Source organism: Perognathus longimembris, chromosome 16 (genome assembly GCF_023159225.1).
Source record: "Perognathus longimembris pacificus isolate PPM17 chromosome 16, ASM2315922v1, whole genome shotgun sequence".
In the NCBI taxonomy this organism is placed as follows: Eukaryota; Metazoa; Chordata; class Mammalia; order Rodentia; family Heteromyidae; genus Perognathus; species Perognathus longimembris.
This window is the reverse complement of record NC_063176.1, coordinates 45781673-45925851: the sequence shown is the minus strand read 5'-3', so window position 1 is coordinate 45925851 and position 144179 is coordinate 45781673. Positions and strand designations below refer to the sequence as shown.

The 144179-nt window shown below is 45.3% G+C and overlaps 2 protein-coding genes across 5 annotated transcripts; one reads left to right on the top strand and one right to left on the bottom strand.

Annotated features, from left to right (window-relative positions):
- Positions 1-57429: 57429 nt before the first annotated feature.
- Sod3 (superoxide dismutase 3) lies at positions 57430-59932 on the top strand. Of its 2 annotated transcripts, none has more exons than XM_048363880.1 (2): positions 57430-57563; positions 58707-59932. In XM_048363880.1, the coding sequence occupies exon 2, from the start codon at positions 58722-58724 to the stop codon at positions 59454-59456; it is 735 nt and encodes a 244-aa protein (XP_048219837.1). In that variant the 5' UTR covers positions 57430-57563; positions 58707-58721; the 3' UTR covers positions 59457-59932. The 2 variants fall into 2 exon arrangements, with proteins under 2 accessions (XP_048219837.1, XP_048219838.1); XM_048363881.1 differs by having other exon boundaries at positions 57538-57573; positions 58713-59932.
- Positions 59933-65519: 5587 nt separating this feature from the next.
- On the bottom strand, positions 65520-137695 carry Ccdc149 (coiled-coil domain containing 149). 3 transcript variants are annotated; one of them, XM_048363879.1, is made up of 13 exons: positions 137478-137621; positions 115035-115196; positions 113644-113682; positions 103540-103647; positions 94009-94125; positions 92835-93007; positions 92080-92152; positions 90395-90479; positions 87499-87643; positions 81224-81300; positions 79444-79476; positions 75505-75621; positions 65520-67841 (listed from the first exon to the last, which is right to left on the bottom strand). In XM_048363879.1, the coding sequence occupies exons 1-13, from the start codon at positions 137544-137546 to the stop codon at positions 67411-67413; spliced, it is 1629 nt and encodes a 542-aa protein (XP_048219836.1). In that variant the 5' UTR covers positions 137547-137621; the 3' UTR covers positions 65520-67410. The 3 variants fall into 3 exon arrangements, with proteins under 3 accessions (XP_048219836.1, XP_048219835.1, XP_048219834.1); XM_048363878.1 differs by lacking the exon at positions 79444-79476 and adding an exon at positions 122916-123003 and having other exon boundaries at positions 137478-137590; XM_048363877.1 differs by lacking the exon at positions 79444-79476 and having other exon boundaries at positions 137478-137695.
- Between the last annotated feature and the right edge of the window lie 6484 nt (positions 137696-144179).

Below are 144179 nucleotides of genomic sequence, written 5' to 3'. Positions count from 1 at the left end.
GGAAAAAATAAACGAGTTTATCTGAAAAAAAAATAATAAGGTAATGAGTACCTTTTTTTAAAGTCAAACTTGTTACCTCCTCCCTCATTTTTCTCCCACCTCCCCCTTCCTCAATTCCCCTCCCCACCAAGTTGTACAGTTGGTTTGCAGCTTATCGTTTTCTAAGTATTACTGTTGCCTTTTACCCTTGGGCTCTCCATTTTGATGTTCCCCTTCCCTTCCTGTGTTCTGATAAATGTATGTACAATACCCAGGGTACCAAAATCAGTTACAATGACACCAGGGGTAAAACTGTGGAGAAGAAAGACAAAAGAAAATGGCATAATTTCACATGGTACATGGAAACTAACAACAACAATGATAAATCACTTATTTCCATAACTTGGAGTTCATTTCACACAGCATCATCTTATGTGTTTGTATGGGCATAGCTATTGAGCTATGTGATCTTCTGCTAGGACTATCCTAGACATGTACTAATTAGTATCTATGAGGGAAACCATAGAGTCTATGTTCCTTTGGGTCTGGCTCACTTCATTTATAGTGATTTTTTTTTTCGAAATCTTTCCATTTCCTTTCCAATGGGGCAATGCTGTTCTTTCTGATGGAAGCATAGAATTCCATTGTGTATATGTACCATATTTTCTTGATCCCTTCATCTACTGAGGGGCATCTGGATAGGTTCCATATGTTAGCAATTTTGGTAAATTGTGCTGTGATGAGCATAGTTGTGCTGCTAGCTTTAGTGTGATCTTGCTTGTAGTATTTTAGGTAGATGCCCAAAAGTGGGGCTGCTGGGTCATAAGGGAGCTCTATGTTCAGCCTTTTGAGGAACCTCCACACTGCTTTCCAGAGTCAGTGAATGAGTTTACACTGCCACTAAGAGTGTAGTAGTGTTCCCTTTTGGCTACATCCCCACCAGCATCTGTTGTTGTTAGTTTTCTTATTGATGGACATTCTTACTGGGGTGAGGTGGAATCTCAGTGTTGTTTTGATTTGCATTTCTTTTATGGCCAGTGATGTAGAGCACTTCTTCATATGCCTCTTGGCCATTCTCATTTCCTCTTCAGAGAAGTCCATCTTTAGTCCATAAAATGACGTTATAATTGAGATATAAACTTTGTATTATTTCTTTTAGGAAATAAGACATTATAAACGTTTTCCAAGACAGCCTTTAAACAATGTGCTTTGTAATCGTTACATAACTCTGTGTGATTTTGTGTGTATTTGAGTGTATACATTGCATAATAAGATAAATCAGATTACCGGCAGTTACTTACAGTGTATTGAGCACTACATACAGTTTGGCCCCTCAGATTTGGCTCTGAGGCACTGATATCAAGCACAGTTTACAAAGGAGAGAAAAGAAGCTCAAGGAAGGAGCTATGGAACAGGACCAGCACGGTGAGGCAGCCTATGGTGAAACTGCTCTCAGAGTCCCGTCTTTGTCTTACTTAACTTTTGTGATAAGTAGCCTTTGAGACAACTATATATACAATCCCTCTTACTGGACATCAAATTGCTTTGCATATTTTGCTGTCTTAAATAACACTGTGATACATACCATTGAACAACAGGGCTGTGGCCACATCTCTGAAGTTCTTGCCAGGCTAACTTCCCAGAAGCAGAAACAATCGGACCCAAATGAAAGCCAGTCTTTTAGTTTTTTAGCATTATATTGTCAGGGGGGGGGTGAAAGCCCCTTTCTGGGCTGCTTTGGCATGATGGGCAACCTTTCCAAAAGGGGAAGGAAGATGTCAGAGAGGCAAACCCTGGCAACGCGGCCCTTCCAGGTAAAGGGTTGAGCTGGAGACAATGACCTTGCCCTCTAAATGGTGGCACTCAGCACACAGCTGGCGCTCCAGGACGTTTGATTGGATTTCCCCGCAATGCCATCACACTCCATAAACAGGCAGCCGTGGCAACCGGGGCCCCTAGGACTCCAGGTAAGGGCACGTCTGGCTACATGACTCCTCTCAGCTTTTCTATTATTTCAAATGTCAAATGCACTTTGCCTCGAGCTTTCCTGGCCTTTAATTTTTAAATCCACATGCACTTAATTTATTTATTGGATTTCTATGGGACTTGAGGGGATATTTAATTCACGGACTTCTGCTTCATCTTTGCTTAACTCACTGGATGGCTCAAACACCCTCCCTGGCTCTCTTAAATAACAATGTGTGTGTGGTGTGTGTGTGTGTGTGTGTGTGTGTGTGTGTGTGTGTGTGTGTGTGTGTGTGTGTATGTGTGTGTTCTCACTCCAGAGGCAGGAAGTTGAAAAGACAGGATTCTTTCTGGAGAAAGATGGCCTTGGGAAGGGTGCCCTCCCAGGAATTCATTAAACCCCTCTTGCTAGTCAAGAGGTGGCAGGAAGGTTCAAATACTTGGCAAAGCAGTCTCTCCTTCCTGGCTTAATTAACCTAATTGGGGAGCTCGCCTCTACCACAGGGATGCACCAGGAAGCTCAGGACATCTCACATTTGGAAATTTCCTTATTAAAAAAATTAATTGTAACTCTTGGATTTTTGTCCTTAATAAGAGAAGGTAACAGTAAGTTGAGGTAATTCCATCCCGACACAGCCTAAATTTGATGTTTAAATCATCTCAACCTTAAATCCAGGACATGTACAGTTTCCCCTCGTTTTTCACCACCTCCTTCCTCCTTTTCCTTCTTCTCCTTCTCCCCCTTCCCCCTTTCCTCTTTTCTTATCATGGAAATTTAAAAACAAACAGGAAAAATTGAAAGAATTCTTCTGTGAACGCTCATACATCGAACACCTTCATCCTATAAGGACTGACATTTTGCCCTCCTTGCTTTATCAACCATCAATCCATTTCTCAATCCATTTGATTTTTTAAAAAATGTATTTCAAAGTAACCTGCAGACATCAGTCAGTCTCGTTCCTTATCAGAGAAAGAGGCCCAGAGAATGCCAGCTGTATCAGGCCCAGCCATGGAGGCTTGGTGAAACCTGTGGGAGAAGCCACGCCACATCTGTTGTGCCTTATCTAACTTCCTTACCTAGAGATTCTGCAGGTGCAACAAATGGTCACTATGTGTCCTAAGTTTTAGAGTAATTTGTTATGCCACTCATAGTTAGAACAAGTGCTAAGTGCTAGTTGGATAGACAGAGCCTAAGCCAGTGGACAAATAACCAAGATATTGTCAGTCATGGCTACAAAGACTGAAAATAGGGTGATATGGCAAGGAGCAATGAAAAGAGGTTGATAGGGGTGATGAAAGAAACAACCTCCACTTAAAGATCCCCTGTCCCCATATAAATCCTGGCAAAAGAGAACAAGGATTGAAGGTAGGACCAAAAGCAAGGAGGCTAATTAATAGATAATAATGTAGCCAGGTGCAGGGGTCATGCCTACGGTCCTAGCTACTTAGCAAGCTGAGATCTGATCATGGTGGTTCAAAGCCAGCCCAGGCAGAAAAACTCATGAGAATCTTATTTCCAATTAACCAGCAGAAAACTGGAACTGTTGCTGTGACTCAAAGTGGTAGAGAGCTAGCCTTGAGCAAAAAGGCTCAGGGACACCACTTAGGCTCCGACTTCAAGCCTCATGACTGAGAAAAATAAAAGATAACATGAGAACAAGAAGGCCAAGTTTGGACTAAGCTAGCTTGGGTGGCATTGTTTAAGGTGTTGACAGTTAAAACCATATAATGGAATGGAAGGATTTGGTCCTCACAACAGCTCCATAATGGAGGTTCCATAGTCATATCACGTGACAGAGAGCTCAGGTACTTGGCTCAGCAGGTAACGGGAGGGTTGCTTTTTCTGACCCTGAAGGACACCTCGGTGTCCCATCGCTCCTCACCTAACTGGTGGGGGCTCAGGAGGGAGATTGGTTAATGCTTGGATTTGGAGAAGGACAGAGATCAGAGGGATGCCCCCTTGAGTTCTGACATGGGCAACTAGGGAGGAGGTGGTGCCATCCATTGAGGTGGGGAGGGCACGAGGGAAAAGAAGGGGCTGGGAGCCATAGAGTCATAGATTCTGATATTAATACAGGCTACTCATAGCATTTGCCATGACCCCAAGAGGTAAGGCATGTTATTTGCTTACTTTACTGTGGATGGATATAAGCAAGAATCTAAGCAGAGGCCACAGAGCCACTAGACTTGGGGTTGAATTAGGCTGAGTGGTCCCAGGCTCGAACTGCATATTGCCCTTCTTATTAAGCCAGCCAGTGCCTGGCATAGGAAGTGACCTGCCAGTGGTATAAATGTGATTGTTGTTGCTATTCAAATGTGGCTCACCTTCTGTTGTCTATGTGATATGGACTTACTGAGTTGGAGAACTATGTTCTGTGACATTTCTCCAGCAGGCCCAGACTCACACTTTTGGAACTCAAAATGCATCCAGACAACACCAAGAAGACACAGGGGAGGCACCACCAAGGGCAGAAAGAGCAAGGAAGACCTAGCCACACAAATCGCCTCAAATATCCAGAGGAATGGTATAGCTGTGGGCCAGGATTATCAGCACATGGGCTGGCAACAGGGAGATTCTAGCTCTATAATTCATCTTGCCCTATCAGGACCCAAACCAAATGTCAGAGATTGGGAGGGTGACATTTACACCGTTTTAATTACGCAGCATCATTGATATTTGTGGACTTGTTAAGTAGTTCCCAAACAAAACAATGAAATGCAATAGTCTGCTGTGCAATCAAACTTACTAATTTCCCTCTTCCCTTTCCCCCTCCCTCACCATCCTTTCCTCTTCTCAACTTCCTCCCCCGCTCCCTCCTTCCATCCATCCTTCTCTCTTTTTCTCCTCCCATCTGTCATCAGTTTTTTGTTTTTTTTTGCCAGTCCTGGGGCTTGGACTCAGGGCCTGAGCACTGTCCCTGGCTTCTTTTTGCTCAAGGCTAACACTCTGACACTTGAGCCACAGCGCCACTTCTGGCTGTTTTCTGTATATGTGGTGCTGGGGAATCGAACCCAGGGCCTCATGTATATGAGGCAGGCACTCTTGCCACTAGGCCATATCCCCAGCCCTGTCATCAGTTTTTTAATTCCCTCTTCCCTTCTCTCTCCCCCTCTGTCCTTCCTCGCTTCCCTCATCCTCTTTCTCCCTTTACTCCCTCTTTGTTCTTCTCTTCCTCACTTCCCTCCTCTCCTTTGCCCTCCCTCCCTCCTTCCCTCTCTCCCTCCCTTCCTTTCCCCATCTCTAGCTCTCGCTCCCTCTCTCCTTCCCCTCCTTGGTAAGAGGCAATGGTAGGGGGCAAGTTTTTATTAGAATTATCAAAACAAATTTCAAAGCTCTTCAAAGATACAATGAAAATGAAAGCTATAAATTCTAACCACCTTTATTTTTCCTTTTTTATAACCCCCCCCCCCCCACTGTGTTTTCCCAAATGCCAACGATTCAACATAAATCAAGCCTGGTGATGAGGAACCACAGAGCAGTGCAGAGGCTCAGTGAGGTATGATTAGTAGTCGGGTTACAGAAGTCCCGCCCCCATCCCCCGGAAGTCATACACAGATAGGGGGAAGAGGATGTGGGGAAGGGTACTGATGCTGTATGGGAGCAGCCAGTGAGCAGCACTTCCTTGGGAACAGTCAGCCAATAAACTCATGCAGCAGGGCTCCTGTTGAGCTGTGTCTGGGCCAGACTACAGTTGTCTGTATTCAAACTAGTTTAAAGGACACAAGAGATGGTGGGGCGGGGGGGTAATGGGAGAAGTGGGGGAATCGTCTAGAACCTAAAGAGAAAGCAGCACCAGGCCTTGCTGGGAATGGACTAGGGGTTGAGTAGCTTCTGGAAGTGAAGTAGTTGATCCCTGTGTTTTGAGGAGGAAGCAGATGCTGAGGTGATAGAGAGAGTCTAGGTTCTGGGCCTTTGTTACAGAGTGGGGCTGAGGCCACAGTACTTGTTTCTTTGATTTTGTGGTATTGGACTATCAGTAGAGCAGTTATTACTTAAACATTTCTGACTTGTTTTTCTTGTTCTTGTAGACTGGCCAAAGGGATTTTGCTTTCTTAGCGCTTTTACAGTACACTTATTGATGTTTTTGCTTTTCAACTTCTCCAGTATCATCTCACATAGATGAGGCAGAAATTGAGCCTGGAGAATTCATTAGCATGTCATTCCTTGAATCCCCCCAAGTGCCTTGTTTGTCTACCTTCTTTCTCTCCCTTTCTAGAAGCATATCCTAGTTCCCATAATATCCAGAGATTTCTGTTGTTGAGGTTGAACTTTGGGGGATGAATAAGACCTATCTACCGAATCTTTTCGAAAGTTAGAAGTCAAGCATTTTCTTTTAAACCGCCTATATCTCTGCTTCACAACTAGAGTCAGCTTTGAGCTGTTTAAAACAGATTCTGGTACTTGTAATGACACACACATCTAATACTGGCACTTAAGAGACTGAGGCAGGAAAATCCTGAGTTTGGGGTCAGACTGGGCTACACAGGAACAAACAAGAATTGAGATTCTGTCTAATGGTTCTAGTGATGATAACAGAAAACCACTCAAGCCAGCCTTACTAGAGCATGACTATAAGAGAACAGTAAGAAATTCCCAGAATGTCTCTTTTTTTCTCCCTTTTATTTTTCCTTTTAGCTTCACTAAGGGAAAACTGAGAAGCAAACATTTCATATGTAGGGTTATACAAAAAATGATGTTTTCACAGAAATAAATATTTTTAGGTAATTACTGCAACCAAGTTGAGTAATATGTCGGTCACCTCACATAATTACCTGTGTAACAAAATTATACATCTAACAAGAAATGGCAAACATAAATGGTGGCGGTAAAGATTCCAACAAAGGAAGCCAACAGATCCACAGAGAGTTTTTGTAACAGCCGAGATCAAGCCTGAGAAGCAATCAGCTAACATTGCCCAAAGGAACAAAAGAGAAAAGTAAAAAAGTATAAAGAAACCTGTAGGACTTACAAGATCCCATCAAGTGATCCAAAATATACACCCTTGAGATGAGGGAGAATGGGGAAAGGAAAGCTTAATTAAAGAAATAATGGCCAGAAACTTCTCAGATCTGGGAGAATAAAAAAAAAAAAACACGCAGATCTATAAGTGCCAAAGATCTGTAAGCCCAAAATGATCAAGCACAAAGAGATCTTACCTGAGCCTAATTGTAATCAAGTTTGCAAAAATTGAAGGGAAATAGAGAATGTTGACAGCATCAGGCAAGAGAAGCTCATCATATACAAGGGAACTCCTCTAAGTACTCAACAGGTTTCTCAGCAGAAATCTTTCAGTTCAGGAGACAGTGGAGTATCAGTGCTGTAGAAAGCACCTTCCAACTCAAACTTCCAAAGCTGTCCTTTGATAATGAAGGAGGTATATGCTTTTCAGACAAGTAAAAGCTGAAGGAGGTGGTCACCATTCAGTGTACCTTAGAAAGCCTTCTGGGTTGAAATAAAAAGTTACTTAATGGCAGGAAGACATATGAAACTATAAATATAATTGTACATGTAAGAAAACCATCAAATTCAGAATGATCTAATCTTGTAATGATTGTATACAAATTACTTCTAACTCAAGTACAAAAATTAAAAGACAAATGTAAAAACCTCTATGTCATATTAACATATATACAATAGAAAAAGATGTAAATTTTAACATTATTAACCTAAAATGTGGGTAAAAGAGAGGTTAACATCTGTTATATGTAATATGTAATATAGCATATGCCATATATAAGGATATACATATACAAATATCTTATATAAACCTCTTTATAACCACAACCAAAAGCTCACTGTAGACACAGAGGTAAAAATACCCCCATCAAATCAGAAAGGAAGTCATAAGGGTAGAGCCTGATCTATTAGGATTGATATTCTCCCCCCCTCCCCCCACACACACTTTGGTGAATGTCCTGGGGCTTGAACTCAGGGCCCTGCACTTTCCCTGAGTATTTTTTGCTCAAGGCTAGTGTTCTACCACTTGAGCCACAGCTTCACTTCTTGCTTTTTTTTGAGTAGTTTATTGGAGATGTAAATGTCACAGACTTGGCCGCCCAGGCTGCATTTGAACCATGATCCTCAAATCTCAGCCTCCTGAAGAGCTAGAATTACAGGTGTGAGCCACTGGCACCAAGCCAGATTAATATTCCTAAAAGAAAAGAGCCCAGCTGGGCACCAGTGGCTCACGCATGCAAACCTAGATACTCAGGAGGCTGTGATCTGAGGATCACAGGCAGTTCAAAGCCAGCTTGGGCAGGAAAGGCTGTGAGACTCTTATCTCCAGTTAACTACCAGAAAACCAGAAGTGGCGTTGTGGCTCTAGAATGCTAGGTTTGAGCGGAAGAGCTCAGGGATAGCACCCAGGCCCAGAATGATGGACCAAAAAGGGAAGAAAGAAAGAGCCCAGAGTTTTTTTTTCTCTCCCCATCATAAGAGGACATAGAAAGAATGCATCCATTTGAATGCCAGGAAATGAGCCCTTATGAAAACATACCCAAGCTGGCAGCCTGATTTTCATGCTTGTAGCCTCAAGAGCGCTGAGATACAAATGCCTATTCTCTCAGCTTGAGTCAATGGCATTTTTGTGAGAGTAGCTTGAGCAGATGAAGGCTATCTCCTGTACACATCCGGTTAGTGGAAAGGTAGGCAGTTATCTCAGTTCTGAGCTCGGAGGATAACCCAGCCTGGAGGTTGTTTTCATAAGAAACATTGAACACTGTATTTGAATTTGAAAACAGTTTCTCAAAATATATAAAGATGACCTTATAACAGCTCCTGATATTTTTTAAAAAAAGGATGATGTCTGAAAGCTAAATAGTAGTTCTTTGAAAAGATTTAGAGGATGCCACTGAGGCTCTGAGCTCCTCAGGGATGGGACTAGTTAAAAGATGGGGAGCCAGGAGGGCTTCCTGTTAGTGCTGGGTGATTGGCATTCCTTTAGGCTCAAATTTTCTGTGTTCGCAGCTAGTTATAACATGAGAGCATGAGAAAGGCATGTAGGTGTGAATTTTAGCTGTACCAAAGGACAGAAAGAAGGAGAGGGGGAATTGAGGGATGTCTGCCTGACCAAGTTCACAAACTCAGAATACCTTCCAGGGTCAGCCAGGTGAAAATCAGCAAAGAGTGTGCATTGATAGTGCACGCCTGGTCGAAGTGGGGAGCAGACCTTTTCAAAAACCAAGTTGCCAGCAAAAATATTTTGTATCTCAAAAAAAAAATCGAAGGACAGAATCCTACCAATTTCCCAAACGACGTTATCATTCAGGTATCAATGCCCTCCTCCAACCCACAAGCAACAATTCAAGTAAAGATAGTTGGCAAGCATTTGAAGTGTGGGTCATGGCAAAACACTTAAGATCCTCCAATGCAATTCTTTCTTTCTTTTTTGTGCAGGACATAGGGTTTGAACTCAAGGCTTGGGCACTGTCCCTGAGCTTTTTTTCACTCAGGGCTAGTGCTCTACCACTTGAGCCACAGCTCCGTTTCTGGCTATTTGGTGGTTAATTGGAGGTAAGAGTCTCACAGACTTTCCTGACCAGGTTGGCTCTGAACTGCAATCCTCAGATCTCAGCCTCATGAGTAGCTAGGATTACATGCGTGAGCCATTGGTGCCGGGCTCCTCCAATGCAATTCTTCTTTAGAAAGTAATGAGCATGTCGGGACTTTCTGACAAGAGTTTGTACAATTAATATCCTTCCCAAAGCTGCAGAATACAGGTTTCTTTGGGCTTGCTTCCCAACAGAATTCCTTCAGTGGGCCTTCCAAATGGGCTAAGAACAACATTCTTCCTTGGAAGTGGTTGATCAGGATATTTGTTGCTTTTTTTTTTTTTCAACCCTGGAAAATGCATACAGGGATTGAAAAGCCCAGTTCATGCAACACTGCTCAAAGGATTTGAGGATTCCATTACTGCACAAATCCTTTAATTAAAGTCAGTTCCTCCAGGCCCCGATTGCCTAGGCCCAATCCACAATACCCCTGGTGACCTTGGAGAGTTGATTAATTGATGAGTTGGCAGTGCAACCTCTCCTTCAAAGATCCCCAGAATAGGTCTGCTAAAACAAAAATGGTCCCTGGACACCATACGGTCCCAGGGTTGCAGTGGCTCTTAAAATTGATCTGCAACTTCTCCCCGCGTGACTAATGCCTGCTGCCTTCTACGCACTGGCTGTGGTGACCCGTCACCCTTCTCTGAGGCAGAGAGCTCTTCAGCACTCAGATATTTTGGGAAACTCAAGAGACAACCTTGCAATTTGGCAGGAGGAAGCAGCATTCTCTATAGGCCCAAGTCACTGTTGAGATCAAAGTGCCCAGATTGATGAAAAATATCTTTGCCTTGGTTTCCCAGGGATTCAGCAAGAAGCAATTCTATCTGGGAAGCAATAACATCTAGGTTCTGCTTGCCAGGAGAGTGAACCAGCAAGAAGGAATGTGATACAGAAAGGCAGGCATGCCACAGGCACAAGTATTTTCCGTGGTTGATTCGGAGGTGTCTCTGAATGCCACTTTAAAAAAAATAATTGGGGATTTTTGCTCCTGATCTTTGTCACTACTCTTGAGACAACATGCCAGAGAAATCAGAGACTGAAGCAACAAGAAAATTCAATGGAAGGGGAAATTTCAGAGATGTCCAAGGGAGAGTTGGCTCTGGAAGAGTCATCTGTGTGAGTTCCAGAATGGGCCTGACATGTGTATTTAAGAGAAGCAGGTGGAGAAAAGATGTGCAACAAAAGGTGGAGGTCAAGGAGTATCCAAGACACCCTTGAAGGAAGCAGCAAGCTCTAGAGAGAGAGACAGGAGGCCAAGCTTAAGGAGGTAGAAAGCGATGAGGTTACCTTATGATTCCTCCCCATTTGTGGCACCTCCATTTTTGGTGAAGGACAGGTGCATTACAAAGCCAAATGCATCCTGGGAGTGCCATAGACTTGGATTTCAAATTGATGTCCCAAACGAAGTAATCACAGTCTACTGGCAATCCTTGATAGCACCCATCAACCTTTCATTGAGTAATGTCAAAAATAGACATGCCGTTCGTAAACTACATGGGCAAGGATGGCAGAAGTGACCGTAGGCCAAGCAGTCTCAATTTAGGTGCCAGCCCTTATCAGTAGTGGTGTGCTAGGCAAATCCTGTGGCCTCTTCCAGCCTTAGTTTTCTCATGTTTACACACACTTGTAACAATGGTACCAGCTTCACAGGGTGCCAATGAGACTTGGATGAGTTCACATTTGTAAACCTTCAAAACATCTCATAGGAAAGACTATTTGGCCTCTATTTCATGAATAATGACATCTTTAGATCTATCTTCTCTAACCACTTGAAAGGATGCTTCTTATTTCTTCCCCTCTCTTGATTATCATTTTGGTGCTTTTTTCTTTCACATGTCCCTCAAGGGAAAAAAAAAATCTGCATTTTCTAATGCAACCCCAACCTTTGATTCTCTAGCTCTCTATTGCCCATGAAGGAACAACATAAGGGCCCAAAGGTGTTGAGGGAGGGCTAAGACAGGGGGACCTCCAAAGAGACCCTTGACTCCCTTTCCACTGGACTGCAGGCCCAGTGCCCCAGCCCCACCCATTCTCTCAGCATTCCTTTCCAGGGTAGAGAAAGGCAGGACTTTGAGGTCATTGGAAAGGCAATAGTTACCATCTGGCCACTCCAGGGAAAGAGAGGATCATTTACAAACAAGATCTCTTCATCTGTAGTCTAAGAATAATAGCCTGGTTCAGAAAAATTTACATGTTCTTTCAAAATTAAAAAAAAAATCATTGTAAAAAATGACATGTTCTTGTGTAGCTGTGTGATTCACTGCAACCAAGGCAGGAGGGACAGACTGCAACTGTGCACGATGAATAAGGGAGATGCCTATGATTTCCCCATAGTGGTGGGATGGAGTGAGCACACATTCCTCTTCATGAATGTGAAGTCTTTTCCTTGTTCACTTAGGGACCAGTGCAAGAGGAAAAGTATCAGTAAAAAACCTTGATGGCCAACTATACAGATACCCTGTTCTTTGTTTCCACTGAACAAAGGACTCCCCACCCCCGGAAAACCCAGTACTGCTTCTATGGCAAATTGTATGTCCAGCGGATACTGGATTGTTCAAGCAGCAGGCAGCCAAGCAAAGCAGAGCATGGCATTTACAGAGGCCTTCCAGATGCCCATCTCGTGCAGAACCTCCAAGCCATTTTCTTTCTACCGCTCCCTGCTGAATGATACAGGTGGGAACTCCTGGCTTTTGTTTAAGGTTGAGGAAACTCAGACTGCTCCTCGCTTACAGGGCCCCCCTCAGTTCCCAACCTCCGAAGTTCCTCATGGCAGGCCACCAAATGCAGGCCGAGGTCACTCTGGGAGAGGCACTTCTGGATCTTATCAAAATAATAACCTTTCCTAATGATCTGGTAATTGTTTTTTATAGCTTCCCAATGAAGTGTGAAGTGTTCTAAAAGACAACACAAGACAATTTCCTTTGATGGTAAGGTTTTTCCAAAGAATGATTGCCTCTCTCTTCCTGGCTCTGACTGCCCAGGCAGGTCCTATACTATTGAGTTGGTATCTGACCCACAGGGCTGGAAATTGTGTAAAAGCTGGAGAACTTCAAAGCAAACTTGACTTCACCTTGGCCTTATTCCAAAGCATGAATCCTGTTTTACTTGTAACAAATTTCCTCATAAAAACATATGAACACATGATAAACAGCCAGCATCTATCAAACGCCTACTCTAGTTACCACCATCTTCATCCAAGGCCCAGAGCAGTGGACAGTCCATGACACAAGCTGCATAAATATATCTCTGTAATAAGCGAATTACCCACAGCAAACATTTGCTGGGCCTGCTGCTTTGAGCCTTGTTCAAATACAAGGAAATGCTTTCTAGTGAAAATATATCGAGAGAGGAGAAACAACAGTTAATGCTCAGACAACTTGATCATTCACATCGAAAAAGACATTCTGAATCCCAAGGTGAAGAAAATTTATTCTAACAGGAGACATCAATAATTATGCTAGCTATTGTATTAGAGAGAGGTCAAGCTTAGAGTATGGGAGAGTCGCTTTCTGTTAGCTTTCGTATGAATAGTGGGGATGAATCTGTCTGCATCGTTGTTTCTCTTGTGGGATAATGACTTCTATGAAGGCACTTGACAGCGGCCAGGAAGAAGATTTATTGGGAGTTGCAGCTGAGGAGGTTGAGACTCAGTTCCTGCTTAAAGCCACACACTAACCTAGGGCACCAAGGGACTTGAATCTAGGAATCAGGCTCCCAGCCTTGAGTGTTCCCATCATGCCACAATGTCTTCCTTTCTTATGACTCTTATAGGTTCTGAGGAGCTAAGCGTGTGTGTTATCTACACTGTTATGTGGGTTTTAAGTGTGGTTCATCTAAGGTTCATTTAATACATGTTAGTTGATCAGCTCAGGTTTTCTCTGGAGTTGGAGAAAAACATCCACCTATGGTGGCTAATTTTATTTTTTGTTTTTGTTTGGTTGGTTGGTTGTGAGACTTGTACTCGGGGCCTGAGTGTTGTTCCTGAGCTCTTTTGCTCAGGGCTAGTGCTCTTGAGCCATAGCTCTCCTTCCAGTTTTCTGGTGGTCTCATGGACTTTCCTGCCACTGCTGCCTTCCAACTGTGATCCTCAGATCCCATTCTCCTGAATAGCTAAGATTAGAGGCAGGGGCCACCAGCACCCAACTATGGTGGCTAATTTGGGGAATGTCAATTTGGTGAGGTCAAGGCACTCAGCCATTGGTCAAACACTAATCTAGATTTAGTTGTGAAAATGCTTCTATGCTATGATTAACATTTAAAACAGTTGACTTGGAGGAAAGCCTTCCATAATCTTAGGTGCATCCTGTGTGATTTGTTGAAAGCCTTAAGAAAAAAAAAGACAAAGACCCACCAAGGAATTTCTACTTTCAGATTGCCTTGGACTCAGATCTCTAACTCCAACTGCTGGTAGCATTGCCAGCCTGCTGGTTAGCCCTGCATATTTACCACTTGCTAGTTGCCATAATGGTCAATTCTTTACAACAACCCTTTTTATATGTCTATCTGTGACTACATCATTTCCAATGTTATGCATACATACATCCTGTCAGATCTGTTTCTGGAGATTTCTGACTAGGAGAAAAACATTATGCCTTTCTGCAGGATGGCAAAACACTTTAATGCCTACTCTGTCACTCTCTGTCCCTGAGGCATGTGGTGTAAAGCTTAGCTTTATTCCCTCATGGTCCAAATGAAGAAATCAAAGTGGGTTGATTCCCGAAGTCAGAAAACTAATATGTGACAGAGAATGGAGCCAAGTCCTCAGTCTTAACCCTGAAACAAACATTTCCAGGATTCAGCTGGCAACCCCATCTTCTAAGCTGTCCAAAAACTTACTCACCCTGGCAAAAAGGACCAACTGGCCAGAGTTCTAACATGTCCTATTTTACTTGGGAGAAAACAAAATCCTCCTGGGCGAGTTATATTTGAAAAGACATAATAAAGTGTCCTTTTTGTTGTTGTTGTTCGTTGTAGGGCTTGAACTCAGGGCCTGGGCACTGTCCCTGAGCCTCTTTGTGGTCAAGGCTATCACTCTACCACAGCACCACTTCTGGTTTTTGAGTGCTTAAGTGGAGATAAGAGTCTCACAGGGGCTTTTCTGCCTGGGCTGGTTTCGAACCTCAATCCTCAGATCTCAACCTCCTGAGTAGCTAGGATGAGAGGCGTAAGCCACCGGTTCCTGACCATAAGGAAAATGTTCTTGAACATAAAGAAAAGAGGAAGCTTTTCTGACTGTTGACTTCTTTTTTAAAAAATGCATTCCACCCTCACCCTCGGAAATGCAAAAAGCCGGATGGTAGCAGAGGAGCAGCATAGTGATAAGAAGTGACTCGAAGCCTGTGCTGGTTGCATGCAGCCTGGCTCTCAGAAACAGGAACTGATGTTCCCAAGGGATGACAAAGAGGGGCACTTGAGAGTGACTGCCACCTGTCCCCGTGTCATCCTCTCTGCCCAGCGAGGCTCCGTGCATTTATTTCATCTGTCACACGGACGACTTGGGGGACCCCTCAGGAAAATCACCTTCCCGTCTCTCTCCGGGAAACTTGATGTGAGCTTTCGGGATGGGAACTGCAAAGGTGGGGGCCTCCTTCCCCGCCTCTTATTTTTAGCTGCGCTCTCCTTTGCAGAAGGGCTTACGCCAACTCAGACTATTTCTGCCGAGTTGCTGGGGACAGAATGGAGGTGTGGCAGGCCTCCTCCAGCCTGGCTCTCAGAAGCCAGGGAGATGCAAGACAAAGCAATCGCTTCGCAGCCACCTTTGACTGGAGTGCTGAGATTTCTGCAATTAGCGTGATCCTTTCCTCCTGACACGCACTTTATAGGAAACACATGCCGTGATTAACCTCCTCTTCCCCTCTAATCTCTGTCCACACTACATGCCGCCGGCAGGAGCTTTCCTACCTGCTCTGCACCCTGTCTCTTTGAGCCCAGTAAGGTGGGCCAGGTCTGACTCCTGGGGTAAGGGATTCTGTGTTCAAGCGGTGCTGGCTGCTCACACTTCCCTGTGGGTCTAAGGAAGGCCTGGTTTAGAATAGTCCCAGAATGTTCTGGAAGGCTTCCTTGTGATTCCTTGTCCCTTGAAGAGAGGGTTTGCTTTCTACTGCTGGTCTTGTTTAGAATTTCTCTCTGAGTCTCCCCTCCAGAGAAAGAGTAACCGGCCTCTCCTGTCCTAGCATTCCCTCCAGCCTCCTTGCAGGCTCTGAGCACAATGTATTCTGGGTAGAAGGCCTGGTGGTATGGGTGCTGGCCTGGGCTCCAGCTCGAGTCCCTGGCAGGCAGGGAGTAGCTAAGATTAGCAGTCTCAGGATTGTGGGATCCTGAGATCTGGGTGCAGGTCTGGAATGTCCAGGGAGTGGCAGAAGGAGGGTGTGTTTGGGTGGGCTGTGATGGGGACAGCCCATTGTCCCACAGGGTGAGGGGTGGGGTGCCTAGGATCTCAGGCTGCAGCTGTTTGTGGGGCATCACAGTGGTCTGAACGAAGGCAAAGGGGACGGGATTGAAGAGAAGGGTCTGAGAATGCCTCAGGATGGGACATGGCCAAGTGTGTAGTCTTGACTGTGGTGTGGTCAGGGCCACAGGCTGAAAAAGCTGCTTCATGCCAGCCCTGGCTGTCGGCGAGTATGGAGGACAAAATGGGCAATGAGCGGCTAGCCTTGAGGTGCATTCTTGTCTTGTCTGGGGAAGGGAAGGGCAAGTGTGGTAGAGCTGGGAGGTAGGGCAGGTGGGAGGGGCAGGGGCAGGGAGGAGCAGGCCCTCAGAGATGGTGCCTGAACATGTCTCTAAAGCATGAATAAAGGAGGGAGGTGCCAGTGGTGAGGGGAAGCTAGACCCAGCCATCTGCCATCAATAGTATACACGTCCATATGTGTATGTGTACACGTGTGAGCATGCCTGTGTGTGCATATAGGAGTTCAGTGGCAAAGGCATCCGGGACAGGCCTCTGTGAGACAGGCAAGATAAAAGGCTTCCTACCTTCTCTGCAAGCCAGGGGACTGTCAGCTTGCATTTACTTCCTCTTTCTGCGTGGACATATGAAAGTGCAGAGAGAATTCAACCTCCAGGAAATAAAGATTAAGACAACAAACAACTTATCACCACACACAAAGCAAAACACAAAGGTGCTGCAAAACAGGTTGCTATCCCATACTGATAAAAATCCTCAGCTGTTGGACACAGCCAAGCACCTGAAACACAGAACTCAGGACTTCGGTGACATGACTTAGACGCTGCTCACTTGCTTCTCAAGGAGCTCTCGAGGTAAATTGTCGTTCAAGGTCACAGCAGCCTTGGAGGTCGCCTGGATCAGTAACCTCTAGTTTGAACACTGTGTGTATACTTCATATGCACAAAACCGGGTCCTCTTCCAAGAAGACAGTCTACCCTCTTCGTCAATATAGCTGGGTTTTGATGGACATTTGAAGTCTTACTAGCAAAACACACTGGCATTATGGGGAAGGGTTGAACTGGTTCTAGCATGCCAGCATGCCAATACTCATTTTTCCTTTTGAGCCCAAATGCCCTGAATCATTACCCTTGACACTTTTCCCGGAGAGATGGGCCTTGCCAGTTTTGTAGTACTTTTGCTGGAATGTGAAAGAATCTTCTGATAATCACAAAGCGTTTTGGAAAGAATAGTCCACTTCCTTTATAGGGTTCTGGCTGATCCTGTCTAATTTCAGATGCTTCTTCAATGGTGATTCACCTCATCTCCTGGACCAGGAGCCTCTTGTTACTTTTCTGTCACAATGCAGTCTTGACTATGAGAAAGGCCTACAGTTAGATCTTTTAATTCTGGTGAAATCAAGAGGTCCTGCAGTCACCTAACCCTAGGTTGATTCTTCGCCTCACCCTGTTTCTACAGATAAAATCTCTTCTTCAAAAACCTCTTCATGAAATGGATAGGTGTGGCCCCAGCGTATCCCTGCTAGCTTGCAGAATGATGAAAAAAGCTTCTCACATTCTCCCTGGAATCGAGGACACCTCAGCATTTTGATAGCTCAACGGCTGCGCCCACCCATCTGTGTGGCTTCGTATTCCTGTGTGCCGCCCCTGTGTGCCTGCCTGGGGTAGTGACCCTTCCCGCTAGTCATGCAGACACGCGATTGCTAGATTGCTAAGCCCCCATGGAGCTCACCTAGGGAGTTCCAGGTGTCTTTGTGTCCCCAAGCTCTAGGGAGAGACTCCACCATCACAATTGGCTGAGTTGGGTGTGATTAAACAATGGAGGATGAGGAGGTTGGACAGGCTAGATCTAGGTTCAGATCTTTGTTATGTCCAGGTTTTATATTTTATTTTATTAATTTACTTTTATTGTCAAGGTAATGTACATAGGGTTTACAGTTACATAGTTAGGTAGTGAGTACACTTCTTGTCATACTTGTTACACCCTCCCTCATTTTTCTCTTCCCTTCCCTCCCTCCCAGTCTGCTAGTTGTACAGTTCCTTTTCAACATATTGTCTTATGAGTATCGCTATTGCATTGGTTCACCCTTTATTCTTTGTCTCATCCCTCTGATGTTCCCTTTCCCTTCCCTAGTTCAGATAAACGTATATACAATACCCAGTGTACCAGAATCATATACAGTAACCACAGGGGATAAGCCATAGGAAATTCACATAGTACATTAAAGATAACAACAACAATACAATCCTCTTGTTTCCATATCTTGGAGTTCATTTTGCTTAGCCTCTTCTTATATAATCATATGTATGTAGCTGTTGAGCTATTGTTGTCCTCTGCTAGGACTATCCTAGACATTTTTATGTTTATTTAGTCATTGTTTGGTTTTAGGGACATGGTGTAAAGTCACTTATGCCCAAGTTTTAGCTGGGAAATGTGGCTCAATCGTTCTCCCAGCCCAAGTTCTGCCAAGTGCAGAAGAGCAGCTGCTTTCTGAGCGGCTGGAAGAGTGAAGGGAATAATTTAGTCAGCACATCTTCAGTGACGATCTCCTAGGAGCCAGGAACAGGGACAAGCTTGATGAACACAGAGGGTTCATATTCTGATGGGAATAAAATCCACAGGGATTTAAAATTAGTGACCTGGTTACAGTGTGAAAGACTGTGAAGGAAAGTCTTCATCAAATCACAGGAGTGGAGCTGTATGTACGTATGTACGAGGCTTGGATGTTTTAGAGCCTTTTGCAGAGTGGTAAAGTAAGAGCTGAGACCTAAACCATGAACACTCAGGGACTGGAGGATTGGAGGAGGTACTAGTGCCCCAAGGTGCATCTACTCAGACAGGTAGGAGCAACGGAAGAAAACACCAGGGCTGGAGGATGAGTGAGAAGGTGCGGTACTTACAGACATCAGGACATCAGTCACTGCCCAGGAAGCCCTCCAAGATCAAAGCAACATACAAAGCAGCCCCCACAGCGGTATATAGCGGTGAAAAACACAAGCTCTGCAACTCAGAGCCAGTGATGCAAGGGGAGGGAGTGCTTTCATCAGTTATTTTCCATGCGTGACTTTTTGGTACTCCGACTTTGGACAGTGTTCTTACACAGGATAAGCCTCAGTTTCCTCGTCTATAAAGTGAGGATGACAGAGAAGGCAATGAGGACTAGAGCCTGCAAGAAGCAATTGGCAGGCAATCAGCCAGTCCCTGGGTAATCCTTATTATCTCATGTGTGGTCCTGACAAGGACTCTCAAGGTGAATAAAATATTTTCTGAAGTATTTGCCCATTACTAAATACTTAAGTGTTTTCAACACAAAGACTGAATTCCCCAACAGCTTTGGCTTGACTTGTCACACTTCCTGGAACACTGGAGTACTTCTGAGCATTTCCAGCTCCATCTGCTCAGTACTCCTTGAAGCCAGGAGGATTTGTGTAGACTGTTTTGTAAAAATTCATTTCCTTGTAAGTTTTTTTGTTTTGTTTTTTGCCAGTCCTGGGGCTTGAACTCAGGTCCTGAGCACTGTCTCTGGCTTCCTCTTTTTGCTCAAGGCTAGCACTCTACCACTTGAGTCACAGAGCCACTTCTGGCTTTTTTCTATATATGTGGTGCTGAGGAATCGAACCCAGGGCTTCATCTATATGAGGGGAGCACTAGGCCATATTCTCAGCCCTTCCTTATAAGTTTTTTTTTTTAAAATAAAACTTTAGGGGCTGGGAATGTGGTTTAGTGGTACAGTGCTTGCCTAGCATGCATGAAGCCCTGGGTTCAATTCCTCAGCACCACATAGACAGAAAAAGCCAGAGGTAGCGCTGTCGCTCAAGAGGTAGAGTGCTAGCCTTGAGCAAAAAGGAAGCTAGGGACAGTGCTCAGGCCCGAGTTCAAGCCCTAGGACTGGCAAAAAAAGTTAAACTTTATTTAAAACTAACACAGCTCCATGGTAGAAAGTAGAGGAGACATATAGGCAAGTATTCAAGTAGTCTGAGTCTGCTGTTAATGCTTTAAGGACAGAAATGAGTGATTTGGGCCTGCAAAACCCTACATTATTTGATCTGACCCTTTGCATAAAAAACTTGGTGGGCTAGGGGAGTGGTTTCGGTGGTGCAATGCCTGCCTTGCAAGGACAAGGCCATGAGTTCAAGTCCTAATCCTAACAAAGTAAGTCTGTCAAGTCCTAGTGTAGATGCAAGAGAGAGAGAGAGAGCTCAGACCTTCTCATGTAGCACCCGACCGTTCTAAGCCAAGTATTTTCCTCCTTATATGTCTTTTTAAATAGTTTTCTTTACTTCATTATTTTAAAAGCGAATGTAGACAAAATTAACAAAGAAGAATAAAACAGAGGAAAAATAGCCTAAAACTGCAAGTATAAACTTTATGGGTATTCCTCACCTCCTCCCTTGCCTTCCTGATCTGTATTTTATTTTATTTTTTTTTCAAATTTTTATTATCAAACTGATGTACAGAGAGGTTACAGTTTCATACGTTAGGCATTGGATACATTACTTGTACTGTTCCTGATCTGTATTTTAGAGTTTGAGTTTGGACCAATGATTGACCAGATGACTGTAAATTTAGGTGCAGACTTAGGGATGTAGGGAAACTTGCCTGTCATGAAGAAGATATCAAAAACTAGTGGATAGCTGGGCATGATGGCTCAGCCTGAAATCCTAGCTACTTGGGAGTGGAGACCAGGGTATGCCGTTTGAGGTCAGTCCAAACCAAAAGAAGTCTGTGACTCTGTAACCAATGGCTGGCTACAGTGATGTGCACCTGTTATCCTAGCAATAGGTGGTAGCGCAAGGAGGAGGAATGCAGCCCAGGCATTAAGTGAGACTGTACTTGGAAAACAATTAGTATAAAAGGGGGGCCGGAAGTGCAGTTCAAGTGATAGAAAAATCTGACTAACAAGACTCTTAGATCAATCCCTGCTACTGGGGAAAGAAAAGAGCTAGTATGAAAGAAATATCATCCTGCATTGGATGTTGGCCTACGGTGTGAGATAGGCATTCAATTTAAACCAAGTACAGAGGTGAACGCCAGATTAAGATCCAGGAGTGAAAGGGACAACTGTAAAGCAGTATTCTTTTTTTTTTTAAGTTTTTATTATAAAACTGATGTACAGAGAGGTTACAGTTTCACACGTTAGGCATTGGATACATTTCTTGTACTGTTTGTTACCTTGTCCTAAAGCAGTATTCTTAACATACTGCTGGTGAGAATCTGAGGCCCCCGGGGGATCCTCGGAATACTTTTTCACATGTAAAAAGTGAACTATGAATGCCAGGAAACCCAATGATGTTAATGTTTTATAAAGTGCTTTTCACTAAGTTAGGAACTGGTAAGATCCCGCAGCAGATCCAATAATGTGAGCAGGTTTAAGAAGTGATGAGCCTAAATAAAAATTCTAAGGTACCTGCCATATCTATAGATGCAAGGTGGAAAATATACTTAATTGATTTTGGTAACAAAAGCGTGTCTTCTAATGCTATTGTAATTTGAGGTCCACACACCTTATAGAAATAAATATTAAACATCTATTAAAGACTAGAGAAGATAAAAATGTAATTTTCCCTCTCAATCCGGGTCCAATAATCTCTTGGACTACCGTAGCAAGTTGTCTTCTGAAGAAAACCTGTTCAGAGCTGGGCCTGTAGGAAGCCAGGCCTCTAGTAACAATCCAGTGTTCATCATGATGAATCCTGAATGTCTAAGACTTGATTATTAGTCACCAACAGCCTCCATAATTTTATTAATAATAATAATTTAGTCACTTAATAAGTTGGTTTAACTAGGGTTTACACTCAGGGCTTTGCACTTACTAGGCAGGTGTTCTACCACAGAGTGACATCTCCAGTTCAGCTTTTGTTACTTTTATTTACTTCCAACTTAGGGCCACTTAGAGAAAGCCAAATCCATACCCCTAGCCAACCAGGAGGCCCTGGGTCTACACAGCCTGCACTTTGCCCAGGCCAGAAGCTTCAAATCAAGGCACACCTCCCGTGTCCCACTCCGAAGGTGCTTCTTCCTCTGCTTGAGTTTGTAACCCTGTCACATACAAGGGACAGCTTGCCGTAGAACAGGCTCTCAAGAAGAAACTTTGATTGCTCTCATTTGGAAACCTCTTTGTTAGGTTTTTAAAGTAGGTAACCGGTAAAGGAGAACGCCACGCGGTATTCAGGCAGGAGAGAAAAGTTTATTACCGAACTGCTGGAGAGAGGGGAGAGAGAGAGAGAGAGAGACCCCCACCCAGCCCTGCTTTATCTAGGGCAGGGGCAAGGGGTGTGGCCAGGTGGATTAGGAGGTGACCTCAGGGAAAGGGGAGGTAACTGCCTCCAGGTCTGCAGGTTACCCAGGTAACTGGGTGGAGACTTAATGAGGTGGGGGCATCTGCATGTAGCCCTCAGGGAGAGGACCTAACACTCTTCATCCTTACACCCTCCAAAGAGATGCACTGGGCCCATTCGAGGAGTGCTCAGTGGGGTGAGAGTGAACGAGAAGGGAGAGACTGGAGCCCAGAGCATTGCACGCAGCTAGCGGGCCATAGGTCACGAACCAAGGAATTCTGAGACATTAATAACTTCATTAAAAAAAATTCTTTCTTCATTGTACCTCTTCTGAAATCGATTCCACACCAGCCTTTTTCTAAGACGCCTTTGCTGGGGTCAGAGACTAAGCTTCTAGATCATTTTTTATCACCTCACTTTCTGCCCCTGCAGAGGTGCAGCGGCCCTGATAGGGTCACTGCCAAAGCTAGAGCTTGTCTCGAAACCTAAGGCATTGGTCAAGGTCAGAGTCTTGACTGTTGATTTCCCTGTTCAATCTGGTTTTACCTCTGTTACAGGAGGTTTAAGCAGATATCCTCATTTTAAACCACTCAGTGCTGAAGATTAAAGGAAAATAATAGACCCAATGATTTCCTTTCACTCTTTTTTTCAAGTGTAAATTACTTCTCAGAACTATTAAATCTTCTGTGAAGGTTATAAGAGAGGACTTAGGCTAAGTTTAGCTATTTATTAAGATATAGACTACCAAGCCCCAGTAGAAAAAAAATAAACAAACAACTAGCAGTTTACTTGGATTTATGCACAGGCTGTCTAATCAATCAATCTGTAAACATTATGCAAATGTGTGTAAACCCAAACCTAGCCCAGACTTTACGTATGCATTGTTATGTAAACGATCAATCTTGTTAATGTAAATATTAATATAAACCTGACATTAAACAGGAGTTTACACAGCCTTGCTGGTGGAAGTCAGTTTGATTTACATCGAAATGTAAATAGCAGTAGTGTTCTTTATAAGGCTTTGGTAAACAGGCTGACTAGAGGTCATGGGTTGGCCAGTCCTCACTAGGTCCCAACCCATCCATTCATGCCTCTCAGGAAATTTGGGGGGAAAAGTAAAAAGCTACTCATCCACACAGATGGGTGTCTTTGGTTTTCATATTCCATCTCCTCAGACAGGGATCTTTTTTAGAGTCAACATTAGTTGACTCTTGAGTTGACACGAGGGAGGCACTGATTAGCTTTCCTCCAACATTGCTTGAGGCCCCTAGGTGAGAGGTTTGCTGACAAGGTTTGCTATTAGACCCCTGGGTGCTTCTGTGAGGAGCAGGTATCAAATCCCTCTCTGTAATCCCCTCACCTCTCAGCTGGCCTCAGATTTTTCAAGTCTGTTTTAAATGGTACCTTTATAGACTGGCATCTCTCCGAAATCAGATTGGTTACAAGAGTCAGGGAGGCTCCTACCTTGGTCCCTGTACCTAGTGAGAAAAGAATTCAGGCAATACATAAAACATGGTTCAAATTCTCTTTGCTTCCCTTCCCTCCATTTTTTTGGTTTCCTCTCCCATTCTTTCAAAGTATCAATAACAGTATATTTTATTATAACAAAATTACATAGGGAGAGATGGGAAAAAGACACAGAAGCTGGGAGGTAAAGACTCCAAGAATATGATTTCAATAGGTTGAAAGTGGAGGTGTCTCTAAGATGAGAATAATTGCTTTCTCCCTGGTATATGTTTAATTTATTTTATTTTGTGGAAGAGTAATATGCTTAGAGTGTTACTTAAAACTCCTCCTTAGGACCAGGCCATAGGGTAGTCACCACGGAGTGCTAGGTTTTTCTTGGTTACAGCATCTGGAGGTTGGAGAGGTTTACTGGGTTACATTTGACCTCTCCAGAGTGGTTTACAGGCCCTGGGTAAGTTAAAGAGCTATTGTTCCAGGAACAGTTTGTTGTCAGAATTCCTGACTAACTGCTGGGTAGTCAGTAATGAAGTGTTTAGTTAATCCTTAGGTGGATGAGGATATCAAAAAGCTCTTGTGAATACATCTGACAAAGGCCTAATACCTAAAATATATGATGAGCTCAAGAAAGTAACCCCTTCCAAAGCAATAAACCAGGTCACTAAATGGGCAAAGGAGCTAAGGAGAGACTTTTCAGAAGAAGAGATAGGAATGGCAAAGGAATACGAAGAAATGCTCAACAAAGAAATGCAAGTCAAAACAACTCTGAAATTCCACCTCATTCATCCCAGTTAGATTGTGAATTCGAACAGAACAAATGTTGGTGGAATGTGGGGAAAAAGAAACCCTATTGCACTGTTGGTGGGAATGTAAACTAGCACAGCCACTCTGGAGAGCAGTCTGGAGGTTCCTAAAAAATTAGCAAACCTAGATCTGGGCATCTACCTAGACAATCACAAGTCAGAATAACATAAAGACACTTACACATCCCTGTTCATTGCTGCATTACTCACAATTGCTGAGTTACGAAAAAGTCCAGATGCCCTACAATAGATGGGTGGATCAAAAAATGTGGCACCTATACACAATGGAATTTTACACAGCCAATAGAAAGAATAATATTGTGTCATTTGCAGGGAAATGAATGGACCTAGAACACATCATTTTAAATGAGGTAAGCCAAGCTCAGAGAGACAAATGGTGCATGTTTTCTCTCAAATGCAGAAGCTAGATCTAAAATACACTGGGACATGATAAATTGTACAGGACTGTAGGCATTCACACACAGTGAGACCAAAGGAGGATACTATTAGGGGAGGAAAACAAAGACACAATGCCTCTGATCATATAAAATAATAGTTACGGAAATGAACTCCAGGAAATGGAAACAAGAGGTTTTGTTTTCATCTCTTTTTGCCTTGTTCATTCATTCATAAATGGAGGGACAAAGGGTGAACAAATGTAGCAATGTTACTCTGTACGATGCTGAAAATGAACTATACAACTTCTGAGTGGGAACAGGAGGGAAAAACTGGAAGAGAGCAACAGAAGGGGTGACACTGTGTAAAAACGAATGTACTCATTACCTGACTTACGAAATGACAACACCTCTGTACATGAACTTTATAATAACCATAACAAGTTTAATCATTAAATAAAAAATATATTGTGGGCTGGGGATATGGCCTAGTGGCAAGAGTGCCTGCCTCGGATACACGAGGCCCTAGATTCGATTCCCCAGCACCACATATACAGAAAACGGCCAGAAGTGGCGCTGTGGCTCAAGTGGCAGAGTGCTAGCCTTGAGCGGGAAGAAGCCAGGGACAGAGCTCAGGCCCTGAGTCCAAGGCCCAGGACTGGCAAAAAAAAAAAAAAAAAAAAAAATATATATATATATATATATATATATATATATATATATATTGTGATAAACCATGGCAGAAGTGGGCTACTTTGATCTTATCAAAGGCTCTTCACTTATAAGTTGGAAATTTTCATTATAGTATCTTCTCTTATTCTCCATTTTAAATTTCCTTTGCATTTCCCCAATGCTCATGGGGGCTACCTATCAGGTTGTGTCCTAGGCTGTTCTAGTATAGTCCTCAGTACATGACACTCATCAATGATTTTTACCAGTTAGTCATACTGTTGTGTCTTTTTTCACTTGTTTATTTTTGCCATCCTCCATAACCCGTAGTTCTGTGTGAGCATCTGTTCACCATCTGTAATGTTGCATGCATGGATGGAAATAGGAACGGATAGGTAGATGGACACACATCCCGGGTATTTTGTTCCTTAGCCCAAAGGTTCCTAGTTCATTCTGTCCTTCTTTAGGACTTGGGACCTGCTCTGAATTTATTGCTCATTTGCCTGGTATTCATCAGTGCCTTCTGCCAGGGCTGGCTTCTATTCCCTGAGCTCTCCGTCTGTGGCTTGGTGATAATAATACCAGAAGGAGCCTAACGCTGCTTTAGTCTGGGTAGGCAACTTTTAACTGAATGTGGTTTATAAGTAGCAGGTATTTCTTTTCTTTTCTTTCTTTCTTTTTCTTGCCAGTCCTGGGGCTTGAACTCAGAGCCTGGGCACTGTCCCTGAGCTTCTTTTGCTCAAGGCTAGCACTCTACCACTTGAGCCACAGCGCCACTTCTGGCTTTTTCTGTTTATGTGGTACTGAGGAATCAAAACCAGGGCTTCATGCATGCTAGGCAAGCATTCTACCACTAAGCTACATTCCCAGCCCAACAGGTATTTCTCTGTCACAGTTTTAGAGTCTGGGAATTCTAAAATCAAGGCACTCAGCCTGTGGCTGTCCAGGAGAGCCTATCTCCTGGATCAGAGGTGGTATCTTCTCATTGTGTCCCCACATGTTAGAAAGGGTGACCCAGCAGGAGCCGAATCACTTTCATGGTCCAATCACCTCCTGGAAGCACTGTAGCCTAATACCTTCCGGAGTTCAAACTAAATGAGCTTGGGCGAGAAGCAGCATAGCACAAAGCTTGAATCCAGGTCTGAAGACAGCTAGAACTGAATTCAAATCCTGCCTTTACCAAATGTCTTGAACAAGACATTTACTTCAACCCTCCCTTTCCTGAGCTGTAGAATGTGGATGTGAATATTTGTTTGTCAGAGATGTTGTGATGATTAAATGCAGTGAAGAGCATACAACGTAAAAACTTCGTAATTATTTCCTACTCTCACACAGAGGTTCAGTACTCTGGAGAGCAAGGACAAAGCTTGTTTTATTTGACTTCTTTGCCCTCTGAGCCCTTCCTCAAACCTTTGGCCATTTTTAGCTCGCTTGTATCACGCAGCGTTCTTTGGAGTACAGAACTGGATGGAGTGTCCTTACAGCGCACTCACAGAGACCAACCATCCAAGCTGAGACAGAGGAAGTAATGACCAGGGGTCCCCACAGAAAATAAAAGAGGTGTCAGAATGGCCAGAACCTCTCCACACAAACTCATCCTCACCCAAAGGCTCTGATACAAAGGGGTGAAATTAGATACCACTAGGCTTATGTGATCCACCACAGGGCTTGGCTAACATGCTCTCGGGGCTCATCTGGTTATGTTTGGCTTCCTGGGAAATCAGGACCTGTTTCCTCTTCACCTTAGTAATTCACCAATCAACACTAGACCGATGGTTGGTGAGTACTTAGCCATTGATAGTTGAATAAATATTTCCTTCCCAACCCAGACTCACTGGACTTCTTTTCTTGCTCGTGTTTGGTAGGCATAGCTCCAAGGCTGCCTTTGATCTTTACTGGAGAGAAAAGTGGGGGCACATTAGGAGATAACCCTAAATAGAATCTTTCCTATGCACCCTGTCTCTAGGAGTGCCTTCCTAAGACTATGTTGCTTATGTGGTACCTCTGTCATGGACCAGAGAGAGCTGAACTTCCCATGAGTCAAATCCCAGGGCACCTCTTCAGTCATTAATAAGAAGCTGCAGGCCCCAGGAGCTCCTTGCATGAGCTGCCACACAAGCAGAAATGAGAAAATTTCCATTGCCTGTAACAAAAGGAAGACAAGCTAAAATGGGGTGAGAGGTGGGAATGAACTATTATTCTACCCATGATGAATAATGCCACCTTTGATTGCAACAGGGCTTTGGCATTTATAATATTCTCTTCCCTGTGTTGTCTCACGGTTTCTCGCCTCCCCCTCTGAGGTATTATTATAACTGGCTTGCAGATGGTAAAAATGGCTCCAAGGCCACAAAATCAGCTGGGACCTTTAGTGGGAACCCAAGTGTTCTCTGATGATGCTCTGGGGGTATCTCTAAGTAAACAAGGAGGTGCTAGTGGTCAACTGGCAGGCCCCCTAGCTGAACATCTGTAATTATTTTAACCATTGCAGGTTTCCAAATCCCTTTAAGAAAGGTGTTCATTGGGCTGGACTTTTCCCCTAAAGAATTCTTTAGAAAGTGTACAGAACCTCCGCTTTCCACCTTGACAGTCCCCAGAGACACCCTGAAAAGACCTCATTTAATGTCTCCTCGAAGGGTATTTGCAGCACCAGCCTTCATCATTCAAAGCAGGAAAGGCCTTTGTCATGGTCAAATGGCTTTAATGTGTTTTGAATGCTACATAAATTCAAACTTGATGGCTCATTTATTTGTTGGATTGAAGTTTTATACAATAAACTAAGCCTTGGTATTTACTAATAACTTGTGCACTGCCCTTTGTTTGTTTTAAAACAGCCAGAAGGCAAAGAAGTTGACCGAGTCCCTGTTGGTCAATGTGATCTTCTCCTTCTGGCATTTCCTGGGATCCGAAAGAGGGGGAGGACAGGGTGCGTGTGGAGGGGAGGTGGAGGAAGGCACAACTTGCGAGTTTTATTCCAGTCTTAGGCTGGCGTAACCCACCACAGTGCTTCCACTTGCAGCTCAGTGAGCTGGGAATTCAGAGCCTTGAGTGACAGGCCAGGCTTGGCTAGTGACTTGTGGCTCACCTTGGAAGATTCATTGTCCCTTCTTGTGTCTTTCTATCTCCCTGTGAGAAAGAAAAGAGGCGTGTAATAAATTCTCTTCATGGTTCAAGGTGAGATTTTGTGAGCTGATGTCCTGAAAGGACATCTTGGATCCTTTCTCCAACCTCACCCACAAACATATCTTGCTCAAAACCCAGGAGATGTCATTTGTCCTACATGCTACTGGCAAGGACATGGGCTTTGGTGTTAGGCGATGCTGGCCATGAGTCTACCTCTGCAACTCATGTCAACTTGAGCAAGTTAGGGAATGTGCTTCAGCTTCCATCTTGTATAAAATGGGAATATATCTCACTGGTGGTAAGCAATGAACACACAGCCATGGGTGATACTGTCAGTGCAGTGGCTGAAACTGAGGAGGTTCTCCTGGTAAGAAGGACCAGTGCTGAATGTAGCTCCTGGCTTGGGATCTGGAATGGAGGGTAGGCTCTTTTTGGAAAAGGAATCATGTTTTTGATCCTTAACTTGTTTATTACTTGCTCCACCCCCTGTGTCAACCTCCTACATCTGTGAACTTATTGCGTGCTCTGCCCCTTCCGTCAACCCCCTACATCTGTGCTACACTTTTACCTTTATAAACCCCGATTTGATGACTGCTCGGGGTCACAGTGTCAGCTCCGAGTCTACACTGTGTCCCGGGCCGGTCAGCCCACTTTTCACTGTCGCAGTTTCATCTCTGGAGTCTGTGCTGTGTCCCTGGCCGGTCAGTTCGCTTTTTGCTTCCCCAATAAGTCCATCTTCTTGCTTGAGACTGGCTCTGAGTGGAGGACTCTTGGAGGGACATGGAATCTCCTCCCTCGAACCCTGTAACAGAGAGCATGTCTGATACTCTGAGGATTTCTTGAAGAGCACCAGCATCTCTGCACTTGTTGGGAGGGAAAGAACGAGGCATGGGAATAACACAGCTTGTCTACAGGTGGACAAATATTAACTTCTGTTAAGATCAGATGATGGGATCTGCCTTTGTCCCTCCCCATTTTTCACACACAGAAACTCTATGCTGAGAAGGATTCATAGGGAAACACCTTGCTGTGTTAGAGCTCTCTAACTCCTAACTCCTATCTGCTAGTCTACTTGCAGCCTGGTGCAGTCGTGAACTCCAGCCTCCATTGATGGAGCTGGCACCAGCTTGCCCACCCCCCTTCTTTGATGCTGGTGGAAGCATCATTTTTTCCCAGGCCCTGTGTCTCCTCCAAATCATTTGGATAAATATCATTGAGTCTAAGGTGATCATTGTGGTATCATTCCCTAAATGTGTAAAATCAGTAAGCCAAACCAATAGGGCATTTGCATGTGAATATGGATAGATACATACTCATTTGTTACAAGGGATTGCTTTATGCTAGTGAGTCCCCTAAGCCTCAAGGTCTCCTGCTGGAGTTCACAAGCTAGAGATCCAGGAGAGTTGGAGCAAACTCCAGTCCAAAGGCCAATGGGCAATATAGACCTAGGAGCAGCCAGTGTTCTACTCCAAGTCAGAAGGATGGGCACAGCCTGTGTCCCGGGTTGAAGCAACCAGACAGGAAGGATGATCCCAACTCAAGGGAGAGATGGTTTTTCTCTTGCTGCTTTCAAGCTTGTCTTCAGCTCTTCACCATTTGTAAATGATGTATCTAGATGGGAGAGGAATGAATGGACCTTATTTGGAGTTCACAGAGCTTCTTCAATGTTTGTATTAACATTTCTCATAACATTTGGTGAATTTGGTTGGCAAATGGTTCTTCAAATACTTTCATGCCCTTACAGAGAAGCCACATTTTGAGAGGTCAAATCTTGGAGTCTTTATTAAAAAGCTGGTGACTGCACGGTAGACTCCTGTTTCAAAGACCAGTGGCCTGCAAATACACTTAACACAATCAGGAAACAATCCAGAGAGGAAAGAAAGAACAAAAATAATACCAAAAAATCAATTCAGCTCAAACAGAGAACTGAAATGGGACACTATGGTGACTGGAGAAGAGCCAGGAGACAGGACACAAGATGGGAACATGAAAACACGTGGCATGATGTAATGGTGCCTGAGCTGGTCCAGGCCTAAATAGGTTCAGGTCATCAGGGGGCAGGGTGGCAGGAAATTCCTAGTTCCAGGCACTGGACTGACAGGTTCAGCAACCTATCAGCCAAGTGTCCATCCCTGCTTCCACGCACGCCCATCACCTGGGAGGCAGGGAGCTTCACCTTCCCCACCACGAAGACAAGAGGCCAGACCCTACCACTAACCATGTGGCCAAGATGGCGCTGGCCAGACCTCCTTACTTCACTCTGACATCGCTCTAGGATCTTCTAGGACCTCAGATCCTTTCTAATATCTTCTCAAACATGTGATCTCCACATGTATACATATGTGTGTCTAATTTATGTTGATATTCTCTATTTAATAAACCACCATCATCATATTTTCCCTTATTTTTTTCAAAATATAATACCCTTTTCATTTCCAACACACTTGTACAAACTGCTTTGCCTTTTCTTTTCTAAGTCCAATATCTTAGAGAACCTTCCCAGGACGTTTTTCTATGCTGCTTTGTCCTTGAGCCTTTTCCACTTTCCTGTTTCTTTGGATGTCTAGTATTTTTCATATCAATGGAATGTAGACAATTTTAGATATGATATGGTAGCAACTCCTTTTCTAAGATCATCTTCCCCTGTCTGAGAGCCATTTCCCCAGTTTTTTTGGTTACCTGTTTGTTTGCCTGGATTTATTCTGTTGGGCTGCTACAGCTCATGGCCACTGATGCCTCCGCAAACTTTCCTCTTGTTTTGTCTTTGTTTCTGAACTTGCCTTCCTGGTAAACCCCTGGTTCCATGATGCTTGCTAATTGGCTAAAGGCTGAGCTCAAGCATGCTGAACCCACAAGCTCTCTATCATTTGCTGGGTAGAGCGATTGGTGGATAGAGAACACACTCAAAGTGTGTTCTTCCTTTCAACTGAGCATTTTTTACTTCTCTTCATGCATATCCGTCTCATAGTCAGCCAGGAATATATAGGTAGCTAGAGTCCCCTTCAGTTTTTTCTGGGCAATGCATATAGCCTTGTACACACATCTACACACATATAGATAGATAGATAGATAGATAGATAGATAGATAGAAAGATAGATAGATAGATATAGGTATTTGTCTTTGCTAATTTTTGTTGGTTGTCTTTTTTTTTCTAAGAAAAATGTGCTGAGCCTATACCCTTATATTCTAGCAAGTCTCCCCTCCTCCATGTAATTTTTTTTTTTCAATATCACTTCACTGTACGCTGTTTTGCTAATCTTTTCTAGCCAGGAAATGTACCTAAGACAAAACTAGGCCATCAACCACTCATCTCCCAAGTTTAAAGTCTTGGTAGGGCATGGCACACCCAGAGAACATGAGAGCCGTACTTCCTTCATTTTTAGCAGCCCCCCAACAAGATTCGAAATGTTCTCATACTACCTGCATGGTGAGGAGTCCCCTGGTTCTCATCATGTACAAAGCCTGGCTTTTGGCCTTTCAACAGTTTTAAAAAGAACCTTGCCCCAGCCCCACCATGTCCATCCAATAAATACTTTTCCTGCTCCAGTTAGTCAGTGCCTGTTTCTGTTGCTTGCAAACAAAGAATCTGACTGATGCAGCTTTTCAAAGGATGTGCAGAAGGGAATCTTCTAAAGACTCCAGATAAGAGGCCAATTATTCACTTGACAGTTTTGGGGATCGCTACAACACACAGGCCTGTAGGAAGCCCCTGTGCCGGCGGTGAGCTGTGCGCCTGATGAAATCCCACTGGAAGGGCCAAGTCTGCACCTGTCACCATTCACAAAGAGGCTCCAATTTTTATCCATTTCATCTGGAGAAGCATCTGGGCTGGGAATAGCAGTAATAATAACAAATCATCATCACCAGATTTCCTTACAGATAGCACTTCTCTCTTGTTGCTCTTGCTAAAAGTCGAGTTTTCAAATCTGCCAGTAAATAAACAGCCAGGGGTACTTGCAAAGGCTTTGCTAGGCTGTCCTGAGGCAGAACCCAGACTGGGCCCAAGAACACAGGCCTGGTGAGTCTTGGCTATTGGTTATCTTTTTTTTTTTTTTTTTAAAGAACCATTCAAAGCAGGGCTTTGCTCATGGTTTGCTCATTAATATCATGAGCCAATATTTTTTAGACTTAAAAAAATGTAGACCAGCATCACATTATAGCTGTTTTTTAAAAAAAGCTAACTGTACTAGGAATCATCAGTAATCAAGGTATATTGCCATGAAGGAAGATGGTGTGTTATTCCCCTTTCTGTGACTATATCAAAATACCAGAGATGGAATGCTTTGTAAGGAAAGTAAACCTTTGTAAGGTTTATTTTGTTCGCAGCTAGGGAGGTTCAAGGGTATGAGAGTGTCTTCTAATTGATTCTGGAAAGGCTCTTTGTCAGATGCCAAAGATGGCATCAAATGGGAGATGCTGAGATCACATGGCAAGACAGGAAGCCAGAGAGCAATTCGAGGGTCAGACCCACTCTTGTAAGAAGTAACTCAAGTTTCCCATGAAAACTACCTTCATCCCTTCTGAGTACAAGGCCCTTAGTAACTTCCCACTAGGCTCCACCTTTTAAAGGTCCCAACACCTTTTAACACTGCCACACTGGTGACCAAGCTTCTGACACATAGACCCTTGATCCAAAAGACATCCTCAGAGCACTCAAAGTTATTTATTTTGGACATCATACATTGGACATGTGACAGATGGATAAGAGCACACTCAGAGAACAATCAAGATGGCAGATTAACTAAAGGCAGCCTGCGATGAGCAAGAGAGGCTAGGCTGAGCCTCCAGAGGAGAAGACAGGCTGGAAATAGTAGAGACAACAAAGGCAACACTACTTTTTGCAAAATTCTGCAGGCCTGACATATGGAAAAAAGAGTCAACTTTGTTCTTGGTGGATCACTGCAAAAAAAGATTCAGGTGGACATATTTTCATTGTATATCCATCTACATGGAATATTTAAATACGCTTCCCAAAGGTCACCTTATAATTCGAGTCAAATCACGTATACTTGTGTCCTTTATAAACACTGCTGCTGACCAGGGACTGGCTGACAATGGCAGTGAAAATCTCATACTTCTGCAGGTTGTGGTCGGTAATAGCGAACAAGTAGCTCCCATTTTGATATTAAGACAACAAAAAACCCTACTTAGAGCTTCTGTGTCTTTTGTGATTTATTTGCTTATAGGTATTGAAGAGTTTTTAAAGAGTTTGCAGAACCACATGTAAGAGCTCTCGAAAACGGAAGATAGACTAATATAATCTTAGGGAAGAGAACAAATAGCTGGATGAGGTTATCAGTGTGCTTGTAGGAAAGGTATAGAATTAGAAACCAAGAAACAGCCCTATCTATGGCTGTCAGTCCAAAGGAGGAGAGGAGATTCCTCCATCTGCAGTTACCAAGGTGGATGGTTAGAGTGTTAGATAAAGCAGGACCATATTGGATAGAGCCATTTAAACAGGTGTCTGAAAGTTACAGGCCTAACAGTCAGGGTTAGCAAGTGCAATACTTTTGGGCCCCCTAGAAAAAGGTGACTTGCTTGGGGAGTGGAATATAGGCTGGATTTCAACGTTCTTCACTCCTTCCGCAATACCATTCTCATCCCCCACAAATAATACGACTCTGGCATGTTTCTTAATGCTTCCTTGCTTTGCAAGATAATCTTGACATGATCTATTCATCCATTTCTGAAACCCATAGTTAGAATTCTCTATCTGACTCCACAGGTTGTGTCAGAAGAGTGAGATTGTGTCAGGACATGTTGTCTCAACTGTAGAGACAAGAGGGATGCGAGGCAGGAAGTCAGGAAGGTGATTCATTCATTTCACAAGTATGAGTGCCTACTGTGTGAAGGGCTATTAAAGTGCTGAGAACACAGCAGGAAACAAAGCAAAAACCCGTGCTTTCCCAGGGATCATATTCCACAGAATCAAGGTCATGGTTACAGCTCTCTCCACTCTCTCCAAGGACAGAGTTTTACTTTGGCTTCCGTTTTTCAGATCACAGATTATCCCGAGGAATAGGAATATATAAAGAGCTAAAGAAAAGTAGAATAGTTTAAAATATTTTTCTTCTTCCATCTGATTTAAGAAGTCCAAAAATTTTTCAGATGAATAAGTATAATTTTCATAAAGATGTTCTTGTACAAATAAATACAAGCACATTCACTTTTATTTCCTCCAAATAATATCTCACAGAACACGTAGGAAGACACATTTTAATGCTAGTGTCATAAGGAAATATAAAGGTATTCATAACATGGACACTGGCTTTTAAATTAAAAAAAAAAAACACATTAGAAGCTGGGTGCTGAGATCAAAGGATCACTATTTGAAGCCATCCCTGACAGATAAGTCCTTGAGGCTCTTACCTCCAAATAATCAGCAAAAAGCCAGAAGTGGAGCCATGGCTCAAGTGGTAGAGTGCCAGCCTTGGGCAATAAAGCCAAGTGAGAGGGTATAGTCCTGAGTTCAAGCCCCAGTACCAGCATAAACACACATACAAATACAGATGTAATATACAAATATGTATATATATTATTTGTGTGTATGTATATACATACATTAGTGTATACATGCATGTGTATATTGTATGTATGTGCATATAGAGAGGTATATGGATATAAATATAAGATATGGTTTAGGACAGTGTTGGAGGAAGTAGACAGTATTTGAATGGAGCCAATGGGAATTTTCTACAGCCCTCTAGCTTCTTCCTGGGAAATCTGGGTATGTGGGATCTCAGCCCTCAATAGATTGGTAATCTAGTCAAGCCAGCTAAATCTACCGGCCGAAGCACAGGTTCAAATCCTATCCCTACCACCCTCAAAGGTAATGATGGTGAGTTTCCTCTTGCCTCTGATGCCTTGTAGCTTCATCTAAAAATGAAGGATAAAATCTACCTTACACGATGGCTGGGAAAATTAGTGAATCTATTCATGACTCATGGACAACTCTCTTCCAATGGAAAGTTTGCATTAGGCTGGAGGTAGATCAGAAAGCTAGCATAGGTCAGAATACTTGTGGAGACACAGAAACAACGCAGAACAGTAGATAGAGCTTGGGCTGTTAGTGTTCTCCTTGGCCAACTTTCTAGGGGAAGGCTGGGAATATAATAGGAAAAAATTTCTGGAGGAAGAAAAGAAAAAAAAAAACACTAACCAGATTTTTTTTTTTAAAGGGCTGAGTTAGACTGAGCGAAAGAGGGCTCTAACTCATGGATTTCCTCCTAAGATTACAGTAATAGAATTTTACAATAGATACACAAGAACAGCTTTTGAATTTGAGATGCTTTTAAATATAGTTTAAAATTCCAGTGCCCAAAGCTGGTGATGTTGCAATAAAACTGCTGTATCCTCAGGTTACCAGTGGCAAATTGGTACTATCTTTTAGGAGAGTGATTTGGCAGAGTGGATTAGAAAGTATAAAAATATTCATGTGCTTTCACTTGGTTATTCTTCTTTTGGAAGCTTATTCTAAAAAAATAATCCAAAAGGAAAAGAATGAAGAAGGTGATTTTTATTACCTCTTTGAAGGAAGCAACTACCACAATTTCAAGGATATTTATTGATGACTATGCAGCAACATGTTTCGGTCATTATCAGTGCATTACAAAATTACCTTCACATAGCAGCTAAAAGCCATCGTTTTCTTTGCTTACACTTTTATGGGGCAGGCTATCTGTGTGGCTGTCTGGCTGCAGGCTTTGCTAGCCCATGTAATAGAATTCCCAGACTCAGCCTTTCCAGCGCGGCAGCTGCAAGGTGCTCGGATTTCTCAGTTGGCCCTCATTTCTCACAGAGCTCATGTTCCAGGGACCCCAGGCCAAAGCATCAAAGCTACTTCTGATCTAGTCTTGAAACATAATGTCATGTCTGCTGTGTTGCTTTGGTGCTCCATGAATCATCGACCCACATGGACGACAGACTCCACAGCCAATGGGAAGACTTGCTAAAGGAATGAAAGACCTGCTTACGAATGGCTCCTGTCTTACTTTGCATTCCTTCACCTCACTATCAAGACCTCCCCCAGCCTCACCCTGGGGGTTAAGGATTTCATCATCCAGTCTAGTCTAGGTATCACTGGAGCTCAGCTCAAGGATCAGAAGACCAGAGACCACAACTCAAGGACTGAGGAGTCCAAGGATGGAATAATTACAAGGGGCCCTCCTATGCGAAAGAGAGAGGATAGAAGGCACATAGACGTTCCTCTTCCATAAGAACTTGAGATTTAGCTAGACCCATAAGATTCATCTTGATCTAAGGCCAATATTATTCGTGTGTGTGTGTGTGTGTGTGTACACATGTGTGCATGTATGTGTGCCAGGCCGAGGCCCTGTGTTCAAACCATTTGGGCAACAGCTCCACTTCCAGCTTTTGGGTTTTTCATTGGAGATAAGAGTCTCATGAACTAGTCACTAGTGACTCACCCCTGTAATCCTAGCTAATCAGGAGGCCGAGATCCGAGGATCATGGTTCATTACCAGCCCAGGCAGGAAATTCTGTGAAACTCTATCTCCAATAATCTACTCAGAAAGAGCTGGAAGTGGAGCTGTAGCTCAACTGGTAGAGCAGTAGCCTTGAGCCCAAAGAAGCCCAGAGACAGAGCCCAGGCCCTGAGTTCAAGCTCCAGAACCACCACCACCAACAACAACAAAAAAGAGTTTCACAAACTTTCCTGCCCAAACTGGCTTTGAACCATGATCCTCAGATCTTGACCTCTGGAGTAGCTAGGATTACAGGCGTGAGCCACTGGTACCCAGCTCTTATCCCAATACTACTCTTGAGGAATTATTCTCCATGACTCTTGGTCACCCCAACTGGGCTTCTGTTTGCTCCTTTGTAACCACACCCCCTTTTCCATAATAGACAACCCAAGAGTGTGGCAGAACCCCAGTGTGCTCATTCCATTGTGGGCCCAAAGAATGATTGCCCCGGTCTCTTTCAGCCCAAGAGGGTGTCACTGCTGCCGACGTAATTCTGAAAAATGTTGTCGATTTTTGTGAACCTCCTCAGTGTTCTTTTCATTAGACAAAAATCATATATCTTTGAGACAAACTCTTCTATTCTCATTTCTGTAAAGCGGCAGAGGGCCAGAGCCTGTCCGAGCTAGATACACTATTGTTTAAGAGGAATGATCTATAAAATATGATCTTAAGATCCTCAGACACTTTTTGTCTAGCTGACAGTGGTCTAAAAGATATTCCTTCCAATCTTTCTGAAATCTTGAAATAAGGATTTAAGGTTACCCCTCTGGCTTCTTTTTAACCCTGTGTTTTATTTTCCTGAAGAATCCCTAGCTTTGATTTTATCCCCTGAGACCTCTTAAGAACTCTGCTATTCTAGGGGGGTTCGCCACTGATAAACAACACGCATGAAAAAAAAAGAATGACAGGAGGTAAAAAGGTTCTGTCTGAGGTGGGAGACTGTGGCAGGGAAGGGGGAAGGAAAGGGAGGCTAGGGAAAGCAAATATAGTCAAATGACTACATATGTATGGGGAAATGGAAGAATGAAAACCTCATTGATTTTTTTTTAGAAAAAGGGAGGGAGGTGAGGGAGAATGAGGGAGGGGTGAGTCCAGTTGAGGTGTCCTGTAGGCATGCGTGGTCATGTCAAAATGTCTCCTCCCTCCCCCACCCCCGCAGGTGCTAGCTAAAAATTAAAAAAAAAAGAACCCTTTGTGGGCTGACAACATTCTCTTTGTCCCTTAATTATTCTTCCAAATTTTAATTGAACATTGATTTTTATCTGTGTATATCTCTCCGATCTCTCATTATAGACAGAAGTCAGGAGGCATCCTCAGTGCTCTGTCTGGAAATTTCCTTAGCTAAATCAGAGTTCATTTGGGAGAGTTTCTATGTCTCACATTACCACAGGCGATCATTTTGTGAAACTTTCGCCACTATCCAACTAAAGCCCCCCCTTTCCTCCTGCCTCTGTACCCCCACTTACTTTCCTTTAAGCCCTCGCCAACAAACCCAACCTCAAGGTCAATGCCATGCGCTTTCCAGTTTTTATTATAATAACCTCTAATTTCTCCGTACTGAACTTCACTGTGACTATTATAGCCACATGGAAAAATGCCTCCAAATAGAAGGACTTAAAACAATCATTTGATTTCCCCCCCACCCCCACCCCAGGGCAATTTTTTCTGCTCAGAAACGAACAGGGCTTTGCCTAAGCAGTTCTCAGTCAAGGCGACTCGCGCTTTGGCCGCTCATGTGGGCTGGGGCCGCATGTACTGAATGCCCTGACTGGACTGGCTGTACGGCATGGCTCCCTCATGCAGTCAGGATTCCATGCTGCCTGTCCATCACAGGGGCAGCCTGTCCATCACAGGGGCAGCCTGTGGAGTTATTCTGGTACAGCCTTCTCAGGGGACTTGGCCTTCTCATGCAGGGCTTCTGTACCAACATCCCAGAAGAACCAGGCAGAAGCTGCACGGTCTTTTCTGACCCAGTTGAGAAAGTTGAATAGCATGCTCTCTGTCAGTTACAAGGTAGTCACTAAGCCGTGGCATCTCCACAGGCCTGGATCACAGGTACCCCTTCCCCAAGAGAATTCACACACAGAATATTATGTTCTCAAAAGATACGTGCAAAAAGCAGACTATGGAATTGCATGCAACCTGCGATTGAATGACTACATCGCAATGGATGTATGGGGAACACTGGTCAGAAGCTACAGTAGGTGTGCGATTATTCTTGCTGTGTGTAGTGTTCGCCACTTAGAATGGAAAAGAAAGAAGGAAAGTAACAGCGTATTGTGTAGTAAGTGAATGAATATTATCTAATGAGTCTATGTATATTGCATAGCGAGGCTATGTTTTAGTTTTGTCACCTTTGCTCCATTTTCCTTATACTTCATAGTAAGGGAAACTATGAGAATCACTTCAGTGTGGGGCTGAAGAGTGGGTTGGCATAGAGAAGATGACCCACTAGACACGATGCATCCTGGGTCATGATGGGGACATATTGAACTATGGTCTATAGGTCTTGACATGGCACATCGAAGACTCACTCAGGTACAGGGAGAAACCCAGATATGTTACCGACTTGCTCACAGAGAACATCACGTCCTTCAAGGCAGGTTCACATGTAGCAACACCATTGAGGACAAAGTCCATGTGTGAAGCATGGTCTTTCCCTCAACCCTGAGCACATCATCTCACTCTAGATACCCCACAACTCCCTCCCCACCTACTTTAGGTCCATCCCCAGGCAAGTCTGGGCCATTCCTACTTATCTCAGCTGTGCAGAGATTGCAAAAAAGCAAACCATCCTCATCCTAGAAACAACTCTTCATTCTCATAAGTTTCCCCGGTGTTTCCTTTCAATATTTCTCTCATGGATCAACATTACAAGTGGGTTCTTGGTAGTGGTGGAAGGCAAAGGTGCTCATAGGTGCTGGAGGCTATAAACATGGTCACGGGTTTGGAAGAATAGGGTATGGACATCATGGGGAGGGAGAGGTGACATTCTGTTTGCATGGGCTGGAAAGTGTTAAATAATGTACAAGTGCTCATACTAGAAAGTCTAGATGCTCTGGTACAATGATGTCTGTGGTGGATATAAGCCCAGACTGGCTACAAAGTGGTCAGCAAGGTGCAAGTCTGGGAAATTGACCTATTCAAGGATCAGCCATGCATTATGGCTCACTCATGTAATACCAGCTACTTAGAAGATGAAGGTCAGGAGAACCATGAATGGTTCAAAGCCAAGCTAGGCTGGGGGGCATGCACCTGGGCCTCAGCTCTGTGGGAGAGTATAGGTAGATCAGCCCTGGGCAAAAATTTTAGACCCTATATGAAAAATAACTAAAGCTAAAAACAGGTGGATTGACCTGGGGGTATGGTTTATGTAGTAGAGCACCTGCCTAGCAAGTGAAAGACCCTAAGTTCCAACTCTAACGCTGCCCCTCATCCCCTTTGCCCAAAGAATTCAATGATAGCATTGGCCCATCGGAACTTTGAGCTTCCATCTGTGCATTGCTTCCCTGCCATTGCTCTCATGTCCTTAATGGGTCTCATGAAACTTGTCTCAGTCTCTGATCCTTTGTGGGAAACAAGGAGGCTAGGCAGATACATAAGGAGACCTTCCTGGAGATGAATGAACCGTGGCAGGAAGTCACGCACAAAGGGTCATGGGTCTCAGAAGCACCAGAGGACAGCACCATGAAGAAGCCTGAGTGGAAGAGGCCAAAAGTCCAGACCTAAGCACGTGGGGGAAATGGCTGGGAAACACGAGATGAACTGGGGAGCATTTTCTGCTGACAGTGTGTGCAGAACCATAGATGTGATATCAGCCTTGTGTGGCCAGCCAGCACCTTCTTTAATGGAAGACACTAGAGATGGTCCTGATGGTTAAGCAAGGACCATTCCAACGTAGCTGGCCCTGGTGCTGAAGGTGCAGTCACCTCTGTAAGAATGCACACCCTCCTGCTGCTGGCATAGAACACCTCCATTCATGAGGGAGAGTTGGGGGCCATTGGTGGTCTATCATTTCCACAACAAACTATGGCTTCTTTTTAAAAAAAAATGTATTGGGGCTTATGGGCCTCTCGACACCAATCATTCTGAATTTTGCTACTGATATTTGTTCAAAAGAACAAGGAGAAAGATTTTTCTGAGTGCCCTGTTGTGCTAGGGACTGTGTCTATGTGTGTGTGTAGGTACTGGGGTTTGAACTCAGGTCCTTATGCTCTAGCCTTCCACTCAAGGCTGGTGCTCTACCACTTGGACCACAACTCCACTTTCTGGCTTTTTGCTAGACAGTTGGCTTTGCTAGTCTCCAGGGCTTTTTTTTTTTGTCTAGGCTGGATTTGAACTCTGATCCTCAGATCTTAGCCTCCTGGGTAGCTAGGATTACAGGCATAAATTACCAGTTCCTGGGTTGAGCTTCTGGATGCTGTGGAAGTGGGTGAAGTTTCAGTAATGGTGGGGGGAGGGGCTTGCTGAGAAGGCTGACAGCCTAGGTCTATGTCTGTTTACCATGCACAGGAATACTGGAAAGCCTTAACCAGTCCTGTCTGCTCACGGTATGCCACACTTCCGTCCTTCCTCACAGGTTTCAGAAAGAAAGAAGACTCTGGGTCTCCTGAACCTCTGCTTTCACAAGGAGAGAAGGTGACACAACTTCATCTCAGGTCAAGAAGCTCCCAGTTTAAGAAACCTTTCCGGGGGGGTCCTGCTCCACCAGAGTATGCAAATGAGACAGGGCCACACGCCAGCTTCCTGTTTTAGGGCTGTGATCTGCCTTATCTAAAAATAACAGGTTGACTTATTTTTAACTTGAGCTCTTCTGCTTCTGGGCCAGCATGAATGCTAGTTGATTCATAGCTGGCAAAATGAACTGATCCACGCACGGCCACAAAGACCCACTCAGAGTCCCTACTAACCCAGCCCACACCCTCCCACTCCAAATCAATGAGGCTGACTCAGTTTCCTGCTGACTCACAGCAATGAGTTGATTCCTCTGGTTCAAAGTATCTCAGGGCAGAAACCAAGCGCCCTGGGAGTCAGAGCCTAACACAGCCCCTCAGTGAGAGGCTTAACGTGAGTCCTCTGGCCCTCTCTCTTGTCCTCATGGCTGAGTCTTCTCATTGGGGCAGAGAGCTCAAGTGCACTCTTCTTCCTTCTCTGCCAGTGTGAGATGAAACACCTCAGGAAATTCAGCCTATAGAATGTCAGCTCCTTAGAAGAACTGGATTCTACCGTAAAGTTCAAGCCATTTACGTTTATGAAAGGAAGTAAATCTTATTGCTTTGATAGGATGAGTCGCTTGCAAAGAGCTCTTTTATAATGGAGAGAAGGGGTAATTAGATTGTTCTTGATTTCCCCCAATAAACCACAGGTTCTTCTCTGTTGAGGTCAATAAAAAGCTCTTGGCAACAATCTTTTCGAGTTCTGGGTTTTGGTACTAGGTTTCTTCCAAGACAATGGATGGAATTAGATTTTCTTAGGGGAAATACATTCATGATTTAAGACCATATCTCATATCTGCTCTAGTGAATCTCCTTCACAACTGATAGGGAAGCTGACAAAAAAGATAATCTTCTAATTAAAAAAAAACTACCCAATTCAGAGATGATGGAAATAAAAAGCACCTTATATTCTCATAATTCTTCATTTTAATCAACCTATGGGTTATGGGAAGAGGGCTTACAAATGATAAGTACATGGTTTCTCTTGAGGAAACAGCTAAGAAATTTGGCAATCTATTTATCACCAAATAAGAAAGCTAGAACTTCTAGTTACTATGTATTTCCTGTCTTTCCTTCCCAAAGATGACATTTTTGAGTGCCTCCTAAACAATTGCTAGTTGTGATGATTAATTTTATCGACCAACTTGACTGGGCCAGGATGCCCAAATATATGGCCACATTATTATCTGGATGGTGCTGAAAGAGAATTTAGGATGAAATGAACAGTGGGCCTTCAATACAGCAGTTGTATTCCATAAAATGGTGAGTCTCACCTAATTAGTCCCCAGAGCCATAAGGAACTCAGCAGCAGAGGTGGAGGGCAGAGCTGATTTTCTCCATGGGTCTTTAGCCTGCAGCCCTATTCTGCACATTTTGGACTTGCTATGCCTGTAGGTCAATTCCTTAAAGTAAATCTTTCTCTCTATCCATACATCCCATTGATTCTCTGAATCACCCTGATAATAGGGTGTCCCACTTGATTTCTTCCTTATCAGCTCTTCTCAACCTTCTCTGAAGGATGCAGTCACTGAGCAGCTAAAAAAATAAAGATGCAGCCAGGTGCTGGTGGCTCATACCTGTACTCCTTGTTACTCTGGAGGCTGAGGTCTGAGGATTGCAGTTCGAAGCTAACTCGGGCAGCAAAGTCTATGAGACTCTTATCTCCAATAAACTACTCAGAAAACGCCAGAAGTAGCACTGTGTTTCAAGTGGTAGAGTGCTAGCTTTGAGCAAAAGAAGGTTAGAGACAGCGCCTAAGCACAGAGTTCAGACTCCAGAACCAGCACAAAAACAAACACACAAAAAATACAGATGCCTGAGCCACCATCTAAAGAATCTATCTGGATAAGACTAGGCTATGGCCTAAATATGGAAATTTGAAGAGCTTCCTAGAAGACTGTAAGTATAAACAGAGTTGAGAAACATTGTCTTATAGCTCTTTTGTGACAGAAAAACACCTCTGCCTAAACATTGGGCTAAAATTCATTGTCCTATTGTCTAACCCTTGGACCCTTCTGTCAAAAAGTCTCACCTACATAAGACTCTAGAGAGAAAGGCCACAACACCCCAGGGGAAAATTTGATTTTTTTTTCACTAGTGGATTATGAAAGCTCTTTAGTTCACCTTGCATAAACTTTGTTACTTTATATTTACACAGATTTCTGTCTTCAAGAAGAAAAACATGCCTTCAACTTCATTTCACAGTTTCATGACAATTCTTTGATGCAGGCAAGTGGCTAGATAATTTTCATGCATCTTACTTACAAAGAAACTGGGGCAAACACAGCTCGGTGTGCTTTGCATAGAATTTGTTCTAACAGCTACAATAGTTCAAGGAAGGAAGCAATTACCTTTTTTTTTTTTTTGAGAGAGAGCTGTGGGCTTTGAACTCAGGACCTCATGCTTTCTAGGCAGGTGTTTTACCACTTGAGCTACACTCCCAGCCCCTTTGTGCTTTTGCTATTTTTCAAATCGGGCCTGGACCTTGGTCTTTGTATGTGCACTTTGGAGTAACTCGGATGACAGGTATGAAGCATCATGCCAAGGTTCTATTGATGGCAGTCTCGCTAATTTTTGACCCAGGCTGGCTTCAAACTGTACTCTGTGTCCCAAGTACCAGGATTACAGATAGGAGGCACTGCATTCAGCCTTGCATTTCAACAATGTCATCCTGTGGTGATTCTTCTGATGTTGTGGAATGATATGACTACTGCCATGTTTATACCTGTGCAAAATGACCTCCATGAGAGCTAATCAATAAAGTCTGCTTTGTAGATATAAGAGATTGCAAACAACCTAAGTGCCTGCATCAGGGACAAGATAAGAATTATAGTACATTCCAGAGGCTGGGAATATGGCCTAGTGGCAAGAGTGCTTGCCTCCTATACATGAAGCCCTGGGTTTGATTCCCCAGCACCACATATATAGAAAACATCCAGAAGTGGCACTGTGGCTCAAGTGGTAGAGTGCTAGCCTTGAGCAAAAAGAAGCCAGGGACAGTGCTCAGGCCCTGAGTTCAAGGCCCAGGACTGGCAAAACAAAAAAAAAAAAACCAAAAGAATTATGGTACATTCCAAAGCAGCATGCTACAGTCATAAAAATGAATGTATAGTTCTTCCTGTTCTGCTATGGAATGATCCAGAAGTTTGTTACAGCCACCTTGCACCGCTTCAAAGAACCATGGCAGAAGTTAACCCATGGAAAGCTGTAAGCATTGGGCTTCATAACCGAGCACTCTCCACCCTACCGAAGCTGCCCATTAGACATTCACTGAAAAGAACTCAAGACTTGATTGTCAAATTTCTAAAAACCAAATATGGTCATGTGGACCGCTGGCTAACAAAAATGTACAAATTGGGGAAATATCATGCCTTCCAAAACTTGTGGGAACTAGGGGGTGGAGCTCAGTAGTTGTGTTTACTTAGCATCCACAAGGCCCTGGGTTTGGTTCCCAGCACCACAAAAGCAACACACACACACACACACACACACACACACACACCTGGATTCTCCAACATTTAAATACAGACTTATCATAGGGCCTAGAAATTCCATGAATAGGTAGATGCCCAATAGAAATGGAAACATATGGCCACCTAGAAACTTGTACACAAATGTTTAGACAGGCATGTTTCATATTAGCAAGCAGGCAACAAAACCTAACTGCCCACTGGGGAATGAATGAGTACACCGATTATGCTATAAACATCCAATAGAACACTATACAGCCACATAAAGGGGTGCAGTGCCAGGTGACATAATCAGACACAAGAAGATAAAAACCACACAGTCTCTCTTATATGTGGAAGCTAAAGTTTATCCCAAAAGAAAAGGGATGAGATAGTTGTTATCAGAGCCTGAGAAGGGAGGCATGCAAAGGGGGTGGTTACTGGATACAGAGTGCAGTCAGATCGGAGGAATAGCATTTAAAGTTTGATAGCACAGTAGGCTAACTGGAATTGACAACACGTTCCTTGAATAGTGCAAAATTAGGTATCAATCTCTCTCTCTTTCTCTCTCTCTCTCTCTCACATACACACACACACAGCATGTGTCTGGTATGTTTAACAGCAAGCTCTGATGGGATGGGAAGTGAAAGAAGGCAGACATGAAAGATCACATACATGATTCCTTTTATATGAAATAGCCTTAATAAGCAAAACCGTGGGAACCGAAACAGGACTCGAGGCTAGAGAGGAAGAAGGGCATGGGGAACCATTCCTTCATGGGTAAGTCTGCTTTTTTTGGTCAGCTTATTTTTTTCTGGTGTGATGAAAATATTTTGAAATGAGAGAAAGGTGAGAGTGAACAGCATCACGCACACCCATTTTAAGAGGGTGAGTTATATGTTGTATGAATTGTGCTTCGATGAATTTACTAGATCCCCAGATCTCTGGGAAGGGGTGATATCTGGGGTAGAGAACTGAGCCCCTGTGAGGAGAGGGAGGAAGGGCAACTTTTCATTGAATGTCTTTCATATGCCTTTAAAACAGTGAACCATGTGGAGAAGAGGGAGTCTAAAGGTCTAGCACACCCATACATTTCCTTTGCAATGCCCAAGGCAAGTGAGTAAAGAATGGGCTGGTGACAGATCACAATTAATTTAGATCCTACTTTCTGAGGAGCCATGGAGTTCTTCCAAACCCCAGGCCATAGCTGTCTTCCATCACCTATCCACCCGAATACCATCAGGTGGAAGGAAGCAGCTTTCCAGGGCCTTCTGCACACCTGGCCCCACTCTGCCTTTGAGTGGTTGATGCAGTAGGAATCTGCAGGTGCTGGTGGTAGAACAAGGGAGGGAGATCTAAGCGTGTGTCCCTTGGGTTAGGCATGGAGACTCTGAAGTTCAGTTTTCCCCTTGATAAGATGGAGACGGTCAGACCCACCTCTCCGAGCTGAAATGGCAATTGCACAGGAAATGAAGAGAGCAGGCAGAAAGTACCTAGTACCCAGCAGGCACTCAGCAATACAAACATCTTCTCCAGAGAGGGAGGTCCTTCCTACTGCAGGACTGGGCCTAGTGACGGAGACAGGTGCTCTTTTCAGCTGACCCAGCGCAAACACTCCACCTGCATCATATGAGCCCTCCATTTCTTTTTTGTTTGGTTGGTTTGTTTTTAAAGAAATGCTAACATCAAAGTGGAGAATGTACTGAAAAAGTAAAATGAATTTCACCCCTAGGCTTCACTCAAACTGTGATTTATGGAGTGCTTACCTTGGGTCTCATATTTTAAATGCATTATACCTAACTCTTACAATAGACCTAGAAGCCATATATTGCAATCTTCACTGATGCGGGCATGGGGAATTGAATTCACCTGCTCATAATGCCACAGTGCTAATAAGTGTCCATGCTGGGATTTGAACCCAGGACTACCTGACATGCACTCTATGACATTCCAACTAGGAATCCAGCTTATAAATTACCTAAGTTAAGAGCACTGATCTGTCTGGCTTTGGACAATCATAGAAAAAGATGAAAGGTTTTTTTTACTTTTTATGAAAAGAAAATATGTGCATGTGCACATGCATGCACACACGGATTGAGTTGAACCTCCAGCTGAGAAGGAACCCCCCACTTCAGTGTCCCTGGTTCGTTCATGGGGAGCTCACCAACTCCTATGACAGCCCATTCCATTTTTAGACAACTTAATTGCTAGGAAGACTTAGAATGTGCTATTTGCCAATCAGATCCACCTGCTATTTTCATTACATCGTCTTTCACTCTGATGAGGCCAGCACTAAGCATCCTTGGCTGAGATTTCTAAACTCCATTACCTTCTGGACCAGCAATAAGGCCCCAAACACCATCACACACACACAAAAGTCTCCAAAATATCGGCAGTGCAGAAAAAGCCAGGAAAGGGATACTGATTGCTCTCCACACAAGTCTGGGCTAGGTGATAATCTCTTTCTGAGGAGAGATGATTCTAGATAGGATACTCTGTCACTCAGGACAGAGGTATAGCATATATTGCAGACATTTAACATAATCAGGTCTGTGCATATGCAACACAATTCCTCAGTTAATTAAAATGCTTGCAGAAAGCAATGGAAGTTGATTTGTGTGTGCGTGTGTGTGTGTGTGTGTGTGTGTGTGTGTGTGTGTTTCACTTTCTTCCTGGTTTTCAGCTTCTCTGGCAGTTTTCTTCGGAGTGAAGGACAGTCATTTCTAAATGATCCAAAATGAGCTCATGTTGCTAGCTTCCTGCACCAGGAACGTATGGTAAGCTTCAGCAACTCATCATGAAGATTAAAAACAGAAAGGAAGGAAATGGGGAGCGGGGACAAGAATCCAAGGTTTTCATGATCTGAACTGGATTCACCTGAATCTCCACAGAGGAAACAAAATATGTTTTGGTGATTGGGGGAACCATGGGAAACTATAGAATGCTGGGGTCAGCCGAGAGTTGTAGCTCCACTGGGATTTCCGGTGGCAAATAGGATCGAGAATCTTAATCTTAATGAAGACAACAAAAACCACATAATTAACACACACAGTTAACACCTCATTAGTCTCCCAGGGATTAAGTTATGCTAAAAATAATCAACACACTTTGTTTAAATAAGCTACGGTTTCATACAGGTGGCCATGAAGGCAGCCATTTTGGCTTGGGCAGAATGAAACCATTTCTATAGATTTTCTTCCATATTCTCCAGATCTTATCTTCAGTCCCAGGAAAGGGTGATTAAAAACGGATGTGGAGCTAGAGACAGGAAATAAGTGACTTATGGAAAGTGTCTCTAGATCTAAGCTTGACTCCAAATCTTGCATAATCCTGTTGTACAACCCAGGTTGCCCAAGTCACACTTTTTTTTCCTCTGCTGTGGGTTTGGAACTGGAGACAGGCTAAACTGGAAAGAGGCGAGTTCTGTGCAGTGTTGTTTTTCTCTTCTTTCTAGTTACAATCTCGTAAGTAAGATTCTTTGGCACGTTTTGATGTTTTCTCTCTTCCATTGTGGGCATGGCCTCTGATTGCTTTGAATCCCTGGAACTGGAAGACAGAGATCTTCTGGACTTCTAAGGCTGGGTATTGGGAAGAGCTCTGTGGATCCTCCAGCTGTCATGGACAACGTAGCTGTAGACAAGGCCAAGCGAAGGAGGCCTTGCAGGGTGAACAAGCCACAGGAGACAGGACATATGGTCTGAACACACCTGAAGCCATGACAACCAGGAAGAGAGCCAGACAGAAGAAGAGGAGGGCCTGCCAGGCCATCGCCAGCCAGCCCACAGAATCATGAAGTCTGGGAAGCCACTAAGTTTGGGCTGGGAGTTGCAAAGTTATGAGTAACCAAAACATCTTTTCCCTTTGAGGCTGCCTTTCACTTATTATTGTCAGTCATGGTTGGAGTGTAGGGCCTTTTTGTTCTTGTGTAACCATGAGTATTTCATTCTTTGGAATGAGCTTGGTCTTTTTTTTGTTAAACTAATCTTGCTATCTTTATAAAATCCTAAATTAGTGATCCTTGATTCTTCAAAGTACTAAAACTGAATATCAGAACAAGGATGGCAGTCATTTCTGGCTGCCTACTTTCCTTCCTTTCTTAGGAAGGGAAGTTCATCTTGGAAGAGGAGCAGTCGGTTCTGTTAAGAACCCTTGCTCTCCCAGAATCCTGGGTTTGTACAGATGCCCTGTGATGCATTACTGGCCATGAGACAGAAATGGAAGCAAGATGCTGCTGTTTTCCCTTCCTTTGTCCTGCCTGAAATAAGGTACCACATCCGGAGATATAAAAGCAGCCCTGTAGCTATGAGGCAGCCCCCAGGAGGTCTGGAGTCTCCACATTGATAATGACAGGAAGGAAAAATGGGAATGCTTCCAGCCCTGCTGGTGTAATGAAGTGCCCCTATTGCTCTGGACTTTGGGTACTCTGTGACAAATGCACAAGTGTTTTGGAAACTTTTTGTCATCTTTTTCCATTATTTGAATCCCAAAGCATTCCTGGCAGACACTCAGGTTGATCTGCTTGCTAACTGTAGTCTGAATTCTGAGGCCCAGAGTGGGGAAAGGAAAAAGAAAGAAAACAATCATTTCTTATTGAACATTGCCTTTATAAAGGCCAATTTCTCACAGGGTAAGACAAATTGTATTCGTTTGGGGTCCAAGTAAAAGAAAACCCGGGCATGAACTAACTTCTGTAATGAAATCCCAAAGCAGGAAGTGCAGAGGTTAGAAAAGATGCAGAGAGATTCAGAACCATTGGGGGTCTCAAGGACCCCGATGATTCTGTTTCTCTGCTTGGCCCTCCTGGGAAACCGCCTTATGCTGACTGAACTCAATTCATCAGGAACTCTCCTTGGGGGCCCTCCAAGACCTGTGGAGAAAGACATGAATACCTGAACAAAATGGATAGCTGGTAGGAAAAAAAGCCACAATTAACAGTCATAGGAAAGTAACAAAGTCTTCTACAAGCATTATGTAAATAGCTTGCAAAATTCAGAATACCCCCATGCACAAAATGATGGTAGACCATGAGGCTGACCTACCACCAACACTTTCAATGGTTGCAACACTTTCAGGGTGTGTCAAGAGATGAGGACTTTGTTTCTTGTCCATTCAGCTAGCAGTGATGATTTCCAAATGAATGGCTGAATTCATTCAACCTAGTTGACCAGCCTCCTAATAGGAAGCAATTGAGTGTTCTCAGTCGCCAAAGAGCCCTGCCTGAGTGTGAAAATGGAACACTTAAGAAAACAAACAGTGGCTCCCTTCCTTTCTACCTTCATACTGATCCAAGTGTGGTGCTTACAGAAACACAGCTCAACCAAGAAAGACTTTCCAGAGGCTGTTTAACAGCAAGACAAAGCCATGGATTCTTACTGGAAATAGCCTTTTTTCTTAGTGTGGAACTCATGTTCATAGGAGTTTTCAGAATAGGTGCACTACTGGAAATAGTTATGAATGTGAAGCGCAGGATCATGGGAAGTGAAGGCATAGCCCTGAGTTCAAGCCCCAATACACACACACACACACACACACACACACACACACACACACACACACCCAAACAAACCCTTTGTATAACTACTTAAAAACTGTTTTTTGTTTTTGTTTTTTTGTCAGTCATAGGGCTTGAACTCAGGGCCTGGGTTCTGTTCCTGAGCAATTTAGCTCAAGGCTAGGGCTCTACCACTTTGAGCCACAGCTCCATTTCTGTCTTTTTTATAATTATTTGGAGATAAGAGTCTTCCTGGCACTTTTCTACCTGGGCTGGATTCGAACAGAGATCTGAGGATCTCAGCCTCCTGTGTTAAAAAGTTTTTTTAAAAAAGAAACCTCATCTCAGTTCTTGAGGTCTAAATTTGTTTGCAATGTCCACTTATCTTTTTTAAACTATAGGATATGAAATAATGTTTTATTTCATTTCTCATGTTGGCAATTTTATTATTATTATTATTATTATTTCTTTGTTTCCTTTTCTGTCAGCCGTGGGGCTTAAACTCAGGGTCTAGGCACTGTTTCTGAACTCTTTTTGTTCAAGGCTAGTGCTCTACCAGTTTGAGCCACAGATCCACTTCTGGTTTTTGAGTGGTTAATTGGAGAGATGAGTCTCACCAGGACTTTTCTTCCCAGGCTGTCTTTGAACTATCATCTTCAGAGCTCAGCTTTCTGAGTAGCTAGTATTACAGGTGTGAACTACCAACCCATATTGGCAATTTTTATTTTTCTCTTTTTAAATTAATCTTGCTTGAACTTTACCAATGTTTTAAGTGTTTACCAAGAGTCTACTGTCAGTTCATAAATTTCTCCGATCATCTGTTTTCTATCTTGTTGATTTGTGCTCTGTATCTCTCTCTTTTTTTCTTTTTAAAGCTGGTCCTGGGGCTTGGACTCAGGGCTTGGGCACTGTCTGTGGGCTTTTTTGCTTAAGGCTAGCAATCTACCATTTGAGCCACAGTCCACTTCTTGATTTTTTAGTACTTAATTGAGGATAAGAATCACAGATTTTACTGTCTGAGCTGGCTTTGAACTGTGATCCTCAGATCTCAGCCTCCTGAGTAGCTAGGATTACAGGCATGACCCACTGATGCCAGCTTATGTTTTGTATGTTTTACATTTTTCTATTTAGATTGAGTGCTTGGTTTAGTTTCTTTGGCTTCTTAATGTCTAGGCATTCCTACTTTTTAAATATAAGTCTAAGCATTTAAACTTATGTTTCCTCTAAGACCTGTTTTGATCCCATCACTTAAATTTTGATATGTTGTTTTCATTATGATTCATCTAGGAATACAGGATTTTCTTAATTTCCCTGTGGTTTCTTCTATAGAAGTGAATGATCTAATTCCCACATACTTAGGGATTCTCTAGACAGCTTGTCGATTTCAATCCTTGCATCACTGAAATTATTGTGTAAGACCAGAACATTACAAAAATTTTGTGATATTCATATTTTGGCCTAGGCTATGATTCATCCTGATGCACTTTCCATGTGAACTTGGAAACAATATTTATCCTGAAATTGTTGGGAATATTTCATCTCAGTGATATCAGCCAAGAGTAAGGTTCAGATAATCTATATTATGAATACTTTCTTTATTTGTTCTATTCACTAACAAAAGGGCACATTGATAATGTCAAGTTAGGATTGTGGATTTGTTTCTGCCTTTGATTTCATGGGTTGGCAGTTAATGCAGATAAATGTGTTGTTGTTGGTTATATGGAATTTAGGATTATTATGTCTTCCTGATGAATGTGTCTTTTGTCACTGAGATGCCCTGATGCTGTGACTACATCAGTAACTTTGGTCTTGATGTCTATTTTGGTTGGTATTAATATAACCATGGCCTTTCATGCTTACTGTTTGAAGGAAAATCTATTTCTCATCATTTTACTGCCAGACTGTCTGTGTCTTTGTTTTTGACTTGTTTCTTCAAGGCAGCAAACAGTTGGGTCCTGCTTTGTTATCTCACTTGAGAATGGCTCATTTGCCATTTTTCATTTGCTCATAGAAGAGAATTTTTTTTTTCAGGTCAATACCGCACTACAATGGAAAAAGTAGATAAGAAAAGTTGTGAGTTTAAAGACACACAGGAGGGATATATACCTAGCCTGACTTATTTATTATATGATATTTGGCCCGCATCGATATCTGAGTTTTTAATTCATGTGGTAGCAAATATTTAAGTGCTCTTTGAGGTTGTCTTGTTTGAGGATGAGAATTTTAAAAGGAGAGAATGGCAATCCATTCTCTTATGCATTGCTACTTCTTCTACAAATGGCTGTTCTCTCCAGGTAAATACATTTTTAAAGAGATTGCAAATCTATACTTGTGTTTAAATAATGAATACATGCTGAGAAATGAAAGGATAACTGTGTTCTCGTCAATAGTGCCCAACCAGAAGAATATTCCATAAGTGAAATAGAGTAGTTAAGCTCATAGTTAGATGCTTATCTCTTCTGCTTTGGCTTTTGATAGACATAGGACAATGAGAGATACATTCATGCTCAGATAGGGGAAGGAAATCCAGATCCCTCTTCTAAGATGGATGAAAGTAGAGAGAGAAATAGTCAAAGCTCCAGGCTTCCATGCCTGACTGCACCTGCAGCAGATCCTAGTGATATCCCACTGCGCTATAGAGGTCTTCAGCCTTACTGGTTTTCTTCTGATCTTTCCAGGAAGGACAAGGTCTCCTGCACAACTATGAGGGCATGCCATGCCTTATAAGATTGCTCCCAATTTCTCTGCAATGAATTCACATCCAACTAGAACTGCAGCACAGACTCTCCAGTCTCCCAGCTGCTATTGCAGCTGTAGCTTCATCTCTCTGCCTGCCTCAGTAGATGCTGACGGTATAGGATCTGATGGTAGTTGTACCCAAAAGTAGATTGAGTAAATTTTCTGAAACACAGAGCTGTTCCATGGCTATTCCTCCTTGGGATTTGAATCTGAGATTAAAAACAAAACAAAAAAAATTGTCAGCACTTTAACTTCAAATTGCTTTTGAAAACAGCAGTAGAGGTAGAGAGCCTCTCTTTCTTCTGTAGGTCCTTCCAGCCATGGTTTTCCATAATTGCTGGAGAAGATGCCATCTCACCTTTGTCTTTCCATCCCAGTCCCCTCAGGAGGCAATATAAATGCATTTTTCTAGTCCCTTGGGGACCTTCTAGCCATATCTGCCACTCTGCTCTTTCTGAGGTGGAGTATAGAGGGTTCAGCTGGATTTCAGGCTAGGGAAAAACACAACACTGCTCATGGTAAATTGCTTCACAAGTGCCTGACTTGCAAGAGGAACAGAACAAAGTTGACATGTGACTGTTTTTCTTCCTACTCACAAAAACAAAGCTTCTTTTCTTCTTGCCCACCTTGTGGTAAACATCGACTCTCTCTTCTATTCTCCAAACATGCTTGTGCAAAAATGACAAGATCCTGGATCAAAACATGCTGTTTTCTGAGCATAATGAAAAGGAAGCGATTTGACAACTTGCATCCCTTTAGACAAAGTACAGAGTTACAGATCATGATACTGATCCTCTACATAGCGAGCACCCCTTGATCCCACTTACTTTTCTACCTGAGCTATCTGCACTGCAACAGAGATCAATAGTTTAGAGTCTCCTTTGTGAGGCATTCACTGTTAATGCCGACAGAGTTGCAAAATTGCACTCCACTTCCTATTTCTAATGTTCATGTCATCTCCCCATTAGACAGGTTGATAATAATGTGTAATGATTTAAGAGGCCAGGCTGAGGAGAGTCCTGGGGTTCAATCTTAGCTTTGCCATTTTCAAACTCTGCAACTTTGGCCCTAACATTCTCTTGTTCTGAATCTTATTTCCTTACCTATAGAGCAAGTGGATTAATATCCATGCCACAAAGATATTGAAAGCATTAAGTAATACACTGTGGGAGAAAGTGCTCCATAAAGCATGCGGTTGTCAGTTCAGAAAACCCAACAACTTAAGCAAAATGAGAATATACTGATTCACACCATGAAAGCAGAACTTCAGGTATGGCTGGATCCAGTTCAGATACTGAGTCCAGATTTTGCTCTACTTTGACTGTACTCCCTTCTGCGTTGGTCTTATAGTCAATGATAAGGGATAAGACCAACTTCTTCAGTGGAGTATAGTGTCTACAGAACATCAGGCCTTTCCCCCCAGGTTCAAGTCCAATGGCAAAAAGAGGATACATCTCTCCTAGCAGTCCCAGCAGAAGTGCCATTGCAGCTCATTGTCAGTCACTGCCCCATCCCTGAACCATGATGGATCACCACCTGCTGACTTCTCAGTCAGTGACTTCTCAGAAACATGGAGAGTCTGCTGTGGAAGGAATTAACAGTGGCTGTTCTAAGTGTGAGGATGAGGTTAAAAAAAAAAAAAAGGCAAATTCCTCTGGGAGCGGAGAGCTCATACCTGCAATTCTAGCTACTGAGAAGGCTGAGACCTGACGATCATCATTTGAAGCCAGCCCAGGCAGGCAAATCCAAAAGACTCTGATTTCCAGTGAGCCAGAAAAATACTGGAAGTAGAGGTGTAACTCAAGTGGTAGAGAACCAGTTATAGATGAAAAAAGCTGAGAGACAGAGAGCTTTGAGGCTCTAGGTTCAAATCCCACTACCAGCGCATGCTCACATGTCCACACACATGTGCACACACACACACACACACACACAGAAAGAGAGAGAGAGAGAGAGAGAGAGAGAGAGAGAGAGAGAGAGAGAAAATTCCCCAATTCTACAAGTAGAAGTGCAACTGGACCTTTACCCTAGTCCTACTGGGGTTTGGTGGGCCTTAAAAGAAGTAAGATTAGACTACACAAAAATAACTCCCACCTGAAACAGCAGCTATAAGCTTGCACAACAATCATGTCTTGAAGTAAAGATAAGGATTTAAAAAATTTGCATGCAAGATACCTAGCGAGGAGGCAGAATGTGGCAGGGTAGCTGTAGGTGGTGGGTGGCATCCACAAACTCTACACCCATGAGCAGAATGCAGAGCTACAGGACTGAGCTGATGGCTGAGCTCTCAAGGCCCAAGGATGGATGCAGGGCAGAGGGCTGGAGCCCTTGAATGCTGGTAAGTCACCAAGTAGTATTCCAGAATCACTACTCCTCTGGGGAAATGGAAGGACTTGGAAAAAAATCATGCTAAGTGCAGTGAGCCAGGCCCAAAGAAACAAAGACTTCTTTCTGTTGAACTGCAGTTCCCAACCTTGCTCACCTATAAGCATCAGCAGCTCTTAAAAAAATGATAACTCGCAGGGGGCTGTAATCCTAGCTACTCAGGAGGCTGAGATTGGAGATCATGATTCCAAGCCAGCCTGATCAAGAGAGTCTGTGGGACTCTTTATCTCCAATAAATTACCAAAAAGCTGAAAGTGGAGATGTGCTTCACATGGGACAGTGTGAAAGAGAAAGATAAGGGAGGAGAGCAGCCAGTCCTTGTGACACACACACACACACACACACACACACACACACACACACACACACACACACACACACACACGATGCCTAGGATGCCCCCTGTTGGTGGTTGGCTGAGTCAGCCTGGGGTGGAGGCTAGAGGTCTGGATTATTGAACCAGCGTTCCTGCTGCCCAAATTGGGGCTGGAGTGGGGTTTCTGGGGGGGAGGGGTAGTCTTGTCCCTCCCATGCTAACTGCACTATTGTCACACTGTGTCCCTCCTCAGAGCACGAATCCTGAAAGACAGGAACTCATGCAGCTTTGAGTCCCCTGCACAGCACAGAGCCTAGCAGGGAGCAAGCACCCAATAACCATTAGTTGCCGGAACACAGGAGGACGGCAGGCAGCAGCAAGCTGCCTTTTCCCGTGTGGGCTTTTCTGGGAAAAGGAAGTGTCTATTTCTGGAAAGAGCTGCTGTGATGGAGAAGGCAGTAAAGGGGAAACGGACCCCCCTGGAGGGAAAGGCTTATGGCTCACCTCCAGACCCTGCAAACTTTTCAAAAGCTCCTCTGTCGCCCTGGTGACAAACAGCCCTGGTGCTACTTACTGATACTGCCAGTATGTATGATATACTAATGTCATTCGTTATGAGAGCCAGGCACTGGGTTCGAAGGGGACATGGGATGACCCCATTTAATCCTTGCTGGGATTGTGTGCAAGTGGCTAGTGTCCCAGATCCATCTTACAGGCTGCGGAGGAGAAGGGAGGGGAGGGAGGGACGCCACGGTCCTGACACTCACAGGTAGGAAGTGGCAAAGCTGGGGCTCGGGAGCCTGAATGTCAGTCATCACCTCTCCCAGGCGAGGTGGAGCCGCTCTGGAGAGCACGTCACACGCAGTTCCCAGGTGCTCTTGTCTGTCTTAACCACGGACCCAAGTCCAGCCAAAAGAAGTGGAGAGCTGGAGAAATCAGGGGAAATAAGAGGCCTTTCCATAAAGAGGCCATTGTGCCCCTCTCCAAGCAATCTGTTTTCCTTCTCCTTTTGACTCACCCGCTGACTGACTGAAGGTCACTGCCTGCATCTGCACAGCTGGGGAGGTCACAAAAACACACACTCTTGGCAAGAAAAGCCAGTGGTGGGGAGAGAGGAGGGCCGGGGAGGAGGGGGAAGGGAGGCAATGTTACTACGAGGGAGGCCTGGCTGGCTTCTCCCCTCTCCACTGGCCCAATGACCTTCTTCTCTGTTGGTGACCACTCCCTGGGGCTGGCCTCCCTGAGCTCACAAACAGCCGGCTGGCTCTGGAGAAGGCAGCCTTCATCCTGTCCTGTGGCTGGCTGGGGGCACCCCCACTTTGCAGAGGGAAAGCTGTCTAGGGGAGCGGGACAGGTGAGTACCCACTTGACGGTCATGTCCCAGCTTGATGGGACAGTGGGCTAACGGAGAAGGCTTGAGATGGCTGCTAAAGGGGGTCACACGGAGCTGGGGGGCACGAAGAAGGAAAGTAGTGGGGAGAGAAAGCTTAGCTCTTTCGACTTTGGACCCCTCCCAAGGGCCAGTCCAAGAGGATTCAGGTGCTATGGTGACCACAGATTACCTTTGGTCACTTCATGGCTTAGGGACTGCTGCTTTACTAAGCTGGGCGTCCTGAAAGTCACTACTTGAGAAAGGCTGAGGATCTGGCTGGCTACGGTTCCCAGGAAGGCTGCTCAGACCAAGCAGAGAGATGAAGGAAGGAAAGCCAGGGTAACCCAGGACAGGATTGGGGCTTCTCTGGGTTCAGGAGGAGGGCTCCGGTCTCTTCCTTGCCCAGCTTTATCCTCTCCTGGTCCTGGGTTTGGTGCACAGACTCTGACATCGTATAGAAGGGGCCTGAGCAGTAAGTACACCACCGGATCGTGTGTAGTGTAATTGATATCCACGTCGAACCTTACTCGGTGGTCTAGGGCCCTCAGGCCAGGACCCAGACTCTTTGAACTTTTCCTTTTAAAAAAGAACCAACATCAGACTATCAGACTGATTTGTTGAACGTTAACTCCTCTGTAAAACTAAAGATTATATATAAATATACACATACATATACATATACACACATGTGTGTATAGTCAACCCCATTAAATAGAATCCTTTCGGTGCGACCTGTGCATCTGGTTTTTAAAAACCTGAAAGTGTTACGCAGGCCAGCTGTCTGTCGCCTTTCAAGTCCCCAGAACTAGATTTCCAAACATCTGCTCCCCTGTCCCTTACCTCACCGCAGCAGGCCGGAGCTGTGCACAGTCGCTCTCTGGCCTAGTACACATGTGCAAACAGTGCCTGGCATCCCGGCGAGCCCTGGAGGAGCTGCCAAATGAGACTGCATGCTGGCTGGACCAGTCCCTTGGGGTGTGTGTGTGTGTGTGTGTGTGTGTGTGTGTGTGTGTGTGTGCGTGCATGTGTGTGTTGGAGGTGCGGTGGATATGATGACAAGTGGGTGCCCAAGACGTGATGTCTCTGGGGACTGAGGCTGGCTTTGTCTCTGTCCCTGGCCCACAGGTGCGGGGCTCCAGCATGCTGGCCCTGCTCTGCTGCAGCTTGCTTCTGGCGGCCCGGCCCTCGGCCACCTGGAACGTCCCCAGCCCCGGGGAACTCAGCTCGGAGCTGGCAGCGCAGATCCGTGACATGCACGCGAAGGTGATGGAGATCTGGCGGGAGTTCACGCAGCAGCCGCCGCGGCGGGAGGCCGAGGGCGGGCGGGACGCCACGCTCTACGCCGCGTGCCAGGTGCGGCCGTCCGCCACGCTGGACGCCGCGCAGCCGCGGGTCACCGGCCTGGTCCTCTTCCGGCAGCTGGCCCCCGGCGCCAGGCTGGATGCCTTCTTCGATCTGGAGGGCTTCCCGGCCGAGCCGAACGGCTCCAGCCGTGCCATCCACGTGCACCAGTTCGGGGACCTGAGCCAGGGCTGCGAGTCCACGGGTCCCCATTACAACCCGCTGGCCGTGGAGCACCCCAACCACCCCGGCGACTTCGGCAACTTCGCCGTGCGCGACGGCCGCCTGCGCAAGCAGCGCACGGGCCTGGCCGCCTCCCTCGCCGGGCCGCACTCCATCGTGGGCCGCGCGGTCGTGGTCCACGCCGGCGAGGATGACCTGGGGCGCGGCGGCAACCAGGCCAGCCGGGAGAACGGCAACGCGGGCCGCCGCCTCGCCTGCTGCGTGGTGGGCACCAGCGGGCCCGCGCCCTGGGCGCGCCAGGCACAGGAGCACCGGAAGCGGAGGCGGGAGAGCGGCTGCAGGGGGCCCTGAACCCCGCCCGTCCCCCCCCCTCCCCCGCCCCCGCCTCAGCGCCCCAACATACCTCCATGTACTCCAGGATCCCCTGTGTGCCCCAGGACCCCCTCTGTGTCCCCCAAGATTCCTTCTGTGTCCCACAAGATCCACTCTGTGTCCTCAGACACCTCCATGTCCCCCAGGAACCCCTGTGTGTCCCCCAGCTCCCCCTGTGTGTCCTCAGGCACCTCCATGTACTCCAGGATCACCTGTATCCACCAGGATCCCCTCTGTGTCCCCCAAGACCCCTCTGTGTCTTCAGACTCCTCCATGTACCCGGGACTCACGCAAAGACACTCTCCTGTACCTACCCTGAGGGACCTTCCATTTCTGTGACACACCTAGGGTACCCCAGGAATGCCACCACTTGCTGAGACATCACTGTCTGTCAAGAGCTCCTCTGTCTGGAAAAAGACAAACAAAAAAGTGCCTCCCTAGACTCCTCCCTTCCTTTTTCCTTTGTGTCTTTCTGTCTGTCCCCCCCCCCCCCCCCCTTATACTGAGACACCTCTTTTCCAACCCCAGGGCTGCCCAGGGCCTCTGAGCCCCTCTCCACAATAACACGGAGGTTCCTTCCCCCAAGTGGACTGAAATACTACATCTGACCAGAATTCCTCCCCCTATGTCCCTTTCTATCTTGGTCTTAGCCCCCACCTGAGACTCTGAGAGCCATCTAGGCCTGAAGACCATTGAAGTTCCTCCTACGTACTCTGACCCCTGTCCTGAGGTTCCCCAGGGCCCTGGTGCCCACCTGCCACTTCCCCTGCCACCTGTCCAGCTGCCCCTGCCAAACCTGGCCACCTAGGGAGCTGCTCCCTGAGGAGATGCTTGACACATTAAACGCACAGCCATTCTGCTCTGCACTTTGTGTTTAAGTCTTCTCTTCCAGGCTCAGCTTTTATTTATTTATTATTACCACTACTACAGCTACGACGATGACTATTATTACTACTACTGTTAGGAGATGGCAAAAAGGCATGTCTCAAATCCTTACATGATCTTTCCCCATCCCCTCTCCCCAGTAGGCTGGAACAGTGATCAATCACTACCCGCCCTGCTTTTCACAGTCATTCCTAATATGGGGACCACTACAGTTATTCAAGGGAGTTTCAGTTGATCTATTTATTGATCTGTCATCTTTAATGCACCACCACACAGCTGTGGAATGCAAAGTCGGGGGCCCAGGTGAGTGATTCTAAGCTGGAGCCACTGACCTGGGAAGGAAGGAGGTGACCAATCACCCACCAGTACAGGTGGCTCCCTTACCCCCACCCCCTGCTTGGAAGGCAACCTTTGGTCAGGGCGTGGGACCCCACATGACCCGGGCAAATTCCAGGGAGTTGGTGTTGGTGCTTGAAGTGTCTGGCTTTCCACAGGCAGGACAAGAAGGGAAACTGGCAAATGGATGTAGTAGTATCCAAGGGCCACTGCTTGGGGGGGGGGCGGGGGAGGGGAGAGTTCTAGAACATTATAATCCATACTGACAGTAGAACAGTCTGGTGATTGCACCTTTGTTTACTCAATAAAAGTACTCTGAACAACTTTTGCCTTGCAGGGTAGACCTGATTCCCAGCTGTGTCTTTTCCAGCCTGGGAAGCAGCTCCCATTTCTCCCAGACTCCTTACACAGACAGTGAGTCAGACTGAACTGCAGCCAGAAACCCTACCCCAGTGGTGATTTTTTTACCTCAAACTAAGACTGACTTGTTATTTTAGAATCGTTCCCTGAGCCCAAAGACAAGTGGAGAAAAGGCTGGTGACTTTGCTCTGCCAATTGATTTGGAATATTAATTAGCACCAAACAAAATTAGCAAGGGATTTAAAAAATTAATTTATTTATTTCTTTGCTGGTACTGGGGTTGAACTCAGGGCCTGGTTTTTTAGGTTTTGGGGTTTCTTTTGCTCAAGGCTGGTGCTCTACCACTTGAACCACAGCTCCATTTCTGGCTTTTTGCTGGTTAATAGGAGATGAGTTTCACAGACCTTCCAGCCTGAGTTGGCTTCAAAATGCAGTCCTCAGATATCAGCCTCCTGAACAGCTAGCATTACAGGAGTCAGCCACTAGCACCCAGCATGACGGTAGGTTTTTTCCTTTTTTTTCCTTAAATATTCTGATATTGCCTGGACACCTTTACCTGTTTCCATAGTAGAAAGGTGGGCAAACCAGGAGCAAAGAATAACACATACCCTCCATTAGAGCCTGTAAAATTACATTACCACACTGAATTATTCTTAGGGTTTTTAGAATGAAGTCAGGTAGTAGTTATTCATGGGAAGTGCATAGCATAACACACATGCTTAATAAAGATCTCACTGATACCTCCTTGATAAAGATGGCCAAACCTAGAAAAGCAGCCCCCTGATAACAATGGTGTACACAACACAATAAGGCAGTGGGTATCACCTATGTATTAGAATTCAGATGAAAGAAAAGATTTTCAAGATTTTCTGAAGCTTCTGGAGATTTCTACATGCATCCAGAGGCAGGCTGAGAGACACCTCACTATCTCAGCTCTTAGTGAGAGAGGACCTAAAAGGTGAAGAGTGTGAGCCATTAGGCCGGCATCTGGCTTTTGGCACCCGACCTAATGTGTGCCCCTAAGACTGCCCACTAGACCCCACTCGACTCCCCGATTCTATTTTTACTCTTCTCATCTTGCAGGTCAGTTTGGCTCATCTCCTTGTATTGCTGCTTCGACTCCCCAGCCGGCTTGCTAATCAGTTTGCCTATTTAACTCACAGGGTTTGCATTTGTCACTGAGACTTAAAACACACACTTGTTTTGATTTCTTTTTTTGTAAAATTAGAAGTGTTTGATGTAATGACTCTACCTAGACACAGCTGGCAAAGTGAGAATAATGTTCAAGTTTGCCTCATTTAAACACAATGTAGACAATAATTAGAAATGCTATCTTTAGATGTTTAGGATAAGCTTTTTCTCAGAATGGCAGTTCATTTTTTTTCTGAGTGGGGATTTTTAGTGCATATACACAGAAACACTAAAAATGTAAGAAAATAGAGCAAATTAGTGAGCACTTCGGTCAACTTGGAAAACTGCAGGAAATAAGTCAACTGATTTTAGATCTGCATTTTTTTTTTTACCGAATGCACAAAATCTGTACATTCGCCATATTTTTCACAACTACCAAGTGATCAGATAATATAGCTGACAGAGTACAACTGATATACTACACAGTACTCTGGAAACAATGTTTGACCTGCTTTGAGGGCAGAGAGAGAAAGAGAATGATGCAAATAATACAGATCATCACTTCTATCAAGAAAATGATCACATTTTATTTTAGGTAACAAAGGAGATAGTTATGATACAAGATTATTGTAGAAGCCCATACAGTAAAGTCTGCAAATTAAGTTACATTCCTTTAAATAGAACTACAAAATAAAGATGGGTGCCGGTGGCTTATGCCTTTAATCTTAGCTACTCAGAAGGCTGAGATCTGAGGATCAAGGTTTGAAGCCAGCCTGGGCAGGAAAATGCAAGAGATTCTCCAATTAATCACCAAAAAGCTAGAAGTGGAGCTGGGGCTCAAGAGATTAGACACCAGCCTTAAGAGGAAAGAGACAAGTGAGAGTACAAGTCCCCGAGTTCAAGACCTAGAACGGGCATTAAAACAAAAAATAAAACAAAACCACCAAAACCAACTGGGTGCCCGTGGCTCATGCCCCTAACTATTCAGGAGGCTGAACTCTGAGGATTGTGATTCAAAGCCATCCTGGGCAGGAAAGTCTGTAAGACTCTTACCTCCAATTAATCACCAGAAAACTGGAAGTGGTGCTGTGTTCAAAGTGGTAGAATACTAGCTTTGAGCAAAAAGAGCTCAGGGACAGTGCCCAGGCCCTGAGTTCAAGCTCCAGGACCAACAAAAAGCAAAGCAAAGCAAAGCAAAGCAAAACAAACAAAAAGATAACAGTAACAGAAATCCCCTACAAAATAGCAGCTGTTGTTTAGGGGGAAGGAGGGAGTCGGTAACTTAAAAAAAAAATGAAATTAGTGATCCCTGGCCTTAGCTAAGTTCCCAGACTCTGTGTTTGAGTTCACACAGATCCTCTAGAGGAAACTCTTCAGTGTTATGCAGACCTACTATGTGCATCTGGAATAAGCCTCATTTAGTGAAAAGGGGTACCCAGTTTGAGAACATCTGTAATACCATATCATACCATATCCAGCATTCTAAATTGCTTTCATGTGGTATCAACTATGTGTGTGTGTGTGTTTGTGTGTGCGTGTGTGCGCACATCCTAGGATATTGAGGACGGAGTCCTTCTTATATTTTTCTGCTTCTCTTTTGAATTCAATTCACTACTAAGCTCCCATTTGCTCTCTCCAGTCTTCTCATTTCTCTCTGCTCAGAAGTCAGCTGGAGGAAAAGGACTCTAGGAAAAGCAGTAAGTCCAGGCCTGCTTGGATTTTGGATATCTTACTCTCCATACTAGTAAGGAGGGGTGTTGCTACCAACCCAGGCTTCCAGAAGGCAAGCAGGGGGAGAAATAGAGCACCCATTCACCCTCAGGAAAACAATGAAGCCAGGAGGGCATTCCATCTTTTCAGAGGCATAGAAAACCAAGAAAGACAAAAGCATACTGTCATTGTAAAGAGACAGGGAAGACACCACAAGCAAGTCTCATGGCCTTTGGAAGTCTTGAAAGAAGACAGATTTTTTATGCCATCTGATAAGCTGGGGTGCAAATACACTCAATAAAAGAAAGACAAAAAAATCACTGCAACACATGAGCATTGGACAGCAGAGCCCTTTTCTAGACCTTCACATTGGCCAAGGATGTGTTTGGGAAAACATGGAAGAAGAGAAATGATGGGAAAGAAAACCTCACCCCATTTACTTCTGTTTGACAGGCTGGGGTGGAGGGTGCATTGTAGGACAAAGGGGAGGAGGAGGAAGAGTGCAAGGCAGGCAGGAGAGGCCTGGAAAGAGAAGGAGTTAGAGATGACAAACGACTGTTTCTCTAACACCAATCCATTTCCACAGGCCTTAATTAAAAGGAAGACAAACACTCATATGTAAAAATCCACACCTAAGGGCTTGCAGGTACAGAGCGGTCAGGAGACCGGCAGAGTGTGCAAACTAGCTTTCATTAAGAGACCTGTCAGCCTGGTTTCATTTATCCACTGCGGCTCTCTCTTCTGCTGGCACCAACCGGGAAACAGAATAGAGAGACAAATGCACTTGTAGAGGCTAGCAAAGCTGGGAACACATGTCAGAATTGAGGTTCCTGTTCTTAAAGTGCACACATACATACACAGGGAGAAACTCTCTATATGAGAACATAGATGCCTGTTGCTGCTGTAGCCATCTTGCTTCACGAGGGAGTAACTGACACAGAACAAGCAAAGCAGCCCGGCGGACACCAAACTGCTGGAGACTTTCTCAAATGAATTGGGGGGTGGGGTGGGGGGAGGAATCAGGTGCAGGGTTTGAACTCAGGGCCTAAGCGTATCCCTAAACTGTTGTTTGCTCAAGGCTAGTGCTCTATCACTTTGAGCCACAGCTCCACTTCCTGTTCTCTGGTGGTTAATTGGTGATGGGTCTCATATTTCCTGCCCCGGGCTGGCTTTGAACTGTGATCCTCAGATCTCCTCCTCCTGAGTAGCTAGGATAACAGGCATGAGCCACCAGCGCCCAGCTCTGGAGATGTAATATTATTCACTACCCTGTTAAGTTTCTGTAAACGTGGCTTATTAGATTGTATGATGACTGATACATGCTTTACAGGGACTCTATTTTGTGTGTTCTGGTAGTGGAGCTTGACAGGGTCTAGGGCTGTCCCTTAGCTCTTTCAACCAAGGCAGGTGCTCTAACACTCAAGGTCCACTTTGGCTTTTTTTTTTGGGGGGGGGTGTGAATTGTAGGTAAGCGCTCCATGGACTTTCCTGCCTGGGCTAGCTTTAAACCATGATCTTCAGATTTCAGCCTCCTGAAATTAGCTAGGGTTACAGGCCTTAACTACCTGGTGTCTGGCCCCATAATGACGCTTAAGATAACAAAAGACAACCACAAGTAGCTGCTGAAACTCTTTTAATATTTGGAAAGGAAGATGGAACAGAAGAATCATATTGGGTAGGGGACAACAGAAGTGGGAGTGTCCCATAGAAGCCTGGGGTGTTGTCATGGTAACCCTGTGACAGCATCAGCTCATTGGCTCCCCTTCCATCTAATCACACAAGACCCACTTGGGCTGGCTGCACAGAGACTTGAAGTTATGGCTCTTCTGACCCCAGCTCTCCAAAATGAAGACTCGCTGGGACCTAGGAAGTCCTCTTGACCCTGATGAGATGCACTGCAGCTCACCCCAAGTCCTGCTTTCCAGAGCCAGCCCTGGAGAGGCTCATTTTGCCAAGCATGGGTCACAACCAGAGCTTCTCGGGGGTGAGAGGTTTCTTCGCTATCATGGTATGAAGTGTGGCTGTGTTTTCCTCGGGTAGCTCTGATGTGGTAGACAGCTGAGCCTGTGAAATGGACTGGCAGGACAATGATTTCTGGGTCTGCTGGCCTGTGAGGGCTTAGAGCTGCACAAGTCCTCCCCACCCCCGGGGGGGTTAGCATGTTAGAGTGGCCCTGGGGAATGGTCTGGAACACAAGGATGAACAGCACATCCCTGAGGATGTCAGTGGAACACCCTCCCCCCTCCCCCCCACCCCGGTCATCTTGACCCCCAGGGCACTGAGATGGCGATTTTAGGATGAACGGGCCTCCCTGGGACCTCGCTCCTGCTGGAGAGCATCTGAGGACAGCCACTCTGCTGCTCTATACTTGGGACTCTGCTATCAGACCCTGGGGGCGGGGTGGTGGCAAAAAAAAGCCTATGGTTGAATGATCCTGCACTTCTCTGCGGCCCAAGGTACCACCCTCGCATAGCTCATTTTCATTGCTAAGGGAAGAACCAGCTAAGACAGACCAGACCCTCCCCTAACCCTAGAACCTTGCACTTGGACTCAGAGCTCCTCCCCCTGCACCAGGCTGTAGCAAAGGCATTTTGGCTTCATCTCTTCCTTCTCCTGTAGGGCCCCAGGACCTGGTGGCACAGAAGTGACATTCTGCCACAGGAGTAAAGAGTTCAAGGGTTCAAGGACAGTATAGGAAACTAGACCAGCCCTAAGCATCTAGCTTGTCCCCAGACCCAAGTTCCTCACGCAATCCGACATGCAGAGAGAACCAGTATTTCTAGTTGGGATGCTCCTGTCTGCTCAGAAACACAACCTCAGACGGCTCCGAGGAGTCGCTCCCTCCCCAAGAATCTCGTAGACTCACAGGCTGGACACAGGGCCTAGCCATCAACAAACAGCCTCAACAGAGGCCACTCATTTCAAACCCACAGCCCAACCTTCTTGGGGCCTGCGTGGGTCCCTCCCCATCTGCCAGTGCCGGCTGTGACAGTCAGTGCTGGCAGGGTGCCAGGCTCACCCAAGATGGGAGATCCTGGAGGAAGAGGGTGCCAGGATGAAGTACATAAGCCTATGCTCACGTATACCATCACTAAGACAAGGACCTGCTTAAAATCCCCATCCATTTCCAGCCCTTCCCGTCCTTTTGATCGACAATATTAAATGCTAATAGAAATACGACAGCCTAGCTCTAATAAAACAAATGCTGACAGAGAGATGGATATGTCAACAGGCGACCCTATGGCTGCCATGATTCCCGAGCCTGGCCAGGCTCACAGCAGCTCAGGGTGGGCAGAAGGCGATGACATGAGCAATGGGAGGGCGACGTTTGCTGAACGCAGCTACCCGGGCCCCCTGGAGGTTCGCAGCTTGTGGCAGGATGGGGTGTTTTCTCATTTGCAGGGGGCTGAGGTGATTCTGAGAAGCAACCTGGGTGTGCGCTCGGCCACGTTCCTCTTTCTCCCTCTTCCTGGGTGCCTTCGGGGTGTCAGCGAGGGCGCCAGGCTCCCCTTCAGGTCTGCTGGGCTCGCCTTGTGTCCCCGTCCTCCGGGACCCCTCCGCCGCCTTCCCGGGAGGAGGCGTCCACCACAGGCTCGGTGGGCTCCCTGTCCCCCAGCACAGCTCTGGGCCTGTCGCTGTGGTAGGCCAGGCCGGGTGCGGGCGGTCTCGGCTCACTGCGCTGTCCCTCCATAGGGCTTTCTCTTCGGACCCCTTCCAGCTCTGGAGCTGCCTGGTCCTCTGTCAGTTTAATGATCTCCCTTCCCAGCTTGTTTACTTCTTCCTCCGAAGGTAAGTGGGAAAATGAAGGATGATGGCAGCAAGGCCGGTGCTTCCCCAGGCTCCCCTTTGCCACGGAGCTGACAGCAGGCCTCCCGGGGTCCTCAGGTGCTGTCGGTGCCACAGAACCGCACCTTTCATCTCCTTCCTGCTGCTGAGCCTCCCCTGAAAACACAGGGAAGACAATGTCAAACCTCTGAAGGCAAATCAGCCTCCCTACCCGGCTATCCTGCTCTCGTGCGGGGCGGTCCTCCTCTCCATCAATGGTCCTTCCTCCCCTCCTCCATTTAGGGGATGGGCACCAATCCTGAGCATTGCTGCTCAAGGCTCATGCTCTGCCACTTGAGCCACAGCTCAAAGCTCTGGCTCTTCTGGTGGTTAATTAGACATAAGAGTCTTAAGGACTTTTCTCCCGGGGCTGGCTTCAAACCATGATCCTTAGATCTCAGCTTCCTGAATAGCCAGGATTACACACACCAGCCACTGGTACCTGGCCAATACCTGGGTTTTAAGAAGCCAGCATGCAAACATCCCCAGTCAGAACTCAGAGAGGAAGGTGAGCACCTTAAATAATTCACAATACCACTTATAGTCTAAATCACAACAGGATTTCACTGATGAAACAGGCCCCCCCAAAATTCAAAGGATTCAGAAAGCTCACTGTTGTGAAAGGTGCAGGGAAACAGAAGTTCACATCAAGTACGAGGACACGAATGCAGAACAAGCCTTTCTTGCATGTTTGCTACAACACTGGTAGGGTTGGATGCATGGTTCAGGTGGGAGAGATCCAGCCAATGAACCAACATGTCAAATACGAACTTCCAGACTGGTCTTGAAAAACAACACTTTAATAGCAGGCACCTGGATGGTGCCTGTGTACACATCAATGGGAGATGAAGTATAGGATGGTATAGGATGAGCATCTCTTATCCAAAATGCTTGCTATCAGAAGTCTTATGGATATTCTTAGATTGTGAAATCCTTGCATATACATAATGAGATATCTTGGGATGGGACCCAAGTCTAAACATGAAAATTAATTTGTTTCATATGCATCTTCTATACATAGCTGTAAGCAATTTTATATAATATCCTGAGTGTGCCTGTGGTTTGACTGTGACCTGTCACATGTCAGGTGTGGTGCAGAATTTTCCACTACTTGCATCATGGAAGCAATCAAAAGAGTTTCAGATTTGGGGGCATTGTAGATTACAGATTAGAAATACCCAACCTAATGCCTCTGGGGAGCAGAATGAGGACTAGAGCCGGCAGCAAGGGGAGAGGAAACCTTTAAATTTCATTTCACCATTCTGTTAGATTTAAATTTCTTTGTTAGCCTAGTAAGTACAAGACCAGGTATATAAGCCCAAGTACTGCAAACAAACAATGAAAGGCACATGTGCTACTTTTATAAATAAGAAAGAACGAAAACAGATTTTCAACTTCCAAGATTCTGTCACCCATTGTTTTCTTGTCTTTCTAGTCTCTAGTCTCAGAGTTCGTATTCATTCCGTGTGTGTGTGTGTGTGTGTGTGTGTGTGTGTGTGTGTGTGTGTGTGTGTGTAATGTGCTGACATACATAGCTAGGGCTTGAACTCAGGGCATGGGCACTGTCCTTCAGCTTTTTTGTTTAAGGCTAGTGCTCTGCCACTTGAGCCACAGGAAATAAGGGTCTCGCGGATTTACCTGCTTCCATTTCTCAATTCTGACTTTATACTGTGGGCCCTTCTATCTGTCCCGGGTCCTCCCTCTCCCTTCTCTGCTACAAGGTCTACATCATCAGCTCCCATGTTCTCTTCCCTTCCTCCATACCACGTGTTTCCATTGGCCATGTCATCTTTTCAAGCTGCCTCTGCCATGTTCCCTGGGACACGCCCATATTCTGCTGTTTGTCCCCCCAATCTAGTAGTTTCCAGTGGCTGCTATAACAAATGGCTGCCTACTTAGTTGCTTCTGTTACAGTTCTGAAGGGCAGAAGTCCAGAATGGAAACCTTCAAAGGCTGCATTTGCCTGAGGAACACAGCCTAAGCTGGTCACCTGTCACTCACAGCCTTCTGTGACCCAACATCCATCTCCCTTTCTACTCCATGTCCCAAATTCTCTCCTTGTATCGTCACCCTCCAACTATACAAGCCCTTTATTGCACCCACTTTTGCCCCAGTGCCTTTGCTCAGAGCAGGACTAGTATTCCCTTCTCTGTCCCAAAGACAGACCTTGTGACTCTGCCTTACCTCCTTTTCCTCCACATAGCCTATTTGACTAAATGTGGTTACAAGTCCTATGTCCATGTCTGACTTCCCACAAGTCTATGACCAGACCTCCTAGGAAATATTAATTTTTATTTTTCCTCTCAAATTGTTATTTATAATTACCTTTAGTATAAAATCTGTCCTGATTAATTTTTTTAACCTTGCCAATGTTCTATAGTAGGGACTCAATCAATAATTATTAAATGGTTGAGTATACAGACCATTCATGCATGCATGAATGCCTGAATATATTAATGCATCTTTAAACACCAGGCATTAATATATGAATGTATTAATATATTAATATAAGAATGTATTCATTTTTGGTGGTGTACAGGTGGCTGGCTACTCTAAAATTTCTTCGAAAAGTTCTTTCTGAAAACAAAGAGAAGGCTTTCTACCTTGTGCAAATGTTTAGCTACATTGGAGGTAGCTTGGGAAAGCAATCACATAAACTTCACATTAATAAATGAGCTTTTTTGTTGGTGGTAGTTGTGGTCGTGGGGTTTGAACTCAGGGCCTAAGCGCTGTCGCTGAGCTTTGTTGCTCAAGGTTACTGCTCTAACCATTTTGAGCCACAGCTCTACTTCCAGTTTGGTGGTGGTTTATTGGAGATAAGAGTCTCACAGAATTTCCTGCCCAGGTTGGCTTCCAACTGTGATCCTCAGATCTCAGCCTCCTGAGAAACTAGGATTACAGGCGTGAGCCACCAGCACCTGGGTTCAAATGAGCATTTTTTTGTAGCGAGGACCTGAGAAACAATGAGGAAAAGGAAACAAGTTTCCCAGAGAGTGACAAAGTTGGTTCCAACAGAATAAACTATGGTATTGTCTGAAGCTAAATTTTTCAATGTGTGAGATGAATAAACTCCCTTTGGAAATTACTCCTGTGGAATTACTTCTTCCATGATACTTAATAATATATTCTGGTGTCCCAGAAAAATTAATTAACCTTACTCACTGCACCTTCACCCTTAAGCCCTTTGCAGTAAGTTTTTACCTAGTCAGATTAGTTCTCTCCGCCTTCACCTGCATTTACACTGGGGAGGCCTAAGTGATACTGGCCTGCTTGTTCACTGGTATGTTTCCTTGTGTTATTTCTTTCGCATATATTCAACTCATGTACAGACGGATGAATATTTTCCCTTGTAGAAAGCCTATGTCAGTGGACCAGGAAAACTGTTTAATATTTTTTAGTGGAGAAGGGAGCCACTCAGTGTGGATTTAAACACAGACACAGCTGGGCACCAGTGGCTCACACCTGGAATCCTAGCTACTCAGGAAGCTGAAATCCGAGGATCACAGTTCAAAGTCAGGCCGGGGAAGGAAAGTCTGTGAGGTTCCTATCTCCAATTAACTACCAAAAAGCTAGAAGTGAGTTGTGGCTAAGTGGGAGAGCACTAGCCCTGAGCAAAAAAGCTTAGGAATCGCGCCCAGGCTCTGAGTTCAAGCCTCAGGCCTGGTAAACAAACGAGCGAGCAGACAACAATAACAAAAGCCCCACAGTCACAATGAAGGATGAATGGGCACAGGCTGTGTGTGACTCATGAGGTCCCATCTGTCATTTGGTGCCTCTGAGAAAGGCTAGATGGATGCCCAGAGTGTCAGGACCATGAAGATCCACAGGCCAGATTCTGAGGTAGGATTACAGGTCAGAGTAGGCATGATCCATTCATATTCCCCTTGTGTTCATCTAAAAGTTATCCCAAAAGTACTCCAGTCAGGACACAGGTGTTTCTTCAATGTGTCACAACTCTTGTGTCCCTCGCTGGCACCCCCCCCCCCCCCCGTACCTTCTAAGGCCAAAGCCTCCTTTCACTTTAAGATTCTGGATGCAAACTCAGTGGTGGGAGTGTCTTTTCTCCTTTGAGAATAGACACATAGCTTTGGCATTTCCAGAATGGCAAGATTTCTGAACTAGCCAAACTAGGAAAATACTACTGCAAATAATAGTAATTATTCTGTGGTGTTTTAGCAAAGCAAATTAACATCATGAATACTTATTAATAACAATACACATATCAAGCATGATGAGGCAATAGCTGATATAAATGCATCATGACACAAATACCGTGGAAAGAATAAAGATGAAAAAACAACAAACTCTATCACTTTGTAGAAGACGATCGCTAAAACCTCTAGAAATGCCCCCCCCCACCCACCGTAGCCCAAAGGGGATATTTGTCTTCCTTTGTTAGCAGCATTCTGATGGGCTTTGTTCTTCTGCATGTGCTCGGCTTTCAGTGAGAATTAACTAGGGCTACGATGGCCATGCGGCCAGACGCTGACAGCAGCCCCATGAATGCTTCCTTGTTCCCTCGGCATCTGTGAAAGCCGAGTGGGAACAATGGGTGCTGATGATGGAGCTCTGGAAGCTATCATGTTGAATCAGAGCATCACTTCTAAGGCCCTTGTGAGAATCAAGCACGGCTCCTACTCCAATCCAATTTATCAGGCCCAGGCCCACCCCAGTCTCAGCAATTCCAGCACAGGCATCTGGCTCTCCAGATGGATGCTGGATGCTAATATGGATGACCACCATAAACCACCATGAAAAACTCTAATGGGCCACAAGCCGGTCTTACAAATAGCCACATGTGCACAGGTGGTGGAAGGTCCAGCATGGAACCCTCCAGAATCAGGGGCTTTCTCCAGCAATTCCCTCACAAGTACCTGGGGGCATTTCCTGTGGAAATCTGAAATGTGTCCTAGCCCCTGCTCTTACCATTCTATGCACTGTGGCAAATGATTTAAACAAACTTCAAAATACAGCTGTAAAAATGCACACAGGAGCCTGGGTGAGGCTGGATCAGGTGAGCAGAATGCCCTGTCTGATCTAATGACTTCTAAGAAGACACTATTATTGTTTTAAGCCTTCCATTTTGAGGTGACTTGTTACACAGCAATAGCTGATCAACACAACTAACTAGTCTATTTTGATGAAAGCTTGGATAATCATCAGGTTAGAAAGGTAGGCTAAGCTGACATTTGAAACAGAAGAAAGCTGAGAAGCACATGGGATTCATGAGAAGGGCATAAATGAGATGTAGAAGCATCCAGAAGGATTATCCTAAAGCACAGGATGAAGATGGAAATAAAGCAAGGGAGGAGAGATGGCAGGAAATTCAGGAGAGGAAAAGAAGATCTGAATGGCCAAGAGACACACGAAGAAGTGCTCTACACCACTGGCCATAAAAGAAATGCAAAGCAAAACAACACTGAGATTTCACCTCACCCCAGTAAGGATGTCCATGATCAGGAAAACTAACAATGACAAATGCTGGAGGGGATGTGGCCAAAAGGGAAGCGTACTACATTGTTGATGGGAATGTAAACGTGTTCAACCACTCTGGAAAGTGGTATGGAGGTTCCTCAGAAGGCTAAACATAGAGCTACCCTACAGCCCAGCAGCCCCACTTTTGGGCATCTACCCCAAAGATTAAAAGCAAGACCACACTAAAGCCACCAGCACAACAATGTTCATCACAGCACAATTTGTCATTGCTAAAATATGGAACCAAACCAGATGCCCCTTAGTAGACAAGTGGGTCAGGAAAATGTGGTACATATACACAATGGAATTCTATGCCTCTATCAGAAAGAACGACACTGCCCCATTGGTAAAGAAATGAAAGGACTTGAAAAAAATCATACTAAGTGAAGTGAGCTAGACCCAAAGAAACATGGATGCTATGGTTTCTCTCATAGGGAATAATTAGTACATGTTTAGGTTAGTCATAGTAGAAGATTGCAATAGCCCAATAGCTATACCCATATGAACACATAAGGTGATGCTAAGTGAAATGAACTCCACGTTATGGGAACAAGTGTTATATTACTGTTGTAATTATTTTCAACATGCCATGTTAAACAGTACCCTTTTTTTCCCTCTCATATTCCCTTTCTGTGGTTCTACCCCTGGATACTATATATGTGTGTATTAGAACTAGGGAAGGGAAAGGGAATACCCAGATCAAGAGACAAAGGATAAAAAGACCACCATTCCAAAAGTAATACTGACAAAACCATTTGGTGTAAACAACTGTACAACTCATGGGAGGGGGAGACAGGCAAGGGGAGGGGGTGTGGGGGAAAAATGAGGGAGGAGGTAACAAGTTGGATAAGAAATGTACTCACTGCCTTACATATGAAACTGTAACCCCTCTGTACTTCACTTTGACAATAAAGAAAAAAAAAAGATCTGACCCAGGCTGGAGGTGGGAGGGGCCCAGCTACAGGAAACCCAGCAGCACTTCGGCTGCACACCAGGCAGAGATGGGGAAGGGCAGCTGCCACTAATCTATGGCAACAAGGTCTCAAGCTTAAGTAACTGAGAGGGTGACAAAAGAGGGCGGAAACAGGAAGACTTGGTGATATCATACTTGGGAACTCCACCAAAGGTTTAGTATAATGTTCTAGGCTCTGGGAAATATGGGATTGCAGCTGTGGGTGGAACCTAGAGCTGGGGCATAAGAGGAAAGAATATTTTTATGAAAAAGATGATTGAAGGTACACCTCTGAGCAAGCAAAGTAGAAAAAAATATAGCTGATTAAGGAAACAACCTGACGGTCATCTGGAGAGCAGTGGCTATATACTACTCGCTCTTCAAACCCTAGGTAGCAGCTTAACACCCAGCTTACGCTGTCTAAGGACAGTTTGTTTGGGTGGCTCTAACAAATGGATTCTCATGGAATTTTCTTCCAAATGTTAACTGGGACTGCCATCATCTGAGGTTTGACAGAAGTAAAGAATCTGCTTTCAAGATGGTGCCTGAAGGGCTCAGATCCACACCACAGAATTAGCTTATGAGGTCACTTGAGTGACATAGAAGCCATCTTTCTCCAGAATAAATGAGCAGGAGCAGGGAGGGATGAAGCACAATCCATACATCTTTTATAACCTAGCACCCTCCCATTGCTTCGGCAGTTAATCATTAAGACGGATACAACATGGTGGAGGACAACACAAGGGTGGGAATACAAAGTGGTAAGGATGGTTGGCGCCATCTTGGAAGCTGGTTTTCACACTGAGAATGGAGGAAGAAGACAAAACTTCCAAAGATGTGAAAGAGAGTTTTGTCAGATAAACATGGGAAGAATCTGGTGCTCATGTCTGTTCTCATCCAGTCCCTAGAAGTGCCATCGATTTCCTGTACCACCCTACCCAGAACCATGTGGCTGGTTAGATGTTCTTGCCATTCCACTGGACCATTCCCAACCACTCACCTAGCAAGCCATGGGCTAAGATTTATCTGAGGTTGACACCATCACATCACCATTTTGTGGGAGAAGAAACTGAATCGGAGTCACTAGCCCAAGTTCTCACAACTGCTACGATAGGGGGTTTGATTATATACTCAAGCTGTTCAACTTCTGAGCCTCCCCTCTCAACTTTCTGGACCATGACACCCAGAGGGTAGGGAGGGCCGCCCATCAAGAACAACTCAGGTACGCAGTGAGAAGAAATGGGAGGCTGACTCAATGGTACTATAGCAGCTATAGAGGGGAAGGAACTTTCCCCTAGTGTGTGTGTCCTGCGGGGGAGGTAAGCCAGGGAAGCGGGGGCGGAGGGTGCTTACCCTCCCTGGCATCCATTTGCTTCTTCAAAGGCTGCTCAGCAAACTTCAGTAGTGGGGATCTTGATCTCTGGGTGTTGGGAAGAGTGGAGTCACTGAACAGTATGGTGTCCTTACCCCCTGCCATGGAAAAGAGGAAACACAAACATGTTCTATCATTGGTTAAGGTTAGCTTCCATTTTCTCCCACATAACCAACTGTCTGTCTTGAGTGGGAGCCTTCTTCAGTGGAGGAAAGGCAGAGGGGAGGTAACCAGCAAGCTCTTTCTCTAGTGGAAGGATGGAGCAGTGAGGTCCAGAGTCGGCTGTCAATAAGAATCTGATCAGAAATGGCTGCCCACAAACACCACCGCTGAAGGGCAGCCTGCATGTTTGCCCCACACAGTAACAGTAAGGATAATAGCAATGGGCTCGGGAGTGTAGGCTTTGAGCCCCCATTCTACTGTTAGTGCTCGGGACAATGGCACTTGCTAACTGAGTGACATCAAGAATGTCACTTTACCTTTCTGGGCCTCATGTCTCTCATCTGTGAAATGAGGAAGAGTGACATACCTGGCTTAATCCTATTTTGATTACATTGGGATTTGAATTCATTTTGATCAAATAGTAACTCCGCCGTAAGGCAGGTAGTATCAAGTCTTCCAAACGGTCTTAGCTGAGCCTCCCTTTAGCACACACTTCTGCCAAACCCTTCCTCCTGTCTGTGTGACGGCCTCAAGTGCAGAGCGAGCACGCGGGATGGGGGAAGGTAAACCAAGCATCGGGGCTGCTCACAGTTTTGAAAGTGAGCGTGAGGGCCAGACACACAAACACAAAACATGTGGACATGAAGTGATGCAGGGGAGCCTACCAGGCAGGACCTGGTGCCATATTTAATTCCTTAATAGGAATCATTATTCCAAAAGTGAACCCCTGGTCTAGCCTACACTCCAATCTTGCTGTTTGACTATGAGTAAGATACTCAAAGCTGTGTGAAACCAACCCACGGAACATCTCTGGGCCCAGAAGGGATTCTAGGTTTTCGAATTCTCTAATTCCCCTCTGTCAGGTCCAGCAGACACCAAATCATGCTGCGTGGTCTGCCATTTTTTTTTTTTTTTTTTTTTGGCCAGTCCTGGGCCTTGGACTCAGGGCCTGAGCACTGTCCCTGGCTTCTTCCCGCTCAAGGCTAGCACTCTGCCACTTGAGCCACAGCGCCGCTTCTGGCCGTTTTCTGTATATGTGGTGCTGGGGAATCGAACCTAGGGCCTCGTGTATCCGAGGCAGGCACTCTTGCCACTAGGCTATATCCCCAGCCCCTGCCATTTTTTTTTGAGAACCACATGATCTCTGGACATAATCCACCCTAGTTCCTTCCTACTTGTGCATAACACTGTCTCTCTAACTTGCTGCCAAAACTGTGTTAGAGAGTTTTACATATGGAGGCGGCTAGTGAATGCTTGGTAAGGTCTGAGTGACTGAGGCATCCCGGGAGTCTGGCATGTGTAAGTCTGCATGCTTATAGCTGTCTCAAAGGACAGAGCCTGTCGCCACCAGCCACAGGTGCTACTTTCTCTGCCACCTGAGTCGTCCCAGAAGAGTAGAAGCTGGGACTCAGAGCTTCCACAAAGCATGGCTATTTTCATGTAGAAAAAAAAGTCTAGACACCTCCACAGCCCCAGCTGGGATGGATTTCCCCCCCAAAAAACCCAATATTGACCTGTGGCTCAGGTGTTGGTAGGAGATGCTAAGAAGGAAGCTGGCACAACCAGGTCTCCCATGGGCTGAAAAGACGCAGCTGGAAACACTTTGATGGGTTCACAGTGATTGAGACTTGGTGACCATGAAACCAGAGCCAGGGGCCCTCAGCATAGATGTCTTTAGTTTCTCTCCAACAAGGAAGTACAATCTTGTCCACAAGTCAAGATCAGGACTGCATTTCTTGGCCCATCTTGGCTGCCAAGTGGACTAGCCTCTCTCTAGCTTTGCAGGAATGCAGGAAGGAAAATGGCCAACCTCACCATTGCCTTAGTGGCCAAAGAATAAAAAAAATGCCAGCGGGTGAGAAGTGGCTGCAATGTCTTTGTCAGCCCTTCCTCTCATCGGAATGCTTGCGGGTGCCATGTCTCAGGGTCCCCACCCCGACTCGGGGTCTTCCTTCACTCCACAGTGGCTCCTCAGAATTGTAGTGTGAACTGCAAAAGTCTGAGCCATGAGTATGTAGAGCAAGGAAACCACAGCCAGCTGTCACCATGCCCAAGCATTGGCAGGATGTGGAGAGGAGGAACCCAGCCTGTTCTTGTTTGGAAGGCAAAAGTGCCAAGATCTGGCCATTTTTTGCTAAATATTTGAAGGATGCTCAGGCCTTTCTTCGAGATAGCTCTTAGCTCTATTGTCTCTGTGAACACAGACCTCGTCTATGTTGACTGAATCCAGTGGCCTGATGGTGGGGTGCTCTTTTGGTTTCTTAGGTCTAGCGGGTAGAGTAGGGAGGGGTGGCAATAAACTATAGTCAAGCTACCATGGAGGCAGAATGCCACCGTGGCCTTCTGCAAGCTCTCCTAATTCCTGATGGCATTGAAGTCCTCATCCCCTTCCCCCAAATGTGCCAGAGACTCTCAAAGCCCACACCTTCTAGAAGGAACCCTGGGATGCTTCCCTCCTCCCCCACTCACATCTCCACTACTCATTTAGTGCAAAGCTGGGGACCATTGGATGCTTTTTCTCACGGTCGGATGCAGATGCATCTGGCATCCTCAAATGGACTACAAGTACATGGAGGGAGGGAGAGGCAAGACCAGCATTTCCCAGTACAGCATTGAATGCAAGCTGGCACCCAAGTGCTATCAACACACTGATAGGCTGACTTGTTGGCAACGACATCGATTCTTTTGAGGTGCTGACAAGTAGAGTTTGGTATTTCTCAGGGCCTACCAGTGTTGATTTGATTCCTACTTGGAGAGAGGACAGAAGAAGAAGAATGAGGAAGAGGAAGAAGAGGAGGAGGAAAAGGAGAAGAAACGTGGAGGGGAAAGGAGAAGGAAAACGATGAGGAGGATAAGAGGAAGAGGAGGCAAGAGAAAAAGGGAAAGGAGGAGGAGAGAAAAGAGGAAGAAGAATAAGAGGAGGAGGAAAAAAAAGGAGGAGGAGGAGGAGAAGGAGGAGGAGGAGGAGGAGGAGGAGGAGGAGGAGGAGGAGGAGGAGGAGGAGGAGGAGGAGGAGGAGGAAGAAGAGAAGGAGGAGGAGGAGGAGGAAGAAAAGAACATTCTTACCCCAGTGTTCAGTAGGTTAAATGGAGATACATAAAAGCATCAGCAGACAAAGGGATACTTGCAGAGGCTCCCACATACCTACTTTTGCTCTTTTTTTTTTTTTTTTGCCAGTCCTGGGGCTTTGACTCAGGGCCTGAGCACTGTCCCTGGCTTCTTTTTGCTCAAGGTTAGCACTCTACCACTTGAGCCACAGCGTCACTCCCAGTGTAGTCTGTTTATGTGGTGCTGAGGAATCGAACGCAGGGCTTCATGCATGCAAAGCAAGCACTCTACCACTAAGCCATACTCCCAGCCCTCATACCTACTTTCATGAGGGACTGAAGATAGATAACGCAATGCTTCATGGGCATATCCCTCATTTTGACTTGAGGCAAGGCTGTCACGATTACAAGCACTGTATCAGAGCTGGAGAATAGCCCCCCCCCCCGCCCCCTGCCCATGTCTCTACTTGGAAACAGGCACTAGACAACCAGAGCCACAGTATAGAATTCATTCCGGCAGGTCCCTCAAAGCCAATTTTACTCTCTAATTCTTGCTTTGAATTAATTAAATTCTCCCTTCCAATTGGCTCTTCTAGTCAGAAAAGTTCAAGGAAACACAGGAGACACATTTCTACTTCTTTACATGCAGGAGAGATATAATGCACCACTAGTATTAGTCACAAAAACAGATATTACAAAAAAAGAACATACTCCCGAATCCTACAGAGACATTGTAGCTCAGGCCTGCAGGCAGAACAAGAGAAGGAAAGAAATAGCTGTTATTGCATGACAGCCACCTGGACCAAACACCAGAGATAGAAAAGTTCCAGCATTCGTTCACTCATTCAAACGTCCATTGTTTTCTGGAAATCATAGAAATGAACCAGCAAAAATTTACTAAGGCTTTTTTTTGGGGGGGGCGGCGGGGTTGGGGGGGAAACAACCATGGCAATCTGACTGTACGAATAAATGACAGATTTGCTCAAGTGCATGGGCATTGGTTGCAAGCGACGAGGCCTTCCCAGAAGATGGGGTTTCAATGGCATGCAAGGGTCCTGAGCAAAATGAATCATTGAAACTCCCAGGATGCCACTTGCCACTAATTAGTTCTGCGAGGTCATCTGACATCAAGTTCAAGGCATCTCTGCTAAAAATTCCAATTTATGAAACACACTTCCAGGCAATCTAAGGTGGCCATTCAGATTTATATTTAAGCAAACACAACATGGTCCACCTCCCTAAAGCAATTTTCATCCCCCATCCATTGCAAAGATGCAGCCCACGCGAGTCAAGGGCAGAGGAGACTGCTTTGCAAGGAAAGGGTACGTGACTAAAAATACATGGACTGTGTTCCTTCCAGGGAAAGAGGAGGTGTTAGAAAATGATAAATATAAGTTTCTAAACAGTATAAAGACAATGGAGACGAGTTGATGGGGACTCCTGAAAAGGGGTATTTTACAAGGAGAAATGGGATAAATATAGCTAAAGTGAAATCTCCGAGTTGCCTGCAAAGTACAAGTATGGAAATAAATCTTCAGGAATGTGTTCAGCTCCGTACCAATGGCACAAGGAAGGCAGTGAGGGTGGGTGCGAAGTACACGAGGGGAAGAAACACTGCGGGCTCTCCATTTATATCACCAGTGATTAAACTGAACAGATTGTTGTGCATATTTCCATATGACTTTAGGACTGATGATTAAATGGCACCAATCGTTGTAAGATCTAAACATTCATTTTTAGGACCAATGATTACATTGGACGCATCTTTGTATATTCTCACATGTCTTTCAGGAGTGATGATTGCATTGAAAAAATATTTATAGGATACTTACAGATAAAAAATAAACCAGTTCCCTATATTTGCAAAGGTTAAAATACACACACACACACACACACACACACACACACACACACACTCTGGCAATTTCAGAATTTAGGTTAGCAAAACTTTAGCATCTCCCTAAAATCTGAATGTCGATTGTATTTTTCTAATTCTATCTCTCTACATGATGCTTTCTAAACTTAAGACACTTGCCATTCTATCAACAATGATCTCAAAATAGAAGAATAAGAGGATATAGAGAGATATATAGATATAAATATATAGACATAGATATATAATATTTGGTATTGACATTGGAACTTGAACTCAGAGCCTGAGTGCTGTCCCTTAGATTTTTCACTCAAGGATGGTACTGTACCACTTGAGCCACAGCTCTACTTCTGGTTTCTTGGTAGTTAATTGGAGATAAGAGTCTAATTGACTTTCTTACTCGACCTGTCTTTAAACTGTGATTCTAAGATCTCAGCCTCCTGAGTAGTTAAGATTATTGGCATGAGCCACCAGCATAGGACATAAATGGATACTTTTAAAAAAGGATATTAATCTCTTTTGTATTTATCTGAGTACTTCTTTTTTTTAAAAAAAAAAGAAAAATAATAATTTAAAGCTAAACAAAAGAAAAACCAGTTTCCCAGAATTACAACTTACCTGGAAGACTCCACAAACCAGAAACTTCCAGAGTTCTTAATTTTTTCTCCAGCTCAGCCACTCGATTCCCTAATATTCTGGAAAAAAAAGGGGGCATAGATGACAGCAGATCAACCAGTCCTTGTCAGTCTTTGGGGCTGAGTTAGCTACTGGGAAACTCAATGGTTCACTCATAAAGATGAAAGACTTAAGATTTAACATCTATAGATGAAGCATGCATACACACATGCCTATGTATAAATAACATACTATCTGCATACACACACACACACACACACACACACACACACACACATTCAAATGAATTCTCTCCCACAAGGCAATCCCCTGGGAATCCAAACAATTATCCCATTAACGCCCAAAACATGAACTTCTATAAGAGAACTCTTCCTTGCTAAAGATGATAAGTAGTTTAGACTCCTTTCAGTAGAATCACACCTTGATTCTTGGAGGGTAGGTTTGTTGTGTTGTGTTGTTGTTTTTCTTTAATTTTTGGAAACAACCAAGACTAACCAATAGGACCAGTAGACATGCTTGGTAATGTCACTTCTGAGCCAATAAAAGAATATGCTTTGGCAAAGGAGGGACACAGGATAAACAGATGCAGCAGTGGCACTCACTGAACACGACACTGAAATGAACTATCCAACATTGTAGGTGGGGATGGGAGGAAGAAACTGGGAGTGAGGAAAGAGGTGGCATTGTCCACAAAGAGATGCACCTGAGCTGACTTACATAACTGTAGCCCCTCTATACATGACATTTATAATTTCAGTGAAAAATTAAATTTAAAAAAGGACTATAGCATGGCTTCTTAAGACTCACTGGATGTCTATCCCATATCTACATCCTTGTGATGAAGCCCGATGCCTGGTACAAAAATATTTAGTGAAATAAACACTCTTCTCTTTCAGGATTTGTAATTATCTATGGAAAGACTAAAAAAGAGTTGTCGGTAATTTCAGAGTCGGCAGAGTAATTATATTGCTTTCTACAATACCACTCGGCTCACTGGGAAGTACAAGTTCTGGAATATTCTTTGCACAAGATTGTACCAGTTCACTTGGAACCCAAGCTTGATCTGCAGGGATAGGCAGACACCCCGGGTGGGGTAGGGGGCTTCATTCCCCTCCTCCACTTTACAAAACTGAGGTAGGAAATGCTCTGGTCATCATCTACAAATCAACCACTCTCCATTCACCTAGAAATCGAAAGGCCCAGTCTTTATTTTATTTGGGGGATTTTCTTGACGCTGCTGTGTTAAAGTGAGGTAGAAGTTGCCTTCATAGCAGAGTTGCAATTCCTTTGAACAGGAAAAAAAAATCAGAACACCAGAGTTTTTCTCCTACCTCTCTCTACATTCCAGAGATAGTTACACACACCCACATGCACACAGAAGCATGAATATTTATGAACTACACATATATATGGCTTCAGATTCACCCTTATTTCACCTGAAATGACTTGCACCATTGTAATTAATATTCCCCTTTGTATTCAGAGATAATTCTGGCGTTACTATATGTGGTTTTGTTCGCATGAATACTTAGAGCTTTCCCTTTTTATTTTGCCTTAAGTCTTAAAGTTCTGCCTGGTTTATTATTGTGTTTACTTAATCAATTACCTTCCATTTCTACTGCATGTCTTGGGTCTCTTTTGCTTTCATATCCCTGACCCTGCCATACACACTGTTGTTCTCCTGAATCTCTCTTGCAAATATTTTGTCAGACCTGCTCCGAGCTGCCTTTTCACAGCCATGGTTCTGTGATGCAATCACAGAAGTGCAAAAGCCTGGTGCTGTTTCCTAACGAGACCAGATCATGGGTCTGGGCTGCCTCTTGCCAATAAATGATGAAGCCCCAGGCTTCTTCATAGCAGAGCTGCCTTCTGAGCTGGCTGTGAAGACTGGTTGAGAGACATTTGGATGCACTGTGTTCTCCATTTCCAGCTGCAGACACATTTGCTTACACTGTTTCGAGTGTTTGTGGGTCAACAGCTGTTTCACCCAGAAATGGATCAAAGTGAGTTTGCTGGTGTCCCTAACAATCAACACCCCAGCACCCTGCCCAAGTTTGTCAGTGGTAGCCTTTCTCTTTGGCTGGCCACTCACTAGCATCAGATGCAGAGGTAATAAAAGGACTCCCCAAAAGTTGTACTCACAGTAACAATAAAAACAGTAAGAACAGGACCATCATAAGCACAAAAGAGCCAGACAATCAGAATACCCACCTAACGTGTATAATCTCATCTAATCTGACAAAATCCCTGCAGTGTATATTATATTACTATCTTCCCATGGAGGCTCAAGGACAGAGAAGTTAGACAACTTGCCCAAGGACACACAGTGTATTTCAAAGCAATCTCACTTACCACGCTCTACTCATCTCATGAGGAGCCAGAGGTAACTAAGGAGGAGGAGGCTCAGTCACTGGTGGGTTTGGATTTGAGATTTGGTCTCCATTCGCCTCGGAGGCATGTGTTACTAATTCACACCCCTGAAGGTACTTTCAAACAAACATGCTAATAGTCTTCCGCAAAGCTGTTCCCACAGAAATATGGATGCAGCCACAGATGATTTGTGAAATTCAACCCAAGATGCTTTGAAAAGGATGTGGTCATCCAGGTACTGAAAGAACAGCGGCCCAGGTTCAGGAAACCTTGTGAGGCAGCCTGGGAGAGAAGAGGCTGTCTTCGCCTTGCTGGCTAAATGCCCCGAGGAGGCAGAGAAGTAAGAAGAGAACCCATTCACTGTCCCTCATCAATAAGCAGTGTCGGGAGAGACAGAGCCCAGCAAGCCAGACTGCAGGGAGAACAGCCAGGGCAGAGAAGGTCTTGGGAGGCCTTGGGGAGAGGGGTTCAACATGCACTTTGGGGCAGTGACTACACTGGCAGAAGTGTAGAGGAGGCACTTGGAGGACGTCCCTAGCCCTTGATGTTCCAGGATGGCCTGTGGCAGGGATGGAACCCAGAATCCAGGTGACAGAAGTGATAAGACCAAGAGAGATGACCGCTAAATGGGGCACTGGTAGCTCACGCCTGTAATCCTAGCTATTCAGGAGGCTGAGATCTGAGGATTGTTGAATCAAAGGCAGCCCTGGGCTAGGAGAGTCTATGAGACTGTTCTCTCCAATTAAACACCAAAAAGACCACACCAGAAGTGAAGAGGAGGCTCAAGTGGTACAGCATTAGCCTCCAGCACAAAAGACCAGGGATAGAGCCCAGGCCTGAGTTCAAGCCCCAGGACTGGCATAAAAAAACAAACAAGTAAATAAAGCTGACTGTGAGAAAGGGGGACAGAGACACTGTCCACCCCCCAGAGAGGGGGAGGAGCAAAACACAAAAAGGCAGGACTGAGGCACAAAGTTGAAAGAGGTTCTTGCTTTCATTTTTTTTTTTTTTTGGTAGGATAGGGAGTTTTTACCCAGTATGGTTGTTGTACTGTAGTGGAGATTTCAACATACACCTCCCTAGCCGTTAAAAAATAAAGAAGGAAGTGGTGCTGTGGCTCAAGTGGTAGGTAGAGTGCTAGCCTTGAGCTGAGAAGCTCAGGGACAGTGCCCTGGCCCTGAGTTCAAGCCCCATGACCGACAAAAAAAAAAAAATCAAAAAATGTAATGGGGCAGGGGATACGGCCTAGTGGCAAAGAGTGCTAGCCTCATACACATGAAGCCCTTGGTTCGATTCCCCAGCACCACATATGTAGAAAATGGCCAGAAGTGGCGCTGTGGCTCAAGTGGCAGAGTACTAGCCTTGAGCAAAAAGAAGCCAGGGACAGTGCTCAGGCCCTGAGTCCAAGCCCCAAGACTGGCAAAATAAATAAATAAATAAAACTCGCAGACACCAGGCCTCCAGATGGATGTGGGACATGGTTTTGGGGAACAATGGCATTATTGGGGTGGAGTCTGCAAGGGCTGCCTGGCTCAGGCACTGGCCACTGTGGTCCTGCTCTCTGGACAACTCAGAACCTATGTGGACGCAGGTGGAAGGGTCCTGCGGGGGAAGCAAGAGTCTATGGCTCTGCAGAACCTCAGGCCCCAGCAGGGGGGTGGGTGAGCACATTGCTGGCCATGTGGGATTCTAGGCAATCCCACAGGGAGGAACAGCCCAGATCGCCTGAGCAGTTGCTGCTGCTCAGGCCCTAGTTGGTTTCATTTTGCAAGGAGGTTGCAATCTTCCATCAATAAATTATCCTTGGCATCTGGGAGAGTGCCAGCCTCCTTTGCTGCTAGTGCCTTCTTCCATATACATCTTCATCTCTGGGCTGTCTCTCCCCTCCCTTCCCCCACCCCCCACTCCATCTTCTCCTTTTGCTATCTGGCTTTTCCAGTACTTTCAATCCTATTCCCCAGGTGTCCCTGTGTTTGCTAGCCTCCCTCTCCCACTCCCAATTCCTTCCTCTCCACCCTACCCCCCAATTTCAAGCCTAGTATTTCAGCCCCTGCTCAGTTCTGCATTTTCATTTTGGTTCTGGGTCTTGTGAACAGGAGTAGCTCCATCATTTGCAGGATTCTGTGTAAGATAAAAACCAGGAGCCTCTCTAGTAAAACAAACCAGGCAAAATACTTATTATGAACTCCACCATCAGCACAGGGGAGCAAGTGCTAGGCCCTTCTCAGAACTGGTGTGGTTCCTCTGGGATTCCAAGGTACCTCCCAAAGGGCCTTGGTGGAAACTTAATCTCCAAGTTCATACGTCAATGACATTTGTAGGTGAGGCCTCTGGGAAGTGAAAGGGTGAAGTCATGAGGGTGGGGGTGCTAGAGGCTTTATATAAAAGACCTTGGAGCAACTGTATTTTCTGGGTCCCAAGCATGTGGTGTCCTGAGCCATGTCACAATGCCAGCCTTAAAGCCCATGGGGTGCTGGTAACATGCTCTTGAACTTCACAGCAGCCTGGGCTGTAAGGAGCAACTTCCTTTCTTTTTTTTCCCCCCTACCAGTCCTGAGGCTTGAACTCTGTCCCTGAGCTTCTTTTGCTCAAGGCGAGCACTCTGCCATTTGAACCACAGCACCACTTCTGGCCTTTTCTGTTTATGTGGTACTGAGGAATCGAACCCAGTGCTTCATGCATGCCAGGCAAGCCACATTCCCAACCCAGAAGTAAAGTTATTTTAGTTGGGCATTTGTGGCTCATGCCACAATCCTAGGTAGCTACAATCCTAGCTACCTAGGAAGCAGAGATCTGAAGGATAATGATATAAAGCCAGCCCAGGCAGCAAAGTCTATGAGATTCCATCTCTGGCAAAAGGCTAAGCTGGAGGCATGGCTCAAGTGGTACAGCACCAGCTGAACAATGTGAATTCAAACTGTAGTACCACTACCACCAAAAAATCAAAAAAAGAGAAAGAACCAAAACAAAATGAAGTAAGCCAGACCCAAAAGAACATAGGTTACATGGTTTCCCTCATGGGTGGTAACTAGAATGTGCCTAAAAATCTACAACTAAACACACTGGATGGTAAAAGACAAAAAAATACACTTGGACATGAAAAATTATACAAGACCCTAGACATTCACAGGACCCTAGATATTCTTAGGAGAGAATCACAAAGGTGCAATAGCCATGTGCATGTGATCACACAAAATGATATGAATGCCAAGAAATGGAAATGTCACGCTGGTGCCAAAAACCAAAACAAAACCTTAAAAAAAATTTCAAATCACCCAGTCTTGGGAAATCAATCATAGCAACGGAAAAGTGACTAATGTGTGGAGTATTTATGGCTTTCATTTACTGCTCTTATTCACCGTTCTGTGAACACTTTCAATTTTCCTCCTTTAAAGCCTCCTTTAGCATGCCTGATTTTGTACACTATAATCCACCATATGAAAAGAATGGTCTGTTTTATTTATTACTCCTTGTCATCATCTTTTTGCTCATCTGGGAGAAGGGCATGAGACTCTCTTAGTCCCAGCCTGCTGGGTAGTTCCTCTGAGGGTAAATTGGCACAGAAGCAGCTCCTCCCCTAATTAGAGACCTGGAAGGTTATTGGACGTTGCAACTATACGAGGGAAATCACCAGGAAATACACGGTGTTCACGATCCAGCTCCAGGACACACCTGGAAATCCATGACCAGTGTGTTGAGACTAGACTGTGGATGCGAGCTGACACAGTAGGCTTCTTTCTAGATTGGAGGGTCATTCCCTGCCTCCCACAGGGACATTCCCTGCTCTGCCTGGCTCCCCCATGGCTTCGCCCAGCTACCACTGACTTCTGGAAAACTCTTCCCACCTCCCTCCAACTCACCCCCAACACATAGGTTCAGCTACCTACTTGTTGGTTTGCCTCTGGTGCTGAATGACCATGTTTTTCTCATGGATCGTCTCCAACAGGGCCGTGGCCAGGGACTTCAAGTCGGAGATGGATTGGGGGGTAGCGGGGAGGCTGCAGCCGTGGTCTTCTGACAGCAGATCCTGGACTAGGAAACAGCGTGAAGAAACCCGTGATTTCACCGGTGTGACCACTCGGGATAGAGCCAAGCAAGAAGAGTCACTTGAAAATTAACTTGAAGAAAAAATAAATTTAAACAAATAATGCCGTAAGTGATATCAAGTGATGGCAAAGAATTACAGGTCCGACTGGAAATGTCTGAGCATTGAGGAAGAGTTCCTCACACATGGCCTAGCTACACCCCAGGCTTGTTATTCTGCAACCTGTCAATCATACTCATGGCCAAGTTCAAGGTAAAGCCAAACACGAGACACAGGTTGGAGCAAGACAGGACTGAGAGCCGCAGGAAGCAGCCCATCCCTGCAATCCTGCTGTGACTTTATGGGCAGCTTTGGTAGGAAATTCTCTTGCTTTCTGTATCTATTTTAAAAATTAATTCCAATTCCTTTCTGCTTCTACATGTATAAAAGGATTTTCTAGGTCTGTATGATTCAACCAGCACATAGTCAGACTATTATCATCTTTATTCCAAATACCAAACTTTGGTTAGTATGATGGAGATTTAGATTGCAATACAATACCATGGGTGAATAACACTGCTAAAATTCCTATGATTTCTCATATGTGAAATGGCTTAAACTCAGCCCCCATATCGGGGCTTAGCTAGGCTCAAGATAGCTTAAACAGGGTAGCACATGCCTGTAATCCCAGCTACACAAGGCAGAGGTTGGGAAGATCATAACTCAAGGCCAATCCAGACAACAAAGTTAGTGAGACCCTGTCTTGATCAAGACATCAAACATAACGGTGCATACTCACAATCCCATTCACACAGGAGGCACGGAGAAGAGGATGGAGCTACAAGGTCACCTTGCACCAAAAGTGCAAGATTCTAACTGAATAAAGGCTGTGGGTGTGAGCACTGTGGGTAGAGCACTGGCCTAGCAAGCATGAGGCCATGAGTTCAAAATCATCTCTCTCACACACACACTGAGGCTTAAATCACTCTGGTCCATCCACAACACAGGCTTGATCAACAGGTGTCAATCCTACCCACTATCCTCACTGCCCGAGGGTCACTTGGGTGTCCTTTCTCTGAGTTGTCTGTTCTTAGAGCAGTAAAGCCCACAGATAATACAACAATATGTCATTTTTTATGTGATAATTACAGACAGACAGCTCATAATACCTTTTTAAAAATGGAGGAGAGCCAGGCACCAGTGGCTCACGCTTACAATCCTAGCTACTCTGGTAGCTGAGATCTGAGGGTCACAGTTTAAAGCCGGCCCAGGGAAGAAAAATCCCCATTGAGACTTTTGTCTCCAATTAACTACCCAAAACACCCAGAGGTACTGTGGCTCAATTGGTAGAGTGCTAGCCTTGAGCACAAAGAGCACCCACATCCTGGGTTCAAGCCCTACAACTGACCAAAAAAAAACAACAATGCAGGCTTTTTTTCTTTTTGCTCTCAGTTGGTATTGTACTACGTGAGACATCCCTCTAGTCTGGCATTTTTCTGGTTAATTGGAGATAAAGTCTCACAGACTTTTCTGCCCAGGCTGGCTTTGAACCTCTGTCCTCTAGATCTGGGCCTCCTGAGTAGCTAGAATTACAGGTATGAACTACTGGTGCTTTGTGTGCAGTGTTCTTTTCAGGAACACTTCAAAGATGCTCTTTGTAGTTGATTGGCGGAGGTGGGGGGAGGGGAGAAGTTGCATAGAGGGAATAAAACATGGTTATTAGGTACACTGGAGACTCAGCGCTTTTGGAAAAATGCACTCTAGCTCTGATTAAGATTGTCACATAATAGTCACTGGTCTGCACCGTCAACAACCAAGAAGTGGGGTCAGCTGAGCACGTGGCCTGAGAGCCTTCTGCTCAGAGCCAACTTCTGCATAGCAAGTGTCAGACACAAGCTCTCTGCTATTTATTCCCTTGGACTGTTCCTGGAAGATCATTATTTTTCATCGGAATCGACAAGGAGAAGGAACAAAATTGCAATCAATAAAAAGCTTCTTCGAAAAAGGCACCGCTCCATGGGGCTGTTCATTCTGACCGCAGTGGCCAGGAGAAGGAGAGCTCAAGGAGATTGAAATGCATCTTGGAGATACTCAACGGGGCTGGGGAAGGAAAAACATTCTTTAAAAGGGAGCACAGGTTGGGTTCTGATCCATGCTGGTAATCCTAACTACTCATATAGCTGAGATCTAAGGATCACAGTTCGAAACCACCCAGGGCAAGAACATCTGTGAGACTTTATCTCCAATAAATTACCAAAACACTGAAAGTAGAGCTGAGGCTCAAGTGGTAGAATGCTAGACTTGAGCAAAAGGAAGCTCAGAGACGATCGCTACCACTTTGAGCCACAGCACTACTTCTGGTTATTTTTCTGGTGGTTAATTGGAGATAGAGTCTCATGGACTTTTCTGCCCAGGCTGGCTTTAAACCACAATCCTCAGATCTCGGCCTCCTGAGTAGCTAGGGTCACAGGCATGAGCCGCTAGCACCTAGCATACAGTGATTCTTAAAGCAGGGCTCCCAAGCAAGCAACAGCACCAGTTGAGATCTTGTACAGAACTGAATTTCAGTCCTCCTGACCCAGGACTCTGGCTGATCCCGACTCTGTGTTATCACCTTCCAGGTGAGTCTCATGTCGATGCCAATCTGAGGTCATCTTGCTTTCCAACCTCCAAATCCCCACAGTGTAGATGTGACACAGACTGTGGTTCTAGATGATTCTGTACTGATCAGTGGGTCCCACCTGAAGACAAGCTCCTACCTTGCTTTGCCGACAGGACTCCAGTTAGAGCACTGCTGTTGGACTTGCCCTGACTCTTTGAGTTTTTCCGTCTCTCCAGAGCATTCTACAGCAGCATTAGGGAAAAATAAGAAACTCTGTCAGAAAAGCCAATGAAGGAAAAAAAAAACCTTTTTAGTTTAGTCCTGGGGGCTTGGACTCAGGGCCTGAACACTGTCCCTCCCTGGCTTCTTTTTGCTCAAGGCTAGCACTCTACCTCTTGAGCTACAGTGCCACTTCTGGCTTTTTCTGTTTATGTGGTGCTCAGAACTTGAACCCAGGACTTCATGCATGCTAGGCAAGCACTCTACCACTAAGCCACATTCCCAGACCTGGGGGTGGGGGAGCTTTTAAAGGTGATATCTCTCCCTTCTGCACAGAAGAAGCTCCTGCAAACCAAATGCTGGCCTAAGATGCAGACTTCTCAACCCTTAGAGTTTTTACTGAACCAGGAACAAATTTTGTCTTTTTTTTAAGTTGCTGCATGGCAGGATGCCAATAATTACAGGTCTCTGGATTCAAGGATACTCAGTGCATATTCCTGAAACCAAATGTGAAGCAAGAATGTAGTCTGATGTGTGAAGACACAAGTTAAGAAAATCGCTTTGGAACAGACATGCAGTGGAGAATAGGTTTTCTTCCGTGAACCAGTGCTGCAATCTGCAAGGGTTTGGTACCTGCATTGGAAAGAGCCAAGCACGATTGGTGATGCCTGCCTTGGACACATGATGAGAGAAATGCATATATGATGCCTACATGTCATTCTTAGAGCAGACTCTTGCATTCAGATTGATGTGTAGTGTAGAGCTACTGGCTGGCATGGAGAATAGAATAAATGTTAAATGAATGTATCCACACTTAAAAAAATGTTCTAAAAGCAGCATAGTTGTTTAACCACATATACAGATGTAGCTATAGATGACAGATATAAATGGAGAGATGGATGGATGGATGGATGGATAGACAGCCATATAAACTGAAGTATGGCCATGATGGAAGAGAGTAGCATGGAGATGTCTGAGGACAAAAGCTAATGTCAACCACCAGGAAAAAGAGTCGGCCCTCCCAGGCATCTTGATGGCTGCAAAACTTCTCAGGAAGAGAAATCAATCTATTTTCAAAGCAGAGAAACCCAGGAGACTTTTCTAATTATAACACGTACAAATGACATCTGCAGAAATAGATATTATCAAACTAATGGGGCTAGAATTAGACTAAATATCAGTGGGGAGAATTTAAACATTCTGTCCTCCCTGAGTAACGTGAACATTAGAATCTGGATTGTGATTTCCCAATCTCTGTCTCTTTATCGTTCCCAAATCATTTTCTCACGGATGACTATGACACAAATAGCATCTGACTACTGCGCACTTTACAGGGAATGGACAAGAGTCCTAACTTCACAGGGGCTGTGGCTGTAAGGCCCAAATATGAGTCTCTAGGTCTCCAGGTGTCTAAATGATAGCCACAGAAGGGGGGGTGTCTCAAAACTCCTGGTGGTGTGTCTTTGATGTTTGGGGGTTAAATTGTTACTGATTACAATGGTTAAGTCTCATTGGGGCTCAGTCAGGGAAGGCTGGATATCTTTGGCACACAACAGGGAATTCAAATTGGATTCCATCATGGTGCCCACTGGTGAATCACTGGCATCGTTGTGATTTCCATACCTTGTACTTGGCGATATTGGATTTCAGGAGGGTAACCTCTTCATGGAGTTGTTTTAATCTCTCTTGAAGGTATCTGGAAAAGAATATATGCAATCAGGATGGGTTTGGGGACAAAATTCAAAACAACACTAAATTATAAGTGGAAACATGGAAACCACTGTCCGGGGAAGTCATCATTTGTACATAACATCTTCCTCCTTACACTTCTCTTAAATGCATATGATCAAGGTCAAACATGCCCAAATCAGACACCCCACTTTACAACCGCCCTCTCAGAGCCACACCGTCCCCCCCCCCCCCCCCGAGAGATAGCAACACTGTCTTCACATAATTCTCATTAAGATGGCTCCTTGGGGAAGCAGAGCAGGAAGAGGCGACACCAAGCAAAACATCAAGTCAGACACATACACAATGCTGAAATCTGCCTGCGGGGGAAAAGACACAGCTAAGGGAATTTCTCAATTTATTTTCTTCTTCTTTGCCCTCTCCTAGATAATAACAAGCAACTCTCACTGGCTCCTTGCCCTTCCGGCCCATCCAGGGAGGGTGTGGGGAAAGAAGAGAGGGATGCGTGCACGGACCTGTCACTCGTGCCTGGCTTTTACCACCGGAACATGACTTTCCTTCACTTAGAAGACAACTTCCTCTAGTGCAAACGGGATGGCAGATAACCCCCTCCTGCCCGAGCACAAGAGCACTGAGCACTGAACACCGAGGACAGCCTGCCTTCCCCTGCACGGGGCGCAGTCACCCACCTGTTCTCCATACACAGCGCGTCCACGTCAATGATACGGTTCTCGTGCCCGCCCAGGATGTGGTTGAGCTCCTGGTTCAGCCTCTCCACTTTGTCCTGGTAAGAAGCCCGCTCTTCCTTGACATCCTGAAGCTCGTCCACCGACGCCTGCAGGTCATGCTCCAGAGACTCGATCTGAAACCCAACAAGGACCCTCACCAAGAAGGGCTCCTCACCTGGCTTTCCTGCCAGAGACAGCGCCTCCTGTCAGTGGGCTGAGAGAGAAACCCACATGCATGATGCACTGGATAAAAGCTGGAAAGAAGGGGCTACCTTCCAAATCCAGGATAGGAGAGGCACAGACACCTGGGAAAGAGCCCTGAGGGCCCCCACCCTACACACACACACACACACACACACACACACACACACACACACACCAAGCTCACCCTCAGACCATAGACTTAGAGAGGGCAGAGCCTGGGGCCTTACAAACAGTTTCCCAGCCCGCCCTATTCTGGTCTTTACAACCAATGCATAAGAGGAGGAGCAGGAAGCTGAGTCTCCTGCCTTGCTCCTAACTAGGGCTCAACGCACTGTGGTGGATCTGCCTAAGAAGCATCGCTCAGCATTTTAGCGGAAAGTTGTAAATTAAAGCCAGCTTGTCACATCTCCTTCCCTGTCTGTCCTGGGTAGGGACAGGTTTCTTGTGCTCAAAACAATGGGGAAAAGCCAGATACCCAGAGGGAGTCAGTTTGGGAACCAGGCGCAGAACCAGGGAAGTAAGGCCTTGTATCCTCCAACTCCTCCCACACTCAAGGAACGGGCATATAGCCACTCCTTGTAGTCTAGTCCAGCCATGCAAATGCAACCACATCCCCCCATCTGTATGTGTGTGCGTACATGTGTATTTGTGTGTGTGAGTGTGCACAAGCAGGTACTGTGGCTTGAACCTAGGGCCTCATATTCATGCTTAGCTTTTTCCCCCTCAGGGCTAGAACTCTACCACTTGAGCCACACTTCTACTTCTGGCTTTTTTGTTGGTTCACTGGAGGTAAGAGTCCCTAAGATTTGTCTGCTTGGGCTGGTTTCAAACTGTGATCCTCAGATCTCAGCCTCTTGAGTAGCTAGGATTACAGGTGTGAGTCACCAGAGCCCAGCCCCATCCCACACTGTTAACAGACATCACCAATCACCTGTTCCTTAGCTCGCTCGAGCTGTTGGACCAAGTCTTCCCGCTCATGGGCTGCAAAGTGCCGCACGCCGATCTCTTCATCTCCTAGTCTTTGCTTGGCAATTGTCATCCTCAGCAGCTGCATTTTCCATTAGTAGAACAAGGACAGAGAGAAAGGGAAGAGGGAGGAGGGAAGATATGAATGAACACATCTAAATAAAACCCTAAACACAAGGACACTAGTTAGAAACTTCTAGAAGAAGACAGTTCTTCAAGGAAGGCTGAAGGAAAGCCCAAGACAGGTTGCTTGCCAGTATTATGACATTTTAAGAACATTAAAACTCTCTATTGCAATTTATGCCCTTGCACGTATATTTGTGTGCACACACTGTGTAAAGCTGGCGGGAACCCACATTGGGCACTAGCTTGTGGATGTAGCCGATGTGGATCACACAGTTATTATTTATTAGTATATTGAAAATTATCTACTTGGAAACATACAATGCCTTATTGATAGCTGTAGTATAAATATCTTTATGGTACCCTGCTGTGCCCTGGAGCATGGAGACATGCTAATCTAAGTGTAACTTTGGGCCCGTTAATCACTCTCCCTTCCCCAGCTTCTCCTCCCGCCCTCTGGGTCTCTGAGAAACACTATTTCCTTCTCCTAGAATTTTTAACATCCTTCTGTGAGATTCTGTAACAATGCTGGGGTTCTTTTGCTTAATTTGGCTTAAATCATCTACATAGTCACAAATGACAGGATTCCCGATTCCCTTCTTCTTTTTAAATGCCAAATAGTCTTCCATTGTGAATATATACCATAGCTCCTTCTCTTGTCATGTGCCAATACTGGAGCTCCAACTTCATACACACACACACACACACACACACACACACACACACACACACACACACGCCTTTCGCTTGCCTATTTTGCTCATGCTCTACCACTTGAGTCATGCCTCTAGTCTGACACTTTTCGGGTTAATGGGAGACAGGAATCTTACACATGTTTCTGCCCTACAATCCTTCAGGGCTCAGCACCCGAGTAGCTAGAATTACAGGCATGAGCCACCAGTGCCCAGCACCCCATATCTTCTTTATCCATTCATCTGTGGGTGGCGATTTTGCTGTGAACACTGCATCCGTGAACATGGAACTGTAGGTATCTTTTTGGTATCCTGATCTCTTTTCCTTTAGATGTATAACCCACAGGGGGATGATCATGCTGTGGTTTCTATCATTCATTCATTCATTTGTAGGAACCTCCCGACCACTTTCGCCAGCAGCTGTACTAATTGAAATCCCCACTAACAATGTGTAAAGGAGTCCCTCACACCCTCCTCCCCAGGCTTCTGACATCCTGACCAGAGTCCCTGAGGGCCAAAGGTGCTGTAAGGAAACTCAGGCGCAATAAACATAGAAGCCACCATTCAAGACGCCAAATTATGAGTCTTTATTGGACATCCGGAGGACGGCAGGTGGACTCTCATCTCAGAGACTAGGAGGCCCAAATGCAGTTAGCACAAAGCTTAGATAGGCCCAAATCACACAGGTGTGTGGACTCAAACCCAACCAAAGTGTTCTACATGAGCAAAGCAAACCAGATGAGGACACTTAACCCTAATAGAAAAGCAAACCATCTAGGCAAACAATTATTATATATTACTATATAGTATTGTTACATATTAATATATGTAATATATGGTTGACATGCAATAATATACTAACATATTATATTAATTATGTAATATATTATATATTAATGTATAATATGTACTATGTATGATATATTACATATTATGTTATAATATATATTATAGTCAATATTATATATGATATATACATATACAATACACACATATATGTATATATATATATAATAAGGTGACTTAAAACAGCAGCAGATATTATGCAGAGCTTAGCCCCTTCTACGCCTCCTTCCATCTTCTCCTGGAAGCAATAGCTCAGTATTGGCAAATGCAGGGTTGACAATCATTCCATTGCTCCCCAAACTGAAGTTTGAAGACATCTTTCCCACCACACAATTCTTGGTTGTGACCCCAGAACCCCAAAAGTTCATTACAGGGAGATGACAAGCAAGCTGACAGACCCAGTCCTCAGCACTGAGGCTCTGGGACAAGACGGCTCCTGCCTTTGGCAGGAAGCGTGAGCTCAGCTTGGAAAATTGGGTATTTTTCCTGATGCGTGAAAAGCAGACTGACAGCCTGAACTTTAAGTAATAAAATACCACTGTGGCTTTCCTTCACAATACGCTTCACTGCATGCTTAATTTAGAATCACACGATTATGTTTGCTTAATGCCAATTAATTATTAAACATGTTTATTGAGGTCTGACAGCCATATAAGGGAGTCATCGTTTATATACTGGATGCTGGTGAGGCTTCAATAATTACGTTAAAAATCATTTGGTGTTTAATGTGCATACAATATCGCCTCTTAAATCGCAAGGCTGTGTTGCTGGAAACACTTATTTTTAGAAGGGAGGCCCGCGTTGGTAATGGCTGGGTCACTGGTTGAGTCTGACATTCAAGTGCAGTGGGTAGAAGGGACCTGAGGAGGTCATTGCTATGGGAACCTGGAGCCCAGGGAGAGCCCCCCAGCCCTCCCCAGAGGCAGCCCACGGCCTCTGGAGTCAGCTGCCTACAGCTCCCACGGGGTCTGCAGTGCCTACGCTGTGCACTCTTGACAATGTGTCTGAACTTCTCTGGACCTCGTCCTTCCCCAGAAAAACCACAGTAGTATGAAGGCTGCCTCTTGCGTGAGGAAGAGAGAGGCATTCCAGGAGAGTTTAACTTAGGGAATCAAAAGAAAGTTACAAGCCATGGAATAAGCCTGGTAGCTCATGCCTGTTAATCCTAGCTACTCAGGAAGCTGAGATCTGAGGAGCACGGTAAGGAAATCCTTTGAGACTCTTACCTCCAAAATGCCAGAAGAGGAACTGTGGCCAACTGCCAACCTTGAGTGAAAAAGCTCCTAGGCCCTGAGTTCAAGCTCTGGTACTGATACACACACACACACACACACACACACACACACACACACACTTTAAACCCCATGAATAATATTCACTACAGATCCCTGGGTCCTGTACTACCTATACAATGTAAGAACTCATCACAAACAAAACCTCTTTCCCCTGGACTTCGGCTCCAGCCCCTAACCAGGGGCAGTATTCTCTGGGAACCTAAGTGCTTCAAGAAGGTGAGCTGCTGTTCTGATGGCTGCTTTCTCCTCCTCTGGTCCCCAGAAAGCTCCCCCACCCCACCCGAGCCCACTTGGAAAGTCGTTCTCTCTTCTGAGCTGGAGGAAGCCCCACTCAAGCCGGCCTTATCTGGAGAGCACAGGCAGATGTTGATTTCCACCTTGGAACGGGTCCGAGGCAACTGCTAGGGGCATTTAATTCCCTAACACTGGCTGCCACAATTCTACCGCCAGCCCCTGAAGGGGAGCCAAGCTCTGCGCAGCCTCGGCTCTGCCGCCGAGAGATGCGTCCATTCACCGGTTTACAGAGAAATAAATGTTTATGAATGAATGATGGGTGAGCGGGCGACTGCGGACGAGGCCCAGCTGCAGCCAGGCTGTGCCTGCGGGACCTGTGAAAGCAATGGCGCCTGGTGTCCGTCCCCAGCTGCAGGGGCCTGCCCTGGCTCGAACCTTCATGCCGCCTCCCCAGGCCTTGTGACCTGATCTGCCTTTCATCTCTTCTCAGGCTGCATCTCTTGCTGCCCTTAACCATCCCTCCCTCATTTTATTCCCTTTCCAAGGCCATTACCCCGCTAGAAGCAGGCAGGTGTGGGAGCCACCATTCCCTGAGAAGAACTGTCCCTATCTGTGTGTTCAGAGCAAGCTATCTAACCTTGCTAAAATGCACATGAGTTATTCAATTTACAAAGAAGAAGTGATCTTACAGACAAGGACAGCCATGAATGGCTTCCCAGGCTGTGCACTGCACAACACCAACTCGGGTGTTTCCCTTCCCCCTGGGTGAAAATACAATGCACCATTCATGCAACTCTGCACAGAACTTGAAAAGGGCAGTCCCCAGCTATAGGTGGTATGCTTGTGGCTATTAGCTAGAGCTTTGGGAGGGCTGAGTGCTGGGACCTTTCTCACCCCAGTCTTGTGCACAACTATAAATAACCACTGGGGGCAGAGAGATTAGCACCAAAGGCATTTACTAAAAATTGACTTGATGGAATGCTGTACTGTGTGACTGGATAAATGGGACTATGGAGGCCCTACTCTTATTGGGTTTTTCACAGCCTTCCCAACCATCTGACTAGCCCTCAAGAAAGAGCTCTACCTCATCCTACCCTGCTGTCTCAAGCTCATGCCTGCCTCGGGGCCTTTGCACCTCTTCCCACCACACTTGCTCCAGTCTTATGCCCAGGTGTGTGTGCACATAGCTCTCCTGAGTGCCTCAGACAGCGTCTCTGCCTCCCAGCTCACACCAGTCTCCACCGATTATGCCTGCCCGTTTAGACCACCCTGCCCAATAGAAATGCCACCAGTTTCCACAGTCATGATTGGAAGCTTGATCACAGCTCTGTGACACTAGGACACATGCTGCCCTGTGCCTGCTGTCTATGTGCTCACTGTCACTCTGTGGCTACAAGAATGAAAACCCCGTGAGAGCCGGAACTCAGGTTTCATATCCTAGGCCATAACCAGAAGGTATAGTTGGTCTCCTAAGAAGACGGTCGGAGGGCTGGCAATGTGGCTTAGTGGTAGAGTGCTAGCCTAGCATTCATGAAGCTCCGGGTTCGATTCCCCAGTACCACATAAACAAAAAAAGTAATCATAAAAAATTAAATAAATAAATGCTTACCGAATGGACAAAGAAATAACATTTAAAAAAAGAAGAAGAAGAAGGCAGTCGGCACAATTTGAACTACGTAGATAAAGCACAGAGAAATCAAGTAGCTGGCCCAAGATCACCTGGCCAGGAAGCTCCTGAATTCCTGTGAGGTAGCTCACGGTCTTCATGGCGTTCCATCAAGAAGATTTAAAGCAGCCTGGATTCCTGCTATTTCCCTAAACAGTGTGAGTATGGAGTTATTACAAAATATATCTTGGGAAGAACCAGTCAGTCCTCTGCTAGGGAGTCTGATTTTGATGTGTAGTCCACAGAATGAAGAACAGAAACCGCACTGTCTTGGCCATGAGGTCATTGGGGGGGTCCACACTCATCTAAGCCAGGAAAAACTCAATGAGATGGGGTCTCAGAGCTCCAAAGGCATGTGGTTCCTTTGATGTAAAACACTGCCCACCTCCCTAAGCCTTCCTTGGCATCACAGACATGAGTCTTAACTTATTAGTAAGCAAGGCTTGATGGGAAGAGTGGGTGCAGACCTCCATCACTCCCATGAGTCTTTGTGATCAAGACATTTAATGGCCGGTGGGAGCTGTGCGTTATTACCACATCCTCCTCGGCACAGGGATTTCCTCAGATCCAGGGCATCTTCCCGCTCCCTTTGAAGCACAGAGCAGAGCCTGCACCACAGAACTCTCCAGTCCCTCACCCAGAGCCTCCACACACATCACAGCTGAGTCCTTTTCTTCTCTATTTCCAAAACCAAGTATACTTTAATTAGTCACCTGCATGCTCATTGTTCTGACTTTATTGGCTGGTGGCTCTGACTTAATTGGTTTACTCAAACCCATCCAAAAGTCCCACATCCATACAGAGAGGTATGACATTCACAGAAGGCCTCTTTGGTTTTATGGTGCCAAGCCCAGATAAAACGGCAGTACTTAAAGACCGTCAGCTGGTGTAACATAAAGCTCATTATTAAAGGCAACGCTCTGTGTGTATGCAATATCACAACATCTACATTTAAATTAGCCAGCAGGGGACCCGGAAATGTGAATGCCTGATACCCACTCACATATGAGCACCAACCACAGCGATCCCCAAGCCCAGGGCTCACTCACCCTATCAGGCACTAACTCTACAAGGAAATCAACATGCAAAGAAGCTTCTAGAAACACCAAAACAGTGACTCTCCCTGGCCAGTTCTGGATGGTAACGAATCTAGGGATTCACCTGCCGATGCTAAATGGCAGGTTGCCACAAGGCTCCCAAGCCACGGGACCCCCATGTTGACCCTGGGGTCCCTCCCTTCCATAAGTGCTCATCAGCCAGGGCAGCCGCAAACCTCTCACGAGGCTGTTTGGAAATGCTTTATGGCACCAGGTTTCAAGGCTCTCAGGGGTGGGGAATATTTTCACTGAAAGGCCATTTAAATATAGTATCATTTGTGAGCCACACAAAAGCATCAAGACAGGGAGATGATTGTGGGCAGCCGACAAGAAAGCACAGAAGACGCACATGCATCTGTCCTGTCACATAGCAAGTGCTTACAGGGGCCACAGGAGGCCCAGCCCTGCAGGCGGAACAATCAGCAAAGAGCCAGGGCAGAGCCTTTCCTGGTATCTCACTTCTCAAATCGAGCTTCCCGAAGGATATCTAAGGCTCACCCCATAACATGGCGACGTGGAGGTAGAAAGCTCCCAAGTTAACAGTTGCTCGTAAAATCATGGTCAACCTGCTTGACCTCACAGATGGAGTCCACCCACAACTATCTGAGTGTGCTTGACCTGAGCGAGTCTGTCCTGGCTGCAGGAAGGACATTTGTCTCCGGTGCACCCCGGCTCCTTGGCACTCTCCGCTCCCTCCTCAGGTGGCTTCCCAAAGGCTCTTGGGTTTGTTTTCCTCCCCTGCCTAACAGTTTGCTTCTCTCCCATCCGGAGGCCCAGGCACTGTAGCACACACAAGCAGGTGGAATGCAGTGTGAGGTCATGGAGGCCGGGCCTACCATGACAAGGAGATGGACCTGGATCTGGAAGATGATGATGAAAGGGCTGGAGCAGCAAGTGATGTGATGAATCTAACTCCTCTCCCCCCGCCCCCCCCCCCACCAAATAAAACTCTAATCCCTTCCTCTCCCACACCGGCCCAGCCACCTCTGAACTTTGCTTTGGAATGTGCCCACCTGCCCTTCATGGTGAGGACAGGGGTGGGCTGGGCTGGAGGGGGGATGGGGAGGACACAGCCAGGAAGCACTGTGGTCTGAAAAGGTGGCAGGAGTCCCAGGGGCTTTTGCTTGCTTCTGTTTGTTTTCTGAAGAGGGGTTGGGGGAGACACTGAGCCCTACACCACCCTCCAAGTACCTTCTGGCAGGCAAATTGCTTCATGGGGCCATGAGGGAGTCCCTAAGTCCTAAACCTTGCACACAAAACAAAGTTGACAAATGTGCCCAGCTACTGGAATAATGACCCAGCGCACCAGCAAATCACAACACTCAGACTGCAACAAATTCACAAGGATCCCCGGGCTGGGCTTACAGCGCACGCATGCGCACCCAGTGCCTTCAGCACCTGCCAACATCAAATCCTAGAATTCCTCATGATCCAACAGAAAGCCAAGGGCTGGAGGCAGGGCTCCAATGGTAGAGCACCTATCCACCTAAGAAAGCATAAGGCCCTGAGTTCAAACCCCAGGACTGTCAACAAAGATAAAAGGGAAAATAAAAGACAGAAAGGTATTTTGGATTACATAGGGGATGGGAGGAAAATATGAATAACAAGAGGAAATAGGAAACACACACACACACACATAGAGAACAAAGAAGCATGAAAAACATCACACCTTCAAAAAGTTTTGGTGGGCTTATGAACTCTCCAAACCCTTTCTAGTATTTTCATGAACTTAAACAAAATGGTTGCTCACATTTATTTCATTTTATTTTTCTCTAGAACTCTGCCCTCCTGCTGGAGAAAGCGATGAAGAAGGGTTGGCTTTTTAATTATTGGCCAAGCACCTAGGTTACAGCTGGATCCTTGTAATGACCCATGAGCCACTTGGGAGGCCCGATCAGCTTGTCCAGAGTTAATTAGAACCCTTCTTAGACATTCTCCTCCTCCTCCTCCCTCTTTTTCATGACTGGGAATAACAGAACCTCATCTTTCAGACAAATTCTAAATCCAAGAAGCTTATCAAGAATTTTGAGGCAGCCAAGGCGAAGAACAGACTGGGTAAAGAAGGCTTCTGTCTGAGTTTATTTTCCATTACTGTCGCCGAATGGAAGAGGCTGGGGACTGTTACAATTCGGGATGTTGGCTAGCCTGGGCTATATCACAACATGGAGATGATATCGCGTGGGTAGAAGAAGGAGGCGAGGGAGAAGCCATGTGCGAAGCAGGGCTCACTTGGTGAGAGATGAAGCGAGACAGCAGGAAGGAGCCTCGCTTGCTCTTTCATAATGATGGGCTCTTCTGGGCACTCTTCTGAGAAATCTAACCCACTCCAGCAAACCAATGATATCCCTTTTGGGTGGCCATAGCCCAATCACCCTCTGCTATGCCACCTAGTAACACCTTTCAATACAGGTCCCACTGGGAACCAAATTTCTGGCAGATGACTCTGAGGAATAAACCGTATCCCAACCAAGCTTCTTTCCCGCTGAATAGAGGCCTTCGGATGAGGCCTCTCCACCTAGCAGCAAGCAGTCATCTCTGGCCTCTTATTAGGGAAGAACGGTCTCCCAGACAACTGTCTCCCAGACAACTGTCTCCCAAACAAATCCATGCATTGTTTTTAAGAGCGAGCAGCTTTCAAAAATGATACCTTCCAAGAACAACACTTCCCCACAAAAATGCCTGTCAGCACCGTTTGTCAAGGAATTTGGTCATGGCTAGAAAACATCTCCTCAGGAAAAAGATCTTACACACACACACACACACACACACACACACACACACACACACACACACACGTTATTTTCTCCAGTCAAAATCCAACTCCATTTCAGTTGTAAAAACCATCCCTGGTGAGAAGTTAGAAATAAATCTCTCTTGGCAAAACAGGAAATTATTGGAGGGGGGCGGGGGGAAGGGGATTTAAACTTCGGTAGTTTTTCTCTTCTTTCTTGATTGTACTTTTGTACACAGTTTCAGCTGGGAGACAGTGCTCACATTTGAGTTTATGAGTTCATATTTTATAATTAACGTTGCCAACAGTGGGAGGGGGGAGTTGATTAATACCACGCAATGGATTTTGAGCAATGTTCCATACAAATTGCCAAATTTAGCAATAAAATAAATTGGTTATGTGAACATAATTAGTAGGAGGACTACTTAAAATTCAAACCCAAACGCGAATAATTCCAAATCGTCTGAGCTACAAATCCATTATTTGTTTAGAAGAGAGGAAAGCAGAGCGTTTGAGTTTTATTTTGCCCGCAACAACAACGTTATTCACCAGCACGTGGAACATAATGAAACTTCTACAGTGGGGTGGGTGACAATATTTTAAAGCTACCCCCAAACACACACATGCTCGTGCACGTGCACACACAAAGGGGATGTAATAAAGCTAAGAAATGTGAAGCTGTGAATTTTTTCATTGCAAACGTAACCATCTATAGCAAATTTCTCAGCACACATGGCAGTTCATTTTCCTGATGGGTTTGGCGACCCACAGCGATGCAGACAGAACTCTCTTCCTTTCAGCAGCCATCGTACCTTATTGTCGCCTTGGACTTCTCCAAGCCTTTGCTGGAGTTCTTTAACTTCCTCTCCCAGATGTTTATTCCGGTCCTGAGAATCTCTCAACAGCTGTGCAAGATTAGCCTGGAAATAGCAACACATCATGATGTCAGTCAGAAATGGAGGAGTGGGGTTAGTGCAGGGCTTTGGTGGTTTATTAATGATGGCGTCCCAGCCCAGCTGTCTCCATTAAGCCCGTGAGTGTGAACACAGCAAGGGTGTGAGTCATGCCACTATCTGCTGCACAGAAGGAAGTGAAGTTGGCCGTGAACGTCAACTTGAGGCTGTCCTTTGTCTCTCACGTGGCTCAAAAAGGGCACTTGGGCAAGGAACGAAGGAGTTAGTCATACTCGACTACTTCCAAAATTTCCTAGGAGTTCATTGCCACAAAGCCCTTCTTGAATATGGAGAGTTCAGTTTCACAGCACAGCCAGCCGCATAGGAAAAGCTTCCTTTTGTTGCTTGGATTGTCTTTTCTTTTTGTAAAAAAATTCCTTCTCTTGTTAAATGAGATTCTCTTTGCTACCGTAATGCCCAGTATGTCCATCACAATTCCAAGAGGCAGCAAAGAGGAAGCTAGTGACGGGCAGTCACTAGCTAAAATCAGGGTCCAGGGCTGAGTCTTTGGTCTCCTGGGCTGACTTCACCTGTTCAGTTCCCCACCCCATCTCCACGATGTCATCCCTCCCACAAGCTCTTCCTCCTGCCCAGACTTGGGTCCCACTCTTCCTGCATGGGGAGCTCTGCTAGCCAGCTCTTCCAACAGAGATTCCTCCTTTTGCTCTGAGCATGCAGTGTCCCCGGCTCTCCTATCACTCACCTACTTCCTCCACTGATCCTTAGATTTCTGACTGTTCCATCTACCTCATGCCTCCATCCCCTCCAGCCTTGAACCTGCCAGCCCCTACCCTGCCTGCACCCGGCTGCTAATCCTCACCTCACCAAGTACTCTTGTCTAATTTTAGAAGGATAAGATCACAACTGGAAGGCAGGGATGGTTTTCAGACTCAGGCTGGATAAAGGGAGGAAAGAAAAGGAAGGAAGGAAGCTGTCATGAGGCAGGCCTGATGTCTGCAAGGTGTGAGCAAGAGGCATGCCAGGAGATTACACGTTGTTCCATAGATTTCTGGATGTTGCTGCTGAGAAAACCCAAATTCAAAGGCTCTGGGGGACAATCTGATTCTAGTGGTTGATCTCCAGGATTTAATGCTAATAATTCAAGGAATACTTGCACTGGTTGCCCTAAAAAGAGGCAAGGAAGAGGAAGAGGAAGATTAAATCTTGGCCTATCACCTCCCTCCTGTAGCCCATTGGCTGAATGTCAGCTGTCTCTGTCCTCAAGAGCCCCAACCCCCCTTCCTCCCTTTATCCTGCTTCCTCCTTCTTCTCCCACGCCAGGCCTGATCCATTTCCGCAACCTTTCCATCAAGTTCTTGCAGGTTTCTGACCCCTCTGAGCCTCCTTCAGGCCTCTATTCAAGGCAGCTGTTCAAACAAGGGCCACCTGGACTACTCGATTTAAATGTGGCAAACACCTCCACTGCTACTTCGTCTTTTTTTTTTTTTAACAGAACAATGTGCCATCTTTTAACATAGCATATAATTCACGTCATGGTTTATTGCTTACTGTTTATTTCCTTCTCTCTCTCTTTGCGAAAATATAAATTGCGTGAAGGGCAAGGAGCCTGGTTTGCTCTTCTTACCTCTCTAGCACTGCTATGGAAGTTTCATAAACGTTGTTAGATGAAGAAGATGAGAATTCGTCCAGTCTGGAAGTCATTGGTCTCAGCCTAGGGAAGCATCTAGGAAGTGCCAAGACATAGCAACCACAGGTAGAGCACTTGTCCCCGTGGCTTTGATCTCTTCTCACAGACTATGAGCATTGCTCATTGACATAACCCAAGTATCCAGCCCCATATTTGCAAAGACCCTATCCCATTCCCATCTCTGCAGATGTGTCTTCTTGTAAGACAGGGTTGTGACAGATGAAGATCAACCACCATCTTGTAGGATACCTCTGTGGACCCCTGGCTCCTCTGTGATCCTGCCTCTGCCTCATTTGTGATTCGTATATAGATTGCTATGACAAATACTCATTGAGTAACTACTATATGCAAGGCCTTGTCCTAGGTCTAAAGATCAAGCCAGGAACAGCACAGACAAAACCTCTTGCCCTTATTAACTGAACATTTAGTCAGTTACACAAATTATATTATACCAGAATAAATAATGACTTAGCAAGCCAGATAGTAAGGCCTCCAGAGAGAAATTAAGTAGACATAGGAACAGGGGGTGAAGAGAAGGCCAAGACTAAACCACAGTTAGAAACAGAGAGTGAGAGAGCTGTGGTCATCCTGGGGGAAGTATAGGCAGGGAAAAGGCAAGCTGGTTCCCATCTCTCTTTCCCCAACACATTGCAAACTTCTATTTGGAAGAACAATCAAGACCAGGCGGGAAGTCTGGCTCCCGGAAGCACAGCGAAGTGAGAGACGCCCCCAGTTCCTCCCCAGACCCTCTGTTCTCTTTCTTGAGGGGCTCTGCTTATCCTCCACAGTTACTCCAGAATGTTCCCAGAACGAGCATCCAGCTCGCTCCATCCAGAGCCCAAGGCCAGCTGCACGTGTTCAGGCGGCTCTCACGTCTCTGCTGGAGGGTACGCATCAACATCCCTTCCAAACGGGGAGAGGGGCTGGGAGATGGGCTTCCAAGAGTAACAAGTAAAAAAAATCAACAGAAAACCAAAACCAAACGCTGACACTTCCCTACCTTCCCTTTCTGAATCACTAATGGCTGAGTCCTTCCAAATAGTCAGGGGCCACTGTCACTGCTAAACTCAGAGCAACTCAGCCTTCACAGGTGAAGGGATTGATGCTGGTCCTCCTTGATCTAACATACAACAAACACGGGACTGAAGAAGAGAAGGAACTGAAAAAGACATCAACATAAATTCCCCTAAATGTTCATTGTTAGATTCAACACACAACAAATCATGCTGTTAGACTGTTATACAAGTCTCTGAACACATACTCTCCATTTCTATCTCTTATCTGGTCCCAAACCACAAACCACAAACAATTAGGTTGCAGCCTGGCACCGGTCCTTGAACATCACTTTGAAAAGCATGGAGATCAACCATGCTCCCAGATAACTGGGTAGAGGCCAGGGCAAACACCCAGCAAAAACTTAGTCAAGGAGTTTAGAGATGCACAGGGCAGGGGTACAATGGGAAATAGGGATTTAGAGACCCAGAGCTGTGATGATCAAACATGACTTATTCTATAACCTGGCTGAAGAGAAAGCTATCAAATAAAGTCAAGAATTTCCAAGAGTTCACCATAAATCTACACCAGCCTTAAACAGGACTCCTGTGGTACAGTGGATGGGGGAGGTGCCACTGTAATTTTCTTTTATACTGAACAGGTGTATTACCTGTCAACATACAATTCTTCCCCTGTGCAACCTTTCTACCTATGCAACTCTAAAACAATACCTTTGAAAACCAGGAAAAGGATGATTCTGATATGGTACCTTATTCTTTGACATACACCTTGAAGAACAATGAGGACAACAACCAAAGCCGCCTGTTACAGAGCACCGAGAACAGAGGAGGGAAACTCATACACAATTCTTCTGACCAAAAATAACACCATGACTCACACACACTCACTGGTACAATCCATCAAGGAGCAGGGGGCTCCTGTGTACAATTCATCAGCTATGCAGAGTGTTTTGTCTCTGTGTTGTTGAGAAGGGCTCTGTGGCCGTCACTTTAGAATAGCAGCAACTATAGGAAGGAAATGATGGGAGATGTGGCAGATGGCCTAAGGCTAGCAAGAGTTTCACAGAGAAAGAAAACGAGCCCCAGAGATGATTTCTTCTGTCTCTCTGATGGGAATGAGGACGGGGGAGAGCAGCAATAGCCAATTGTGGAAGCGTTGACAAAGGAACTCGTTTAAAATATTCAGATGAGATAGGGCCAACATTAAAGGTTGACATTTTCACTCTGATAATAGGGAAAGACACAGAACCTGATTTAGGTCTGTCTTTCTACCGAGGAGCCAATCTGTTAAAATTGTGATAGGGAGGGAGGGAAGAGAGATTTGAGGGAAGAGAGGAGATTTGAGGCCCAAAGGACACTGCAGCTCTCCATTCTGACAATCTCAGTCCTTAGGTGCAATGACGTGTACCCAAGCAAGGCACCAAAACCTGCTCCCCCTGTGGGATCCAGGACGCTCTAGAAATTCTCTGTGATGTAGATGACTAGCATCGCGTGAAGGCAGAGACCAGGGAGTGGAGAGAGAGGCTGGTGTCTAATGAAAGCTCTTCCCTACCTTTCTTCAAGTCCTGTTACATCCTACACTCCAGCTCTGGCCAAGCATCCCTTCAGTTCCCCCCGGCCCCCAATGCCACACGCTCTGCCAGAGCCAGGAACACTGGGGACACAGCAACATTTCTTCACTATCAAGAAAGGATGGGAGATTTTTGTCGACGTAATTATGCATCATATTTGGCAAGGACTGTTTCATCTGCCAGGATCTGGTCATCAGGATTGATTCACAAAGCAGAAACTTCAGGAGATGAGCTATAAAAAGAAAATGCTAATCTTTTTGGATGGAAAAATAAAAGATTTACTAAGTGCCATTGCTCTCCTTGCTATTGGACACGGATAGGAGGAGAACAGGATGTGTCATCGCAAACTATCCCACTTTGACAAACGATTCTTTTGAGATGAAGGCCACTGAATTCAGCAGGTCCTTAAAGGGGTTCTCGTGTCCCCTTTTCTACCCCAAAGCACTTGCCTCTCCAGGAGTAGGGAGAAGATAAAGTCTCCACCAGGAACAATCAGAACCAAGCTACGCTTTCATAAACAGACCTTCCCGAAACTAGCCTTATTTATTATTTTGTCCACTCTATTTCTTAGTCACTTCTCCACAATTCGACAACACTCAGAGCCAACTTCCCTTTCCTTTGTTAAAGTGGTATATAACCCTCTCAGTCTATTACTTTGAATTTCACTACTTTTCGGCAAGTTCTCATTATACAGAAAATGTTAATAGAACTATATGATTTTTTTTGCCCCTGTTAATGTATCTTTTGTGCTTTAAATTTACAGGTCCTAGTCACAGAACCTAAGAAGGCAGAGGAAAGATTTTATCTCCATAATGGGAGGAAAATGGAGTGATGAAAAGTTTAAGATAAACCTTCTAAGTATATCCTGTTCCAGACACTGGGAATAGAAGTCAAAAGAGGCCATATGTTTTCACCTGAGTCCCTAAATAGTTCAAACCAGAGTCCAGGAGAAGAAACGATTGAATTTTCAGGAACAATCTCTCAAGTCATCCTGTTGGAAAGCTATTAGATACACATCATTTTAGTGATCAAGCCATGGGAGTTACTCTATGTCACACAATAAAACAACGCATACTAGAAAGCTCTGTAATACACTGCTGAGTTTGCAGACCTATAAAATCAGAATAGGAACTCAAAAATGAAAGGAAAATAAAATGAGAAACTGGGTAGGGAAACAAAAGACAGAATTTTTTTTTTTACCTAAGCACTCCCTCAAGAAGAATAAGGATAAAGAGAGAAAGAAAGAGGCAAGAGATCAGATTTAAGAAAAGCTGCATCATAGAAGATTGAAGCCATGGACCTCTTAACTACGTAACTGCCATAGGGGAAAGCAAGATGAAGCAGGAATACATTAAAACACATGTTTGATGAAACATCAAGTGTTCTGGAGAGGTGTGTTTGATAGCAAATTTAATTGCAATTTCTACTTGATTGCACTGGTCCAATGGCAACTGGTGTGTTTATGGTAATAGAAGGAAGCTTCCTTTGCTTAGCTATGACTCCTGTTCGGAGCAGCTGCCGAAGTGATGGCCTGTGTTGCAGTGACAACTTTCTTATTTAAAAAAACAAAAACCATGGAGAATGGATCCATGCATAGGTGTTAGCTGTGCACAGAGCCCATTTCCATCGCTTAATTGTGAATACATACCTGGAGACAGGTTCCTTGCCAGGGCCGCTGGCCACCCCTATTGAAATGGGCTTGGAAGGTTGCTATTTAAATTAGTATCTCCACCATTACCATTCTGCTTCTGTCCATTAGTGGCTCCCCTATAACTACCAAGTGCTTAAGACTCTGTGACCTCCAAATTTCTGATCCATTTGGGAAGCGTTCTCACATTCCTTGCAAAATCTTTGTGAGGACTAAAAAGGCGAATAGAAAGTGGGGTCCATAGGATTCAAATGGAGGGCTCAGAACAGCTGAAGCTGGAATCTTCTTCAGCTTCCCCGGTGTGACAGTTAAGTCACACCCTGTTCAAAGTGTTTTAGAAAGAAGCATCTCAAAGCACTTGCCGTCTGTGAGGGAACTTTAGGTTCTGAGCATCAAACCAGGACACACGTACAAAGTCACTCTGATTTGTGTCGCAGGGGACTAATGTAAGCTTGACCAAGCAGACTTCTCTACTGAAATAAAAGACTTCCCCCACCCCCAAAGGATCACTCTATGCAGTTTTCTCCAGGGCTGTCATCTTGCGTATGTCACTGTATAAATAAGCCATCACTTTGTAGAGACAAGAAAGCAACAATTCCCTCCCGGACCAAGAAGGATATTTCCCATGATACATCTGCTTGAAATCAAACAGGAAAAGACAAAGATCTTAAAGATGCATTCTACTGTTTGTTCAAGGAAAAGAGTTTGCATGGAGAAAATGTGCCGGTGTGACCTGAAATAATCCCATCTCCTAAGAAGATGAAGCCACGATCGTTTAAATTCCCCTTTGCCTCCTTTGGAAGCCCTGCTTGTTTAGCAAAAGAAAAATATTAAAAGGGTCGTTTGAGATGTCTCGGCGGCATCTCACTGCAGGGTAAAGGTGCACAGGGTGTACAGTTCTGCCTGGAGTAACGAGGAGACATTTTCATTTCCATATCCCACGAGAAGCTATTAGTGTAATCACTGTTGTCACGATTTCTTCCTGGCTTCTTTAACGGATGATTTGCCTTTGGAAATTGAGTTGTTAAAAAAAAAAAAAAAGGATTCCAAGCTCAAAAAAAAAAAAAGGCACCAACAACTATATTTCTAAAACTACAAGTGTAAAAGTTCTAGTCTGTCCTCTAAGGAAGGGGGGAAAAATGATAGCCAGATCCTAGTAGGCACAGAAAAGAAGATAGGCTACAAAGATGCATTAGCAATCTTATTTCAAGTTTGCCTAGATGGTAGACAGTGGCTTTGTAAGACCATTGTCCACACAGCCTGAAGCCTGCATTTCCTTAGGCTTCAGGTCAGACTAGGTAATCAGTTTGTTTATTGGCTACACAGTTCAGCATTTCTGCCACTTGTACCCCAACTCCTCTACTTCCAGGAGTAATTAGTGGTTCCAACAGAGGCAGGAAGGCTGCACCATACAAGTTCCCATCGCCATACTAAATCACAAAGGGACAGAAACTAAACATCATACTAAAATCTACAGGACCAATGCTCGGGGCCTGGAACTTGTTTTGGAACGGTAAGAACGCAAGCTTGACTGACTGGATTTAAACAGATTCAACTCAGTCAATGTAAAATTCTTTATTATCAAGGCACAGAATGCAGATCCACTGCAAAACTGTAAAACTCCTTCATGAATACTAACAAAGTTTATAGAGGTGGCCAAGATGACTGCGTACAGCCATCGAGAACACCCAGAAATTCAAGATTAGGGAGTTTTGAAGGAGTAATGATAAATGTCCATGTGATTTTGTGTAGAAAAAAAAATCAATTAACTGCACAGAAAAATTAGACTCTAGATCAAACAAACACTGGAACATTTTAAACTAATGGCATTAACGAGGAAGGAGTGTGGCGGGAACAGCACTGACTGAGGTAATTGTGGGGCTGAGCTGCTGTTGAAAGGGACCCGTTCTGTATGGGGAAGGCAGAATAAATAAACGATTCACCAGCATTAAAAACCTCAAGGTAAGCTGGGTGCATACCTGTAGCACATGCCTGGAATCCTAGCTACTTGAGACACTGAGATCAGGACAATCATAGTCCTTAGTATGAAGCCAGCCCAGGCAGAGGTACAAAACCCCTTCTTAACTAATAGCTGAGCATGGAAATGTAAGCCTGCCACCCTAGTGATGTGTGAAGCTAAGATAAGGGGGGACTGTTTTCCAGGCAGAAAAGTCCACCAATTCCATCTCAACAGAAAGAAGCTGGGTGTATTGGCTCATGCCTGTCATCCCAGGTACCGAAGGAAGCAGAAAAACAGAAAGACTGTGGTCCAAGTGGGTTCCTGGGCAGTAAGCAAGACCTTATCTCAAAACAACAGCCAGTGCAAAAAGAGGGCTGGAGGCATGGTGCAGCGGTAGAGTACCTGCCTAGCAAGCATGAGGCCTTAAGTTTAAACACCAGCACCACTAAAAACAATAACAACAAAAAGCCCCCAAGGTGATCAACCTGCAGATTTTAGATATGGCATCTATAACAGAATGTCAGATGTTCTGTGGTTATTGATACATCATGAATGCTAGTGGGCCATTACAGCTGAAAACACCAACTTACAAAGTTCTCACTGATTCCAAAGTTCTGGTCCCGTGTAAAATACAGAACACAACATTGCACCTATTCATATCATCTCCTCCTGACGACTAACCACCTGTGATTAGAGGCATGTGGGAGCACAGAGAAACTGTGGAGTTAAGGACTAGCAAATATACCATTGGAAAAGATTGTTCTTTATAGATACACGAGAGACCAAATTGATCTGTAGTTCAATGAATCCATAACTTAATAAATTTAACACATTTACTGTTCACTCACATCAAAATCAAAACAAAGGTCTGGGATGTAGCTCAGTGGCAGAGTGCTTGCCTAGAAAGTGCAATGTCCTGGGTTCAATGCCCAGTACCAAAATACATAAATAAATAAAATTAAGAATTGCAAATGCGCATTTTTATCATCTAACAAACTTAGATGCTCACTTTTGTCAATTTAGTGAAACAAATTGAACAACATCCCAAGGGGATTTGTGTGTACAGGATCAGAGGAAGAGGTAGTAAGATGTTTCTCAGTTTTATCTGGAAAAGATAAATAAGAGAGATCCTACTAATTCTCGCTACTTTGGAGACAGAATAGGAAAATCCCGGTTCAAATCCAGCCTGGGTAGAAAAGTTTGTGAGACACCACTCCCCCTTCACAAGCCACAGCTGCCCATGGTACAAGCCTGTCCATCCTAAACAATACAGGATGCTAAGACTGGGAGGATCATGTTTGCAGGGCAGCCCCGGAAGAAAAGTTTGTGAGACTCCATCATAAAGAGGAGCGAAGTTGAGGTTCTGAGTTCAAACCCCAGTACCACCAAAGAAAGAAAGGAGAAAAGAGTGAAGAGGAGACGGTTATAAGCAGATAGTAAAATAATGTGAAGTAGAAATATTTAAAATAACATGTCATAGGCACAAAACTACACGGGAAGCTCAACAGAACATTTTTGAGTCCAAAACCCAAGCATGGATTTATTTATGAGAAAAATAGATGTCAGTAAACAATGATGGCTACCAAGCAGAGAACTCAAGTGAATTCTGAGGGGCTGGGAGTGTGGCTTAGTGGTAGAGTGCTTGCCTTGCATGCATGAAGCCCTGGGTTCAATTCCTTAGTACCACATAAACAGAAAAGGCCAGAAGTGGTGCTGTGGCTTGAGTGGTAGAGCACTAACCTTGGGCAAAAGCAGCTCAGGGACAGTGCCCATGAGTTCAAGCCCCAGGACTGGCAAAATTAAAAAAAAGTAAATTCTGAGTCTTGATGGAAGATGGATGGACTTAAGTCTGAATAAAGGGATCTAAGAGCAGAAGAGTGTACAGTGGCTATGGTCATGAAACTACTCCAAGTCTCCCCACAGAATCCGCAGAGACTGGGCTGCCTCCCCTCTTCACCATCAGGACCTCTGCCCCCGTGCTCTGTCCTTCTCCCACCAACACAGAGGATTATGGGAAATGAAAAGTGTGCTGTGTTCACTGAGAGACTTCCTGATGCTTCCATTGCTGTAAGTCAACAACTATCCCCATCCGACAGTCATCGGAGATTAGGAGTAAGTCTTACCTGCTTTCTCTTCTCGGGGGGAAGTGACGGGTCTCCATCCTACGGAGAAACAAATGCTGTAGTTCACTATGTGCGCTCAAACGATGAACCTCTCCAGACCCATCCCACCATCCTGCAAGCAATGTGGAGCAGCACGCTCCCGTGTCCTGTTAAAAAGTCAACTGGACCTGAGCCAGAATGACTTTGGAGAAGCCTGTAGTAGGGATGGGGACCTTTCTTCTGAATGGTCCTTGCTTAGCCTTAAATTCCACACTAGTATTATGATAAATTTAAGATAAATTTACACTGTTATTTGGAGGAAAAAAAAAACAACACTTTGATTTGTTGACCTGCCTTGGTTGCTGTGGCAGGGTCAGAACAAATGACTTCACAGACGTTATATCATCCCTGAATTGGATGTTCCCCTAGGTCCTGACTTGGGAATCACTTTTAATTTACATATTTTCTAAATCAATGCAAACTTTAAAAAGACTCCAAGATGGATCAAAATGGTTTGTGAGCAGAGCCTAATCTAAAGTAACAGTTCAATTGGCTGGTGTTTCTCTTTTAAATAGAACCAAAGAAACAGTGCCTGATTCACACACACACACACACACACACACACACACACACACACGTATTATCTATGGGTAAAATAATGGGAAGGGAAAACACAAGGATTTGTTCAAAAGTAAGCAGCATTGAGGACAGCCAGCCATGTAGGACTTTTTGCCTTTTAGAAATTGAAGTATTTTCCTTTTGTGCCATTTGGGAAATACAAACACTTCAGGTGAGTGAGCAAATACTCCCTAACTTAGATGCTGTTCCCATAGAAATCTGCATTATTCGAACCCAAGGAGTGTTTCTGTTCTATTTCTACTCCAGGGCAGTCCAATGATCTCACCTCAAGAAAGAACTGTGAACAACAGTGTCTGCACTTAAGGAGGGGGAGGGGTTGGACACATGCCTGCAATCCTATTTGGGAGCCTGAGATGGGGGGAAGGCAGGGGAGGGATTATGAGTTTAAGGCCAGATTCAGCAACTTGGTGAGGCCTTTTCTCCAAATAAAATAAGAAAGAAAGAAAAAACAAAGAAGCAGAAGTGGGGACCTAGCTGAGCGGCAGAGTACTTGCCCCGCATGCACAAGGTCCTGTTTTGGATTCAAATCAACGAACAAAGAAACTGAGACAGATTATGTGTTCGCACGCATGCACACACACTCACTGCCCTGTGTCTATTCCAGTGAAGAACCAGTGCGACCTGGAGTGGGCCTGGGTTTGGAGGAGATGGGCCAAAGCTTTCCTTCTTCACTTTCGCACTTGTGAAATGTCTGAACGCAATCACTGCCCCCCACTGCCACCCCATTTCCACCTTTATCGAGTGATGGCGGCACAGCGGGAGGAAATACGTACAATCAGCTCCCGGTACTTCTTCTTCAGGGACTGGTGGCGCTCTCGGAGCTGATTGGCCATGAGTTTGTACTGGTCCCTTTCCTGCTGGCAGGTGTCCAGCTCCTTGGAGAGGATCAGCAGGGCTTCCTTCTTGCTCTCCAGCTTTCGCTTGCACACCAGATACTGTGGACACAACACACCCAGCAATGGGTCAGAAAGGGCCCACCAGCCTTCACTCAATCACACACGCTTCACACACCCGCGGGTTATTTTTTTTTTCTTGCAGTACTGGAGTGTGAACTCAGGGCCTTGGTACTTGCTAGGCAGACACTCTACCATTGAGCCCCATCTCCAGCCCAACCCCTGTCATTTTCATGTTTAGGCATCATGTATTAGGGGACACTTGCTAGTGATGGAGATATATACATACAGACTGCTACAGTGTCTGGTGCCTGCTCCCCCAAGAACAGAACCACAACTGGGGATGGCGTAAACTTTCACAAACTGGGACAAATCAAATAATTCACTTTGTAAGTAAGTTTTTAAAAATAGGATATTTCGGGGCTGGAATGTGGCTTGGCAGTACAGTGCTTGCCTAGCATACATGAAGCTCTAGGTTCAATTCCTTAGCACCACATAAACAGAAAAAGCCGTAAGTGGTGCTGTGGCTCAAGTGGTAGGGTGCTAGCCTTGAGCAAAATGAACTCAGGGACAGTGCTCAGGCCCTGAGTTCAAGCCCCAAGACTGGCAAAAATAAAGGATATTTTTAAATTATATAAATCAGTTAATAAAATAGCTAGGCTTGGGCTGGGAATATGGCCTAGTGGCAAAAAGTGCTTGCCTCATATACATGAAGACCTGGGTTCGATTCCTCAGCACTACATATATAGAAAAGGCCAGAAGTGGTGCTGTGGCTCAAATGGTAGAGTGCTAGCCTTGAGCAGCAAGAAGCCAGGGACAGTGCTCAGGCCCTGAGTCCAAGCCCCAGGACTGGCCAAAAAAAAAAAAAATAGCTAGATTCTAGTTTTACTTTAAAAGGATGTAAACATCCAGAGGAGAATAAAATTTAGTCAAGTGCTTCTGGCTCATGTATACAATCCTAGCTACTCAGAAGGCCAAGATCTGAGGATTAAAGTTTGAAGCTAACCCAGGAAACAAAGTTCATGAGACTCTTATCTCCACTGAACCCCAAAAAAACCATTTGTGAAGGTATGAGTCAAATGGTAGCATGCCAGTCTCAAGTGAAAAAGTAAAGCAAGAGTGTGAGGCCCTGAGATCAAGTCCTACTACACACACACACACACACACACACACGCACGCACGCACACACAAAACATTATGGAAATTTTTACTAAAAGACATTGCATAAAGATATTTAATAAAAATGTTTGCAAACATATTGCTAATAATGATATCTCAGTTAAAATATTTTGTTCAAGATTTTGAAATCTGTTTTAAAATTTTTCTGAGATAAGTCCATATGGCTCTCATCATTTTGAAAATACCCCCAAAATGTAAATCAGAGTAATTGAATCAAACTAGAAACCACTACACTCAATTACTCCTGCTCAGAAAACACAGCAATGTTCATTTGTTTTTTAAATTTCCTTTAAGTAATTGTGCAAAAGGGTCTTAATTCAGCATGTCAGTTTACAAATAAATTGTATCTTGATTAGTGTCACCCCTTCCTTCCTTCATGCTCCCCGATCTCTCCCAACTCCATCCATCCACTTACGTTTCCAATGTTCACCTATGTACATTCCTATTATGACTGTATTCACCCACCATCCCTCTGTGTGTGTGTGTGTGTGTGTGTGTGTGTGTGTGTGTGTGTGTGTGTGTTGATCCTAGGGCATCAGGCCTGGACACTGTCCTTGAGCTTCTTTTGCTCAAGGATAGCACTCTACCTCTTGAGCCACAGCTCTATTTCTGGTGTTTTGGTAGTTAACTGGAGTAAGTCTCTATAGACTTTCCTTGCCCAAATGGGCTTCGAACTATGATCCTCAGATCTCCTAGTATAGATAGGATTACAGGTGTGAGCCACCAGAGCCCAGTTCTCAGTGTTTTTCTCACTCTTGAATTTGTTCAGTAGCTCAGCCTGATATGCCCAACTTCCATGATGCAATGCCAACAACCACCACCCAGACACTGCTCTTCAGAGCTAAGTATTTTAGCTGTACTTTGATCCCCTAAAAGCTGAGCCCTGGGCCGGAGCTCCGGCCTGCGGGTGACAGGAGCTCTTACCTGTCCTCTGCCCCACCGCCCTGTACCAGCAACCATGCCCCCTTGCCCATCAATCACCCTCCACACTGGCTGGCCTGAGCTCAGCGTGAACGCCACTTCTACCGGATAAATGACACCATCTGCTGTTATTCACCTATGGGAAATGTGGCACTAAATACCTTTTGAATTTGTCCCGTAAAAACCCAAATTGAGAGCATTCGTGAAAACAATTTATAGTTTCATTATCCCCTGTGACATGGGCGTTTTGTCATTATGGACGCTCACACAAAGCAGACGAAGTCAGCATTCCCAGACCATGGTAGTCAATGCTCCTTTAGGGACAAAGAGCATTACTCATATATAGTGCTTGCTCGGAACTGACTTCGTTAGGTTCAATTTCAAATAAATGAAAGGGAGAAAAGAGAGTTTTGTGCATTTGCACTTTTTTACTTTAAAAAAAAAAAAGGTAATTGCTTAGCTTTAAAAAAAAAAAGGAGAAAGAAAAGCCATTCTGAGACAGGTTTCGGTTCTGAGAGAGGATGCTTCACCTTGGATGAATTTTATTCCTGGCAATAGTGAGGTTGGAATCCTGTCTTAAAACACTCTAGATTCTAAGATTCAGACATCGTCTTCATGGGGGCAAAATAGTTTCGATACCACAGTCATTCCTCAAGAGTAAAAAGTCCCCAACAAGCAAATATCGGAGAGGAGAGTCTCAAAATCCTCAGCAGCAATGTTCCCACAGAATTATAGAGATTTCACAGGAAATGTGAGTGTGTGTGTGTGTGTGTGTGTGTGTGTGTGTACATACCATTCAACAGAGCTACATTGTCCTTCAGTTCTTTTCCATGATCAGCAGCCTGTACTGTCACTGCTATGAGTATCAGTGGCAGAAAGGAACAAAGTCACCTTTGTCCCTCCAACTTGTCAGATGCAAACCTCAGACTCGCAAACAATGCAGGAAATCTTTGAATTTGAAGGAAAAAAAATGCCAATCACGTGGGGACACTTTGTACAAGTGGGGAGGTGAATACCCTTGAATGACAATCTGTTGGGGTCCAGGAAGAAAGCTATAAGTTAATAGCTTTTCTTGCAAGGTGGGGCTCTGGCAGGGCATAGGACTCATAAGCTGTGAAAGGTGCTAACCAATCTGCTTGTGTCTAGGTCTGCTGTGCCTACACAACCAAGCCCAGAGACCTAAGCGAAGGCCCTGCGGCCCCAGGTCTGCAAAGCAGAGCTCCATTCTAATATATTTTCCTATCTGGCAAGTGACCTGTGTTGACATGGAGCCTGCTTATGATCTTTATCCCAGGTGCTGCGGAAAAAGCAGTGTTTTGTCACAGGCTGCTGCCCCCCAATTTTGCTGTCAGATAGTGATATGGAATAGGCGGTGTGTTTATCATTTCCCTTCAGACTCTCCAAAATCTACATCTGAAGCATTCCCGGGACCAGAGATTTTTGGAGACAGAACCTAACATTTATTTGAAAGTCACTCTTGTGAGCCAGGAGCAGTGGCGCATAGCTGTAATCCCAGCTACTCAGGAGGAGAAGGATCATAGTTTGAGGCTGATTCTGGAGGGGAAAGCAGGAGTCTCTCTCTGAAAACCAAACAAATATAAATGTCCTTCTGTCATAGAAGCTACTGGCTCCTTGTTCAGACTGAGGCCCAACTCTGATTGAGTAAAGCTGGCCCCACCCGCTCTGAGGCCCCTGGGAAAGAGAAATGCAGCATGATAGGCTAAAACACTGTGTGAACTGTTTCTAGAAGCTAAAACCATTATTTTAGGGCATTTATTTATAGCAAACAAACCACTGTCACAGACATTATTTTGTGGTCAACACAATGGCAAGCAGGGGCCCCTGGCTTTCCCCATTTTACCAGCAAAATAGCTGAGATTTCGAGAGGTTAGGTGTCTATATCTTAACTCAAAGTCAGCTCAAGCTAGAAGTTTCCACCACACATTCTAAGTTCTGTTTATTATTCCACCTGCACACCAAATAAATCATTAGCAGTTCAACATGCTTCTTGTCTTGAGTAAAGCCATTATTTTAACAAGACACTACCAGAGGTAAATGTGAAGCTCAGAGGAATGTATGGAAGTCCCACCTCCGGGCCTTTGGGTGGCCATTCCTCTTGTTCTCACTGCTTGGCTTGTTTATTGGCTTCTTTTAAACCTGTGTGTGCTCTCTTTCTTTCTCAGAAACCTTGTTCCTCTCTGATTATCGGTCCCCTTAGCTGGTTTTTACTGTTTTTCATGTATGGCTACTTGACTTTAACTTACCTATTTAATCACTGACTTATTTTCAGCTTCTACTTCTCTATAACAGTAGAGATGATTTTATTCATCACAGATTCCCCAGGGCTGATATACAGCTCATGTGTGCTCACTCTAAGATAGATAGATAGATAGATAGATAGATAGATAGATAGATAGATAGATAGATAGATAGGATAGATAGATAGATAGATAGATATAGATAGATAGTAGATAGATAGATAGATAGGTAGATAGATAGATAGGCCGACAGACAGACAGATGATAGATAATGGATGGATACACACATATATACATACATAGTAATACATATACCATATATATGTATATCAAGCATATGCACATATATAAGGTTAGATGCTATATAACAATGAGATTGTATATGAATTGATTCAATATTCTCTTGCTATGTTTATTTATATATACACAATACACATAGAATGAATGTGTAGTAAGAGTGTATGTACATACATTATGTGCAGCAGATGCACACACACTGCATGAGGCCACCACATTCCATGTTTCTCATTACAGCTTCAGCAGGCCATGTAGCACATGTGAAACCTCCCTGGCCTAGAGACCCTTAAACCCTGTGCCAGAGGAGGCATCACTAACCATCCAGCCAGGACTTCTTGCGCTATAAATGGAGAAACTGACACTCAGAATGGCGTCATGACTTCCCATGGCTAGCTAGCAGGACTCAAAACTAGGTCAGAAAGTAAGGATTCATCTCACTCCGAGTTTCAGACTTTCCTGCTACCAAATGCCTACAAATTTACAACCAGAAAGTATAAAGTACATCCATAAACTTAGAATAGTGACTAGGGATTTTGTAAAAAAAAGAGCAGATAATAACAACTGATGGCAATAATAACAACTGATGGGATCTGCTTGGCAAAGAAGGGCTCAAAATGTGCGAGATCATGCGACCTGGGAAATGGACCCATAGGGCAGGGATACTGGACACACATTTGGGGACAAATGGAGCAGGAATGGGGAAAACAGCTGTAGCCCAGCACGAGGTTCAGCTGCCTGGTAAGACAGTCAGGAGCTGTGACCAGGGTGGGAGGAAAAGCTAGAGAGAAGACTGGACAGATGAAATGGGAATGGACAGGGGCTGAGAGCTCAGATTTCATTCTCCCAGGGGTGAGGAGCCCCACCCCAGGTCTCTGGAACATTATACAGAATCCTCTTGCGAAGAAATCCCATCCTGACTGCCAGCAGGGAATAATAACAGATGCACGGCATAGACAACATTTGCCACCAGCAGCACACTTTGGCCGAGAGAGTGGTGTCTGTTGGGGGCCACCATGAGGCACAGCACAGGACACGCCTGCAAAGAGCACAGGACCTGGCAGCATCTTAACGTGGTCTGTTGCTACATGTCTTCTCATGCCGTATTGTCAGGCAGAAGGCTACCCGGGAATCCAGATGCATGCCTGGATTTAGCGTGGGCCATGGCAGCTGGTGTCAGAAGCCTGTCAGCAGGTCACGTGGCAGCCTGGCCAAACTCCAAAGGACTGAGCTGAGCAGGGCAAACTCAGGACAATGGCCTGCTTTCTAGTCTCTTGGGCAGTACCAAGGGGTCCATGGTTATTCTCCTTAGACCTCTGCTTCTGTCTTCAAAGTACAATTCCACTCATGTAGTTCACATGTAGAGAAGGAACCCTGGAATTTTTTGCTCTTCCCTTTGACCTCAGGAAAGGAGAGATCTGATTTGTTTTTAAGAAAAGGGAAGGAGCAAAAAACCTGGTTGTTTGGATGTCGACTATGTGCCAGGTATTGTTGAGAGCAATAAGAAGATAAGGATTTGATGATAACAATAACCATACAGCAACTGTGCAGTGTGCCTCCCTATGTTCTGAACTGTGTTAAGTGCTCTCCTGGAAACATCACACTTGAATCTGGCGCTTTCCTCCAAATTGACCATGAGAATCGCCCTGCTTTAGAGATGAGGACGCTGAAGTCCAAGGAGGTGAATGGTCCTTCATTACAGAACTAGTAAGCAGCAGAGTCCAACTGTTGTCAACATGAAGATGTCTATGTATTTTCAGGTAATGAGGTTTGAACTTAGGGCTTCTTGCTAGGCAGATGCTCTACTACTTGAACCACACACCTCTTGCCTGCAACTAGGAGTCTTTGGTAGTAAGCAACAGTAACAGATGATTTAAACTCAGGCCTGTACCGGAGGCTATCAGTACTGGTGGTCATAGTAGAAAGAGAGAAAAGTAACTTGGAACACATAGGAATTTTAGACCTTGGAACCACCAGGTCCCATTGCGGAAGAAGCCAGACCGAAGGTTGCTAAGTGAGGTGGGCTGAACTCCTCTTAGTTCAACTTCCTTGTCGCTCTGTCCAGGGGTGCCTCCAACAGACCTAGAGCCTAACATATACCGTCCCTCGCTGGGGCAGAGAACACCTGTCCACTGCCCTTTGCTGTGTCCAAAGCTAATACTCTTCCAGCTACTCTGAGAAAGAGAATGGAATGCTGGGAAATGGGATTGTGTTAAAAAGTTTATCTCACCAACCCCAGAAAGATCTATTTTACTGAGTTCATTTCTCTACCTTTCTAAGGTTTCATGAATAAAGGTTGGAAAAGAAATGGTGGTAATTCTATACTAATCCCTTTCATTTGGATTAACTCTGAACCTCTGATCACACATAGAAACACATGAGTCCTGCAAGGAGAGTTGCAGGAACATTCCTGGGGGAAGGGGATCTCCCAGCTGCAGGTGGGGGCACCTCTCCCAAGTGGAGAAAGGGAAACAGCCACACACCAAATACACCGAGCATTCAATGAAATGGGAATGGAATCAACTCCGTAAAAATATGCCCAGTTCCTGGCATGTATACTAGATATCATGAAATACTTTTATTATCCACTCAAAAATAGATTTCTCTGGAATTGCATTTCAATTACCTTTTTGAAGGAGAACTCATAACTCATGTTAATTCATGCCCTCGTGCAACACACCATGAAGGGAGCCTTGTGCATCTCATCTGAAGAACCCAAACCCACAGATTTTTGCCATGGAGAAGCCTTTTATCTACCTATATTCTGTTATCTGTGGCAAAGCACATCATAATTGCTACAAGGAAGACCGTAATAATTAAATGACTATCTGACATATGATATTACTATCTGACTGGCTTTATGGCCACATAGCGGCTGGTGAGAGAGGGAGGTGGCTGGATGTCAGGGGAGTACCTTGCCTGACAAGTGACCTTCTTGGCCAATGACTAGTGGTCCTCTGCCATCTTGGCTGATGGGATCAAGTCCGCTCTCGTCCGCCACTGGAAAGACATCCCTGTTAACCCAGAAAGGTTTCTCGCATCATGATGAACACACATGGCTGAAGGTCATGTTCAAGATAATTTAGAACCTTCTCAACTACAGACTCACTTGTTTCTTAGAGGCATTTCCTTCCTGGGTGCTGAAGAGGGCTCTTCAATGCCCAGCAATGGGTTGAAGGCTCCTCCCTGCAGTGGTACTGTGGAAAGGCTGTGGATCCTTGAAAAGGTAGGGCCTAGTGGAGGGTATTAAGTGGGGGGGAGGGGAGAATGTCCTTTAAAGGGACCGCTCCTTCCTTTTCCCCTTTCCAGTCCTGACCATGAAGAGAATGGACTTGCTCCAACACACACACACACACACACACACACACACACACACACACACACCATGATATATGCCTCGGCACAGGCCCCAAAGCTATAGGACCAGCCAAACATGGACTGAAACCTCCAAAACTATCAGCCAAGATAATTAATCTCTCTCTTCCTTTCCCTCTCTCTCTCCCTCCCTTCCTTTCTTCTTTCTCCTCCTCCTCCTCCTCCTCTTCTTTTCCTTCCTCTCTTCTTTTTATCTTCCTCTTTTTTTCTTTCTCTTCCTCTTCTTCTTTCTCTTCACCTTTCTCTTCCTCTTCTTTCTCTCCCACTTTCCCCTCCTCTTTCTCTTTCTTTCTCATATACTGGGCCTTGAACACAGGGCCTCACACTTGCTTGGCTTTTTCACTTAAGGTGATGCTCTCCTCCACTTCTACTTCTAGCTCTTTGCTGGTTAATTGGAGCTAGGACCCTCATGGACTTTTCTGCCTGGGCTAGCTGCCAATCACAACCCTCAGATCACAGGTACCCAAGAAGCTAGGATTATAGGGATGATTCACCAACATCCCGGAAACTTTTCTCTTTATCCATCAATGATCTCAGGTGTTGGATGGAAAGTGGACAGGATGCCTGGTCACCTTCCACTCTGCAATTCACCCCTTCCGCCCTAACCCGCCTTCCAATGCAACAAGCAGTCAGCTCTCCAGCTTTCAACAATCAACTTCTTCTATCCAAACTGGCCAACCCCAGAAGCCCAGCTTAATTCTGCCTTGTGACCTCTGCCGGCAGTCACAGTGCCCCTCTTCTGCATACACAGCTGCCTGGTCCAGGCTCAATTTCTCTGAGAACATTAATCAAGTGCAGAGACATTAATCAAGTCCTGCCATTCTTTAACAAAAACTTTCAATATTGTCAATGAAACTTCATCTCACCCCAGGCAGAATGGTCACCATCAAGAAAATAAACAACTACAAATGATAGCAAGACAGGAGTACTGTAGGCAAAGGGACCCTTATACACTGTTGGTGGCGATGTAAGCAATCACTGTGTAAATCACTATGGCAGTGACTCAAAAAATAAAGATAGGCCTACCACACAGTCCTGTGATATCACTCCTGAGCATATAGCCAAAGGAATGTAAGCCAACATACAGGTGACCTACACACCTATGTTTATTTGCAATACCATTTCCAATAGCCCAAAATATGGAATCAACCTAGGTGCCCATCAACTGTAGAACAGAAAAAGGAAATGTGACCTGTATAAACATATACAATTGTGCACCATTCAGCCATAAGGAAAAATAAACCTATGTCATTTGCAGGAAAATGGAAGGAACTATAGAGCTCGTCATGTTAAGAGAATGTTAGATACTATATATTCTCTCATATGCACAATCTAGCCCCCAAAACTGAAGGGTAGGAATGCAAAACAGCTTTTGTTTGTGGGCAGGCAAAATCAGGAAGAGGATGGAAGACAAGTATGAGTTGGGCACTGGTGGCTCACGCCTATAATCCTAACTACTTAGGAGGCTGAGGTCAGAGGCTCTCAGTTCGAAGCCAGCCCAGTCAGGAAAGCCCATGAGACTCTTATTTCCAATGAACTACTCAGAGAAAGCTGGAAGTGGTGCTGTGGCTGAGGTGTTAAAGTGCTAGCCTTGAACACAAAGAGGCTCAGGGACAGTGTTCAGACTCTGAGTTCAAGCCCAGGAGAGGCAAAAATAAAAAGGGTGACTAAGGGGGCAGTGAAGTATAAGTATTTCATACACACCTTTGAAAAGAGAACAGTGAAACTTATTGAAAGTGTTCCAAGATGGGGAAGAGAAGTGAGGGGGAGATGAACAGAATACATTGTATAAATCTATGGAAACATGACAGTGAACCCCCTTGTGTACAAGTATCATTTACTAATAGCTAATAAAAGCATGGGAAGTAAAGTCTTCCACGTTCTACTCAAGCCTGAAAAAGGGGGATCATAGTCTGAGACAGCTCATGGAATAAAATGCAAGACCTTGTATGAGTGCTCAATGTGTATTACAAACATCAATTCACTTTAGTTCTCAATAAGTGGATGGATGGATGGGCACATGGACACTGAAGACTGACTGATTTTAGATGTGTAGACATATTCACATTTCTAGTAATATCCATCCATTACTATTATGCCTAAATAGCATGTTAGCATTATAATCAGGGGAGGAGATCTCAGTTACACAAGCTAGGTGCACGTGGACAGGGTGCCAGCGAGCCCCCAGAGGATTCGCGATGGTGCGTGTATTTTGGATTCTGCCATCTTCTGGGTACATGGACCCCTCCCCCATTGGCATCTGTAAATGTTCAGGACTGCCCCTGGGAAATCCACGGATACCTAACCTCTGCAGAAGTGAATCTGGGTATACACTATGGGAAATGCCACCTGAGCCAGCTCCACCCTGCTGGGCATTTAGCTGGCATCCTCTTGAAGCAATACCAGCCACCCCAGTAATTCCTTCCCTTCATGTATTCCAGACTTTTCTGTCCTTCTCTATACTCATCCTCCCACATGCAGCAGAGCCCTTTGGGCAATCTGTGTTCGCCTCTGTAACTTCCCGATGACATTCCAGCATTTTCAAGCAGGCTGCTTAATGATTCTAATGCCATTCTCTAAGATGACTTTTTTTAAAAAAAAAAATTTTTATGATCTATCCCTACCTCAGACTCACCATCCCATTTCCCCCTCTCCAGTATTACTTCGACAGGCAAACTTTGATTATTTGAATGCCCCAGGGGATGTGCTGAAATTTAACTTAAGTGAGATTGCAGGTAATTGGAAGAGTTTATAATGTGAACTGCAGTAGCTGGGGGAAATGTGAGATTCACTGCCTCTCTTGGTTAACTGAAGTTGTGAATAACAAAGTCTTGCCTGAGAATCTGTCTCAATTCTCCCTTATGTCAACTTCCTCCTTTGCCCAACCACCTCGGCCTCCACCTGCTCTCGCAAGTGTGTGGCTGATCCTCTCAGACCTGTGTAAGAACGAGGAGGGATGCCAGAAAGGAAGATTAGCTCTCCTTCTGCCAGCCAGAAATGGATCAGGAACCCCCTTTTCCTTTGCTAAAGACGGCATATATTTTTAAAAATCACTGCTTGCTTAGAGAAGTTGCTCTGGCCCGAGTATTACAGCCCTTGCCTTGGGCTGAGATACTGACGGTAGAGCATATAACTCTGGTTGGCTCCACACCTCGCATGTTCACCAAGCTGCATTCAAACCACCCATGCAGCCAGGTACCCATGGCTCATAACCCCAGCTGCTCAGGAGGCTGAGATCTGAGGATCCCAGTTCGAAGCCAGCCAGGAAGACAAATCTAAAAGACTCTTAACCTCCAATTTGCCAGCAAAAAGCCAGAAGTGGAGGTGCAGCTCAAGGGGCTAAGCATTAACCCCTTGAGTAAAAAAGCTAAAGGATAGCACCTAAGTCCTGAGTTCAAGTCCCAGTACTGGCACACATGCACGCACGCACACACACACACACACACACACACACACACACACACACATTGCCTATCACACAACAGAGGCCCTTTATTCCCATCCAGGCTGCTGTAGAGGTGGGACCTGCTGGCTATAGTGACAGCCTGCTGCTATACTGGCTCTCACGTATTCCATCTCTACACTGTAACATCTAAAAGTCATGTGTGGATGGAGGGATAGAGTCACTGGTCCACCCTCCTTGTGGGCTGAACAATAGCTCCACTGAGCTGCACAGGGAATTTCCTATGGGCTTGACAGGAGTCAAAAGGCAGCAGGTGTTCAATACATTTTGTTCAGATTAAATCCACAAGTGGTTAAAACTGCTATGATTTGTCTTTCTCTGATATGGAAAAAAAAAAGGGTGAACAGACCCCTAAGGGTGCTGATGCATACCTGTAATCCTGGCACTTAGGGCCCTTGAGGCAGGAAGATTATGAGTTCAAGACCAGCCTTGGCTATGTAATGAGACCTATCACACACACACACACACACAAAAAAAAAATCCCTTACAACACCTACTGCCTAGGATCCTCAGCACCCCTCTGCAGATCTGCAAGATCTATCAACAACACAGGTAGAGGACCTGGTACCAGGCTCCTGCTATAGAGGCTCTATGTGCAGAGCTGGCCCTGGAACCCAGGATGTCAAGGGAGCCATATGGGTTTTGCAGCCACCACCTGGCCCAGGAGACCATGAGACCCCCTCCTGTCCTGTGTTTAGCTTTCCTCACCTGTAAATGATAATATAAATAACCGATGACCACAGATAATTCAAGCACTTCCTATCCATCAATCATTAATCCCTGTCACCATCCCTAAAAGGAGACACTATGACCCTCTTTTTACAAAGGAAGATAATAAAGCTCTAAGATCTTTTTAAAAAATGAAATGAAAACAATAACAAAAATGTGGCCACTTCTAAGAGGCTATGATGAGATTTGAACTCAGTCCTGCCACAAATATCCGATCTCACCTACAGGTGAGTTGGAAGGATTCCTGTAAAACTGTGCCCCTAAAAGAGCTACTCTGATTCTAACAGCACCAATTTTACCATCACAGAAGAACCAGTATCTGTGCCCCCTGAAAGAAAGAAATCAGCTCCATTCACAAGTATGTCAGTAGATCAGGCCTTTCTGAAAAATACCATCCATCTCCTGGGATGAGAAGTCCCAGAGAAGACCAGAGGACCAGAGATGGAGACTCCATCAGATTGAGCATGTGTGGGAACAGCAAGTGCCAACCTCTGATACTTGTATCAGGTGCACAGCAAGGAGGTGTTCCAGCCCCATCTGTCCCACACGACAGGCATTCACAGACTTGAGATCCTGAAATCAGCCACGCAAATCCATCACCACCTTAATTATGCACACAAGTGCAGCTCTTAGCCCCAGCTGCCAAGCTTTTAACCAATCACGAACATTACTATCATGCTCTCTGGATGGGAACCTCAGAGACATTGCTAAAGGGCCACTTGAGCCCGGAATTTCTGCCTACAGGATGAAAGTGTTCCTTGCCGAAGCCTAAGGCTGGAAGCTGACTTTTCACTCTCCTTTATAGTCTCTCCATATTTCTCTGAGCACTGCTAATTTGCTCCTGGCTTCATCTTTATCATGCTCACTTTCTTTCCACCTCTCCAGATACCACTAATTAGTGACAGCTTTTCCTCAAGAAGAAATGTCAGTTCAGAACCAAGGTACAACAAGAAGCCAGGTAGACTCATTCTGGGACATGGGGAGGTCATTCAAACCACTGAAGTTTTCAGAGGACCAACTCAATTGCAATCAATAAGGCGGGGACTCCATCCAGGCCCATCTCTGTAGCCACTGTGGTAACCAAAGGCTGTAATGAGTGGCTTGAGTCAATCATGACTTCTTGGCTACAAATCACCAATAGGCCACAAGACAATGCTGAATACAATTTCATGTGACTTCCTAGACGATCCATGTGTCCACCACTACATCACCTCTATCATCACCACTAATTGAGAAAGTGTTTATACAACAGTAAGTGGGTTTCTGGGTCTACTCTTCTGCATAGGCATCCACATGATGTAACATTACACAAGAGCATCGTCACTGATGCAGCTCATGTGAGTATTGCTCTCTGTAAAGACATTCAATGTATGTGCGATCGCCAAAATAATAACAGCAGAATGGATTATCAAATATAGGGCTTTCGCTGACCGTTCACAAAGATGCTCTTTTTAACCAAATGTTTTCCCACCCACAGCTTTTGCCTGAATAATAAATACATCAGATGTAATCATTCCAGTGTGGAAGAGCAGAGGAAGGAAAATTTGAGTTATACTAAATTCTATATGAATCCTGGAGAACGAGATTGTCATGTTGGGTTCCTATGTCAGGCTCTGTTCCTCTGAAGCCACAGCATGAAACCTCATGACTCCAGAATTGCTGTTTCCTTGGTAGCCACAACTCCATCCCGTGATAAAGGAGCTCACTAGCTTTGCAGGAACTCTTGTGCAGACAGAGGGACAGCTCCTTCCTCTCCCCCCAGGCTGCAGGCAAGTGCTTACTGATCTGTGCTTTGGGCTACATCAAGAACAGAAGAGGAGGTGGTCATGGATTATGCTAAAAGGTATGTGTGTTCTCAGCTCATCTGAAAAGTCTAGAAAAGGCTGCAGCTGGGGAAGAAGTGGACAACTCACCTGATGAGGTCAGCATGGTAAGGAAGAAACCAGAAAGCATATATAATCAGTTTGACTGATTCAGCCAATTTGAGAGAGGAGCAAAAAGACAGTAAACACATGGGTGCTGGTGGCTCCTGCCTGAAATCCTAGCTACTCAGGAGGCTGAGGTCTGGAGAATCAATACCATTCTAGGCCAAAAAAAAAGTTCAAGGTCTAGTACTGGCACATACACACACACATGCGCGCACATGCACACACAAGCCAAGACAGACAGACAGACAGACAGATGGAGAGGCAGACAGGCAGACAGACAGACAGACTAGAAGGATGGGTCAATACAGGTAATGAGGAGCCACTTAAGATTTCTGAGTAAAAGACCCTTCTGAGAAGTATTTGTTCATTTGTTTGTTTGTAAGCTGGTTTAACTGGCAATTTGTATAGAACACAGACTAGCTGTAAGAAGATCTGATATTGTGAACAAAATTAGCATATGTGTTACAACAAAATAGCTGAAGAGAGTGGAAATATGGATTAAATGAGGGGAAATGAAAATGGGAAAACTTGAAAATAGAAATCAACCACAGGTTTGTGTGTTAGTCAGACTTTCGCTACCATGACAAAATGCCTGATATGAACCATTTCACAGCTGGAGAGGTTTATGTCGGCTCGTGCTTTCAGAAGTCTTAGTCCATGGTCAGCTAGGTCCATTGCTTTTAGGCTGGTGGTGAGGCAAGACATGGTATGGCGGAAGGGTAGGGAGACAGAAAGTTGTTCACTTCGTAGAGGCCAGGATGCAAAGAAGAGGAAAGGTCTAGAGAACAGATACTATGCTCCCAAATTGTTTCCATCATCTCCCAATAACAGCATCAAATTATGAGCCCAGCCTTGCGCTAACCCCCTGATGAGATTGGAGTTCCCGTGATCCAATCACCACTTTATGATTATTTCAGCAGCTAGAGCCTGGCCTTCAGTGCATGAGTCCTTTAGAGGATACTTCCTATCCAAACCACCACAGTCTGTGTTTCCCGAGAACCAGAGTCAACTACCTCTGGCACCATTTTACCCAAGGTGCCAGAATGAGGAGGAGACTCTCACCTAAGCAAAGATCTCCACTGTGAGGCATTCAAAGCCGCAGATCACTTTTCTTGGTGCAAAACCAGATAGTAAGTAAGGAATGTCATTCACTCTGGTCATTTTCATTCAAGGAGTAGCCAAAGTCCTCTTCTAATCTCTCAGCCAATGTATTTTATTCAGTGTGAAAACTCACTAAGTTCATTTTTTCTCAACCTAATAAGAGTAGAAATCGTCAAATTTAGAAGCACATATGCGAATTTCCCTACACAGGAGAGAACATGAATCCCATTAGTTAAAAATAGCAGTGTGCTCACTTTCCCCCACATGCTAATTTTAATAAACTTACTCTGAAATTAGCCTGCTACAATGAAGATAGCTGCTCATCAGAAATGCTCCCAGCGAGAACTAAGCTTGCCTCGCAAGAGTCAAAGTGCTCCCGGCAACTCTGAATAGCATAGAGTTCTAAACAAAACAGGCCCTCTTCTCAAAGGTATGTTACCCTTCCTGTCATGCTACTATCATCAGTCTCCAGCCACTCACCAAGGGCCATCTTGAATTCACTCTATTCTATTCTAACTTGGCTGGCTATGGAGTCCTGTGGGCTCTTCCATTAAGACGTTTCCCACAGCCACCCCTATGCCTTTCCTCTATGCCTGCTGGTGTTGTATTCACTTTCAAATTTCCATGAGTTCATCTACTCTGCACTTAACTGAGTCCCTACTACCCAAGGCACCGCACTAAGGGCTAAGGCTATCCATTAGCAACATTGGGTCTCTACTTGCAACAGTGTAAGATCTTCTGGATTTAGTGGAAAGATAGAAAAACCACAAACACATAAAGTTGTGACTTCTGGCCAAGGAGAAATTGAGAAGATTGATGGTGGCAAAAAAGGTGAGATTACAGGTAGCTCATCCTAACTGAAGAACACTTCAGTTTTCAAAAGTGGCTACCATTTTCTATTCCCTCCAGCAATGGAGAAGCCCTTTCTGGGAACTCGTTTGTTTGCTGATCTTCTTATAGGCATGTTGTGGTTCTATGGTCCAGTTCACATTTCGCTGACTGATGGTGTTGAGCATCTGCCAGGAAGCTGAGGTGCCATCCAAATCTCTTCTTCAGTGCAGCATCTATTTACACCTGGCCCATTTTTTTTTTTTTGCCAGTCCTGGGGCTTGGACTCAGGGCCTGAGCACTGTCCCTGGCTTCTTTTTGCTCAAGGCTAGCACTCTACCTCTTGAGCTACAGTGCGATTTCTGGCTTTTTCTGTTTATGTGGTGCTAAGGAATCAAACCCAGGGCTTCATGCATGATAGGCAAGCACTCTACTACTAGGCCATATTCCCAGCCCCACCTGACCCATTTTAATAATTAGATTACTTTCTATTGTTGAGTTATAAGGGTTCTTTACATAGTCCGGATACAAGGTAAGTATTCTACACATATTCTTTCCCAGACAATGGCTCCTCTTTTCATTTTTTAACAGATTCTATCATAGGCAAGTGATTTTTGATTTTGACAATATTCCCTTGATGGTCCCATATATCTTCTTACTTCTTACCCTCCCAACTCTAACTTAATCATGCACAGGTAAAGATCACATTTTCTCATCTCCCTGACAGCTGGGGGTGACCATATGACTATGCTCAGACGAAGGAGATGTGAACAGAAGTGATAGTTACATATCTCCAGTCATCCTGGGAAAGAATAGCTGTGGCTCTGGACTCTCTCTTTCCCCTTCCCTATGGCCAGGACACAAAGGTGACAGCAAGCCAGGCTAACCAGACAGATGAGGACCATACCAGAGGCACGAGGGGGCAGCATGGGCAGAACCTTGGATCCTGAAAAGACTCCTGGAGCAGGACACGCTCCCACACAGACCACCAACCACCACATCACAGGACAGACACACCCACATTTATCATAGTTAAACCATGACACCTCAGGAGCAGCTTTCTTAGACTTCACACTCACAAACACACTCATCTGCCAGGCATGATGTAGATGCCCACAATCCTGGCTAATCGGGAGACAGAGGAAGAAGGATCACAATCTGAGGCTGGCCCAGGCAAAAGTGCGAGACCTTATCCAAAAAGCAAACTCAAAACCAAAGGCCAGGAAGTGGGACCCAAGCAACAGAGCACTGGCCTAACAAGGGCAAAGCCCTAAATTCAATCCTGAGTCGAGCAAAGTTAAACAAACGTCGTCTTTCTTAGGAGGAAACGATCCTCAATTGCATGGTTCCAGGAGGCACTGGGTGATGAATCTATGCAGACAAGCATCCGATTGTTTCCCCGAGTTTCCTAGGGACCCAGAATGACCCAGCAGCACACCAGCCCTGAAGTAACTCAAAACTAAAGCATGGATCAGTCTTTCCACCACTTTAGGGAAGAGCAAAGTACTTCCTGTCCAGAGCAAGGAAGAGTAACGTATCAGTCCATTCTCCAATCACCAAACATCAGAAGGTTGGGGAAGTAGAGGGAATGAGGGAGGACACAACAGTGACTGAGAATGACAAGGAACCACACGGTGGTTTGAAATGATGAAAATACCCCAGACTCAATAGGCAGCCTCCTCTGGACCCCTGCCCATGACCCAGTCCATAAGTGCCAAGATGAAAATACAAGTTCAAGGGATGGGAGCGCCATGACCAGAATGCAGGTTAATTCCACCGCTCCTACCATGGGGACTTCGAATCCCATCAGAACCAAGGTTTTAGACCAAAAGAGAGAAGATATCATTCTACATTCACCAGAGCTTGTGTCATCAGTTTTGTGTTCCTGTCCTAGCATCAATTCACCTGGCAGAAGTTCTGCTCAGCATGAACAGCCGTGCTTTGTCTAAGCCTCTGAGAGAGCGCTTGTGAACTGGGTACTTCAATTGTTCTGCATAAAGGTGAGGAAACACAGAAGCTTCTCAGTGAAGCGATTGCCTCGCCACTCATCCCCCTCTTCTGGAAAACAGCCCTCAGTTGTATTTGGTGATCTGCCCACCCTTGCTCTCTAAGGAGCCCAGGCAGAGCTCAGATCAGTCCCAGGCCTAAGATAATGAGGTCACTGCCATTTCTTGCAGGACAGGTGAATGTTCTAAAGGGCTTTGAGTACAGTGCCCTTGGGGTTTTATGGAATCTGTTAAGACAGGATTTTTGTCTTTCCCTCTGGACTTGAAAGAATGGAAGACTGAGATGTGGCAGGAATCAAGCAGACTCCATGACGGAGGAAATCTGTCCTTTATTTCTTTGTCAATTACTAGGGTTTGACTTGAGAGCTCCACATTTGCTATAGGACATGCTGAGGCTTGGGCTGCATCATCGCATATGTTCTGATTTGTTTTTGAGACAGAGCTCCATGCTTTTGCCTGTGGCCAGACTCTAGACTGCTACCTGAGTAGCTGGGATTATAGGTATACACCACCATTTCTAGTCCAAAAAAAAAAATCAACCAATCTGGCTGTGCTCAAAGATCCCTCTAATCTTAGAATTATGATCCTAACTAGAGTTAACTATACTACATTGTCACATACTGAATGACTTAAAGCCACCCAAACAAATCTTCTCATAGGCCCCAAAAGTTTGAAGTCCAAAATCAAGGTTCCAGGGACTCCTGCTCTATGACAGAGCTCTAGAGCTAAATGTATCCTGGCCTCTCCCTGCTGTAGGGGGCTGCTGGCAGTCTTTGGGGTTTCTGACTTGCCAGCCGATCACTCCAACTTGCCATACCTTGGCCATCCTCCTTCAGTTTCACCTAACGTGTGTGCTCACATTTCCCTCTTCCTACGATGACACTCACTGGGTGACAGCCCACTCAACAGGACCTCATCCTGACTCAATCACATCTGCAAAGATAAGGCTCTGTTCACTAGTGGCAGGGGAAGCTTTGAACACGTCTTCAGGGAGCACAGTTCAGTCCACCTCTGTGTATAAACAAAGCCCCTCTGATCTTAGCTGTTCTTCATTGGCTTTTTGGTCATTTGTACCAAACCAGGGTAGAGCCATGACTTGCTGCCAAATCTCTTAATAGCCTCCAACTTGCCAGGGGCCAGTGGATCACCCTGTCATCCTAGCTAGTGAGGAGGCTGAAAATCCATGACACTCTTATCTCCAATTTAACCACCAGAAAACCGGAAGTGAAACTGTGGCTCAAAGTGGTAGAGCACTAGCCTTGAGCAAAAGAGCTCAGGGACAGCACCCACTCACCCAGTCAAAGTCAACAACTAAGACCTAAAACTGAGTTTCTACCTTAACCCAACACAGGCCAGAACTCCATGCCTGCTCCACCTGTCACTACCAGTGCCTTGACACTGGGGCCAAGGCCCAGGATTCACTGCTTTCCATTTGCCTTTTGTCACTGCATAGGGCATGCTCAAGTTAAATGAGGTGGAGTATTCTCTAATTAACCAAAAAGTCACATTGTGTGATCGAGGTAGGCATAGTCAGTCATAGGGTGGTAGGCTAAGATAGGACTATTTTTTATCATACACACACACACACACACACACACACACACACACACACACACACACAGTCATGCTGCATGGGAGATTTCTCCAGTTTGGAAAGCAACAATCAGAGCACCTGTCCCTCTCCATACACTGAACATCTAGAAAGAGCACCAGCCATGCCTCATTCACCGGCATGGGTCTGTCTACTTCGGGGCCTACGAAAAGTCTATCATTTTAGCTTGAACTACAAATGTGAAAATAAACTTGACCATGGCAGGCTCATCTTAATGAAAACTGTATCCTAGAAGCCAGCAGAGGAAGCAAACAGACTAAAAGCTCAAGGCTCCAAGTCCTGAGGACCCCGGGTTGGAGGTAGAAACTGGAAACCGCAGAAGTAGACGCCAGACATCCCTGATCAGATGTGTGATGAACCCTTCTCCAGTTCCCTCTATTGGATCCCCAAATCACTGAGTAACACCACCAGCCACTGACTACTCTCTTCCTTGAATCCTATTTGGCTGGCCACCAGACCTGGTACTTAAAACTGGATTATGGAACCTGCCACCTAAACAGACGGTCAGGTGATTCTCCTGGTCAGCTGTGCTTGTGATCAGAAGCTATAGAACCACACTATCTGCCTTTTCCAGCAGTAGGGGACATATGAAGAGCCTGTGGCCACTGTAGCTAACTGCCACAAAGTAGGAGCTTCAAACAATAGAAATGGATTCTCCCACAGTTATGGAAGGCAAAGTCCAAAATGAAGGCCTCAGCAGGGTGGATTTCTTCTGGAGACTCCGAGTGAGAATCTGTTTCAGGCCTCTTCCAGCTTCTCATGTTCTGAGACTGACATTCCTTGGCTCGTGGCTGCATCACTCCAACCTCGGCCTCCATCTTCTCTGTCTTCCCATCGCCTTCTGCCTGCACCTCAAATCTCCCTCCTTTCTCTTAGAAAGGCGCCTGGCCATTCAGTAGTACCCAGCAAGTTTCTCAGCCTTCCTGAGTCACAGTTCTCTTGTCTGTATGAGACCATGTCAGTGAGAGTTATCTGTATTGGCTATGTCGATATCAGAATGAGATTCAAGACAACTAAGGCAAGTGCATAGCTGCTTTATGTTAACATGAAGGATGCACTGAAGAAATCATCGGAAGGCAGAGAGCAAGCTGAATTCCCTGTCCCATCCCCCGCCCCTGACAGTGTGTCATCCAAAGTCCAGGTCTTTAGGGAATGTTTGTGGAAAGCACATTCCTCTACATTAGAGAAACTCAATTGGCATGGGAAGGGCACCTCTTGAAAAGCTCATTTCACAATTCGTGGACTGATTTGAGAAGCATTTATTGATCACCTACTGCTGCCAGCTCAGAGTGCAGGCAGTGGGAATGGACAGCTAAAACGAAACAGAAAAACTACAGCCTAGCAAGGACTGTGGTCAGTCAAAGCAGAGGTGGCCCCTACCCAGAGGCAACCTTAAGGAACATGCTATATAATTTAGCACCCAGCTACATAGCATCCCGTACAAGTTCTCACTGTTCATTGTATGACTCTTTCCCTAGACTATACTATTATGTCTCATGAGTTTTGGGGGCTAAGAGGGGCTGTCTGTCTTGCTGACCACACAATTGCCAGAACCTAATAAAAATGTGTCTGACTCCACAAAAGGGCATCCGATGCCTACTTGTTGAAATGGTGAATATTCTGTTGCTAATTCTCAGTGAATGGATCCAACATCCTTACCTACTAAGTATAATTCTTGATGGGTCTAGACGCAAGGTCTCCGGGGGATCTGTCCCTTGACACATTAAGCTGGACAGCTGGAACAGATGGAGCTGGGCTTGTTAAACAATGCGTCCTGAGCCATATGTTAGGGAAGTTATCAACTGCTAGGCCAAAAGTAAATAAAGTAAACTAGAAGCTCCAACTGGCTTTCTCACCCAGAAGCCACTGCTCTGCACACAATAGCCAGGTTTTGGGAGGGGGGGGGTGTTAAATGGTAAGGACAGGGAGGGGGGTTGGGCTTACCTGGCTGGGAGGGGGAGGGGGACTCCTCTCTAGAAAAGTCACCCACCACCTCTCCGGAGTCAACAGAGTCAAGGTAGATAGGGGGAGGAATGGCTTAGGAGTCGAGAGGGACCCCTGTGGTATCGAACGACAAAAGCTTGAGCCCCAAGTGTGTGTTTGCACAATCCAAATCGCTTCCTCGCCTGTCCCACTTCCTGGACGCCGAGGTGCACCGGCTTGCACGCGGCGCAGCAGGTGCGCAAGGCACGCACGGTGTGCGGTGTCCGGCGTGTTGAGGGAGTGGACCGCTCCCCCACCACCCCTACAGGTACTCGCGCGGGGCACAGGCGTTCACAAAGGCCGGGACCCCCTACCCACCCCCAGGCCACACCTTTTTCAGCCTCCAGGCGTCCAATCGCTGGCCTCCACCACTGCGGGGAGCCCGCGGCAGGTGGGGCTCGCCTCCCTCCGCTTCCCGGATCCTCTCCGGCCTCGGGGAGAGGCCCCTCCCCAAAGGCTGGCACCAGCGGCTGCGGGGGACCGGGCGTCCCCACGGCCCCCGCCCGTGCGGGAGGGACGGCGCACGGGGCCGGAGGTGGGGGGAGGTGGGCGCAGACTCCGCGCGCCGCGCCCACCCGAGCGCCGCGCCCGCCCTGCGCCCCCCCCCGAGCCCCGCACGCCCGCGAGGCCCGCGCCCCGGCCTCACCTCGCTCACCAGCCCCTGCCAGTCGCTCTCGGTGCGATCGCCGTCCATGGCCTCCTCCTCTTCCTCCATGCGCAGGCCGGCGGCTCGGACGCCTGGCTCTCCGCCTCCTCCTCCGCCTCCGTCTCCGTCTCCCGCCCCGCGCAACCCGGGAGGCCCGGCGCCGCCGCTCCGCCGCCGCCGCCCGCGGCCGCCCGCGCGGCGGCCTCCACGTCAGCCTCCGCGGAGGAAGGGGAGGAGGAGCCGCGGGCCGCCGGGCCGGGCCGGGCCACCGCCCCGGCCGCGTCCCCGGGACCTCCGGCCCCCCGACACCCGCCCCCCGCCCCAGCCTAAAATTACCACCCCTGGACGAGGGCAGACCTTAGCGGACCCCCCAAAAAAAACCGATCCCCAACTCCAGCCGCCGCCAGCCCATCCCACCACTCCCCAGCTAGCGCCTCGCCGGGCTTTAGAACAGGCCTGGCGCAGGACAGCAAAGCCTTGTCCAACACAGGAATGAATGAATTACTCCATACACAACGCTCTTTTTAACGCTACTAACATTTGCATATTTGTATGTGTGTCGTATGTAAAAAAGCGAATACAAGCTTTGGGTTACTACTGAATTCTGAATAGGGAAAAAATTAAAAACCTCTCTTGTGCTTGCAACTAGTCCTAATAGGAAAGATGGAGAGAGATTACAGAGAGAAGCGAGTCTCACCCGAGCGGTATGAGTTGAGGTAATGCACCTGTGACACCTGATACCTTGATCACCACCCAGAGGGAACCTTCCAGAGTTCCCCAAACACCATCTTTGCAGAGGAACTGGACGGTGGAGAAGTCATAACCCCACTTTGTAATGTGCAAGCAACACAGCCCCCTGGATCACTCTCATGAAATGGATGTAAATTGTCCTCATCTAGCAGATGAGAGAACCCAGGCCTGAGAAACAACAGAAGCTTTAACGAGGCCCATGGAGCCCCAGCATCTTGGAAACCTGAAAAGGGAAGTTGTCATGCCAGAGAGTTGGGAATACTGAACCAGAGTTCTTGGCCTTTGTGTTGTTCTGCTTGGTCGTTTGCAAGGTGGCAGCCCTTCCTTGTCACTGCCATTACCTCTAACTTTGACTCCCGGCTCGAAGCTATGTGACTTGCTTTGACCAAAGCCATGTTTGTATATTGTACTTCTTGATTTGCAAAAGAAAAACAGCTTTTGTTAGGGTCAGACACATAAGAATGTGTCTTTCTGCTCCTAGAAAGCTGTCATTATCACCATCACAGAAACAAGCTCAGATATAACTTTCTGGACAAGGCAGGACTTCCAGCCAACTGCCAACCAACCAGCTAGATGCATGAGAGAGGCCACACCCCAGCTAAGCCAGAAGGTACATGTCTGAGGCCAGCTGTGACCACAGAACTGCCCAGCTGAGCCTTGCCCTAGTTGCTTACCTACAGGATCATGTACTAAATAACTGATTCCTTAAGCCAATGAGTTGGAGGATGGTTTTGTGCTGCATCAACAGGTCATTGGTAACTCTGTTGAAAAGCCTGGATGGCCTGTCTCTCCCTAGCAGGCTTGAAGAGCAATGGTGCCTAACATCAGAATTTATTAGGGTCCTCAGCCAAATGTCTATGATAGACTCTAGCAGGAAGGTGTTCTGAGAAGGAGCTCATCTACTAGTCAGCACATTGATTTCATGTCTACTATATGCAACACCTGTCCTTGTCTTGAATTCTGTGGCCTGTGGTCCCAATCCTGGAGGGTTTGTAAGCTCATAAGAAAAGGCTGGCAGGTAGCTGAATCTTCTGGCCTTCTCACCTAATTCATTCTCTTTTCAATGGAGAGCGTGGAAAGGAGGTCAGTGAGGGTTAACTTAGTGACAAGCCCTTGCTCCTAACAGCCTGTCTCTTTCCAAAAAAGCAATGTATTGTCTGCCAATAGATTGCCCTGTGGCAAGCCATCTGCTTACTTTCTGACCTGTCGGAGAAATAGACCATAGGGGAAAGTGGGCAGCACTTGGCCCATCTGCCTCACTCTCTGCTGGCCTTCAGGTAAGAAAGCCCTTCTGGTTACCTGGTTTAGCTGAGTCTTTCAGTGCTCAACGAGACACCGTGAACTCTTCAATCAATCTGTCGGTGACTCCAATTCCTCTACTTGCCTTCCTTCCCCGAAAGAAGTCAGACAGTTATTCAGGTGTTCAAAAGTGAAATCAGGAAGGAAAATAACAGGTGGCAGGCCTCTATCTCAACCCCAGCACATGGAGAATCTGTGCACATGGTTGAACCTCCATCTTGGATGCCTGAGTTTTCCCTGAGAGCTTTCTGGCCTCAAGTGCCAGTTTCTACCTACCCAGCTGGTAAGCTGTAATGAACTCACAGACCAAGGCAATGTTCTTCTTCCTTAAATCTCTGTTCATTTTTGCGGTCTGACATTGAGTAGTAATAATAATAACAACAATAATAATAGTAATAAATCCAGTTTTAGCTTTTAGGCACCTATACCAGAAGGACTCTAGACATCTCACTAGCAGCAACCCTAGCTGAAAAAAGTAAAGCAAACTAATTACACTGTGGTTAACTGTTTCTAGGTGTTTTTTTTTTAAGTGAAAACAATTCACCAACTATCTTGAGCTCTCACGAAAATATGTCCTGCCCAACACCCACAGGACCCATTCAAAAGCAGCTCCTCTTCCTGTCACCAGTGGCACAAAGTATGGAAAGTTGGCTTCAGTCTGTGTTTTCACCTCCCCTTAGCTTTGTGCAAAAAAAATCACCTCTTGGGACTCAATTTTTCCATATGTATGCATAGCCCCAGGGCTACCTTTATTGATTTATTTATGTGTCACTAAAGTGGTAGATAAAAAATGCTTAGGTGCTGATGAATGATAGGCTTCACTTTTAAAAGTTTGAGAGGAATTCAGATGTGGAAACTCCAAAATAGCTTAGTCTTGGAAATTGAACCCGTCCATACTGAAGAACACAACACAAAACAAAATCTCTGGGGAGATTGGGAGAGAAAAAGAGGATCTGGATGGATAGTTACAAACATAAGCCTCTCATCCTAGGTTCTCTGCCAACTGGAGCTATCACTCAGGCCTGGTCCCCCCCGACACAGGAGAGAGCTCCAGAGCTTTGGGGTTGTAATGTGGCTGCCCAAGCAACAATGTCAGAGAGTTCTCCTTTCAGGAACACTAAGCACACCTCCAGGAGAGACTTTATGCTTGTCTTCTTCTAAACTGCAGAGTTGGGGTGATATTTATGGGGTCCTTCTTTTCCTAGTCGATTTTGTCCAGCCAGAATTAAGAAACCCAATCTGGGAAGAAAAGGATTCTTAATGGTTTGTGGTTTCTAATGGAGTGTGTGTGTGTGTGTGTGTGTGTGTGTGTGTGTGTGTGTGTGTCCTCAGTTCTTGCTCTTGCTCTTGCTCAGCAAAGACCATTTTGACAGGTCCTGCTAAGGCTCCTCCGAGGCCTGGTTGCTAAGTGAGTTCCCTGGCTCTTGATGTCAGCCAGGGCCAGGTGTAGATTCACTACAGCTGCACCTCCCTATAGACCCTGAGTGAGACCTGAGAAAGATCAGCCTCAATTTTTTTCCTCTACCAAGGAACCTTTATAAGGGACCACATCCCTCATTTTCCTACAGACGCACTGCAGATTGTTACTGAAGAAGGCAAAAGGAGATTCTAACCCCAGGCCTGATTCTGAGCATCCTCTTGTTTCTCCACACTCTGAGCTCCAGACTGACCTGCACCTCCATCCACTATGCTAACTCTAGCTAAGCCCTTCCAACCCCACAGCAAACAATCACCAGCATGCTGTCCCCAACACTCCCGCTGGCTGCCAATCAGCTGAGCCACAGGGGATGGAAGGAAGTTCCACATCCTGCTGAACCACAACAGAGATGCTCAGAATGACTGAGTGGGACTGATGACCGCCTGGCAAGCGGGAGGACCTGCTATTGTCACTTGAGGGGGCGTGGGCTGGGCATGATTGGCAGCCATGAGAAGAAGCAGGGCTAGGAAGTAGATTGAGGCAGCCAGGAAGGAAGTGAAGCCAAGGCGGGGGGGGGGGGGGGAGCTCAAAAAGGGGGGAAGGGCACAAAACCCTCAGGCAAAGACGAAAGATAGTGGGGAGAAATTGGACCAGCTCCACCCACTAAGGAGTTAAATGGGAAAAGTCAGGCAAAAGTCACTCCAGTTATTCAAATGTGGTGTACTTATTGATAATGTATTTCGTTTCTTCTGCAGGGGGTGGGAATATGATTCAGCACAAATTTGATGTAAATTTATGGAAATAGCAATGTGGAGAGCCTGCGGTCCTGAGCGGCCAGTGTGGGGGCCCTGCGTGGCCCTCTGTGACGGGAGGTGACTGCTATCTGGATTTGGGGAACTGAAAATAGAAATGTCTGACTTGGGGGCCACTGGCCTTGCCTGCAGGCCAGGAAAGGAACTGACCCTGTCACTCTGGAAAACTTACGGGGGGAATAAAAAAGGAAAATGGCTGATTAAGTGTCCAAAATAGGGTCACCTACATTGTCCTCCTGTCTAAGTTTTCTCTGAAGGGGGGGAGAAGGGCAGTTTTTACCCAGCAGATATGGGCAGGCTATTTTAATAGAAAGGAAGGGAAAATAGAAGAAGAGAATTAACGTTATTGGCAACCTACTATGCGTACAACATTAGCTAGTGATGCAGCAGCGTTATTTGTCCTTCTGTACTATGAAAGAATAAGGGGGCTTGGGTGGGGGGGAGATGGAGAGGATAGAAAGATGGCATCCTACATTCACAGCTAGAGCTGGTGAAATATTTATGGTCCATTAAGCTGGCCTTCAAAGCCCCAGATGTTGATTTTTACCTCCCCCCCTCATTACCTGGGCATGCCTTTGTCTCTCTCCATCCATAGCAGCCTCTCTAAGCCTGGCTGTGTCCACGTGTCGCGTAGAGGCTTTCACTGTTTAGCAATGGTGTCTTTGGTCCAGGCTTTGCTCTGCAGCTCGCAATGGCACGCTGAAATGAGAGTCAAGACACCACAGGGTAGGGGCTGAGCTTGGTGGGGGGTGCTTTCCTGGCATGCACACACCCTGGGTTTGATCCCTAACAAGGTGAAAAGCCATTATTATCTCTCCATTACTGGTGGAGACAAATGTAATTGTACTGCTTCCTGCCTTCTGCCAATGCCACTTTTCTTTTCCCCATGTTCCAACCATCGTGGGACCCTGAGTTGCGAAGCTCACTGAGTCCGGATGTAGACCAAGAGGGTTTGTCTGCAGCCCAAAGCCATGGCTGGTGGGTAGGTTTAGGCAGGGCTTCAAAAGTGGGAGTGGTTGACAGCCCTTGGTGCCATTTATTACAATGCTTTGACCTCATTTGGTCAGACTTCTCTCTAGCAGAAACCAAAATGGCAGACACACGATTCCTAAGTAAAGATTGTCAACGAAGAGATTTGGCAGCTTGAGATATTCCCTGCTGTCACAGCTGATCATTGAGAAGGAGGCACATACATGGCACCTCTGTGATCTCAAATGACACAGTGATTACCATTTGTAAAGCACATTGGTCCCTATGAGATGGGGACAATCTTAAGGTGAAATAAGAGAGTGTTACTGAGTCTCCTTTGACATGTAGGTCATTTTTTCACTCGGCAAGCATTTCTTATTCACTCGGCAAGCATTTCTGGAGTTTATCTTAGATGCTGAGCTAGACTGTGTGAGGCTAAGACCTAGTCCTCAACCTCAAGGTGATTTCAGTGTGGCAGCCATGGTCTTGTGAAGCTTAACACTGGAGAAGTTTGGAGAAGTGCTCAGAAAGGGGAGCTGCAGCTGTGATATGACATACTGTGCCTCTCTCTCTCTCTTTCTCTCTCTCTCTCTCTCTCTCTCTCTCTCTCTCTCTTTCCCCACCCCCCAGTCCTGGGACTTGGACTCAGGGCCTGAGCACTGTCCCAGGCTTCTTTTTGCTCAAGGCTAGCACTCTACCTCTTGAGCCACAGTGCCACTTCCTGCTTTTTTTGTTTATGTGGTGCTAAGGAATCAAACTCAGGGCTTCATGCCTGTCAGGCAAGCACTCTACTGCTAAGCCATATTCCCAGCCCATCTGTTGATTGTTAGAACTTGCCAATACATAGATTCCTTAAGCAAAAGCTTGGTACAGTAGAGTCCCTGAGGAATCAATTCCTGAGCAATGTGAAAGACATGTAAATGCAGAAGAGAAGGTGGACCATCCATAACAGATATGGAAACACTAGAAGATCCTTCAGATCCTACCATTCAGAGAGGAAGGATGGAGAAGAATGTGTCCCAGCTCTGCTGAAAATAAACTCGTGAGTGGGAGTCTGTGTGTGTGTGTGTATTTGTCTCTGAACCCATGTTGCAGTGTCTGGCATACAGTAGGTACATAATAAGTGTTTGTTGAGCTTAGTTGAAATACAGATCTCTTTAACAATCATATAAACTGTCATTGAGTGAACACTTGCTGGGTTGAGAATATGGCCTAGTGGTAAAGTGCTTGCCTCATATACATGAGGCTTTGGGTTCGATTCCTCAGTACTACATATATAGAAAAAGCCAAAAGTGGTGCTGTGGATCACATAGTAGAATACTAGCTTTGAGCAAAGAGAAGCCAGGGACAGTGCTCCAGCCCTGAGTCCAAGCCCCAGGACTGGCAAAAAACAAAAAAACAAAAAAGAGAGAGAGAGAGAGAGAGTGAACACTTGCCACCTGGGCGGTACTTTGC

Coding starts and splice junctions, on each gene's coding strand:
- Sod3 (XM_048363880.1), top strand. CDS start 58,722: ATGCTGGCCCTGCTCTGCTGCAGCTTGCTTCTGGCGGCCCGGCCCTCG.
- Ccdc149 (XM_048363879.1), bottom strand. CDS start 137,546: ATGGAGGAAGAGGAGGAGGCCATGGACGGCGATCGCACCGAGAGCGAC. Junction 103,648..113,643: donor CCCCCGAGAAGAGAAAGCAG/GTAAGACTTACT, acceptor TGCTATTTCCAG/GCTAATCTTGCACAGCTGTT. Junction 94,126..103,539: donor AAGTCCAAGGCGACAATAAG/GTACGATGGCTG, acceptor TGGAAAATGCAG/CTGCTGAGGATGACAATTGC.